Genomic DNA, 144,179 nt, shown 5'->3' on the forward strand with positions numbered 1-144,179 from the left:
CAAAAATGTAGTAAATCAAATGTCTCCCTCTTTTAGTTAATATAAGCAGTAGCTACTCCTTTACCAATGACAACTTTAGTCTTGCATAAAAGTTTTGAAGATACCCAATCACACTCATGGGGCTTCCCTGGTGGCTCAGATGGTAAAGAGTCTGCCTGCAGTGTGGGAGACTTGGGTTTGATCTCTGGGTTGGGAAGATCCCCTAGAGAAGGAAGTGGCAACCCAATCCAGTATTCTTGCCTGGAAAAATCCCACAGACAGAGGATCCTGGCAGGTGTCAGTCCTTGGGGTCACAAACAGTTGGACATGACTGAGCAACTTCATTGATGAATCACACTCACTTCCTGACAGCATCCAATCCAGAGAAAAGTCCTTTAATACTTTCCAAAAGAACCTAAAACAAGCCCGTATTTTATAATCAATCCTTTCTAGCATTCTTTTTCTGAACTGATCCATGGCTCCCCATGAGAGCATCTTCTCCCTCCAAGGAATAATTAATCCATTTTGTTCAGCTACAGGCATATCCCTGGTGCTTAGGCATTGACAACAGTAATAAGATTTATTGTTATTGATGATCATTTTGGTTAGGTTCTATGCTAAGTACTTTATGTGTGTGACCCATTTAATTGATGACAGTGATGATTTTACCTATTGTAGACATAAAAACACTAAGACAGAATGAAATGTAAAAGCCATGGATGTCACAGATCCAGCATAATGGGTGAAGGAATTATGGCTCAAGAGCTTATAAACTCAAGGATTTTTGAAATAAACTACAAAAGTAGCAAGGCAATTCTCTTTCTCATATCCCTCTTCCAGTCTCAGAACATGAGCTGGCCCTCCTTTCAATGTCAGCTTCCCTCTGTTCTTTGACCATCTCCTCTGTCATCTTTTATAACTGGTTCCAAGACTTCCCTAGTGGTTCAGTGGATAAGAATCTGCCTGCCAGTGGAGGGGACATAGGTTCAATCCCTAGTCCAGGAAGATTCCACATGCCACAGAATGACTAAGCCCAAGAACCACAACTACTGAGCCCGTGTGCCTAGAGCCTGTGCTTCACAGCAAGAGAAGCCATTGCAATGGGAATGCACACACCCTCAGTGAAGAGTAGCCTCCATTTGCCATAATTAGAGAAAGCCAGCATGCAGCAATGAAGACGCAGTGCAACCAAAAATTAAATTAAAAAAATAACAACGGTTCCAACAAATAGAAATTTTTTTCTTTTAATTTTTCAACCTTTATTTCTTTACTAGAATCGTTTCCTCAGTCTAAAATCAGGCAAAAGCCTCTTTCATCCTAACAAAAAGCCAAAATTACCTCAATGGTCCCATGGTCTCTTGATTTTTTCAACTCTTTTTCAACTTGCTGTTCTGGAAATTCTGGTCTTTATTTTCCAGAATAATATGTTTTAAAATTATAAAATAGACATGCATGAATGGAATTGAGAGGAAGATCTTTTCCATCTTGGAGGAGTGAGGGTGGGTAGGAGAGTAGAATTCAACAGAAAAATTGTATCTCAGGAATATATGAATCATTGGAGAGGGGAATTCCTAGCTAAAGATATAAGAAGAGGAATCTTAGGGTAAATAAATGGGTAACTTACTTACCTATTTATGGTAAATTACTTACCCATTTACTCCCAGCATTTTATGATAAATGCTGTAGACTGAATGTTTGTGTTCCCCAAAAATCCATGTTTTGAAAATTAACCCCTGATGTGACATTATGTGGTAAGTCCTTTAAAAGGTAACTAGATCATGAGGGTAGAACCCTCATCAAGACATTAGTGCCCTTACAAAAGCAACCCCAAAGGGCTCCCTTGGCCCTTTTGCCCTGTGAGGACACAGTAAGAAATTCAGCCATCTGTGAACCAGAAAATTCTGTTGTTTACAAGCCACTGACTCTATAGTATTATAAAATAACAGAGCAAATGGGCTAAGAGACCACTAGGTAATAGTGCAATCACAGAGAAAGGAATGTCTGGCACTTATATGAGATCTGGTGAGTAGTCTAGTTAATCAGGTGCATCATCTGCTCAGGCTGCCATAACAAAACACCACTGACTGGACACTTCCAACAACAGAAAATTCTTTCGCACAGTTCTGGAGGCTGGAAGTCCAAGATCAGCTCTGCAGACAGAAATCTTCCCTCTGTGTCCTCGTGTGGTCTTTACTTTTTCCACCCTGATGTCTCTTTGTATATCCAAATTGGCTCTTTGGATACCAGTCAGATTGGATGAAGGACAGTCCTAAAGACCTTAACTTCACCACCTCTATAAAGACTTTATCTCCAAGTACAATTACATCCTAATCACATTCTGAAGTGGATTAGGACTTCAAAATACAAATTTTGAGAGAACACAATTCAGCCTGGGATATAGGGGAGCAGGGAAGATTAGGCCAGAAATATAGGTTAGGGCCAACTCATAGATGCCTTGGAATATAAGAACAAGAAATCAGAACTTCTTCTTTATGCAGTGAACTCTATGAATGTCTGACATGACATTCCTTACCTCATTGGACTGTTAAATATGGAAGGTGAAACCTAATATGACTCCTTTACTGAAATTGTTTCTAAATATTATAATGTATATTTTGTGACAACTGAATTCCCTCTAAAAAGACTTGATTTCAAATATATATTCATATACTTCTATTTATATTCTCCTCTTTCAAACCAATCTAAAAAGATCCTCCAGATATTTAGAATATTGTCTGAAACAATATCTTTACATAGAACCGATGCTTAAAACACTTTTTGATTAACACTTGTAGGCATTCACTCAAATGCTTAGCAGTTGAAGCTATTCTAAATACAGGCCACCTGTTTTTCCCAAGGGAATCAGCAAAACCTGAGTGGCTGAGAAGCACATTTACAAGGGACATCTCTACATGGCAATGTGGGCAAAGACCTTCAGAAAGGTGGAGAGGCTGTCCTTGCTCTCTCCAAGGACAGTTCGTGCAAGATCCCTTTTTCAATCACAGGAGTCAGCACTAACTCCATTCTCAAAGGAGAAATTGAAGGTCAAGGACACAAGTTAAATACCAAATATACCACAAGCCTTAGGCTAGTTTTTCTCCATGTGTATTGTCTCATTTCATTCTATTTTTGTCTTTCCATTTTATAGATAAGGAAACAGACTCAGAAAGGTAAAACGACTTGCTCGTAAGAATAGAATAATGAGTTGAACACTGTCTTATTCCAAAGTCCACTATGTTTGCCATATACCATGTTAAATGGGTTCTCTCTACCATGATTACGTAGGTCAAAGCATCATCAGCCTTTGTTTGAATCCCATCATCAGCTCTCTGCAGGGGGAGGACACCAGGATGCAATAATGGCTGTGGGTCACTATCAAGGATCTGTTTGAGGATAAACCTGAAGCAAAAAAATCTCTCAACCTGCACGTATACAGCAATGTATTAGGTTGAACCACATGAAAATTTTTGTAAATCAAAATCTGTCAAAATTTTATATGATGCAACCTAATTGTTTATTCCTGGTAATAACCCAAGAGGTAATAGCTATAGCTGCTACTCTACTTAATGATGGAGATTTTCTACCCTAGAAGAGAATTGTTCATGTTCTTTAGCCTCAGGCACACCTAGAAAACAAGTCTCTTCTTGCCTGGGGGAAAAAACCCAGTGTCATCCTCCACTCCAGGAAGACACACTCCTCTGGGAAAACAGGGAAAAACCACATGCACACGGAGCAGAAATTCAGGCATTCCCCCTTGGATTGCTCTTTCCATAATTAAGGATGAGAGTGTGTCCTAGAAATTCTTGCAAATAATAAGGTGTATAAGATGAAGAAAAGTACTAAAGCAGGAACCACACCACAAGAGATTCCAAGGGGATCATTACACATGCGGCATAAGCCCACACCCAAAATATTACAGGTCAACACACTGGAGGTGCCAAAGGAAAGCATGTCTGTGATCACCCTTACTGAGGAGGTGCTGGCTTCTTTGATTGATTGACACCGTTGTTGTTCAGTCGCTAAGTCATGTCTGACTCTTTGTGACCCTATGGACTGCAGCAAACCAGGCTTCCCTGTCCTTCACCATCTCCCAGAGCTTGCTCAAACTCATGTCCACTGAGTTGATGATGCTATCCAACCATCTCATACTCTGTCGCCCCCTTCTCCTCCTGCCCTCAATCTTTCCCAGCATCAGGGTCTTTTCCAACCAGTCAGCTCTTCGCATCAGGTGATCCAAGTATTGGAGTTTCAGCATCAGTCTTTGATTGACACTGTTAGTAATTAAAACTCAAATTTAGGGGCATTTGTCAATTTCTCCAATATGTAGGAATCACTGAAATTTTAATAGGCACATCAGAACACCCTGGGGAATATTGTCACCTTTAAGATAATTTTAAGAAGCATTTGATAAATTCCCTCTAAATTTTCTAATAAAAACATCTTTTCTCAAAAACCAAGAGGGTAACTTCAAGAAGAATTTCGAAATTTCACTTAATGGCATTTTCCTCCTCTTCAGTAGTGATTCCCTTGGCTGTGAGGGCTGGATGAGGCTTTACTTAGAAGGTCACAGCTTTGCAAAAGGAGGAAAATACTGAAAAACCAGGCTGATTAAGAGCCATGATCACTACATGTGGATTAATCTGAACCAAAACTTTATTCTCATGCCTCAGTTCATAAGAATTTATGAGAGATGGACATTAATGCTCACTGCATCTATCTTACTCCCTATCAGTTTCCTAGAACATAGATGGGGAGGTTTTGAATATCTGTTGCAGAGATATCCCAAATCATAATAAATTTATGAGAAAATCTGCCTTGAATATGTGAATTCTTTCTCCAGTCTTAAGTCCTTTAAATCCAAGCCACTGAAGCCTTGTCTGCAAATAATATTAGCTATTCACTAATTGAATATTTATGATGTATCAAGTTCTGTTGCTATTGTTGTTCAGTTGCTGAGTCGTGTCTGACTCTCTGCAACCTCAGGACTGCAGCATGGCAGGCTTTGCTGTCCTTCACTATCTTCCAGAGTTTGCTCAGATTCATGTCCATTGAATCAATGATGCTATCCAACCATCTTATCCTCTGCCACCCGCTTCTCCTTTGCCTTCAATCTTTTCCATCATCAGGGTCTTTTCCAATGAGTGGCTCTTCGCATCAGGTGGCCAAAATATTGGAGTTTTAGCCTCAGCATCAGTCCTTCCAGTGAATATTCAGGGTTGATTTCCTTTAGGGTTGACTGGCTTGATCTCCTTGTCCAAAGGACTCTTGAGTCTTCTCCAGCACCACAATTCAAAAGCATCAATTCTTCAACACTCAGCCTTCTTTACAGTCCAAGTTTCACGTTCATACATGACAACTGGAAAAACCATAGCCTTGACTGTATGGACCTTTGTTGGCAAAGAGATGTCTCTGCTTTTTAATATGCTGTCTAGGCTTGTAATAGCTTTCCTTCCAAGTTCTTCGTGTATCTATTAACTTATTTAATACTCACCAACTCCCCACACACTATTATCAGTCTCATTTTAGGGATGAGAAAACTGAGTCAAGGAGTGTTTGAAATCTCAAGGCCCCACATCCAAGAAGTATTTGAGCAGGATACTACAACAGACATTTTGATTGCAGTGAAAGTGAAAGCTGCACAGTCGTGTCCAACTCTTTGTGACCCCGTGGACTATATAGTCCATGGCATTCCCCAGGCCAGAATACTGGAGTGGGTAGCCTTTCCCCTCTCCAGGGGGTCTTCCCAACCCAGGGATTGAACCCAAGTCTCCTGCATTGCAGGCAGATTCTTTACCAGCTGAGCCACAAGGGAAATCCAAGAATACTGGAGTAGGCACACTATCCCTTCTAATATTATTTGATTGCAGAGTCTGCATTTTTATCACCGAAATACTGTCACTCTTGAGAAACTGGCTGTCATGGCAGCTGCCCCACCACCACCATCAAATAAGAACTTTGATGACAGTTTAATGGCCACAAAGCACCCAAGGCCTCTACAGAAAATCCTCCACCCATGACACTGAGTAATCCTTCCTTCTTTAAAAATGTCCTCAAATTGCTTTCTTGTCCATTGTAGCCAGTGAAAGGCTGCCAGATATACCTGAGAACCAGTTAGAAAGTCACCCTGAAGCTGCCACCTTAATAAAGCACCTGTCAATCAGAGATTATCTCTGTATTTCATCTTTCTACTCTATGAAACGGACTCCCCTTTGAAACTTGGAACTCCTGCTGAAATGAAAGTGACAGCAGATGGTCTTCCTTTATTAATAAATAGTCTCTGTTCATTTCATCTCAGAATTTTGTTGTCTTTGAAAATCAAACACAAACCAGATTGACCCTTTCGATTTACAATTATGTTAAAATAATTACATTCAAAGTATCCACAATTCTTGGGCTCTTGATCCACTGGAATTACAATCAATTTTATTAAAACATAAAAATTGATCAAGTATTACTTGATCCTAATTGAATGTTGATTTACTTGATAGATTATGTCATCATAAAATATAATTAGAACATGGTTTCCAATAGAGGGATCTATAGAGAACAAATAAAACTCTTATCCACCTTAGTGGGTGGTGTTCTCATAAATACATGGAAAACGTCTCTACACTGCATCAGATTTAATGAGATATGTTATTTGCCCCAGATATGCCAAAATGGTCCTATGCTTTAAGCCATACCAAAATCTGAGCATTGTTATATAGCTCCATGTAGCTTGGGCTTTAAAGAACCCAGAATACAAAGTTTACTCTTAAGACTCTTCATTTGCAGCTGTAAGTAAAGAATTTCTTTGCCAAAAGATAAACACTGCCACCTGCTGAGATAAGAGAATAAAAGTGAATAAGCTTATGCACTTTTAAAACACAGTATTTTCTACTTTTCATTTGTGAGATCAGTGAAAGGCATGCTTGTCATTTCTCAGTAAAGTACAAGGACGTCTGACTTGTGGTGGTCGCTTGATTAGACCTCACAGTCCCAAGAAAGTAGTAACAAAGGCAACTTTTGATCAAAGAGATTCATCCAGCATTGCCCAAAAGATAGAATAAATAAGCCTTTGTCCTCACTGTATTTACAGCTTCTAGATAACTTTTCTGGGATTCCCATCTCTTGCATGACCACAGAGAGTCATAAACTCATTTTTCAGTTCCAGGTAACTGAACCTGAAGCTCGAAATTCAAGAGGAAATTTAGGAATAAAGAGAAACAGCATAAAACTCCTAGAAGAGAGCAGAGGAAAAACATTCTCTGACATAAATTGCACCTATGTTTTCTTAGGTCAGTGTCCCAAGGCAAAAGAAATAAAAACAAAAATAAATAAAAGGGACCTAATCAAACTTAGAAGCTTTTGCACAGCAAAGGAACCATTATAAAAAAAAAAAGACAATCTACAGAATAGAAGAAAATATTTGCAAATGATGCAGTAGACAGGGCTTAATCTCCAAAATATACAAATGTAACATGAACTATTTCAGTTCAGTTCAGTCGCTCAGTCATGTCCGACTCTTTGCAACCCCATGAATGGCAGCACGCCAGGCCTCCCTGTCCATCACCAACTCCCAGAGTTTACTCAAACTCACGCCCATCGAGTTGGTGATGCCATCCAGCCATCTCATCCTCTGTCGTCCCCTTCTCCTCCTGCCCCCAATCCCTCCCAGCATCAGGGTTTTTCCAGTGAGTCAACTCTTTGCATGAGGTGGTCAAAGTACTGGAGTTTCAGCTTCAGCATCAGTCCTTCCAGTGAACACCCAGGACTAATCTTTAGGATGGACTGGTTGGATCTCCTTGCAGTCCAAGGGACTCTTTAAAACTGAGCAATTCAGTAGTACTTGGTATATTCTGAGTGTTGTGCAATAAGCATCTCTAATTCTGAAACATATTCATTACCCCTAAAGAAAACACCATACCCATGAAACAGATGTGCCCCACCCCATCCCCAGTCTTTGGCAAGCAACAATCTACATTCTATCTCCAGGGATCTACCTATTTTGGGTATTTCATATAAAAGAAATCACGCAAGAGGTATGAGCTTTTGGTCTTAATTCCACTGAACATAATATTTTCAAGATTCACCTTATCAATATTTCATTCATTTTTGTGGCTAAGTCATATTCCACTGTATAGATATATCACAATTTTTTTATCTCTGCACCACTGATGGACGTTTAAGCTATTGTGAATAGTGCCTTAATGAAAATGCACATACATGTCCTTAAGTACCAGTTTTCAATTTTTTGCACATTTATTTAGAAGTGAAAATGGTATATGGGCCATATGGTGACTTGATGTTTACCTTTTTCAGGAATCTCAATATTTTTAAGTTGAGAATAATAACAATGCAAAAGTTGAAGCTTGCCAAGTAATAGAGAGTAGGTCATGATACCATGAATCAAGTGAGGACAAACCATACTGTAATCTCACTGGGACCCAGGAGTCTCCAGGGTGAATATAGCTGTTCTCAGGCTGAGGGGAAACTTTTCAGGATCTACACTCTTTTACTATATGAATAGACCTGATCCATAATAAAAGTGAGAAATCTGTTCTAATGTGAGGAAAGGGGGGAAAGTGATCATAAGCTGCCACCAAGCTTATTGTACTCATAAGTCAAAACTTGCTACCTTGGATATAACAAATTACATTTATTATATTAAGTAACAACCACAGAACTGTGGTGTTGGAGAAGACTTTTGAGAGTCCCTTGGACCACAAGGAGATCAAACCAGTCAACACAAAATGAAAAGTTATGACCAACCTAGACAGTATATCAAAAAGCAAAGACATTACTTTGCCAACAAAGGTCCATCTAGTCAAGGCTATGGTTTTTCCAGTAGTCATGTATGGATGTGAAAGTTGGACTATAAAGAAAGCTGAGTGCTGAAGAATTGATGCTTTTGAGCTGTGGTGTTGGAGAAGACTCTTGAGAGTCCCTTGGACTGCAAAGAGATCCAACCAATCCATCCTAAAGGAAATCAGTCCTGAATATTCATTGAAAGGACTGATGCTGAAGCTGAAACTCCGATATTTGGCTACCTGATGCAAAGAGCTGACTCATTTGAGAAGACCCTGATGCAGGGAAAGGTTGAGGACAATAGGAGAAGGGGATGACAGAGGATGAGATGATCGGATGGCATCACCGACTCAATGGACGTGAGTTTGAGTAAACTCTGGGAGTTGGTGATGGACAGGGAGGCCTGGTGTGCTGCAGTCCATGGGGTCGCAGAGTCGGACACGACTGAATGAACTGAACTGAACTTTACACACTCATGGTTTTGTCTTTTTTTCTGTTGTCTTAGAAAGAGTGATTTTTGACACTCTGCATTTTTAAAAGGAACTCCACAGTAATAGATTCTTCCCTGTGTGGCTCAAAATCCACCTGCAGTGTAGGAGACCCAGGTAAGATCCCTGGGTCAGGAAGATCCCCTGGAGGAGGGGATGGCTACCCACTCCAGTATTCTTGCCTGGAGAGTCCCATGGACAGAGGAGCCTGACAGGCTACAGTCAGTCCATGGGGGAGCAAAACGTCAAACACGACCGAGCAAATAACGCTTTCACTTTCCACAGGAATACTAAGTGGGGACTACCTCTATGGTAGTTACTGTTTACAGAGTACAGAAACTTCTAATTGAGAATGAATTAACTTGATTTCACTTCACACAAGCTGTCTATTGCTAAATGGACCTCTTATATAACTGCCATATCTACCTTTTCAGCCTCTAAGTGTGAACAATCAGAATCTCAGCCTTTGCTCTTTACATTTCCAAAAGTTGTTATGAATATTTTCATTTAGTTTCTGTAATGTCTGGGAAAAAGCATTTCTAATCTGTTACAATATAATTTCCAGGGGAAGTGTGAATTTAGAACTACCAGATCACAAGCAATTGAGACTCTGTTACTAAATAATTGTATGTATAATAAAGGTCCAAATTGAAACTCTTATTACTTGGAAAAACAGCACCATGTTTCATAAAGTTAATTTTGTAAAGGTTATTCAGGGAATTCAAAAGAAATCCAGACCAAAAAAGAAAAAAATATGTGTATCACCAGCACATGAAACGCACTATGTCAAAAAAACATACGCCTCACATCACTATTTCATAACTTCTTTTGGCTATTTGTAAGACACAGCCTTTCAAGATTTGAGTCCATGTCTAACCAACTATTGGCCAAATGATTTTGGAGTAAACCACCTCTTCCCTCCGCTAAGTAGGTGTTATCAGCTCCAAATTCAGTTTCTAATCATTCCTACTTTTTTCCTCTTCATTAAATGAATTGATGTATGCAAAAGTCTTGTAAACTGTAAAATCTATAAACATTTGGAGATTTTTTCCTGTTTATTTTAGAAAGGAATAATCTGATGGAACTAAAGGAAGCCGAAGTCATTAAGTAGACACTGGTTTCAGTTTCTAGTACAGGGGAAATGAGATGATAGATTACAGATTAAAATGGTAATAAGATTGGAGACCTAGGGTTTGTTTTTTGAGGAAAATGCTTACGATTTGGTGGGTAGATGAAATAAAGGGGGAGAAGTGAGAGAGGATGTCATTGTCAGCATGAATAGAACTGCTAAGAACAGCAAGTGGAAATAATGAGAGATATAAGAAATTCTCTTCTAGATTTGATTAAATTAAAAGAGATGGCAAGATACATAAACTAAGAAAATAGTGTCAACCCACCTGGCAGCTAGGAAAGACATGCAGGACAGAAGCCAACAAGGATGGTGGAGGGGATAGCCCCCAGATGGAGTGTCCCTCTGTCCCCATGCCCCTGAATAGCTCACTATGGGACTAACTAACCTTGTTTAAGGCAATTAAGTATTTCGTTACTTACAGCCCAAACTGAGATAACAGAGAACCTAAATTAAATGAAACCTAAGATTATCTTGGTAAGATAACTACAATGACTATAGGTATTTTGAGTTAGCTTGTAAATCTTTTTTTGAAAAGGAGTATGCCTTTTACTATATTCACAATTTTTTTTAACTTCAAATTTCATCGCTTTAGAGACCCAAAATGCTGAATTGGTTTAAGAGAACCAGAGCAATGGGAAAACATAACAAATTTCTTTGTAATTTAAAAGATCACCGATGCATTTTTAAATGGCAATAAAAGACTTCTGTGTATAAAAAACACTGTTTAGTTAAAAAAGCATTTATTTTGCTTTAAATCAGACATTATGCTAAATCATGAGCTACTGCAGTTTTAGAGATGAGTTGTTAGAAAAGATACTTCATTTTTATGAAGACAGTTCATTCTCATAAAATTATATATGAAATTTAAATGCATGAGGATAGGTTAGACCATAATCGTCTATATTAATGATCTCCTCACATCTCAGCTCCTCTGAAAGAAAACCTTTAAAATGAAAGTTAGAAAAGACTTAAATTTTAAATTAATTGACAAAAATTTGATATACAATCCTCCCTAAGATGTTTTTAACAAATTAAATGAGTTATATTACAACTATTATTTCAGAGAAAACAACACTGTGTTCTTCCCTGAAAAATGTGTTCATATATGAAGTGCAATTTGTTTTGAAGAGATCTCCTAAGTTATTGATCATAAATAATAATGGAAAATATTACCCTCATGCTCATTATGTGCCATGTATTCCTAATCCTCAAAACAAGAACTTTTATTGCCACCAGTTTCCAGATGAGAAACCTCAGACAGAGTGGTAAGGTATTATAACTTGTCCAAGAATAAGAGTTTGAATCAGAATATATACGTAGAGAATCTGACTCCAGGCCCCACACACACTTCACTGTACCTGACAATACTCCAGATGAAAATAAAGTGAGTATATGTAGTGAAAATGCCTGACAATAAGCTTTTGACTACTGAGGCATCCATTTCAAAGATACCCATCTCAAAAGAGCATATTTACAGCTCTGTGATGACACATACACTAGCTAAACAACCAGATAAGGAGCCAGGCCGCCTCACCTATGGCATTCTCTTCTAGAAAGCCCTGGGTGACCCAGAAAACTTCACTTGAGTGACCCTGATTCTTTTCTTCCCAAGCCCTAATTCCCACTCTTACGTTTTAAATTCACCACTGAAGTGTGAACCTGTGAGATCCCTCCTTCCACCTGGCCTCCTATGTGACTTGTACCCTCCAGGACATGTGGGTAATAAAATCTAGTTTTTTTCAAAGTTCCCTAATGGTTGTTGCTGAAGTGCCTCTTACAATCATATTACCAAGTCCAAACACATTCTGCTTGCCACATGACAGGCCAATAAATTGGGAGATGAGGTGTTGGGGCAAGGAAGAAAGACTTTATTTGGAAGGTTGGAAGCCTCAGAAGACTAGAGTCCTAGAGAACTGTCTTACCAGGGTCTGGATGCTAGTTATTTTATAGGAGAGATGGGGGAGGGCAGGAGGTAAAGCAAAAAGGCCCATAATTTTTGCAAATATTTCCTAACTTGACCAGACTCTGGGAGGGGATGTGTTCTCCTTCTTGTTTCCTGCAGCCATTCACAGGCGAGCAGGGTCAGAATGTTTCTCTGTGAGCTGAATAAAGGTATATCAGTTCAGCATTCAGGCAGAGGGGGCAGATTCCTTGAGATGGGCCATTATATTTGCTTCTAACTGTAGGCATTGTCCTTTTATTGATTAACTTGTTAAAAAAAAAAAAAGCAACAGAGAGCAAAGGTTAAACTAAAAGAAACATATCTAATATGGAGTTAGATTTGTTCTTCCCTATTAGAATCATATTAAGAACCAGGAAGGCCAATCCAGCCACACTGTCCTCAGGTGGGTAAATGTCTATGAGGACTCACCACAAGGAGCAGGAGCTCAGGTGAGCATTTCAGGCATTGCTAGCCAATAGCATCATGATCAGTGGGATGAGACCAACACCCAGCAGTACATTATTGCTTTCCCTATGATCCTAAGTAAGCACTTTTTAAAGTAGATTGAGATATCTGAAAGCAATCACAAGCATTCTATAAAGAAACAATTCCTCAAAACATAAAACTTAGAGGTTAAGTCATTTTATGGCCAAGAGTTTCGCTTTGGTCTGTAAGACGTAGGGTAATCTCCATGACCATACATCTGTACAGCGGCAGGAGCCTATGGAACCTTCCTAGGACAGGTCTTCTCCCATGTCCTCTACTTTGCTCTTATTCAGTTGCTCAGGTGTGTCCAACTCTTTGCGACCATGTCGCACGTGACTGCAGCATGTCAGGCTTCCCTGTCCTTCACTATCTCCCAGAGTTTGCTCAAACCCATGTCCATTGAGTTGGTGATGCCATCCAACCATCTGTCCCTCTGTCACCCCCTTCTCCTCCTGCCCTCAATTTTTCCCAGCATCAGGGTCTTTTCCAATGAATTGGCTCTTCACATCAAGGTGGTCAAAGTACTGGGGATTCAGCTTTAGCATCAGTCTTTCCAGTGAATTTTCAGGGTTGATTTCCTTTAGCATTGAGTGGTTCAACCTCCTTCCTGTCAAAGGAACTCTCAAGAGTCTCATCCAGCACCATAGTTTGAAAGCGTGATTTCTTGGATGCTCAACCTTCTTTATGGTCTAACTCTCACGTTCATACATGACTATTGGAAAAACCATATCTTTGACTAAATTAAACTTTGTTGGCAAAGTGACAGCTCTGCTTTTTAATATGTTGTCTAGGTTTCTCAGAGCTTTACTTCCAAGGGGCAAATGTCTTTTAATTTCATCCTCTGCTTTAGCTCCTCTCTAAAATACCTATTGAATAGAAAATAGTATCTGAGGTACATTTCCTGAGTTGTTTTGCAGATGTGGAAACACCCCCCAAGTGGAAGATATAACTAGTTGATGACTGTGAGCACATAGCCTCCTGGAGCCTAAGGACTGATAAAGTTATTGTCTGTGACACCACCCTTTTCCATGTCATCAGTTAATCAGAGAATTGTGCCCTAGATGATTACATACCCTGTACCTCACCTCCTTCACCTGGCTTTTTAAAATATTTTCCAAAACCCTTCAAGTATCTCGGGGCTTTTTAGGGCATGAGTCACCCACCTCCTTGCGTGTCCCTGCAATAAAACTTTCTCTGCTCCAAACTCTGACATTTCGGTTTGTTTGGTCTCACTGTGTGTCAGGCACATGAACTTAGGTTAACACATTGTCTGAGTCTTTTAAGTGATTTAGCAAAATAGTATTCTCACTGTGGACTGGAAGTGTGTATTCAAAGTCTGCAAGTTGAGCATTATGTCTTATTTGGTGGGAATTTTTAGGACTTCAAGCTCAGGAGGCAGCATCTCAAGTAACTCTGAGAACTGCTGCAAGGAGGCAAGCAGAAAGCTAGGATATATGAGTTTTCCAACAAAAAGCAAGTAGTAGAAACAAAAGATTACTGGTAATTAAAGAAAACTAAAAACCTCAAGGAATTTATCACTTTTCTACTCATGGGGAGCTGCAAGAGTCTGGACTCACCGAAATCATTCTTTTGATTTGCACCTCAGGTATCTGGTACCAGTATCCTGTGTTCTCACATCCAGATTTTCTTTAGGGCTCACCTCAGAGAGTGGCTGCAGTCTGATGACTACTAAATAGCAGCTATTCTTCTCTGCTGAGTGCCCTTAGGCTCCCCAACTTACAATTGGCTATGGCTGCAATTGCTGATTACTGTGACATCCTCTGTTTACTGATATGGCAGAAAATATTCTGTTTATCACCACTGTTCCCAAAGCTATCAAAGGGTTAGAAGGAAAAATCAAGGTCCACTGATTCTTTAGAATTTTCAAAGCAGCAGCTAAATTTTGACCTGAAAGTGAAAAGTCACTGAGTTATGTCCAGCTCTTTGCGACCCCATAGACTACAGTCCATGGAATTCTCCAGGCTGGAAAACTGGAGTGGGTAGCCTTTCCCACTCCAGGGGAGCTTCCCAACCCAGGGGTCAAACCCAGGTCTCCCACATTGCAGATGGATTCTTTACCAGCTGAGCCACAGGGAAGCCCAAATTTTGATCTGGTTTTCTCTAATTCAAGCTCTCATTGGCAGCTCCATCTCTAAACTTACTCCTTTCCAGCATTAAAGTTTTGTTTATTTTGTTTTATTTTTTCTTCTTGAGGCATCCACGGATGATCTGAGAGGTAATTCCCACCCCAAACCTTCCTACTGGTACATCTGATACTGTTCGTCCACAATTAAGATTTTTTCACTTAAGAATGTAATATATGAAAGTGAAAGTGTTAGTCACTCAGTCCTGTCTGATTGTTTGTGATCCCAAGGTCTGTAGCCTGCCAGGCTCCTCTGTCCATGCAATTCTCCAGGCAAGAATACTGGAGTGCACTGCCATTCCCTTCATGAGATCTTCCTGACCCAGGGATCAAACCTGCATCTCCTGCATTGCAGGCAGATTCTTTACCGTCTGAACCACCAGGAAAGCCCAGGAAAGGCTTTCTTGACCACCAGGGGGCGTCAAAGAACATAATATAATGGAGTGTAATCCCTGGACTCTAAATCCCACTTCACTACCTAATATTTTATGTCTTTAGTAAATTATTTAACGTCACTGTGATAGACCTTTCTTGGCGTAAAATCAGGACTGCTATGTGCATTGTAACAGATAACAGTTGTAAAGATAAATCTTGTGCTTTATCTTTGAACATTAATTTTTTAAATGCATTGTGGCACTTTTACATAGTATTTCAGCATCAATCAGGTTGGTGTTTGATGATTTCTCTGGTACCTCAATTGTTTAACAACCAGATTTTTAAGTTCAATAGTCTGAAATTTATATCCTGTTTAACTTTTCCTCAGAGAAAAACATGTGTGCGTTTTTTTACAGTCCAGTCTACTATGAAATCAGAATACATTTGCTACTAAATGAGATCCATTTTATTTTCCCTATATGTTTTTCTATATTTCCCTATATTTTATTCTGTGTCCTTTCTCAACTCTTTCTCTGGAGGAAGGAGGAGTAGGTGTATTCTTGAATGTGAGGGAAGGAAGATAAAACTTCTATTCCTATTTGCCTCTTTCTTTCTGAGCTGATAAAAGCAAAATAGCTAAGTAAATAATAAAACTTCTAATCAAATTTCAAACTTACATATCCTCCTAAAAAATGTTGGAATGTAAATTTTTACAGCCAATATGGAAAGTAGCATGGAGGGTTCTCAAAAAAAATTAAAAATATAATATAATCCAGCAATTCCATTTCTGATTATATATTTGAAGAAAACAAAAACCATAACTGAAAAAGATATATCCACCCCTATATTCACTGCAACATTATTTATAATAGCCAAGATGGAAAAATGGATAAAGAAAATGCACACACACACACACACACAATGGAATATTATACAGCCTTAAAAAGAAAAATCTTGTCATTTACCACAACACAGATGAACTTTGAGGGCATAAAACTAAAATGAAATAAGTCTGGCAGAGAAAGATAAATGTCATGTAATCTTACTTATATGTGGAATTTAAAACAAACAAAAAAAAAAACACTGAACTTATACAGAGAACTGAGATAAAAATGGGTGAAAGGGGATCAAAAGGTACAAAATTCTAATTATAAAATAATTAAGTCGTGGGAGTGTCATGTACATCGTGGTTCCTGTAGTTAGTAAATCTGTATTGCATATTTGAAAGCTGCTGAAAGAGTACATCATTAAAGTTCTCACCATAAGAAAGAAACCATACATCACACAGACATGCAAATTCACAGAAATTTTCTCCAGAAACTTTATTCAACAGAAATTATAATAGCTTGCAAAGTAGAATGTAGGAGACACATTGTTAAATCATTCTGGTTTCACTTATCAGTATGGTGATGCTATCAAGATATAAAAGAAAATTGAAATAACCAGTTTGCCAAGCAATATGCTCACCACTCCTGTCATCTCCATCAGACATTAAGGAATGATATAACTTCAACTTCAACGGTCATATCTGTGAAACTAAGGACAGTATACAAATGGTTGACTTGTGGATAAAGAGAAAACATTTGAAATATCAAAATAGCTTGCTGGCTGGCTATGACGCTCCAACTTTTGATCAGCATGGCTGGCAAGTTTCTTCGTTGACTGACTCTCTTCAATCACCGCCATATCCTACAGGTATTATCCTTGCTGCCTAATAAAGTAAATTTCACCAAGTTATTTTTCTTTTTTTTACTCATTTAACTCTCTCTGTGTTTACAGGTTAACATTTTCTGGGTCGTTGTGGATGATCAACGTGCTCAATGTGCTAGCTCCTGGGTGTCCAGCTGCAGAACCCGTTAGCAGTTCAGGTGTTTGGGGAGAGGGGATCTTTTTGTTTGTCTTGCCCATTGGTCATAAGTTGGGCAAGTTCACATTCTACTCCCTTCTGCAAGATTCATGGCATTTTAGGGTTAGAGAGGACCCTAGCATGTCACCACACCACCCACCCCTCTGCTTATCCCCATCCCGCTTCATGCATCACCACCAAGTGGCAAATATGATGACTTGGAACATCTCCAGGTTTGAGTGATCAATTTATGAGGAAGCAGCACATTCCACTTTGGAATGTTTCAAAATTACAGTGGATTTTTCTCATCAGTCAAAATGTGAAACTCCTGCCCTCCCCACGACAGCAACAGACACTCTTCCAAAGCAGCCTTGATACACTCCTCCCCCAGGGACCCCATCCACATTCGTGCCCTGGGAATGGCAGCCCCAGTATGAAGCACTGCTGGGTTCTGTTGGTTTTTTCCACCTCAGGTGCCAGGCATGTATCATCAATACAAGCAGTGTGGGGGCTGCAAAAGCCTGTGAAAACTGTACATTGTACCCAAAGGTATCTCATCTTTTTGAAAGTGTCCTGACCACTCTGGACAGTTTGCTTCCATTTTGTGATTCTAAACCCTCAGGCAGTCCACTGAAAATGCATGCAGTTAACCACACCAGAGTCCACCAGGAAAATAGGGCAGATTCATATTCAAACAAAGTGTTCTGCTGATGGCAAGGAAGACATGTCACTTCCCAGTCTCATAAGCACTGTCATAGAGTGGACCTGTATTTAGCATATTGGTGCTTTTATTTATTGATTTATTTTTGGTATTTTTCAGTCACTAAGTCATGACTCTTTGCAACCCCATTGACTACAGCATGCCAGGCTTTCTTGTCCTTTACTATCTCCAGGCGTTTGCTTTGGGAAATACTAAATAAACTAATAATATCTTAAAAGAGCTCAGGCATTTGAAGGCCAGCATTAAAACAAGGCACAAACAACTAATATTCCTTCCCTAAATTCTCCAGGGCCTTCTGTGGATGCGGAAAGAGGTACTGCAGGGCTTGCCCGGCTTAACACAAACAGGGTGGACTAGGAAAGGTTGGTCCTCTGACAAACCAGCCCCAGCTTCAGTGTTCTCTGTCACAACCACTCACATCCTTCATCATCAAGAGAAAGGATTTGATGCTATTTATTATGGTATTGTCTTAGGAATACCTGCATTATAGTAACACTTGCAAACCATAGGCCCAAAGAAAGTAATCTGTAATTTTAGAAATCATCCATCATTAAGTAGAAAGGACTGGAATTTTAGGGCAAAGGCAGAGATTATTCTCAGCACCTTTGAAGTTGTCTGATTAAAATAAATAAAATCAGCCAACATATGAAGCCAAGTTTGCGTATGCGACATTTAACTCCTTAGACCAGTTAAGCAATTTAAAAATTTTCTCAGCACAATGAGAATCATTGAGAGTTGAGCAGATTCATGCCCCTGTGGGTATCCCCACCCCACACTATCATTTAGCACCCTGCTCCCTGCCAGGGTTCCCTCTAGAGGCACCTACTCAAGTTATGCCATATTCTTGGCATTTTCTCCCTTTTCTACAATCTCAATTAACCTGCTCTCAATCCAGTTCTTATGAAACATTGCTGATATAATTCACTCACAATAAATTGTTAATGGTGGAAAAAACATTCAATATGTGCTCTTTCCCCCAGATATTAATGTGTTACAAGGGGACATCCAAGGAGAAAACAGTTTTGCTCAGAGAATAAAGCTCTAATGGGCTGTAAATCCCTCTCTGGAGAACTTAGGTCCTGACTTGTTTTAGTTACTAAGACTTACTGCCATCAACTGAATATTAACCACTTGATGGATGATGCCTGGGGATATGCAGTCAACAGTAAGGCAGGCTACTAAATTCTTACCCTGTCTGGGGCAATCGAAATTCAGGATTCACAAAGCCTTACAGTCAGTGGCAGAGCCCACTCCTGTGGTCCTGCAAAGCAGCTAAAACTAAATAATGGACATAAAATGCACCCAGGTGAGCTAGGGACCCTGGAAGAAGGGTGGGGATAGGAGTGGGCTCCTTTTGGTATTCAGCTCAGAAACTCTAATAACCAATTTGAAAGGAAAGCTGAGTTGATGGGGTCTATTTCTCCCCTACCTGTAATGATTATGTCACCTTTATAGTTGAAAGCACAGGAGAAGATCTCATCCGAGTGTCCCTCAAGAACCTGGAGGCACTGACCAGTCTGAGCATCCCAGATTCTAGCTGTTTTGTCGGAGCTGCCAGTGAGAAGACGGTTGCCTTGGGGGTTGAAAGAAATCTACAGGCAAGCGAGGGGGAAAAAAGAGATCACAGGTTGGTGTAATTTGATTCCCAGTATATTTTTCATCAGTAAAAAGGGGACATCACTGAGTTACCTGTTCATCTTCCCAGCCTGGTACTTATTCTTACCTAGAACAGTTCCTTCAGGGTGGGAAAAAGACTGCAGAGACTAATACATGAAAACTGAAATCTAGACAATGATGTCTGATTGCCTATCCCTCACACACAAGTCTAAGGATAAAGACCACAGCTCCCTTATACTTTGAGTGTTCCCCCACCCAGCTTCTTTTCATTTCAGGAGCAAAGGCTGTTGACATCGACCTCTCCACTCAAACCAAGAGGCAGAGCCCTGGTGTGGATGAGAGCACAAGTCAGAGATCTTCAAACCCAAACCTCGGTGTCACCTCTACAGACCAACTTTCTGTCATCATGAGCGTAGAAATAGTCCTTCAATCTGCGGCACAGAATGCCAGGGTCCGCAGGAGAGGACTTTCTGTGTTGCTACTTAAAGTGCAGCATTTTCCATCCGTGTGGGCTTGAGAGCCCCAATGGGCCAGGCATTGTCACATGGTATGTGAGCAGTAAAGAACACTGTCAGTCCTCAGTTCCTCTGGACATCATGTTTATAACCTTTTCTAAATCATCAGAGGGTGGAGATGTGGGTCACTTCCTCTGTGACTTGATGAGGGCAAGCCCCAAGGTTATGGCTTTTTTCATTACAGTGTCACCAGGGCCCGGCGTGATACCTAGCGTACTGGAAGCTCTCAAAATGAATGAAAGAATACTTTAGCTTGGCACCCCATAGAAACTCCATTACTGGATGGCAATTCAATAGGTAATATATCAGTTAACAAGCATAAAATGCAATAATGTAGAGACTGAGAACTCTTTCTACTCAGACACACACAAAAACATGTGCATTTGTTGAGTGTGCCATGCCAGACACTCAGAAACATAGCTCAGTCTCTCTTCATGGCCTGTTTCCCGTGGCCATATCCCTCATCTCTCTTACTACCAATCTCCCTGGCCTCCCAGCCTAACACAGAGGATGTGTTCTGCAATGTCTCAGAGACCAACGCTGATGGGCAGGACGGCAAGGACCACCAATAGCAGGGGAGCCTGCAGAGACCTGAATCCACTGAGCTGATACATTAAAAAGAAAGAACAATCTCATCTTAGGCACGAGGCCAAGGAATTGGGCTGAGCTGGGGGTGAGAGTCACCGGTCCAAAGCCTTCTCTACAACTTTCTGAGGACATCTCTAAACCTCAGATCACTGAGTGGATGGCCATCCTGCATGGATTAGCTTTTGGGAGGAGTTCATATGAAATCCTAAACTACAGCTTTCAAGTTTCAAGATAGGTCATTTTTAACTTTTTAAGCAGTAAATATTTCTAGGAAATACTTCCTCAATGGCATGTGATCTACAGGACACTTAATATTTGCGGTGCAGCCTGTTCTTTTGCATAATATAAAAGGAGTGTGTTTACTAGAACCAGGAAAAGCACTTTACTAGCTTCTCAATAGCTTTAATAAGTATGCTTTGCTAACTGAAACTTTTTTCTTGGCTGAGGAGAATGCTGTTTTATACTTTCTAAAAGGTTTTAGAAATCATTTTACTAAACTGAGTTTGAGGACACATTTGAAAAGTTACTCTTGAGGGAATTGATTTCTACAAAGAATGAGATAACTGGGCAAAACCTTGGTACTATCAGTGACAACAGATCGATTTATATTAAGCCTGATTCTTATTTTTGAAAATAAATAAATTGCTCCAAATGAGAAAAGCAACTCACCTTTGAAATTTCTCCTTCATGGCCTTCCAGTTTGGTAATACATTTTCTTGTGGCCGCACTGAAAATTCTTGCTGTTCCTTTTTGAGAGGAGTGGAGATATATATAAATTCATCAGAAATGCAGGACTTTGAACCGCATGCCTTGAATTATCTAAATATCTATCCCTCTGACACGTAAGCTCTGTGCTAAGTTTGTCTTCTTGCCTGTGGTGAGAGCCAGACACTTAATACTATAAATGCAAGCTGATCCCCCTACAGGAGAAGAACGGGGCGGGGTGGGGGGGGAGCATCTCTCTAGCCCCAGCTTATTAGAAGAGACACAAGGTTCCAAGATAGATGGAGGTGAAGGGACAAGAATTCAAAAAGAATCACATTTTAAAGAGAAAAAATTGGGACTCACAACAAGTTTTGATGATTCTGATTACCTACAGAAATAAATAGCAAGACTAATATCATACACCAAATATGAGTCTAAGGTTACAGAAGACACAGAGGCCTTCTGAGAGGAGTCAGCAACCACTACTTACAAAGAATGAAGAATAGGTGCTAGCTAGAAAACCTTTTCAACAGAAAAGACAAATAGAATGATGTGTTCCCTGCTTTATATCCAGTACCTAGAAATGCCAAACTCATATTAAACACTCAATAAATAGATGTAGGATGGATGGATGGATGGGTAGATGGATGGATGGATGGGTAGATGGATGGATGGAAATGAGGATGGATGGGTAGATGGATGAAAGATTGATAGATAAATGGATGAATAGATGGATGGATGGATAGATGAAGTGATATAACATTTCTGTAGGATTAAGGAATAGAGTTGTTACATAAGCATAGAAGGATAAAAAAAACAGAAGTAATGAAATTGTTGTCATAAAAAATTAAAATTTATCTGGCCAGGTGAAGGACGCTGTCGCAACACAAAGTATAAAATCAAGGTAAAGTTCCCAAAGATAGGGAATTTTGGTTACTTAATTTCCATTTAGAGAGAAGCAAAATATCTTAATTTTTAACTTTCCTCTCTGACAACTTCAGGAGGAAGTAGACAGAAATTGCTACAGTAGAATTAATATGATTAAAATATAATATTGCTACTTCATTGGGTATTTCAAAAGCTTTAAAGGAAAGTGATCCACTTGTTTTAAGAGTTTGTGAATATGACAAAAATATGCAGCATAGACTAATACATCAAATTTTGCAAAGGTATTTTTAAGTTTCAGAAAACACAAAAGTAATATAGCCTGAAATTGCAATTTTTATAAGATAAAAATATGAATAAGACATCAAAAAAATTCAGCCTTGAGAGTAATTCCAGTGAAGGTGAAAGAGGCAATAAATATAAAGAAACAGATTGTAGCTGCAGAGGCAAGTAACTCTGTTGAATGAAATCAAATTTTAAGATGGGAATGAGGAGCAAAGACCAAAAGTAAATAAAAAATGGCTCTAAACATCAAGACTTCTTAGGAGGGACAGAATGAAAAGAAGTTTACAACACAAACCAAAAGAGAAAGATGTTTTTTGAAAGCAATATGCTATTGAAGAAAGGAAAGAACAGAATCACTGCTGGGGAAAACAGCAGATGATAGAAAGGACAAAACTAAAAGACTTGAACTTATATTTTATTCACTTCCATCCCTCAGCATCCTGATCACTTGTCCCTGCTTATTTCTTCCCCCATACCACTGACAACTCCTGACATTCTACATAATCTAATATTCTATATAAGACACATGTATGGTATTGTTTGAGGTCTCCCCCTTCAAAACATAGCTCCAGGAGGGAAGAGATGCCCATCTCTTTTTCCCATCGATAAATCCTGTGTTCCTAAAAGAATTCTTGGCACAAAGTAGGCACTCCATATATATTTAATAAACAGATTCTTTTGTATAAATGAGAATGATATTTAAAATGAAAAGGGCAGATTCATTATTTTTAAGGGATGATTTTTAAAAGCCAAGATCTGTGAGAAGATGAGAAAATAAGTAGTTAGTTTAAAAAATAAAATTCTCCAGATTCAGGGTGTTTGTATTCCAGGAGGCAAAAAAGACATGTGTGTATGATCAAAGGATCACCTTTGAAAAGTCCTAATGAGTAAGAGAACAGCTTGCAAACATAATTTTGAAGAGACAGTAATGAAGACTGTAATTAAAATGAATCACAGGCCAAATTCTACAACTGATTACAATACAAAGTAGCTACTTAAAAGTATGCTAGTCACAAGGAGCAAATATAGGCAAAGAAGTGAACAGAAACAGCCTAGAAACAGCATTTGATTTTTGCCATAATTTTTTAAAAAGTTATTAAGGAATTTATATAAGCATAATGTAGTCACATATGGTCAGTAAGAGAATTAAACATATGTGTAGCAACATACATGATTATCAGAGAGGTGACTTAGAGTGAAAGCTTGCTCACATTGTCAGGGCAATGACACAGTCATAGAGTAGCAGGACACGCACTCACAGTGGGTGACAGATTCAGAGTCACCTGTGGTTATCACAGAGAGGATGTCGACAGAGGATGGCATCAAGCATGATGGTGTCATGAGGGACATGGTGCAGACATAGTTTAGAATCAAAGGTGATCAAAAGGATGATGCAGATAGAGTGTAGCATCACACATGTTCATCAGAGAGATGACCTAGACACAGCAGAGTGTCACGGATTACCGATGAGAAGATCACAAGGATACAGTTTAGAATCAAGGAGACGAGACAGACATAGTGTAGCGTGATCCAGGACCATCAATAAGATGATTCAAGTGTAAGGTAGGGTCATACATGGCAGTCAGAATGTTGATGCAGACACGGTGTGCAATGTGTGTGTGGTTACCATAGAGATAACACAGCTTTAGTATAGGATGATGTGTGCTTCTCAAGATGGTGAAAAGACATAGGGTAGCATCATACAAGCCATCAAGCAGATAATGGAGACATAGTGTATAGTCATCTGTGGACTGTAGGGAGATAACACATACACAGCGTAGCAACATATGTGGTTATCAATAGATGACACAGATATGTTGCAGCACCATACATGGCCTTCATGGATATGAAGCAAACTGAGTCATCACACACAGTTGTCTAGGAGATGATGCAAAATAGGGCAGCACGCCACATGATTGTGAAGGAAATGATAGAACAAGGTAAAACATCACACTGAGCTTTTGAGGAGAGTACATGCACACAGACATTCATCATGTGGAATTATCAAAGAGAAAAGTCTTACTTTAAAGATCATAGTTATCAAAGAGATAGCATCACATGTGCTTGCTAAACAGACTTTGCACACAGCACCTCATCATTTATGGTTGTCAAGGTGACAACACAATTTTATGGCACAATCTAGGATCATCAGTGAGATAACCAGCAGCATAGTGGCATACATAATTATTTTTAAAGGCTGTAGCTATAGCATAACTTCGTTATTGTCCAACACTTTTGTGACCCCTTGGACTGTAGCCCACCTGGCTCCTCTGTCCATGGGATTTCCCAGGCAAGATACTGGAGTAGGTTGCCATTTCCTTCTCTAGAGGATCTTCCTGGACCAGGGATCAAACCCTCATCTCCTGCATGGCAGGTGGGTTCTTTACCACTGAGACACCAGGGAAGACCCAACAATAACAACACTCATTATTATTTTAAAAGGATGTAGATATAGCATAACTTCATTTGTTATTATCAAGAAAATGATGCAGACAAAGAATAAAATTATACATGTTGTCAAGATGATTAGACAGGGTAGCATCTGACTGTGGTTATCAGTAAGATGACATAGACATAGCGTAGACTCATAAGTGGTACTCAAGAAGATGAGGGGCAGCACAGCATTATATATGTTCATCGTGAAGATTTGCTAGGCATGGTAGAGCAGCACATGTGATCATAAAGGGGAAAATGCAGATTTATTATATCACCATTGGTAATGGTCAAGCTGATGAGAACAACACAGTGTAGCATGGTCATCAGGGAGATGACCCAAGATATACTAATATGTATAGTTATCAAGGAGATGATGGAGATATAGTTTGACATCATATGTGGTTGTCAAGGAGGTGATACAAACCTTCTACAGCATTGCATGTGGTATCAAGAATATGATACAGACACAGTGTAGTGACCGGCATGGACATCATAGAGATGAGGCACATGTCGTTTCTGTCATAGCTGGTCATCAGGGAGATGACTTATAATGTAGACTCACATATATTTATCAAACAAAACATAAATCCCTCCATAAATTAAATGTACAAGCAGGTTACCTACCATCGGCTGAAGCAGTTGCAATAAGCTTTCCAGTGTAATCAAAACAGCTGTCTAGTATTTCATCATCATGGCCTGTTAAGGTTGCCACGCATTTTCCATTTACAGCATCCCATAGCTACAATTAAAAAAAAAAAAAAGAAAAAAAAAGAAATGATGAGGACTCTGACTTCCTCTCTAACATACAAAGATGGCCAGTAGTCTTTATGACATGTTTACAGCTGATTAAAAAAACGGTACCAAAATCATGTGCATAATTTTCACCTTTTATTCATTTTCTTTGATTCACAACCAGAAATGGCAGCCAACCATCTAACAAGGCACACTTTCAACACAGAGAAGATCAACGACAGACTTCAGAATACAAATCTGTCACTATTTTAGGAAAAAAAATCTCAAAGTGCGTGCTTCACTGATGGAGTAGAAGCAACCTCTTTTCATATGAGGGTCATCAAGTGATGCAGAGCTTGATCTAAAACTACAATGCTAAGAAATGAAAAGTACACTCAGATTATAATACATTTAATATACAATCTATATATCTAATAATAATCCTAGAGCATAAGCTCTTAGCAACAGAAACACAAAGGCAGGGAGATGTCACGTTGAGACTTCTTGAAGTTTACTAGCGTTACTTGAAGTTTAATAAATGAATAGAGAGAGAGTAAACAAAGACAATGTGCCTTCAAAAAATAAGATCATTTAGCACAGGGAACTCTACTCAGTGCTCTGTGGTGACCCAAATGAGAAAGAAATCCAAAAAAGAAGGGATACATGTATATGTGTGGGTGATTCACTGGGCTGTATAGCGGAAACCAACACAACACTATAAAGCAAATATTCTCCAATAAAAAAGATCTTTTAATACATTTGAATCATCAAAGCTATTTTACATCATAAATCCTTCACACTTAGAGGATCAGCAACTTGAAACTTAAAAATTACCAATTTTTGGATAAATTAATATCTTAATTTTCTAGCACCTTTAAAACATGTTAATGCTGCCATGAATACTTGACACAGTACAAAGCACAAATATGAGAGTTACAAAGCCCAGGTATTTCTCGAGCTTACCTTGCAGGTTTTGTCCATAGAGCCAGTTAATATCAGAGAGCAATCCCAGTTGAACAAGGCGCTGCTGATCTCAGCACAATGTCCGATTAAGGTATACACCTTCCTACAAAACAGAAACAGTTCAGACTGGTGGAAGATGCATTCATTCAGGATATGTGCACAAAGAATGATGCCAAGTCATCAGTGTACAAGATGAATTTCAGCTTTTACAAAATATCTGTGATGGCTTCACTGTGGCTCAAAAAGAGTGAACTAGGCTCTTAATTTCATCTCAACAAGAATATATTTAAAATTTTAGTCTTAAGTAGGCTTCCCAGGTAACTCAGGTAGACTTCCAGGGTAACTCAAACGGTAAAGAATCTGCCCACAGCGTAGAAGACCTGGGTTCAATCCCTGGGTTGGGAAGATACTCTGGAGAAGGGCATGGCAATCCACTTCAATGTTCTTGCCTGGAGAATCCCCATGGACAGAGGAGCCTGGTGGGCTACAGTCCACGGGGTCGCAAAGAGTCGGACACAACTGGGTGACTCACATAACACACATAGTTAAAATTTAAACAACCCATGATAACAACATCACTTAAGACAGTGCTTCAGAAAGGCACGGATAAAGAATAATAAAGGTAAAAACAAAAAGAATAATAAAGGTAATCTGAAATCCTGGAACTAATTTTACACCAGATGGGTGGACCCCTCTGTAGTTCAGAAACTATCCATCAGTCGTCTAAGAACCCTTCCTTCTCAATGCATCCATCTGAATTGGGATCCCTGAAAACTGACCCCACTATCAAAATGCAGACAAATCCAAGAGTGGAGTTTTACAACACAAATTAGCTAATTTAGTTGACTTCTTAGCAACTAGAACCAAAAATAATTAGGAATAATATTGAAGTTCTTGGACTAAATTAAATTTGGACCATTAGCCGTGATTTTATTTATTCATGATATCCATGCCGACCCTAAAGACAAGCCATTGAAATTTGATTACACAGTACACGGAATAAATAATAGCTATAAACCAGGCTATTGCTAACATTCTCCTTTATGTTGCTGTTTGCCATTATTTGCTCAGAATTCTGAGGAAGCATATATACCACGTAAGTCTGAAAGAGAAAAACAAATTTTATATATTAACACATATATGTGTAACCTAGAAAATGGTACTGATGAACCTATCTGAAGGGCAGGAATAGAGACACGGACATAATGAAGAGATTTTGGACACAGCAGGAGGAAGGACAGAGTGGGAAGAGTTGAGAGAGTAGAATTGAAACGCATACATTACAATATGCAAAACAGAGAGCCAGTGGGAAGTTGCTGAATTAACACAGGGGGCTCAGTTCAAGTGATGCAGAGCTTGATCTGCGATGACCTACAGGAGTGGGATGGGCTGGGGGTCGGGAGGGAGTCTCAAGGGGGAGGAGACACATGTATGAAAGTGAAAGTGTTAGTTGCTCCGTCAGGTCCGACTCTTTGCAACCCCATGGATTTTAGCCTGCCAGGCTCCTCTGTCCAGGGAATTCTCCAGGCAAGAATACTGGAGCGGGTTGCCATACCCTTCTCCAGGGGATCTTGCCGACCCGGGAATGAAACCCAGGTCTCCTGCACTGCCAGCAGATTCCTTACCATCTGAGACACCAGGGAAGCCTTATGGCTGACTCATGTTGTAAGGCAGAAGCCAACACAATATTGTAAAACAATTATCCTCCAATTAAAATTAAAAAGAAATATCATTAAAGAATGAACTGATTTGCTTCCAATGTGTCCTATTCCTATGAAATCCAAGGCACAGTTAACAGGTTTAATATTAAGCTGATCAATAGCAAGTATTTTCTTAATCTTCTGATCCAGGTTTAAAAAAATTCTTAAAAATCAAGGATACCTTCCAGTATCAGCATCCCACACTGTAGCCATGTGATCAAAAGAGCCTGTGATGATCCTGTTTCCTGATGTGTTAAAGGACAAGGAGATGATTTCAGCTGAGTGTCCCTAGGAAAAGAGCAGATATCAACATGCATACCCGTAAATAAAACAATTTCTACCCATGTATCACATAACAGTTCAAAAGAAAGCGCTACACAAAGGCAAAGCTCTATAGGGAGAAGAGAGATTAGCAGTTGTGGGGTGGGAATAAAGACTGTAAGCCAAGGACACAAGGGTTTTTTGAGGGGTGTGGGGAGTAATGGAAATGGTCAAAAACTAGTGTCTAGGTGATGGTTGTGCAATTCTGTAAATTTACTAAAAATTGAGGAGATCCAACCAACCCATGCTAAAGGAAATCAGTCCTGAATATTCATTGGAAGGACTGAAGCTGAAGCTGAAACTCCAATACTTTGGCCACCTGATTCGAAGAGCTGACTCATTTGAAAAGACCCTGATGCTGGGAAAGATTGAAGGTGGGAGAAGGGGACGACAGAGGATGAGATGGTTGAATGGCATCACCAACTCAACGGACGTGAGTTTGAGTAAACTCCGGGAGTTGGTGATGGAAAGGGAAGCCTGTTGTGCTGCAGTCCATGGGGTCACAAAGAACCGGCCATGACTGAGTGACTGAACTGAACTGAACTGAAACTATTTTACAAAAAAAAAGAGAAAGAAAAGGATACGTGTTTCAAAGGACTTCATTCATACTGTTGTGGAAACGCTAAAAAGGTCTGTATGCTTTATGGGCTAATTTTTTTTTAAGTCTTACTCAGCTATCTCCAACTGTTTGCGATCCCATGGACTATGGTCCTCCAGGCTCTTCTGCCCCTGGAATTTTCCAGGCAAGAATACTGGAGTGGGTTGCACTTCCCTTCTCTAGGGGATCTTCCCGACCCAGAGATTGAACCCAGATCTCTTGCACTGCAGGAAGACTCTTTACCATCTGAGCCACAGAAAAGCGCCCTGTATGCTTTATGAGCTAATAATAGGTGATGGGCAAAAGACAAAAAGTTTGCAAAATAAAGCTAATGCTTTAAAAACTAAAATTCTTATAGTGAATTAACATGAAATAGATTAATATATATCTAGTCTTTGGCCTGACTTTCATCTGGATGTCCTCTGGGGTGGATGAATCAAACTGTATGAGACAGTGGTAAGAATGGGCCCCCCTCTGCTGTAGATCCTGCTTGGATGTAGCGCTCGTTTTGCCTAACGATTTCAGTAAATTCACTTAATTACTTTTTTCATAAAAAAAAAGTTCATTTACAAATTAAATTTCTGGTTGATTCCAAATGACAAAGATTAAATGGAGCCGAAAATTAAAATTCTGAGCACACAAACGTATTCCCTGGTGTCAGACAGTGTGCAGAGCAGGACATGGGCCTTTCAAGGCTCTTAGGCGTTTGTCTGAAAGAAGAGGTGGTGAGGAAGCCCAATGCAGAAAACTGATGAAGGCGAAGATGTGAAAAACTATGCTTAATGTAAATAGAACAAGACATTCATTTAATAAAGAAACACTCTTGCTGTTAGTTAAAAGCACTGCTTTTCCTCTCTTTTTCTAGTCTTTTTTTAAACTTCGTTAGAAGAAGTTCACCTATAAAATGGGTTCTATTTTTTAAATCCATTTATAATTCAAAAGAATAGGATAACATGATTTCCCATTTAATTGTTCCCACCTATTGCCACTGGGAATCACCCTTTTTTGTTAGGCTGGGGCGGGAAGAAGTGGAGGGGAGCAGTCAAGAACAGTGCTGAATGGACATGTGGTGGAGACACACAGGACCCCCGCTGAGATACAACATTAGCATCCACTCTTTGGGCAGTCCCCTTTGACCTTGTCACCTCCTGCCACTTGCCCCTTATACTTCAGACTTTGTGATACAGGAAGCTTCTGATTGGAGGTTAGAGAAGAAGGGAGTTAACATTCATCCTTTTAAGAAATCTTCTGGCAGGTTCCTCCAGTTCTGCCTCTTCCCAAAGGTGCCAGCCTCCACGTCCTTTGCTTCTAGCCAGGTAGATGACCATAGGTTTTACGCAATAGCCACGACCTTTTTTAGACTGAAGCTAGTTGAAATAAAAAGCCCATCAGGCTTTTTTATGGGCTTTTAAAAAGCCCAAAAGCCCAGTGTGTCCATTTAAGTCTTTGGGAATAGCCAGCAAACCAACTGAAACACTGTCTTACTGCAGTCTGAAAATCAATTGCTCAAAAACATCTTCTAACTTAGAGTTCATTTTGTAATAAAAGTACAAAAAAAAAAACTCAGGTAAAAGACTTCTCCAAAGGAATAGCTAATGAAAATATAAAGCTCTTAAAGTTATTAACATTAGCAACATACTGTTAAGGTGAACACTTCCTCTCCACTCTGAATGTCCCAGAGCTTGGCTGTTGTGTCCATGCTTCCAGTAGCCACCAATGTGCTTTGAGGATTAAACGACAAACATACCTGAATTACATGAAATAGGAGAGATTTTAGAAAGATAGTTTCAGATAGTTAATCCTACTATAGAGAAGCTTGAAGCTGCCACTCCCTTAGCAGATTCAGCCTAATTCCTTGCACAGATAAGTAGGCAAAACACTAGATATGGGTAGCCATCCATCTGCAGGTTGACCCGGAAGCATTCTCTGCTTGAGCAGAGGCTGCTGTTCTCCATGTCACCCAGCTCAGGCTTGGAGGGGCACTGGTTCCCCTTAGTCACTTCTAGACCACAGAAGGTCAAGAACAAAAGCAAAGCCCACTCCTTTGAGATTCATGCTGTCTGGCTCACTTCCATTTTTGTTTATTTGTTTTCACCTTTTGGCCACACCTCGGGGCATGTGGGATCTTAGTTCCCCAACCAGGGATTGAACCCACACCACCTCCAGTGGAAGAGCAGTGGACCATCAGAGAAGTCCCCCTGGCTCCCATCTTCCTGTCAATCACATCCCCTCACTTGCTTAGGACTTTGGTTATTGGCTTACAGTCTCAGTTCCGAGTCCCCGGTACCCTTCCTGTGGGCCGTTCATCCAACACCCCTAGACCCACGAACCTGGACTCCTTTTCATAATCACCCCCATGGCTACACCCTGACCTTGATGTTACCTCCTCTAGGAAATTCACTCCTGATACACCAATCTTGAGCTCCAGTTTTCCAGTACTTCTGCTTTTTGTCTTCTTCACCAAGCCCAGACCCCTTACCCGCTGCAGGATGACTTCCATCTCATGTAAACCCCTTTGTCTTCTCCTGGTCCATCATGCCCCAGTCAACTGACACCTGGAGAATCACTCTTGCCAGCATGCCCAAAACTCCTAGCCCCCATCTTCCACCTGCACCCTTCACAAATCTCCTAACAACCTATATCAGCCTGGGAATTTATCCACTCATTTGCCAGCCCTACCTCATCACTCAACCAAGGTAGTTTAAGAAGACAGCATGGCAGAAAACTAGTGTTGCTCATTCATGCCTTCCATCCTCAGATGTGACCGTAGTACCATTCCCTACCTTGCCCAACATGCCTCCGACTCAGTACATTCTACCATTCCCTATTCTTGACTCCACTCCCATCTTTAATCCTGCTCATCAGATAACTTTGCCTCCTAACACATCCCTGAAAAAAACTTACCTGTCTGGTGGGAACTTCCTCCCCTGACCCTCACTTTCCTTTCCCCTAGTCTCAGACTCAGAGAGATTGCTGTCATTTTAAGACACTGCATTCCCTGTGCTCCACCGGGAGATGATCTCACCAACTTTCCTTTCACTCTAAACTAGATCCTTCCCAATAGCCTATAAACATGCTTGAGTTCTTCCCATATGAAAACAAATTCTCCCTTGACTCTATCTGTTCCTTTTTAAACTAACTTGATTTCCCTTTACCACTAAATTCCTTGGAAAAATAGTCTACCAACACTCGCTTCCCATCTTCTCTACTCGGACCACTCTGGATAAATGTCCAGTTGAGAGGCTTGGTTGGTCTTGGTCATCTCACTTAACCTCCCTGAGGTTCTTGATATTTTCTTCCTTCTTGACTATTTTGATAATGCTCTGCTTTTTTTCTCTTACTTCTTATCTCTTTTGTTGTATCTTTTCAAAGTTTCTCTTCTCCATCTTCCCAGGATCCCACCAGTTTTCTCCTCATTGTCTACCTTTCCCATTGGGAACTTTTCAGTTGTTTGGTGGTTTCTACTGCCACTCCGGAGAAGGCAATGGCACCCCACTCCAGTACTCTCGCCTGGAAAATCCCATGGACGGAGGAGCCTGGTGGGCTGCAGTCCATGGGGTCGCTAAGAGTCGGACACGACTGAGAGACTTCACTTTCACTTTTCACTTTCACACATTGGAGAAGGAAATGGCAACCCACTCCAGTGTTCTTGCCTGGAGAACCCCAGGGACGGGGGAGCCTGGTGGGCTGCCATCTATGGGGTTGCACAGAGTCGGACATGACTGAAGTGACTTAGCAGCAGCAGCAACAGCATCTGCCAGCCAGATGCCAGTGACTCACACATCCGTGTCTTTTATCCAGACCTCACTTCTCAGCTCAGCCCCAAAATGCCATCTGCCAAATGGATGCCTCTTTTTGGACATCACACAGGGAGATTTTAGCACCCTGTCTAAGACATGCAAATCAAATGAAGAAACCTGTTTCTCTCTTCTGCACAGACTTGGTGAATGGCGCTGTCAGTTGCCCGAGTCTGAAATCAGGAAATCATCCTAAATACTTTCTTCCTTCAGGCCTCATATCTCCCTGGTAACCCAGTCTTACCCCTCCCACCCCTTACCTTCTCTCGCATTCTTCTCACGACAGGGCTTTGATATCTCTGTTTGCATACTTACCAGATCCCCACTGGCTCATACTTCCCATATCATCCTCCCCCCATGTCTCCTTCACAATGGCAAAAGAACCATCTTCCCCAAATGCAAAAACTGACCATAACCCCCCTCACGTGAAAATTCTCAACAGTGTGGCAATATCTCCAGGATAAAGTCCCAATCCCTTAGCACAGCATGTAAGACCCTCTATAAATCTGCAGTGTAGCCTCTCTTGCCTCGCCTACTTTCATCACGCAAAGACTGGGACCTAGCTTTGCAGGTCAACACATATGCCAAGTCACTGACACCTTTAGCCCAGACAACTGGGTAACACCTGGGTTCCCTGCCCATCACCTCTGACTGTGGGCAGGCAATGCTTACAAGTGTGTATCTCCATATAAGCACTTTCTGTGCAGTGAAGCTGGGGGAGTGCTGCTCTGGATGCTCAGCCTCCTGCGTTCTCAAGCACGTACCATGGTTACACGCCTCCTCTGGGCATTTGTTGGTACAGCTCACTCTGCCCGGAACGCACCTACCACTTCTCTGCAGAGTCTCCCCTGAATACCTCTCCTGGCCAAGGAGGCTTGGCTATTCCCTCTGTGCTCTCACTGAACTCCACACCAACTTCTAGCCCATCTACAATACATCTTTGAACTTATCCATGGGCACCTCTACTCCCTCTAGGAAACTGCAAAATCCCCAGGGCCCAAGAACTGCAATTTGACCCCCCCACACATAGACCAGGGCTTCACATAGTCAGTACTTAGCAAATATTCACTGGGTTGATGTCATTGATCCCAAAATCTGAATGTCTTCCTAGGAACTATTAAAAAAAGGAAAACCTTCAAAATTCCAAGGGAGTATGGAAACACGGCCACACTATAAAAATGAAGATTGTGTCTTTCTTATGACCTTGTGTGAGCTACTTAAGCTCTGTATACCTCAGCATCCTCAACTGAAAAATGGAGAAATAGCTACCCCTTAGAGTTGTTATGAGGAACAACTAAGCTAATATACATAAAAAAGTTGTATAATTTTTCACTGCAACATCCCCAGCAAAGTACCTTCAACATAGCTCTTGTTGGATGAAAATACAATAAACATGAAGAATGAATATAAATAAATTTTACTCCTAAAATAAGCAAACTCTTTAAAAGCCATCAGTTGTTCCACAGGGTGCAAATGATCTCACTAATTGTTGTAAGACATTTAGCACAGAATTAGTTAAGGACGAGGGCTTCCCAATAGTGTAAGCAATTTAGAGTATCAAACCACTTATGCAAATCTGAGTTCTAATTTCATCCAGGAAACAGTCAGCTTAGATATTTTAGGTGGTATAAAAAAGTTATTTTAAAAGCTATTTTAAGAAGTTCACCAACCCTCAATCAAGCCAATTCTCTAAAGACAAGTCAACAAAAAAGACATCAGATTGGATATTGTATTCATATACTTATCCCATTATTTTTAGTCAATGCAGGATATGAGTCTTTGACAGTATCTGCAAGATATTAAAACTAGAGTAGCTCGTGAATGATATAAATACTATCATATATAATATAGAGAAATTTAAAATAACAGATTTTTAAATTAGTTGTAAAGATATAGCAACTACTTTTGCAATGGAATCCTAAAAAGAATGCTCCCTTTGGCAGCACATATACTAAAATTGGAATGTAATCTTAAAAAGAAATAACAATGATGTGAAGCCCCAATGTAAACTCGTCACTTGCAATATATGTGCTACCCTGGTGGGAATGCTGACAATGGGGCATGCTTTGGAGGAGAGGAGGAGAAAGGTATGGGAAATTTTTGCACTTTTCACTCAATTTTTCTGTCAGACTCAAACTTCTCTAAAAAATAAGATCTACTGAAAAAGATAAAAATAAAAAAGTAAAACAAAGCAAAAGCAAAAGGAATGACAACATAAAAATAAAATGAAAATATAATAAAATAAATATACTCACTATTTCTGCTGTATGACCCCTAAAGGTATGGTAACATTTTCCAGTTTCTACACTCCATAGTTTACAAGTCTTATCAAAGGACCCAGTGGCAATTTTGTCACTAAGATTTAAAAAATATATACACGGAATTTGAAAGCAAAATCAATCACAGTATTTGATACACAGAATTAAGACAAGATATTAATACACGGATCTCTATTTAGAAATCTACTTCACTTTTTATACTTCAATAAAATTAATTTTAAAAAATAAATAAGTAATTTATTACTCAGTAATTTATTTACCCTCAAGAGTCCTGAGGGTGGGAAGTGCCCCTTTCCACCCCACCCGCACAAAAAATTTTATTTCACTTTTAAAATAATAAGCAATCCAGTAAATCAACTATACTCCAATATAAAATAAAAATTTTAAATAAGCTAAAATAATAAGCAATCCTGTATCTGTTGCAGTGAAAAAGAAAATAATATTCTAATCTTTGAATAGTATCTCTTTATGTGTTCAATTTTAAATATTTTACATTTTAAATATAAATTGTGTTTAAGATTGCAATAATTTTTTCATTAATTAAAATCATAAAGGATTTAGTTTAGAAAATTACTAACAAGTGGAAATTAATAATGTGTAATATGGTTGTAGGAATATGGAAAAATTCTGTTAGATATACTGAAGACAGTAATATCAAATTTAAAAGAAGGAAAATGGAAAGATATAAATCCAATTAAATATGTGCCTAGATAAGGTTTTGAGAAGTTAGACAGTAAGTGTCTCCTTGAGAAAGTAAAATCTGTATTTTTCCAATTGTAAGGTCTTTAAAGAAGAAAGAGGATTTGGAGAGGAAATAAGATAATGACTTCCGTTCCTTTCAAGCAAGAAGCTTCACACATTTAATGTGGATCAGGGCTACTGATCAACACCCAACAAGTAAGAGTAAATTAGCCTGTTCAACCCTCAACCAGGGAACTAACATCTTTTCCTTTACCCTGACCCCTGTCTGTCTTTTGTACTAATAGCAAGTCATCAAAAGTTCACACAGTTGGGCCATCACTTGCAGTGCAAGCTCACTGTTCAAAAGTGTAGGAAAGTGTTCATTTTACCCCATCTTCAACAATGTTGCTGTTCAGTTGCCCAGTCATGTCCAACTCTTTGTGACCTGGATGGCAGCACGCCTGGCCTCCCTGTCCCACACTGTGTCCCAAAGTTCGCCCAAGTTCATGTCTATCTCATCAGTGACACCATCCAGCCGTGTCATCCTCTGATTCCCTCTTCTCCTGCTCTCAAGTCTTCCCAGCCTCAGGGGCTTTTTCAGCGAGTCAGCTGTTTGCATCAGATGATGAAAATACTGGAGCTTCAGCTTCAGCTTCAGCATCAGTCCTTCCAAGGGGTTTTCTGGGTTGATTTCCCTTAAGATTGACTGGTTTGATCTCCTTGCTGTCCAAGTCCCAGCACCACAGTTCGAATGTGTCAATTCTTTGGCATTTTGCCTTCTTTACAGTCCAGCTCTCACAGCCATACATGACCGCTGGGAAGACCATAGCCTTGACTATATGGACCTTTGTCAGCAGAGTAATGTCTCCGCTTTTCAGTACACTGTCTAGGTTTGTCATTGCCTTCCCGCCAAGAAGAAAACGTCTTCTGATTTCATGGCTACAATCACTGTCTGCAGTGATTTTAGTGTCCAAGAAGAGGAAATATGTTACTACTTCCACCCTGTCCCCTTCTATTTGCCATGAAGTAATGGGGCCAGATGGCATGATCTTACTTTTTTTAATATTTAGTTTTAAGCCGGCTCTTTCACTCTTCTCCTTCACCCTCATCGAAGAGGGTCTTTAGTTCCTCTTCAACAAAATGGTGTGTAATTTATTAACATCTTAATTTTTGCCATTCAGATGGCCAAAACATAAAAATAATTTTAAAATTCATATTTACCTAGTTGTTGAGTATGTCTATTCATATTTTTTAGCTATTTTTCTAATGTGTTGTTTCTATTTATTTGTAAAGGAGTTCTTTACATGTTCTCCATAATAACTCTTTGTTGCATATATTACAAATTTTCTCACAGTGATCACTTGACTTTTATGTATTCATTTTTAAACATACATATGTTAAATTGTCTGTACTGAAGTCCATCCGTCTTTTCCTTTGTAAAACAAAAATGTAGGGGTCCTATGGCCCAAAATACATATCCCCCCAAAAATTATAAGTGCTCAGCACAGCTGCAGACTTTATAATTATCCAGACTAACTCTAATGCCTTGAATCTCTCCTCTGTTCTCAGTCCCCCCACATGGTTTTCTGTGGTCTCTAACACGAAATGAAAAGAGGGTCCTTTCTACAATGTCTTCTCTAATTTTTATAATGGTCTCATCTACAACTTCATTTAGTAACAATTTTTTCAAATATTTACCTTATCTGTGTTTTCATAGGAGACAACAGCTTTAATTTCACACATCATATTTCACTATCTTAAGCAATATCGAATTAACTTAGATTATTACAAATTAAAAGCACAACCCCCCACAAGCAGGTTTGTGGACAAATACAACTAACTCTTGATAAGCTGAAAACATCCCTAGTGGAAAAAGAAGTTAAGGGATAGACTAGTTGGATAGACTAGTTGCTGCAGGCATTCAGACAACTATAGGTGTAAGTAGTACGTCATTCAGAAGGATAGAGGACCTTGGTAAGATCTACTGAATGGGTTAACTAGAAGTTAGCTTAAAAATGGTTCTACTGCATTTTGTACTGTTATTTAGCGTGTCACTATACACGGTTTTCTACCTGATAAGACTATAATTTAACTTCTACACAAAGTAAACCGTGTTATGCATGCACAGCCCCTCTCTTGTGGTCCAGGGCTAGAAACATCAGCAGGAACTTCCGGTCAGAGTTCATCTTCCAATCAGAGAACTTCCAATGGCAGAGAGTCAATCCTGCATCAACGGGAACTCTTGCTCACTGCTCTACTACTGTGTGATCCTAGGCGGCGTGCCTGAATTTTATCTATGTTATATGAGGCCAGTAATACCCATCCTAAAGCTACTTTGAACACTGAAGAAGATATTTAAATTATTTTTATTTTTTATTTTATTGTTGGAGTATAATTGCTTTGCAAAGTTGAATTCATTTCTGCGTACAATGAGGTGAATCAGCTATATGTATACATATGTCCCCTTCCTCTTGAGCCTCCCTCTCACTGCCCCATCCCACCCCTCTCGGTCACCACAGAGCACCAAGCTGAGGTCTCTGTGCTATACAGAACACTAGCTATCTATTTTATACACTAGCAGTCTATTTTATACACTAACTATCTGTTTTATACACACACAACGCTATGCTCCCAATTCAGCCCATCCTCCCCTTCCCGTGGTGTCCATATATGTCTGCATCTCTATTCCTGCCCTGTAAATAGGTTCATTTGTACCATTTTCCTAGATTTCATATATATGCCTTAATATGCAATATTTGTTTTTCTCTTTCTGATTTACCTCACTCTGTAGGACAGACTCTAGGTTCATCCGTACCTGCAACCATCCCAGTTCACTTCAGTCGTGTCTGATTCTTTGCAACCCTATGGGCCATAGCCCACCAGGCTCCTCGGCCCATGGGATTCTCCAATTAAGAACACTGGAGTGGGTTGCCATGCTCATCCTCAGGGTTTTTCCTGACCCAGGGATCAAACCCCTGTCTTTTCCATCTCCTGCATAGGCAGGCGGGTTCTTTACCACTAAAGCCACCTGGGAAGCCCTAGGTTCATCCACATCACTACAAATGACCCGATTTCATTTCTTTTATGGCTGAGTTGGGCTTCCCAGGTGGCGCTAGTGGTAAAGAACGCACTTGCCAATGCAAGAGACATAAGAGACATGGATTGAATCCCTGGATTGGGAAGATCCCCTGGAGGAGGGCGTGGCGACCCTCTCCAGTATTCTTGGCTGGAGAATCCCATGGAAGGAGGAGTCTGGCTGGCTGCAGTCCATGGGGTCACATAGAGTCAAACATGACTGAAGTGACTTAGCATGCACACACTGTAGCATGCATCAGACACTCAGCAGCTTTTGGTTCTTCATCTTCCTCTTTTCCTTCCCCACTAGATGGAGGGAGAGTTGAATAAAAGAACCACAATGAGGTACCATTACACACCACTCAGGATGGCTGCTATCCAAAAGTCTACAAGCAATAAATGCTGGAGAGGGTGTGGAGAAAAGGGAACCCTCTTACTCTGTTGGTGGGAATGCAAACTAATACAACCGCTATGGAAAACAGTGTGGAGATTTCTTAAAAACCTGGAAATAGAACTGCCATATGACCCAGCAATCCCACTTCTGGGCATACACACTGAGGAAACCAGATCTGAAAGAGACACGTGCACCCCCATGTTCATCGCAGCACTGTTTATAATAGCCAGGACATGGAAGCAACCTAGATGCCCATCAGCAGATGAATGGATAAGGAAGCTGTGGTACATATACACCATGGAATATTACTCAGCCGTTAAAAAGAATTCATTTGAATCAGTCCTAATGAGATGGATGAAACTGGAGCCCCTTATACAGAGTGAAGTAAGCCAGAAAGATAAAGAACATTACAGCATACTAACACATATATATGGAATTTAGAAAGATGGTAACGATAACCCTATATGCAAAACAGAAAAAGAGACACAGAAGTACAGAACAGACTTTTGAACTCTGTGGGAGAATGTGAGGGTGGGATGTTTTGAAAGAACAGCATGTATATTATCTATGGTGAAACAGATCACCAGCCCAGGTGGGATGCATGAGACAAGTGCTCGGGCCTGGTGCACTGGGAAGACCCAGAGGAATCGGGTGGAGAAGGAGATGGGAGGGGGGATCGGGATGGGGAATAAGTGTAAATCTATGGCTGATTCATATCAATGTATGACAAAACCCACTGAAATGTTGTGAAGTAATTAGCCTCCAACTAATAAAAAAAAAAAAAGAATCAGTGGATTAATAAGGAATCACTGAATGAATGGATGTCTTCTTACCCGTAAGGGTTGTTGAACGCTATGGCATACACCACATTCCTGTGACCCTCCAGGGTGTGAAGCTCCTCTCCAGAGGCAGTGTCCCAGAGCTTGCATGTCCGATCATAGCTTCCTGTGATAAAGCTAACACAAGCAGTGGAAATACAGCAAAAGGTGAGACCAGCAGTGTGTTAATAAAGACCTATGTTTTTGCTTGCAAAACTATAACCTCATTTATCTTGCTTTTTACAATGAAAATTCTGTATGTAGAACAAAGAGTTAAGTGAAAGTGACTTAGTAATGTCCGACTCTTTGCGACCCCATGGACTATACAGTCCATTGAATTCTCCAGGTCAGAATACTGCAGTGGGTAGACTTTCCTTCTCCAGGGGATTTTTCCAACCCAGGGATCAAACCCAAGTCTCCCGCACTGGCGGTGGATTCTTTACCAGCTGATTCACAAGGGAAGCCCAGAATACTGGAGTGGGTAGCCTATCCCTTCTCTAGAGGATCTTCCCGACCTAGGAATCAAACTGGAGTCTCCTGCATTGCAGGCAGATTCTTTACCAACTGAGCTATCAGGGAAGCCCTCATAATCTCATTTATCTCACTTTTTACAATGGAAATTGTGTATGCAGAACAAAGAGTTGAACTGAGAACAATATCTAAATCCTTTGACTTGGAAACTTTTCAATTGTAGCCCAAACCCAAAAAGAAGTTACTAAATAAAGAGTAATCCTTCTAATAATCATTCTTATACTATAGTTACATAGCTAAAAATGTTAATAATCAGTAACCTTTTCTGAAAATCTAATATATCTTAATAAATAACATCATTCTTCCAGTCAGTCAGACCATAAGATCTTGGTTTAGTCTTTGATTCCTCTCTTTCCCCCACATCCCACACACAATCTATCAGTCAATTCATTCTATTAGCCCAGTCTCAGCATACATCCTCAGAATGGTCATGTCTCACTAGCTCCATCACCTCCATGTCTTGTCTAAACAAAGCCATCTTCTATTAGGGTGTGGCTCACACATGGTTCTTACATATCTATTTTCCTCATAGAAACTGCATTTACTTTTTTAAACTTCCTCAAATGGCTTCTTAGTAATCTAGAGGAAAATGCAAACTCTGTTCATGGTCCACAAGGCCAGCAGCCCTGGCTAACTCCGGGATCTCAACTTTTCCCAAAAACATAGTCTGATCAGTCACATTCTCCATCAGCAGGAAGCTAGCCTCTGAAGACCTGGATTGTTTCTTTCAAAAACGTTCATCTTTCTACCCATCCGGTTTATCGTCATCACCCCCCAGGCCCTGGAACATGACTGGTACACCAAGAGGTGTTCAATAAATATTTGTTTAACATTTAACAATCCTTTAACATCACTGTTCTACTACAGGAATTATTAGTATATTGTTCTCTAATAGCTTGAGTTAAAATCATAGTATCTTCATTATTCCTAAATATTCCATCAGGAAAAAATAATTCCCAAGTACAGAAAAAATGCACAACATTGAAAAGCCAGTCTTCATGTCAAGTGGTGATGATAAAAGGTGAAACAAATTCTGCTATCTAAACCCAACTAAACAGGAAAGCTAACAAGGCAGTGTGCTTTTCACTCTCTTCTTGGTATTTTCCTCCTAGCTTCTCAGGGAGTGTAAATTGGTATGGTCATTATGGAACACAGTATGGTGGTTACCAAAGTAATTAAAACTGGAACTACCATATGACCCAGAAATCCCATTTCTGGGCATATATTCGAAAGAAATGGGATCAGGATCTTGTAGAAATGCCTATACTCCCATGCTCACTGTAGCATTGTTCACTATGACTGAGATATGGAAATAACCTGAATATCTGTCAAAGGATGAATAGGTGAATAAAATGTGATATATATCTATAGATAGATCAATACATACAATGAAATATTATTCAGCCTTGAGAAAGAAGGCGACCCTGCCATTTGCTACTACATGGACAAATCTCAGGGACATGATGCTAAGTGAAATAAGCCAGACACAGAAGGACAAATATCACATAATCTCACTTACAGGTGGAATCTAAACAATAGCAACAAAAAAGTTGAACTCACAGAAGCAGAACAGTAGTTACCAGGGGCTAGGGAGGTGGGAGATATGAGGAAACACTGGTCAAAGGGTACAAAGTTGCAGTTATGTAGGAGGAGTAAGTCTAGAGATCTAATGTACACCATGATGACTACAGTTAATAAAACTGTAATGAATACTGGAAATACCCTGACAGAATAGTTTCAGGTGCACCAAAAATGGTAACCCTGTGGAGATAAGATGTTAGTAACCTTGACTGTCATAAACATTTCACTATGCATATGTATCAAATCATCATGCTGGATACCTCATGGGTGCTAGCGCTCAGTTGCTCAGTCGTGTCCGACTCTTGGTGACCCCATGGACTGTAGCCTCCCAGGCTCCTCTGTCCATGGGGATTCTCCAGGCAAGAATACTGGAGTGGGTTGCCAAGCCCTCCTCACATTGTAGGGAGGCAATTTTTATTTTAAAAAAGATTTGTCAGATCACCAGCCCAGGTTGGATGCATGAGACAAATGCTCAGGGCTGGTGCACTGGGAAGACCCAGAGGGATGGGATGGGGAGGGAGGCAGGAGGGGGGATCGGGATGGGGAACACATGTAAATCCATGGCTGATTCATGTCAATGTATGGCAAAAACCACTACAATATTATAAAGTAATTAGCCTCCAACTAATAAAAATAAATGGGAAAAAAAAGATTTGTATCCCTTGGTTGTTAAAAATTAGAAATAAAAGAACAAGAATAGACATACACACAGAAATAAATACGCAGTGCACAGATTTTCGGACAGTGAGACTGCTCTGCGTGATAACATAGCACTGTATAGATGTTGTTATACATTTGCCAACCCACAGAATGTACAAGACCAAGAATGTACAATGTACAAAGCCTTAATGTGTACTATGAACTTTCAGTGATAATGATGTGTCAATATAGTTCAACAGTTGCAACAGATGTAGGTCTTTGTGGGAGATGGTGATAGTGACAGAAGCTGCTGGGGGTTGGGGAAGCAAGGCAGAAGTTATTCATAGATAGGAAATCTCTGCACCTTCTGCTCAATTTTTCTGTGAACCTAAAGCTGCTCTAAGAAAATAAAATCCAATAAATTTTTTTTTAATAAACAGAGGACCTTACCATGAGCCTGATTTATTAAGTGCAACATTAGTCAGTGGCAGTATATGTGCTCTGAGAACCTTCAATAAAAGAAAACACCATTTATTTCAAACTCGAACAAAATTATTCAGCCCATTCATTTTAACTTCCAACCAATGAAGACATTCAAATGCATCTTAATTATATATAATAAATGGATAGTACCCAATATTTGAACAAAGGAGGAAAACACATAGGACTTTCTCTTATTAATACCAATAACACATCTGGAGGTTACAAATAATTACAGAAGCATGATCAAATCTATGTTTTCTATCAATTTGCCTTTAGATAGATTATGTCTATGAGATATCATATAGCTGTTGTTGTTCAGTTGCTCAGTCGTGTCTGACTCTTTGCAACCCCATGGACTATAGCACGCCAGGCTTCCCTGTGCTTCACTAGCTCCCAGAGTTTGCTCAGACTCATGTCCATTGAGTCGATGTTGCCATCCAACCATCTCATCCTCTGTTGCCCTCTTCCCCTCCTGCCCTCAGTCTTCCCCAGCACCAGGGTCTTTTCATTAATTTATATTCTCTTCCACATATTGTACATGGTTTGTATATATACATAAACAGTATATGCAGGAAATAAACCAAAGAAGTTTCAAATACAGACTGACAATGAATCATTACTTTTTGAATCTTAAAGCTTCTTTAGTGTCGGGATATGTCATGGAATTTATATTTCCATCCCTACGTTGTCTAGCACATAGTGGATGCTTTATATTTATTGAATGAATATACTTAAATTGGAGCATCTGTTTCTAGGTATAATGACTGGCTAGACTGGGACAGTCCTAATTATGTCTACTGCCAGAGTGTAACTATTAATAGTATCCTCCTTCACTATCAAAATATTCCCTTTAGAGGATAAATTACAAGGTCATCTAAGTTATAGAGCTCATATTTGAAGTAAAATAGTGACACCTGCTGGAAAAAGAATTATTACAAGAATGACTATCTTGCAGTAAATTGAAAGACCGAATACAGATTGTTGAATACTTCGCATCAGACAAAATATGCTGAGTATATAAATAACAAGTATATATAAGTCATAAAAAAATAAACTCAGTGTAATATAAATCATTTCTAGAATAAAGCATTAAATGTTAAATAATTTTAAAAAATGAAAGCTGTTATTGAAGTAATAAATGACATTTATTTTAATTTAGTTGCCAAGATTATAGATGAAAATAAACATATCTTAATAGAATTAAAATTATTGTACGATCCATATCAATAAATAATTTACTGAAATATAGTTTAGTTCACATGAAAGCAGAAAATTTGAAATGTTGATACACCATGAAATACATCTTAATATTACTCCAACTGGAAAAAAATTTTGATTATTTAATAACTTAAAGCTACTTTAATGATTATTGTTTAGATTTATCATTTTAAATAAAAGTTAAACCTGTCAACAGATGTACAGAACAGTCTTTTGGACTCTGTGGGAGAAGGCAAGGGTGGGATGATCTGAGAGAATAACACTGAAACATGTATATTATCATATGTGAAACAGATCGCCAATCCAGGTTCGATGCATGAGACAGGGTGCTCAGGGCTGGTGCACTGGGCTGACCCTGAGGGATGGGATGGGGAGGGAGGAGGGAGGGGGGTTCAGGATGGGGAACACATGTACACCCATGACTGATTCATGTCAATGTATGGCAAAAACACTACAATATTGTAAAATAATTAGCCTCCAATTAAAATAAATAAATTTTTTAAAAAAGAACCTGTCAAGAAACCAGTTTTTGAATTTTATTCATTCATTCAACAAACATTTAAGATTTAGTGTTAGCAAAAATGTGGAGGACCTGAAAGAAAACATGATTGATGTTTTATTTTAGATTAGTAGAATTAATTCATTGAAGTTCTTCCCCTTAGTATCTTTATACATGCATTACCTTAAAAAGATAGAATTTGTGATTGCTGTGCTGTCCAAGTTTATTTTGTAATCTCTGTATTAAAAGTTTGACCTGGTCTGATCGTGAAGCCGTGATGAGAGGTTCTACTTTCTGTATCTCTTCTACTAATGCACTGACATCTGTACTGAAATTCACCAAAAAACACAAAGTTACTTTTTTCTATGTCAGAAATTGCATATACATTCACTACATGAAGGATTGCATTGCTTTACAAAGTTCAAGAATATAAAATGTGAACAGCATCATCATGTTCACCAAGAGATTTCCAGGGGAAAAAATCACAGAAATCAATAAAGAGCATCTGAGCACGGATGAAAGCTACCTGGGTTCTCGTCAATGCCTTTCCATTACCTGAGACTTCTCTCGAGGAAGGTGTGCAAAGATTCTGATTTGCTCATCTAAGAAGGCCAAGGGCTGCTTCTGAATAAGAGCTCTTTTATTTTTTTTTCCTGTTTCTCTTTTTCTTTTAAATAAATATATATTAAAGTTGCCCAATCCTACCTTAATTTCCACTTTACCTATGATCTCCCATTTAATCCTATAACAACCCTCTAAAATTTAATGCTTTTCATAACTATTTTGGGGATGAAGAAACTGAGGTTCAGAAAGTTTCAATTTCCTGTATTTTGGGAAAAAGAGAAAGTACCTCACCAAAGCAGACATTCAAAGAACTATCATGATTATTAATTTCTTAAGACTATAACATCATCTGCCTGAAAGAGAACCAGTGTGAAAAATACAGATGCAAGTTTCCCCCAGCATGCAAATAATTTGCAGCAACTCTAGTAAATTTTGCTAGTTCAGAATATTAATTCAAGACAAATATTAAGGTCTGTACACCACAAAACATCCAGAATAGGGTCATTTTGCCAAACACGTCCCCAAATCGAGAAAGGATTCACAGGCCGGGCTGCTGTGGGAGAGATTGGCCAACAGCCTCCAGCTACAGCTCCTTCAGAACTCACACCAGAGTTTGAGCCCAGGGCTTGCTCTTCTTTTCAGCCCTCAGCCCCTGGCTAAGCAAGGGGGACATGCAAGAGCCTGGCCACTTCTGTCCTGTGAGCCTGGCCATTTCCCCTTCTGCCCAACCCTGCCTCATTCTCTCATCTGTCCCAGGCATCACCTCCCAACAACCTTGTACTCACCTCCTTCTGCCTCAGCATCTGCTTTGCAGAAATGCATAGTCTAATAAGCATCCTCCTTTTCATAAATAAACATGTCCTGAGCTCCAGGTTTGTGCCAGTCACTGAACTAGGAGACCCTTCACTCAACTAACATTGATTACTTGCCATAAGTTAGGCCCAGGGAGTGTCCAAGATACGGTGCCAGCTCTCAAGGAATACAGTCTTTCAGAATAAGAGTGGATATTTGGAATGGAAATGAATCAGAGATGGTTCCTAACAATGACTTTGAAAAACTCAGGGGTCAATAGAGTTAGACCTGCATAAGAATTCAAAAGATAATAATGCCTCTTGGAAAGATTTTCAACAAATGTTACAAACCAAAACAGATTTTCAAACCAAGAGGTTTATTATTTTTTAATAAGGTTGGTTTGGGAAGAAGAAAAGGACAGACTGATCATCTTTTTCCTATGCCCTCCTCATTTAAGCAGGAGCCATGTTCGGTCACTTCAGTCATGTTCACCTTTTTGGGACCCCATGGACTGTAGTCCACCAGGCTCCTCTGCGCATGGGATTTCCCAGACAGGAATACTGGGGTGGATTGCTACTCCCTCCTCCAGGGGATCGTCCCAACCCAGGGATCGAACCCATGTCTGCTGTGGCTCCTACATTGCAGGCAGATTCTTTACTGCTGAGCCACCCCAGAAGCCCATTCAGCAAGACACTAATATAAAATTCACCAAGACAAACAGGAAATAATACACCTAGCAATGCATTGTCTGCAGTTTTATGAGCTCATCCACACACCATCCTATGTCAGGGTTTCCCAATAATGATTTTGGATATGAAATACATGCTGCATTTATATAGCTACCTTACCTGGGATCAAGATCAAGCAAGTCTATGGATTTGGTCTTTAACTGTCCACTTTTTTCATATTCCAACATAATTCCTAAAAAATAAACAAATATATTATAAAACACTTATGATGACAGCTGAGGCCAAAAGTTAACCTACTTAGATACAATTTTTTCTTTTTTTTTCCATTTTTGAAATTTTTCAACATAAAACATATGCAGATATTCAACAAGTAATTGAGTAAATAAATAATGTAACATTAAGTCATATAATCACTCATAACTCAGAGAAAGGTTGGAAAGAACTAGCACTTCAGGACCCACACGGCATAATCCAATTTCCTAAATAGATGCATCTTCAAAATCTAGCAAGCAAATTAGCAAAATTGTTCTCCTTATTCACAACTATCTTATTTTTAATAAGATGAAAAATGTTAAACATTTGTATGCCAACTACTAAAAATTAGTTGGGTTTCTGTAAAAATGAATCTAGAAAATAGAGTGCAAAATCTGAAACATGTACATTTATTTGACCGCTTCACCGTGACAAGGCATTAAGGCAGTATGCTCACTGAACTCCAATACGAGCAAGAGGCTGTGACATGTGCAATGAAAAGTGTAAGCAGAAAATAGATAAAGATGCTTCCAGGAATACTTGTTGTTCGTCAGAGATTGTTTCTCACAGTATCTTAATATTCTTGGTCGTCTCCTGGCTGTGAACCATAGGTAATGTGTGATTTCCAAAACACTTGGGTAAGAAGACGCTCACCTCTCCCCCAATTCTGTAATGTACCAAAAGGCCAAGCTTCAAAAGGTAAAATAGTATTGCTTACCCAGCTCATATTCAATCAACAGAAACCTTTAAAGTGCACAAAATACCAACCAGTTCAATTAATGCTTATTTAGATCCTTCTTCTGGCCAAAGAACAAGGGGCCCACATGCAATAAATAAACGACAAAGATTGTCATAACTGAGTCAACTGAAAAGCGTGTATTCAACACCTACTCTTCACAAAGCAAAGAGATTCTGAAGGATAAAAGATAAAAAGGGAAAGCCCCAAGTTTGATTACCCATATTACTGCTATGTTCCTTTAGTTTCAGGAATCTAAGTTAGGGAGAGGAATTATTCAGTGGATGCCAACAAAAGAATGCTCCTGACCTATACACTATTCAAAAGAGGGTGGGAGGACTGAAATTAAAAGATTAGGAGGTGAAACATATCCCTTCTGCTTTATACAGAAGGGATAAAGGTAACATGAAAATGATTCAGTGGTGAGCCATACTTTTCCTATTTGATAATGTTATTTAACACCCACCTGCTATTCAGTAGTACCTTGGAAACTTGCAATATCATGTGGCTTACCAAAGATCAGAATTTAAGTATCTAACATGCTAAGTGAGATGATCTTATTTATTATAAGGTAACCATTAAGGCAATAGTCACAACCATGAGTCTAAAGTTTTACTTGAGTTTACTTGCTTTTAGAATTCTTGATTCAGAGTCTGACCCACTCACATTTCAAGGTGGATTCTACACATTCTGCTTAACCCACATCATCTCATTTAAACCATTCATTTATTTAACACATATGTGAGCACTCATTTATGCACCCAGCTCTACTAGAGGCTCATTTAGGGGTTCTACTCTAGGAGCTACAGATACCATTGTAAGTGAAATTAGCAAAGTCCTTGCCCTCATGAAGTTGATATTCTAGTCGGGGAGACTAAGCAAGATAAATAAGTAAAATTTATTTTGGTTGAATTGAGATAATGCTAAGAAAAGACAAAGCAAGGAAGAGGGTTCTGAAATACCATGAGGAGAAGCTGCAAATTCTAGGAAGGGGGAGGCTTCACTTTTACTTACGTTTTATTTAAAAAAAAAAAAAAAAGCTAAAGAAGCTAAAAGTAACAATATCCAGGGGAAGATTATTCCAAGCAAAAATCCAGCAACTGCAGAGACCCTGACTGGGGGCATCCTGGCCCACCCGAGGAATACAAAGCAGAGAAGTGCTGCTGGAGGGGGAGTGAAGTCAGAGAGGCCAAAGCGGGTGGACCCTATATGGTCTTCGGCATCATGGCCCTTTCACTTTAAAAGAAATGAAAACCACTGGAGGGCTGGAGAAGCCTGGTGACATAATCAGATTTACGCTTTAACAGAGTCACCTCCACAGAAGTGGGGCAAGTATAGAGCCTCTAGCAATAAAGACAATGGTGGCCATGATTCTGGAGAGAAGTTGTTGAACTCTGTATATATTTTGAAGGTGAACTGGCGGGGTTTGTCCCTGGACCAGACATGGAGAGGAGAAAAAGACAAGTCTAAGGTTTTGACAGAAGTAAGTGGAGGAATGGCGCTTCCATTGACTGACAGGAGGTAGACCATCAGAGGCCCCACGAGAGATGTATGTTGGGCCTCTGAATGAAGAACCAGGCAGGCAGGTACTTAGGACTACTCAGGATGATTTTTAAGCCTTGAGAATAGATGAGATCGTCCAGCAAATGAATAGAGTTAGAGAAGTCCCCGATGGCTCAGCAGATAAAGAATCTACCTGCAATGCAGGAGACACAGGAGATGTGTCCCTGGAGAAGGAAACGCCACCCACTCCAGTACAGTTGCCTGGGAAATTCCATGGACAGAAGAGTCTCGTGGGCTACAGTCCGAAGGGTCACGAGGAGTCCGACATGACAGCACAACCACGGACGGATGGAGAGAAGTCCAGGGACAGAATTCAGGGACACTCCAACGTTAAAATCAGACAGAAGAGGACAAGTTAACAATATAGACCAAGGAGTGACAATGAGAAGAAAACATGGAATGTGTGTCCTGGAAGTCACAGGGGGTCAGAGTGATCCAATGGATCAAGTGCTGCTGCCTGGTCAAAAAAGACAGACTGAGATGGGACGTGGCCAGTGGATTCAGCATTATTGGAGGTGGTCATTGAGGATCTGGAACAGTTTCAGTGGTTCAGTGAGGGTGAAACCAGGACAGGAGTGAGTTCAGAACAAAAGGAAGAAGAAAAATCGGGGACAACATTCTTTGCAAGAAGGTTCACTCCCAAGAGAGACTTGAGAGACTAGCTAAAGGGAGTCAGTAGACATATGGGATAAGTGTTATTACCACCACCTGACTGATGCCTTAACAAATCAAAACCAAACAAATCCTCAAGTTCCACATTTTCACATGCTGATATCCAGTTATTCTTTTAATTAATTTTAATTGGAAACTTAAGAGGGGAAAAAAACTGAGTGTCCTTACTACAAACTTGCTACTAGCTTCATGTCAAAGTTGCACTCATGCAGGGAGGCAGAAGGAGGATCTCCTGAGTTTTTAAACATTTATTTTAAAATCACAAGTTCTATGTCTGGATCAAACTCATTTATCATACACATTCATTTACTCATAAACTCACTCAATAAGCACTAAGGGCCTCCTATATGCCAGAGTCTCTTTTACAGCTGAAGAAGAGATGAGGTCTCAGTTCCCATGGAGCTTACATTTTATGGGAGGGAGGGAGTCATTCAAAACATAGACAATAAATGTACTTTGATGAATATAATAAAAGACAATAAAACAAAATGGTTGAGAGTAAGATTGATGAGGGGAAGTGCTTCTTTGAATAGTGGTAATGGAAGGTCTCTGAGTAGGTGACACTGACCAAGACCAAATGAATAAAAATGGCCAAAGTCTAGGGACATCTGAGTCCAGAAAGAGAGACTGATGAGTGAAATGCCCTCCATGAAGTCTTGGAAGAGCATCTAAAGAAATCTGAGGTGTAGTGAGTGTAAGCTAAATGCTACAGAGTGTGGATCTTATTTTGAACAAGATGAACAGCTACTGAGTCCAGATTCCACTGGCTGTTAGTGACACACAGACGGCAGAGGATGGAGTTAAAGCAGGAATCCAGTTGACATGCCCAGGGATGGAGGAAGTAGAAGCGATGGTGGGTGAGATGCAGGTAGGGATAGAGGTGAAAGCAGGAAGGTGTGTGGGGTCAAGAAACTTGTGCCAAGGAAATGAGGAGAATGTGATGGACTCACAAAATACTTCGAGAGTAGAGCTGACAGCATTTGTTAATGAACTGGATACAGGAGTGCAGAGAGAGTCAGTGAATCACAAGGGAGAAACAAAGGATGGCTGAGGTTTCAGCTAGAAAAAGTAGATGAGGTGGTGGTGCCATCCGTGGACCGAGCCCAGCCTGAAACAGCTACACAACTAGGAGGGGACTGGAGAAAATGACCCATGAGGTCTGTGCCTATTAGACATCTTCATGGAGATTGTGAGTAAGCAGTTGGATGCATTACTGTGAACGGTGAGGTACTCAGTGCTAAATTCTTCAAGTCCCACCCCTCCCAAAGTTATCCTAAATCAAACCAGTCCAAAGTGATATCACCCCCCATTTGACGTCTTAAAGACAGTTTTCGTTCGACTTTTCATTGAGCAAGTGTATTTTGTCTTCTACTGCCTTGTGGCAAGTTTTGAGGACTTTTTACTTTATATTTTTAGTTTCAATGTGAGTTCTGAATTAGAAGCCAAGAATTCTGCTCCTATTTCTATCCTTGTCAATCTGTATGACCAGTGGACTTCACTTATCCTCTAAAAGTCAATAGGCGAGAGTGTCCTACTCGACACTTGATTTTAGCCAAAAGACCAAGAAGCAATGCCCTACTCTAAAATTAGAGCATTCTAGCATTCTCTGGGTTTATTTCACAGTTCCTGAGCTCACTGGAACTTTTCAAAGCCCCATGTTGCAAGAGCACAAAGTGTACACAGTAAAGTGAATGCCTTAGCCATTCAGTCCTGTCCGACTCCTTGCCACCCCACCTACAGTAGCCTGCCATGGAATTCTCCAGGCAAGAATACTGGAGTGGGTTGCCATTCCCTTCTCCAGGGGATCTTCCCCACCCAGGGATCGAACCCACGTCTCCCACATTGCAGGCAGATTCTTTACCATCTGAGCCACCAGGCAGGGCTTCAGTAAATGTATCGAGGGATTGATATGTACAGTCTGGAATTCGGTCACTAAGGTAATATGCTTTTTAAGTATGCGCTTTTCTTCCCATACTCAACAAACCTTGACTTGATCATTCTGGTGCCTTTGAAATAAAAAACAATGTGACCCTTGTCAGCGTCTTCCCTTCCAGAAACAATATTCCACAACATCACTAATCGCTCCCTCTCCCTCCCCTTCCACTTCGTTCCTAAGTAACCAGAAAGCATTACAACTCAGCCATTTAAAAGTTTAAGGATTTCCTTTAAAAAAAAGAAGAAGAAGAAGAAGAAGAAAGTCTTTTTTTTTTTTTTTTTTTAGTTTTTTTTTTTTTTAAGTTTTGCGAAACCAAGTACAACATCCGAAGCAGTGAAGAGCGCAAGTTAAGAAGCACCAGGCTTCCCAAGGGATCACCCGATCTGGACACCATCGCTCGGACCCCAGCACTTTTCCTCTGTCCCAGACCCTCCCGGTGCAGACCTCCACGTGAAAGCAGAGGGGGCCTGGCCCGTACCTGGCGGGTAATACCGGAGCAGGAGGCTCTTGAGCTTCATTTTCTCGCTGGGGGACCACCAGCCAACAGACTTGGTCGCCATGGAAACGTCCAAACAGCGGCCAGCTCCGGCGCGCATGCGCGGGGGCCACTACAAGCTCCTGGGATTCGGGGCTTGGAGCTCTGGCTGTCGGGGCTCATCCTGCCGCTCAGGCGTCCGGGGATTGGCTGGCGGGTCCCGGAGACTCGCGGGCGCAGAGTGCAGCCTGCCCCCTCCGCCGCCCTCCTCTGTCTGGGGGTTCCCGGAACGGGACAGGGGGTCCAGGGCGCCGCGCAGGGAGAACGCTCCCGCCCACACCGCCTTTGCCAGAATCTGCACCTCCACGGGGTGGGTGGGACGAGCTCCCCTGGTGTCTTCAGTCAGGGCGACTTCACAAGGGGCGAGGCGCGGCCGAGGACCGCGGGCCTCGGTTGCAGCCTGGGCCACACGAGCTTTAACCCACTGGCTTTCCAATCCGGAGGGTGGGAGTAAACTCCCGCTCGCGGTTACCATTCCTGGCCCCTTATGTCCCTGCCCCCACAAAAGAAAAATGACCTCAGCGTGGTCGCCTACGTTTGGGGTGGCTGTTCCACATACCACGCTAACTCACAGTCCTAGAAAAGGTATTAAAAAGCAGAGACTTGACTTTGCCGACAGAGGTCCGTGTAGCCAAAGCTACGGTTTTTCCAGTAGTCATGTATGGATGTGAGAGCTGGACCATAAGAAAGCTGAGCACGGAAGAATTGATGCTTTTGAACTGTGGTGCTGGAGAAGACTCTTGAGAGTCCCTTGGACTTGAGGGAGATCAAACCAGTCAATCCTAAAGGTCACCCCTAGATCAGAGCCTTTGGTTGTGAATGATGTACAGAAATTTACATAAATAAAACCCCTACATTGTCCTGGTGACGATGATGAGTGCTCATCTCAGCGTACAGAGAACCTCGTAAGACTCTAACAGGGCTTTAGCTGCTGCTGCTGCTAAGTCGCTTCAGTTTTGTCCGACTCTGTGCGACCCCATAGACGGCAGCCCACCAGGCTCCGCCGTCCCTGGGATTCTCCAGGCAAGAACACTGGAGTGGGTTGCCATTTCCTTCTCCAATGCTTTAGAGGCCTCCCTAAAAGTTGTGGGCTTCCCTGATGCTTGGTGGTTAAGAATCTGCCTGCCAATGCAGGAGATGCAGGTTTGATCCCTGATCCAGGAAGATCCCTTGGAGAAGGAAATGGCAACCCACTCCAGTATTCTTGCCTGGAGAACCCCATGGACAAAAGAACCTGGAGGGCTGTTGTCCCTGGGGTTGCAAAGAGTCAGACAGGACTTGGCGACTGAAAAATAACAATTAAAAGTTGTAGAACACTTTTCATCAATTCATGGCATTCTGTGCTGATCTGACCATTCACTCTCTAGATCAGCAATTGCCACACATATGTATTTGTACATATAAATCTAATATTCAACTCTGGGTTTCTTCCCACTGACGACTGTCTTGAACTATCAGAAACTGAAAAGTTAGTGATAATAATTTTATTCCCACAAACCACTTTAGTCCAACGCATTGAAGCCACCCTGAAATTCAGTTCTCACAGTATGTCCCTGGACTAGCAGCAGCAGCAGCATCACCTGGGAACCTGTTAGAAATGCACATTTTTGCCCTCCCCGACACCACCTACAGAATCAGAAGTCCTAGTGGTAAGGCCCAGCAGTTCGTGTTTAGATTAGCTTTCCTGGTGATGCTGATGAGTGATGAAGTCTGAAAGCCACTGCACTAGTGTAGTAGGTTACTTTGGCTCGGCCAGGTCTGAGTGAAATTGGACACCTTCACTCTGCCATCAGGCCTGTTTTGTATTCTAAACCATCTTCCCTGATTGTCAGGGACAGTAAACTGGTTGCTCAGAAGATGTGAATAAGACCCAGAAACAACATGGGAAGAGAGGGAATGCTTTGCATACTTGGGTTTCAGATACTGAGAGGGACCGATGGACATCATACAGAGGGCGGGAGAAGTCCCCCAGGAAAGAAGGTGGGGAGCAGGGCAATCCCTACAGATGGGAGAGGGGGAGAAGGATGAAGGGAGGGAGGCAGGAGTCGGTCTGGGGGATCCAGATTCAGCACTGATGAGGGACAGATGGGGCAGGAAGGGTTCCAGCTACAGTGGGGCTTGGTGGTTCCCATTTGACTGCATTTATCTTGGAGAGTCATGGCATCAATGAAAAACTGCATCACTAGTCCTCATTGAGAGTGGTAGGTTAAAAAGAGAAGTGCAGTTCCCTTCTGGAGAGAAAGACAATCCCTTCAGAAGATCAGAGCCGGGCAGTAGAGGTCAGCTGTGAGACCAGTTAATAGCAGTCTGCCCCAGCAGACCCCCAAGCAAGGAACTGCATCAGGGTACAGACACACTGATGACACATCCCTTTTTATTTTTCTCCCATCCTGCCTCCATCCCACTGAAGGATTATCAAAGCATCTGATCTTTCCTGAGACCAGAAAACTGCAGGGGCTGAGGTCTGCTAATTTTATCATTCAATCAGTGTGTATTGAGGACCTGTGCGTTCCAGGCATGTTCCAATCACAAAGGGATCTAATTCTGAAAAAAAATACTTCAGGGGACTCATTCATAGAAAGACTCAGACCTCAAATGGGTTTGAAACTATTGCATTTATGGAGAGGTGCACGTCTCTAGGTGAGACCACACTGACACTCAGAGAGGGGCTACTACTGAGAAAGGCAGGAATACCAACAGGGCTGATTAACAAAGCTTCGCAGCTAGTTGTGATTCCTTAGCGTGGACTGCTTGACCGGAAGCCTCGTTCTGCCACTACCAGCTGTGTGCTCTTGGGCATGGTCCATAATCCCTGTGGCTTCAGTTTCCTCATTGGAATGACAGGAATGATCACAGGTTCTGAATAACAGAGTTGTTCTCGCTGAGTCTGGCTCAATCAGAAACATTCTGTAGCTATCAAGGATGGTAATGATAACAGTAAGCATTTATTATCCTATGATTGTGTGTTTCAAATTGGGGAAAGAATGTATCCATATTGTTCCTATTGAAACTGATCACCTAGATCAAAAATTACTCTGGCAATCACTTACATTCAATTCGGAGTCTTTTGTATGATATTTAACAACAGGTATGCTTTACTACCAGAGAAGGCAATGGCACCCCACTCCAGTACTCTTGCCTGGAAAATCCCATGGACGGAGGAGCCTGGTAGGCTACAGTCCATTGGGTTGGGAAGGATCGGACACAACTGAGTGACTTCACTTTCACCTTTCACTTTCATGCGCTGGAGAAGGAAATGGCAACCCACTCCAGTATTCGCGCCTGGAGAATCCCAGGGACGGCAGAGCCTGGTGGGCTGCCGTCTATGGGGTCACACAGAGTTGGATACGACTGATGTGACTTAGCAGCAGCATGCTTTACTACTTATGATATTTTGCATTATTCTAACAGGTGGCTCAGTGGTAAAGTATCCACCTGCCAATGCAGGAGATGTGGGAGACGATCCCTGGATCTGGAAGATCCCCAGAAGGAGGAAATGGCAACCTGCTCCAGAATTCTTGCCTGGAAAATCCAATGGACAGAGGAGCCTGGCAGGCTATAGTCTGTAGGGTTGCAAAGAGTCAGATACAACTGAGTGACTGAGCAATTAGTATAAATAAGAAAACTAGCTTACATTTCTTAAGAAATAACGACTTTCTCTATAGATCCTAACTGATTTGTCTTTTTAAAGAAATGGCTGGTGAGGATTTAGAAGTATGGAGAGAGTTCTATGCCTGAACAAGTCTAGTGATAGTCCAGAAAAAAACAATAAGATATAAAAGGACCTGAAAATGTCAGGAACATGAACAAGGATATCTGGGGTGGGCATGATGCTACCTTCCATGCCTGGTACATAGTAGGTCTTCCATTGATGCTCAGTGCTCAAGAGTTTAGAGGATGCATTGGCAAGAGAAAGGAGCTAATTATGTGCAGAGACAGGGCAGGGTTAAGAGAGCCAGATACCTGGAGGCAGAGTTCAGCTCAAAATAAAGAATTTTGTGCCAGTGTGTCCAGTAATGCCAGAAAAAGTGCTGAGAATTTCCCATCACAGGAAGTGTTCTAGCTGAGGCAGTTTGCCCAGATGCCAAGATTATTGCAGAATGCAGTGCTAAATTGGCTGAGAACAGGGTTAGATAAGAGAGGTCTAGTTTCCCTTTTGATGCCACGATTCCATGATTTTGTGCTCTTCATGTGTTTTTATAAGAGAATGCATGTGGAAAGGTGAACCATGGTGGGTCACTAGTTGGAAGACAGAAGTTCCAACGCTGGCCTTCTCATCAGCGACCTTTAAGAAAGTCATTTGTCACATTCCAACCCTTGGTTACTCACCTGTAAATCACTCTCTTTCATTCCATGCAACTTCAGCATACTACAATTTGCTTATTCATGCTCTGGGACTTTATTCTTGTCATTCTTTCCACCTGATAAGCCTCCCACTTCACCTGTTCTGAAGTCTTACCAGGCTAGATCACCTTCTGCACAGGCTTATTTCAATTCAACAGTATGTGGTAGGTGTGAGTTTCACATCACAGTTTCTGAATTATTACCTCCAGGCAGTTCCTGCCTCAAGCTTCCATTTGGAAAGCTGCATCTGGCCACTGTCAGGTAAACTCATGAGAAACCACTGATTCCTTGGTCATTTCATGTTTAAAACCACATTACCCTCAGAACTGTTGTTTTTTTCTTCCTCCAACAGAGTTGTTTTTTAAATATGTATATGATATAAATATTTATATATAAATACATATGTATATATTTAATGTGAACCATTTTTAAAGTTTTTCTATTGAATTTATTGCAATATTGCTCCTGGTTTTCATATTTGGTGTTTTGGCCCTGAGACCTGTGGGATCCTAGCTCTCTGACCAGGTATTCTAACCTGCACCCCCAGGATTGGAAGGCGAAGTCTTAACCATTGGACCTCCAGAGAAGTCTCCAATGGAGTGTATTCTAAATTCCTGAGGGGTCTTACAACATAGCCACTTCTTACTAACTGATGGAGAAAAGGTCTAAAATTCTCAGTCTTGGTTGTCCTTGGCCTCAGGCTCCTACTTGCATGTACAACCCTCCCCCTGTTTGTCAGAGAACTCCCTCCCACCTTGTTGCAGTCAATTGAGGAGATGTAACTGTGTCCTGTTTTCGGTCCAAGCTGGACACTCTACTGAACATCACCTCTTAATTGCTTACTCTAGGAGAGAGACCTAGTAGGCCGTGTGTATGTGTGTGTGTGTGTGTGTGTGTGTTTGTGCACATGCGCGCTAAGTCACTTCAGTCGTGTCTGACCCTTTGAGACCCTATGGACTGTAGTCCACCAGGCTCCTCTCTTCCTGGGATTCTCCAGGCAAGAATACTAGAGTGGGTTGCCATGCCCTCCTCCAGGGAATCTTCCAGACCCAGGGATCAGACCCACATCTCTTGTGTCTCCTGCATTGGCAGGCAGATTCTTTACCATGGTGCCACCTAGAAAGCCCTTAGCTCTTTGCTAATTTTCATGCCTTACTAAGGAGTCCAGCAAACTTGCAGTTATCTAAACTTACCAGATTGACCAGGAGAATCTAGGGGGCTCTCTCCAGTTTACGTTGAGAGGCCATTTCTACTCGATTTCCATTCATTCCTTTGATTCGTGAAAGCTCCTTTGTGAGGCTTGTTGAATCCCAATATCATCTCAGAAAGCTGGTATCTCTCTTCATTCTGCTTGGATCCCCAAACTCCAAAGGTCCTCTCCCCTACCCTCCCACCACTCACCATAGTAAACTCTCCATCCTTCTTTCTTTACCCAAATGAAAGGATTGTTTCCTAAATATGCTTTTGATTGTGGTGCTGGGCCTGAGGGATGGGATTGGTTTAAGATCATTTTGCCAATGCCCTCTGCCTGCCTGAGAAAAAGGTCCCTCTTTGTCTTGTGAGTAATGAGCAAGCAGGTAAACACATCCATCAGGGCTTTTTTTTTTTGTGCTACCACCAGCCAAAGTCATGCCTTTGGGCAGATTATAAAAATATGTCGAGGCTTCCCTGGTGGTCCAATGGTTAAGAATCCACCTTGCAATTCAGGGGACATGGGTTCGATCCCTGGTCTGGGAATATCCCATATGCCATGGAGCAGCTAAACCCAGGCACCACAATTGCTGAACCCACACACTATAACTACAGAAGCCTGTGAACCTAGAGTCTACTCTGCAGTGAGAGAAGCCACCGGAATGAGAAGCCCTCGCATTGCACCTAGAGAGTAGCACCTGCTCACCACAACTAGAAAATCCCCATGTGCAGCAATGAAGACTCACCATGGCTAAAAATAAAATAAATAAATCTTAAAAAAAAATAGATGTCACCTATGGGTTAGAGGATTACCAAGGTATCTCTTCACTCCTCCTGGACTTCCAGGGCCAGGCTTCAAGGAGGCACTTCCACAGCTGGCTGACCCAAGATAAGCATGGACCAGTTTCCCCCCAACTCATCCTCCCTGGCAGGTCTTCATAAGTTGCCCAGGCTGCCTGCAGAACCCATCAGCCAGGGCAGCCCTCCACTTGTGCGGAGAGGATGGCTGATACTTACAACCTGCCCAAGGCTCATAGCCTTGACTCCTCTAAACCTCCCTACTTGGTGCGTGATCTCCTGAAGTGCATTTGCTTGCAAGCTCCTTTTCAATGCAAAAGAAACTGGGGGGAGATAGCACACCATGCTGTTTGGTTAGACTTGCCAAGGGTCACACTTTCGATGAACATAGTTGGTCTAATACTCCCTTCAGGGAGATTTGACTTGGAAAAGGTTCAAAGAGGAGTCAGAGGCTGAATGACAGTTCTGCCACTTACTAGCTGAGTACGTTTTCAAACTTCAGTTTCCTTTACTTACAGTGGGGATAATAATATTAATAGTACCCACCTGTGGGATTCTTGTAGCGATTGTTGCTGTTCAGTTGCCAAGTTGTGTCCGACTCTTTGTGACTTTTTGTGACCCCGTGGACTGCCGTATGCCAGGCTTCCGTGTCCCTCACCATCTCCTGGAGTTTGCCCAGGTTTGTGTCCATTGAATTGGTGATGCCATGCAAACATCTCCTCCTCTGTCACCCTCTTCTCCTTTTGCCTAAATGATGTAAATATATGCATTGCAGTGTGTACCCCTTTCAATTTGTAGGCACCTAACCGACTCGATGGACATGAGTTTGAGTAAACTCCGGGAGTTGGTAATGGACAGGGAGGCCTGGCGTGCTGCGATTCATGGGGTCGCAAAGAGTCCGACACGACTGAGCAACTGAACTGAATTTTTTCTCTTTAAACCTTATCATGATACAGTTATCTGTCTCTGTAACCGAATTACCTCACTCTGGAATACATACATACACAATATATTCAACCATCTGTTCAGAATAAAATATCATTTTGAGGGATTTTTTCTTTTTTTTTAAATAATCTTGTTACTTAGCTGTTAAGCAACCCATTGGCGGCAGGGGGCAGCAGTGTACATACGGTAGAGATGAACAGTAACACTTGTTTCCTTTCCAAGCCCAGAGCCAGGGTTCAACAAAAAAGTGTAAGCTGTGAGCCAAGAACGCACCTTTCTTCTGCCTTCTTGAAAACTATATTTGAAAGTACTCCCTGGATATACCAGAACAGTCCAGAAGACAGATTATTATTTCTTTTATCTTTTTATAATTTTGTGTTTATTTGTTGAGGCTTTATAATTTTAACGTGTTCTTGTTTTAAAAGAATATTCAAAATTGGTGCAGTAGACATTTGTTGTTATTTTCTATTGTACTTAACTTTCCTAATAAGTTACTGCTGTATTCTTAATCGACACTTAATATACTTGAGAGTGACTAAAAAAGGTCAATTTTTGAATGTATAATAAAATAATAATGATAAATATAGGTGGCATGTGTATGTGCTCAGTTGTGTCAGACTCTTTGCGATCCCATGGACTGTAGTACGTCAGGCTCCTCTATCCGTGGAATATTCCAGGCAAGAATACTGGAGTGGGTTGCCATTTCCTTCTCCTCGGGATCTTCCCACTCCCAACCCAGCAATCGATCCTGCATTGACAGGTGACTTCTTTATCACTGTGCCACCTGGGAAAGCCCATAGATGGCATAGCTGTAAGAAATCAAAACATGTGAGATAATGCTTCACAATGTTAATGATAAGCAAATATGCTAGCAATGACAGCAATAATAGTTAACATTTACTGAGTGCCCGCTTTGTGCCAGGCACTGGGTTAAGTGCATTGCACAAATTATTACCTGATTTAATCTTCACAAAACCTCCATGACGGAAAAGATCCCCATTTCACAGGTAAGAAACTGAAGTTCTAAGATGATAAGATAGTTTGAGCTTCTTTCTCTCTGTTTATGGCCTTTTAAAAATAGTCCTTTTACTTAACCAACTTTTTTTGCTTGCCTTTTAGTCTAAAAAATTTTAATTTAGAAAAAAATCCTAAATTTCTATTTTCTCCTGCCTCTCTCTCTCTTTTTTTAAGAATGTAGTAACACATTCACCACAAATGAAGAACTGCTCATAATACTACTTTCCTGAGCTGAGTCTGTGCCAACACAAGAGCTCTGGCCCCTGCAGGGCTCACTGTATCAAATCTAACAAACTCCAAGACCATGAGAGCTTGGCTACCTCTCAGCCAGGATTTTTTACTTTACCTGTGGGTGATTGCAGCCATGAAATTAAAAGATGCTTACTCCTTGGAAGGAAACTTATGACCAACCTAGACAGCATATTAAAAAGCAGAGACATTACTTGGCCAACAAAGGTCTGTCTAGTCAAGACTGTGGTTTTTCCAGTGGTCATGTATGGATGTGAGAGTTGGACTATAAAGAAAGCTGAGTGCAGAAGAATTGATGCTTTTGAACTGTGGTGTTGGAGAAGACTCTTGAGAGTCCCTTGGACTGCAAGGAGATCCAGCCAGTCCATCCTAAAGGAGATCAGTCCTGGGTGTTCCTTGGAAGGACGGATGTTGAAGCTGAAACTCTGATACTTTGGCCACCTGATGCGAAGAGCTGACTCATTTGAAAAGACCCTGATGCTGGGAAAGATTGAGGGCAGGAGGAGAAGGGGACGACAGAGGATGAGATGGTTGGATGGTATCACCAACTCAGTGGACATGGGTTTGGGTGGACTCTGGGATTTGGTGATGAACAGGGAGGCCTGGCGTGCTATGGTTCATGGGGTCACAAAGAGTCGGACATGACTGAGTGACTGAACTGAACTGAAATGAGTGCATAGTTGATAAAAAGTAATATTTTAAAACAGGAAGAGAATCCATCTTCTTTTATGTTATTTTGTTTTCTATAGGAGTATATACAAAAATACTTTTCAAAATTAAAAACTTTGGAGCTCTATGGCGCTATTATTATTGCTCTCATTTCTATTATAACTTAAAGTGGGGTTCAGCTGTTCATGGCTCAAAAGCCACCCATGAGGCCAGTTTGATGGAAAGGAAAGTTTGTTTCATTTTGGATGCCAGCAACCAGGGTGGAGGGCAGATGTCTGTCAGAAGGCTGACAGTCAGTGGGCAAGAGTTTTCAGAGGCTGAGGGAGGAGGCTAATGCAGACACAGCGCAGTCAGCCCTGACCGTCATCTTCAAACTGGCTGTCAGTATTCTGCCCAGAGTCATCTTGATTGTTTTAGATACAGTTAATCTTTAGTTCCTGGGTCAGTTTGTTCCCATTTCCTTGAGGCCAGTTCTCAGAATTGTGGCAGCTTATGCTGTGGCTACAGTCTGGCCATCATGTAGTTAACTTCTTCCACCTGGTGGGGGTTTCAGTATCTACAAGACAGCTCACAGGATACGGCTCAGAATATTGTCTACAGCCATATTCTGAGCCCTATCTCTTATGGCAGAAAGCGAAGAGGAACTAAAGAGCCTCTTGATGAAAGAGGAGAGTGAAAAAGCTGACTTAAAACTCAACATTCAAAAACCTAAGATCATGGAATCCAGTCCCAATGGATGACATTATTTTCTTGGGCTTCGGAGTCACTGTAGATGGTGACTGCAGCCATGAAATTAAAAGATGCTTGCTCCTCAGAAGAAAAGCTATGACCAACCTAGACAGCATATTAAAAAGCAGAGACATTACTTGGCCAACAAAAGTCTGTCTAGTCAAAGCTATGGTTTTTCCAGTGGTCATGTATGGATGTGAGAGTTGGACTATAAAGAAAGCTGAGCACCAAAGAATTGATGCTTTTGAACTGTGATGTTGGAGAAGACTCTTGAGAGTCCCTTGGACTGCAAGGAGATCCAACCAGTCAATCCTAAGCTGAAACTCCCATACTTTAGCCACCTGATGTGAAGAACTGACTCATTGGAAAAGACCCTGATGCTGGGGAAGATTGAAGGCAGAAGAAGGGGACAACAGAGGATGAGATGGTTGGATGGCATCAACGACTAGATGGACATGAGTTTGAGCAAGCTCCAGGAGTTGGTGATGGACAGGGAAGCCTGGTGTGCTGCACTGCATGGGGTTGCAAAGAGTTGGACAGGACTGAGCGACTGAACTGAACTGAACTGATTGTCTATAGCCCTTGGTGAGGAACTGAAAGTACTTGACTTTGCTTAATGACTACATAATTATTATTTGGTCTCCCTGGACTGTTTTCCTTTGTTCCTGCATTTTCTCAGTACTCTGATTAGACTTATTCTTTGGCTAAATTCCATGGGCAAAAGGCAGACAGAGGATATGGTGGGGCAAGGACCATAGGGTGCTGCTGTTTCACTGTTGTTCTTTTTTCTCAGGCCTTACATCCCCTCCCCAGCATCTCAGAACAGCACTGATAGGTGGGTAATTCTGGGAAGATGTAGCTGACCCTCTCAGCTGATCTGGCATAGGTGAGTTTCCACATGTTTCCCCCTTCTCTTTCTCTGACCTCTCTGGCACTTCCTTCTCAAAACTTCTTTGGCTTCCTCCTGCCTTTCTGATCTATTTCTCTCTTTCTGGTGTTTCACTTCCATGTTGCCATTGTTTCCAACACAATTTACGTAACAGCATCACTTTCCCAAACCAGGTCCTCTTCAAAGACTTCCCAGACTTTCCGTTCTCTTTTTTTCTCGTACTTAATCAGCTGATAAGTACTTTTGTTCCTGAAACTCTTACCTGGCCACTCTGGCAGAGCTGACAGCTTGGCTCACTCAGTTCTGTTTTTCCTTACTGGTAGGATGGACAGGACAGAAAGTTTCCCTCAGTGGAAAAGACGCTGATGCTGGATAAGAATTTTCCCTCTCTGACCAACCATGCTCCCTCCCGCTGGACAACCTGCCTCATACATTTCTGTAGTTTGATTATGTGTGTCCCCTTCAAAATGCATATGTTGAAATCTTAATGCCAGGTGTGATATTAGACAGTGGGAACTTTGGGAGGTGATTAGGTCATGAGAGTGAGCCCTTATAAATGAGATTAATTCTCTTTACGAAGAAGTCGGAGAGGGGTGAGATGGGGGTGGGAGGAAGGCTCAAGAGGGAGGAGATATATGTATAGCTGTTTCACATTGTTGCACAGCAAAAACTAACACAGCATTGTAAAGCAATTATCCTCCAATTAAAATTTAAAAACAATTAAAAACTAAATAAAAATAAAAAGTAGAGAGTTCCCAAGCCCCTTCTCCCATGTGTTGCTGTTGTTCAGATGCTCGGTTGTGTCCAACTCTCTGTGACTCCATGGACTACAGCGTGCCAGACTTCCCTGTCCTTCACTGTCTCCTGAAGTTTGCTCAAACTCAAGTCGATTGAGTCGGTGAGGCCATTCAACCATCTTATCCCCTTCCATCCCCTTCTCCTGCCTTCAAACTTTCTCCAACATGAGGACATAGCAATAAGCTGGAAGAGGGCCCTCCTTAAACCATGCTGCTGCCTAGTCTCAGACTTCCAGGCTCCAGCTCTGTAAGACATAAATTTCTGTTGATTATAAGCTGCCCAGTCAGTGGTATTTTGTTACAGTAGCGGGAACAGACTAAACCATGTATCATCATGATAGCCAAACAATGTTGCTAATGATATCCAAACAATGTTGCTACTGAGCGCAGCATCATGTACCTGCTCAAGAATTAAGGTGGTCAGAGGACTCCCTGCTCTTACCCCAGCCTCACCACCTGGAAGCAACTGGCCAACAGAGGACTTAGTTCCAGGGCTAGGGGAAAGCAATTCTTGGTTAGCTTGAGGGATTTGTTCCTGGTTTGGTTGTCTGTCCTGAACCGGCAAACATAAAGTGTGCTGACTTTCCCAGAGAAACCATTGTTCTGGCATACAAAGGATGGGAAATTAGAGTGGCATCTCTCAACATTCCACCTAATAATTCACCTCCAATAGTCTGATTATCACACTTTTTAAGTGTGGTTTTGCTAGCTTAGAAGTCTGAGTTCTGGGGACGAAAATATTAAATTAGACACAACCATGTTCCCAGAGCTAAGAGCTGCCCTTTGGCCATTTCAGGCCCCTGTGTCCCTGGATAAACTAGTTACACTGGGGAGAGTAAGTTGGTTATCAGGGGGAAACAAAATTCCTGTTAAATTATGCAAACAATGGAAAAATATTCCTCAAACCAAGAAATTCTGTGGGGACCCCATTTCATGCCCTGTCAAGTGATAAAAGTCAATGGAAGACTGTGAGAACTATATAACCAGGACCTTCCTAAGATTCAAACCCTTTAGGAGTGAAGGTTTGGGTTACCCTCTGAACAAAGAATCCTAACCTGATGATGGGCTGGCTGAAGACAAAGCCAACACAGAATGGGTGGTGGAGTAACAAAGATACAAGAAACAAAAAAAAAAAGTGGTGCAGAAATGAACACTGTTGTACTTAACATATTCCTTCTCTCCATTTTATGTCATATTTTTACCTTTTCTCTCCTTTTTCTCTACTACTTTACATAGGGCTTAATTTCCTCCATGTGTTATAGTATAACAATCAAGACTATGATTGAACTAAAGGGGTAAATGTCGATGCCCTGGGGGGAGTGCTGCAACTGAAGACATTCAGGGTCTCTGCTTTGGGTGGGAAATTGTATTCTTATTGGCAAGAGTGAAGGTTTCATTGCAACAATGGGTGTTTTTTTTTGTTGTTGCTGTTGTTATGATTTGAGAGTTTCTGAGGGAAAAAGGAAATTCTTCCGTGTCCATAGTAAAAGGTGTTGTTACTGGCAAGAACTGGATATTGATTCCAGCAAGTGCTTCCAACAAGCCCCTTGTGTTGATTGTATCAGGTGTTGTTGCAAGCTAAGGACTGAGACACTCATGACTACACTTCCCAGACATCCTTCTAGCTCAGATTTCCCATGTGACCTTGCCACCTGAGCCCTCTGTAAAAATAAAAAAAAAAAAAAAATGGGGGAAGAAGTGCTTAAACCCAGGTCTGGGCTATGTTCTCGACTACAATAGAAAGTTCCGAAAAGTTACAGTCAGAAAGATGGGAGTTTGAATCCCTTCTCTGCTATCAAATGCTATGAGAATGTGGGCAATCTCCTGACCTTCTCAACATCCCATGGGTGTAATGATAACCTCTCCCTGGGAAAACTACCGTGAGAAATAAAAGAGATCGTGCGTGTAAACCACCTAGTATAGTACCTGGCACACATCACCAAAAGCTGGTTCCTCATCTCCTAACAATTGACATATCTGTTTGCTAGTTTGGCAACTGGTCATATCTTTTCCCCAGATACAATGAGTAAAAAATGTGCAATACTGCAGGAAAGAAAAGCAATTATGATATTATCTAACTGGGCATAAAACCAGGGGAAATATCTCTCCAGCTAGGATATGATTTCTTTTTAGAAGTAGAAGCTTATCTGGACAAAAGCCCCCATTAGGATATAGGGCCAATATCGCATTAAAATGTTGGACCACACCACTCATAGTTACGTAGTTTTCAGATGGTAGAACTGTATTTTTCTGTAGCCCCCAACCCCAGTGCTCTGACTCCTCTAACACCTTAGTTCTCTCATGGAACAGGAAGTGCCATTTAATACTTAGCAATTGCCTAGAGTGTTTTTTTTTTTTTAATTTTAGTACTTTCCAAGTTAAAGTTCCTAAAATATGTTGTTACATGCTCTTGACTTTCATGCTAAAGCAGAACTGTTTGAATTGCTTGTTCTCAGAATTCACCCATGGCTTGAACCTGCAGAGGTGAAAAGAATAAAAATTCAGCCTGTGTTTCTTCACAGTGGAAACCACCACTTTTGAAACAACAAAGTGAAGTTACCTCTCAGGGCTGCCTGTCTCGCTGAGGCTATTGTTTTGTCAGTGTTTGGTCTCTGATAATCCAGAGCAGAACAAGAAAGCTATTCACTATCAAGTAACAAGCTATGCAATATGTGATGAATTTTCTGTTATAAACTGTTCAGTACTTTCCAGATCCAAGGTGAGGGGCAGAAGTTCACCTTTGAGAACTGGTTTGGAGGAGACAAGGAATTTATTTTCTCTTTTATTAAAGTGTTTCAGGAGCCTAAAGAGAGTTGCATGTCAACTTTTTTTTTTCCAGACTACATTCATTTGATGCTTCTGATATAACCAGGAATGGTAAAATGATGAATTGACATTTAGGTATATACCTATATGTGTATAGTACTTAGATATTGTTTTAAAAATGTATTAATTCCACCTATTTATTAATGAAGACAGGAAGAAGTAAAGGTGAAAATAAGGGGTAAAAAAAGAGAAAAAGACAGATGGTTATGGAGGAGGAAAAGAGGCATTAAAAACAGACAAAGAAGAGGAAAATATAGGGCATATGAACAAACTGAGAGAGATGATGTCTACAATATAAAATATAATAAATGGTAAATCTAAAATAAGATACAAACCCACTGCTAAATAATCTGAATTCCAATTTAGGTTTCTAGAACAAGCGATCATAAGTGTAGGAATGAAACTGTTTATTTTTCTTTCCTCTCTGCTTGCCAAGTCTGTGTGTTTACCACTGTATCCCTTGTGCCTAGTACAGAAAGAGTAAGCCCTGTTCAGTCACTGAATGAGGATGGGAATCATCACAGAATCACAGAAGGTCAGTTGCAAAGATATTGACAGGTACTAACCCCACCCCACCCCCACTGCCCCCCTGCCCACAGCCATTGCTCAGCCTATCTTGGTTCTTTCTAATAATAAAGAGCACATTTCTCAGGGCAGTTAGGGAGAACTTTCTTCTAATAGGATAAATTCTCAGCTGGCATCCACTACCAGTTCAGCCACTGAGACCGGACCCAGCAAATCAAATCCATCTTCTACAAGAGAGCCCAGTGGAAGCTGGCTGTAAGTGTCCTTTAAGACCACCTTGAAACCCCTCTGTCCAGTCCTTTCTTCCTGAAGAAGAAATGTATCCACACATCACTTGTGTGGATACATGCATATTGTTGTTGTTGATCGATCACTAAGTAGTCTGATTCTTTGCTACCCATGGACTGCGACACACCAGGCTTCCTTGCCCTTCACCATCTCCTGGAGTTTGCTCAAATTCATGTCCACTGAGTCAGCGATGCCATCCAACCATTCCATCCTCTGTCGTCCCCTTCTCTTCCTGCCCTCAACCTTTCCCAGCATCAGGGTCTTTTCTGATAAGTCGGCTCTTCCATCAGATGGCCAAAGTACTGGGGCTTCAGCTTCAGCATCAGTCCTTCCAGTGAATATTCAGGGATGACTTCCTTTAGAATGGACTGATTGGGTCTCCTTGATGTCAAAGGGAATCTGATCCCACAGTTCTGAAGTGAGACCAAGTACCTCTACAGTTCTAAAGTCATATGGGTGATTCCAATGTGCTTTGGGAAACCATTGGCCAGAAAATTTTCATCACTGTTCCAAAGGTGACGATGAAAAGTTTGCTCTCCCAAAAGTAGTCTGAGATGTAGTATCTGTCAGGGATGATGTTTTCCCCAGTCCAGACTCCTCTCACTGGTCCCAGGTGCTCAAGCTCAGCTCCCGTCAAGGGGGACCAGCCCTGGGGGAAGTGCTACCAGGAAGAGAGGGAGCTCTGCAACCTCTGGCTGTTTACTTCTCAATCAGAAAAATCACCAACTAGAGCAGCTTCTGTTACTGAGAATGAGAAAGCCAGGAGAAATGACTGGAGCCACGAAGTCCCTTCTTTATAATTTTCCCAAATACTTTAGATTGAGTAAAATAACCTTAAGAAAGTTGCATCTATTTCTGTCAACATATGCGTGTGGAAACAGATTTTCAACAATAACTGATAAAGATTAAATCCAGAAAGAAGTAGGATATTGTCACTTCATTTCACACCACACCAAAAATAGATGTGCAAATTGACAAGCTTGTATAAAACAAAGTGCACTCAAAGTGCACTCAAATAAAGTAAGAAAAGCTGTCATGTTGCTATTTATTTTTATCTATCTAAATTCTTTAATACATTCTTTTTTTAAAATATTTAGATATCAGTGTAACTTTACTTCCTATGCTTCTTAAGTTGAATTTCCCAGTGTTCTGAAATTGTTCTGCCCATACTTATGGTGTGGAAATAGCCTTCCTTTAATAAAATTATGGTGTATTTTTTCATTCATTTGTTTTTTATGACTTTGCCTTGAAAAATAAAGGATTGGTAATGCTGTTCATCAACCTCCCTTCATTGTGAATGCCTCACTTCTTTTTTAAAATGGATCTATGTGAAGGATAAATCGGAAGATTGGGGTTGACATATACTCGTGGCTACATATAAAATAGATGACTAATAAGAACCTACTTTGTAGCACAGGGAACTATAATCAATACTCTATAAAGGTCTATATGGGAAAGAATCTTTTTTTTTTTTTTTTTTTTTAGTTTCTTATTTTTATTTTACCTTAAATGTAAATGGGTTGAATGCCCCAACCAAAAGACAAAGATTGGCTGAATGGACACAAAAACAAGACCCCTATATATGCTGTCTACAAGAAACCCACCTCAAAACAAGAGACACATACAGACTAAAAGTGAAGGGCTGGAAAAAAATATTTCATGCAAACGGAGACCAAAAGAAAGCAGGAGTCGCAATACTCATATCAGATAAAATAGACTTTCAAATAAAGGATGTGAAAAGAGACAAAGAAGGACACTACATAATGATCAAAGGATCAATCCAAGAAGAAGATATAACAATTATAAATATATATGCACCCAACATAGGAGCACCGCAATATGTACGGCAAACACTAACGAGTATGAAAGAGGAAATTAATAGTAACACAATAATAGTGGGAGACTTTAATACCCCACTCACAACTATGGATAGATCAACTAAACAGAAAATTAACAAGGAAACACAAACCTTAAATGACACAATGGACCAGCTAGACCTAATTGATATCTATAGGACATTTCACCCCAAAACAATCAACTTCACCTTTTTCTCAAGTGCACACGGAACATTCTCCAGAATAGATCACATCCTGGGCCATAAATCTGGTCTTGGAAAATTCAAAAAAATTGAAATCATTCCAGTCATCTTTTCTGACCACAGTGCAGTAAGATTAGATCTCAATTACAGGAAAAAAATTGTTAAAAATTCAAACATATGGAGGCTAAATAACACGCTTCTGAATAACCAACAAATCATAGAAGAAATCAAAAAAGAAATCAAAATATGTATAGAAATGAATGAAAATGAAAACACAACAACCCAAAACCTATGGGACACTGTAAAAGCAGTGCTAAGGGGAAGGTTCATAGCATTACAGGCTTATATCAAGAAACAAGAAAAAAGCCAAATAAATAACCTAACTCTACACCTAAAGCAATTAGAGAAGGAAGAAATTAAGAACCCCAGAGTTAGCAGAAGGAAAGAAATCTTAAAAATCAGGGCAGAAATAAATGCAAAAGAAACTAAAGAGACCATAGCAAAAATCAACAAAGCTAAAAGCTGGTTTTTTGAAAAAATAAACAAAATTGACAAACCATTAGCAAGACTCATTAAGAAACAAAGAGAGAAAAACCAAATTAACAAAATTAGAAATGAAAATGGAGAGATCACAACAGACAACACTGAAATCCAAAGGATCATAAGAGACTACTACCAGCAGCTCTATGCCAATAAAATGGACAACTTGGATGAAATGGACAAATTCTTAGAAAAGTATAACTTTCCAAAACTGAACCAGGAAGAAATAGAAGATCTTAACAGACCCATCACAAGCAAGGAAATCGAAACTGTAATCAAAAATCTTCCAGCAAACAAAAGCCCAGGACCAGATGGCTTCACAGCTGAATTCTACCAAAAATTTAGAGAAGAGCTAACACCTATCTTACTCAAACTCTTCCAGAAAATTGCAGAAGAAGGTAAACTTCCAAACTCATTCTATGAGGCCACCATCACCCTAATTCCAAAACCAGACAAAGATGCCACAAAAAAAGAAAACTACAGGCCAATATCACTGATGAACATAGATGCAAAAATCCTTAACAAAATTCTAGCAAACAGAATCCAACAACATATTAAAAAAATCATACACCATGACCAAGTGGGCTTTATCCCAGGAATGCAAGGATTCTTTAATATCCGCAAATCAATCAATGTAATACACCACATTAACAAATTGAAAGATAAAAACCATATGATTATCTCAATAGATGCAGAGAAAGCCTTTGACAAAATTCAACACTCATTTATGAAGAATCTTTTTTTAAAAAGAGTCAATATCTGTGTAAGCATGGGCTCCTCAAGTGGTGCTAGTCGAAAAGAACCCACCTGCCAATGCACCTTTGATTCCTGGGTCAGGAAGATCCCCTGGAGAAGGAAATGACAACCCACTCCAGTATTCTTGCCTGGGAAATCTCATGGACAGAGAAGCCTGGCAGGCTACAGCCCATGAGGCTGCAAAGAGTCAAACATGAGCGAGTGGCTGAGCACATGCATATCTATAACTGATTCACTTTGCTGTCCATCTGAAACTAACATATTACAAATCAGTTATACTCCAATAGAAATTTTTAAAAACTGATCTCTGAAACTCCAGAGTCTGGAAAAAAGGTAGCCTATGGAAAATGCTTTTCAAAGTACAGATAGTCCTCAGTTTATGACGGGGTTGCATCCCATTAAACCCATGGTAAGTTGAAAATATCAGAAGTCGAAATGCTTTTATTAATACACCTAATGTACTGAACATCATAGCTTTGCCTTGCCTATCTTAAACATGCTCAGAACACTGACCGTAGCCTAAAATTGGGCAAAATTGTCCAACACAAAGCCCATTTTATTGAAGTATTGAATATTTCTTGTAATTTATGGAATACCATACTGAAAGGGAAAAGCAGATCAGTAGTCTGAATTCAGAGAGGCTGTAAGTCTGTGGGTTGTTTCCCCTTAGGACTGTATAGTTGACAGGGAGCTGAGGTCACTGCTGCCAAACATCACAAGAGAGGGTTGTACCACACACTTCATGAGCCCAGGAAAAGACCAAAATTCACTTTGAAGCCCAATCTCTATTGAATGCATATCACACCGTCATAAAGTCAAAAAATCTCAAGTCAAGCCATTGTTAAGTCATGGATTCTCTGTATTTAAACAGCATGCAAATAGACAAAGTATATTATACATATATTAAGCAATATATGAATATATTTATTTATACAAACATGAGTTTCTCCAAAATAATAGCATCTTAAAAAGTGCCGCAGATGGTTCTTGCATAAGAAAACTGGGCAAAGATATGCATTTTTAATAAGTTTTTATTTGAGTATAGTTGCTTTATAGCATTAGGGGATAGGGTACAGCAAAGGGGATAAGCTATATGCTTACATATATTCTCTCTTTTTTGGATTTCCTTCCTATGGAGGTCACCACAGAGTATTGAGCAGAGTTCCCTGTGCTATACAGTAGACACTCATTAGTTATCTATTTTTATATACAGTATCAATAGTGTATATAAGTCAACCCCAATCTCACAATTCATCCCATTCACCCCTTAAGATACTGCATTTTTAAAAAGGAAGTTTCTTTGCTCAAATGGATCTATAACTAGTAACACATCAAAATGACTACCAGGAGGAAGCAAGGACTCATGAATTTGAAAAATGCTTCTCTAAAATAATGAACAAAGTAGGGAAAAGAATGCTGGATGGATGGATGGATGGAGCTTGGATAACTGAAGGAGAAAAGGAAAGAGGATGAAAATAGAAAGACTAAAAGAATCTGGGAAGAGGAGATAATTAGATGAGGGGGAGAAAAAGGAAGTGAAATAGAAGAGACTGCATAGGTAGCACGGAGGGGAAAAATTGCTAAGAGTTCCTCTGCAAGTGAATTAAATGGTGACTTTGTCCTCAGTTCCTTCCTCTGAAAACAAGCAAATTGTTTTTTTTTTGCTCTCCAATGTTCTTTCCAGCTATGGCATCCTTTGTGTATCTGGAATACACAAAGAAAGAGAAAAAGGAATAAAAGACATGAAAAGAGGTTCAGTAATTCCAGAGTATTAGATCATGTGTTTTCTCGCTATGGTCATTGTAACAAATTACCACAACCTTCCTGGCTTAAAATGTGAGTTTTTTTCTCTTATAGTTCTGGAGGTTGGAAGCCCTAAAATCTAGGCAATCCTCCTGTGTAGTCATCATGAAACCTTTGATTCAGAGACCCAGGCTCTTTCCAGCTTTTTCCCCCTGGAACTCTCTATTTATTTTTTAAACTTTTAAAAACATTTTTTGTTACGGTATAAGTCACATAATATAAAACATACTATTTTAATCAAGGAACTTCTCTAGAAGGAAGACAAATGAGAAGAAAAAGACATACAAATACAAATGCAGAATAATTAAGAAAATGATAGTAGGAATATATATATATATATTGATAATTACCTTAAATGTAGATGGATTAAATACTCCATCCCAAAGACACAGACTGTCTGAATGGATACAAAACTAAGACCCATTTATATACTGTCTATAAGAGACCCACTTCAAACCTAGAGACACATACAGACTGAAAGTGAGGGGATGGAAAAAGGTATCCCATGCAAATGGAAATTCATCCTTTGACTATATCTTCTACTACTTTTGGCTGCCTAGACTTCCTTGATTATACAATTGTCAGATTTAGCCTATGAAAATAAAAGAAAGAAAGTGAAAGTTGCTCAGTTGTGTCTGAATTTGCAACCCTATGGACTATACAGTCCATGGAATTCTCTAGGTAATTTTGAATATCAGATAAACAGCACATAATACTTTTAGTATAAATATGTTTCAAATTTTCCATGAGACATAATAATGCTAAAGAAGTATGTTGCTTATCTGAAATTCAAAATTAACTGGGTATCTTCTACTTATCTGGCAAACTTCCTTGGGGATCATATCCATTCCAACCAGTCAGATAGGGAAAAGAGATAGACAAGCATTCTCAAAGCAGCATTTATGGTCCAGGCCAGGATGAAAGTCTGCTCACTGATGAAGAGTATATTACTAGCCCCACTTTCAGGAAAATCTCTTCCACATCACTTTGCCAGCCACTCTAGCGCCTTTCTGATATGCATCCAAATGCTAATCTGTGCATAGTACCACTCTTTTTATAATCCTCCCAAACATATTTATATTACCTAGGAATCCTTGCCCCTAACCTATTTCTGCAGCTTCATTTATGACTCACTCAGCACTTTTCAACTTCTTCCACACTGTCTTCCTTCAGCACCTCATATAAGTCTCTGAGCCAAAATGGAATTAATAGACCTCTGTAACTGCTCAGAAAAGTTGGGACCGAAAGATGAGCTAAGTGTAACATAAATTAATACCCAGGGCCATACAGGGAGGGGCTGTGAGTAAGTATCCTACTATCTTATAAAATCCCAGATTTCTTTTCAATTCTTTATACATTTAGAGAAAAGGTCTTCAACTGGCTCAAGCAACTTTTAACATCTCCCAAAAGATGAAAAGAAACTGAACATAGAATACAGTTCAAAATATGAATTTGTTTAAAGAAGGGTGGTTTTTAGGCTTCCGTTGAAGGAAAAAATGGTCTGACCCAGTTTTCAACTAGGTCATGATGTGGTAGTCTGAGTTAAATCATGAAAGGCACAAATTACCCCAGAGGAGAGGAAGACTTTCATGAAGTCAGTTCCTAGCTGCTCCCTTAGCTTGAGTGGAACTTGACTTTCCAGTTGAGGGAGTATCACACCCCCAAGGAAAAGTAAACTCATAATCTTGGCATCTCTCTACTTTTATTTTCCCATCCTCCTCCCAACTTTCACCAGGTTCCCGGTCCTTCCTGCAATGATTGGTTTTCCCCTGTTTTAATGACTTGGAGTGACTCAAAATGGATGGCTTTGTGGTGTTTTTCATCTTTTGCCTCCGCTATTCTTTTACTTTTAGTAGAGTAAGATGCAAAGAGTCCTGAAATTTAGACAATTGAACAGTCTTTGCCCTTTTTCTTCGTCTATATCTTCACCTGCCTCATAACGCAAATGCGGGTTGTTTTTTTTTGCTCCTTTCACCTTATTATTTCCCTTGACATTTAAATGATTAAAGTATTAGGAGTTTTCTCTTATGCCATTCTGGTTTCTTTTCTAAAGATTTTTCCACTACTTGGTTTTGTTGATCTTAGAAGTTTGAGCCTCCTTGGTTTTCTATAAATGTTTTTTCTTCTAAAAATAAGCCTCATTTTATTTTTGCCTTGCAGACTTTTACCTTTCACATTCCCATTAGACATTTCTGACCAACTTCTCTCTTTTTTTTCTGTTAAAAGTCTGTGTGAGGGAGTTGGGGATGGACCTGTACACACTGCTGTTTTTAGAATGAATAACCAACAAGGACCCACTGTATAGCACAGGGAACTCTGCTCAAGGTTACGCGGCAGCCTGGTTAGTGGAGTTTGGCAGAGAATGGATACATGTACATATAGAGTTGAGTCGCCCTGCTGTGCTTCTGAAACTATCACAACATTGTTCATTAGCTATATGCCAATATAAAATTAAAACTTTAATAAATAAAAATTAAAATTTTTTTTCCTAATTTCTCTCATTTATTTCCCCCTTCCTTCCCCTGAGAGGGAAATGGGCTTCATAACTCAGTGTCTCAGACCTGCTCTGTCTGCTTCTTCCCTTTTTTCACTCTCTCTCTTGCCTCCGTTTTTAGTTTTTATGTCTTTAATATCTTTCCTCTCTATCTCCCTCCTGACTCATCCTCTATCCTCTCTTCTTCTTTCTGTCTATGCTTCAGTTTTCTAAGTTTTCCTTAGTTTTCTCCTCTTTTCTTAAGGGTCTTCCTATTTTTGCTTCCTAGCAAAAATGTCCTCATTTTAAAACACCAGCCTCAAAACAAACAACCCACTCAAAAAATGGGCAGAAGACTTGAATAGACAGTTCTCCAAAGAGAACATACCGATGGCCAGTAGACACATGAGAGGATGTGCAGCATCACTGGTTATTGGGGAAATACAGGTCAGGGCTATGGTGAGATGTTGCCTCATACTGGTCAGAACAGGTATCATCAAAAAATCCACAAGCAACAAATGCTGGAGAAGGTGTGGAGGGAGGGTGGGGGGCCCTCCTGCACTGTTGGCAAAAATGTGGATTGGTGCGGCCACTGTGGAGAACAGTATGGAGGTTCCTTAAAAGACTCGAAGTGGAGCTTTCCCTACAGTCCTGCTCTTAGGCGTATATCCAGAGAAAAACATGTTCCGAAAGGATACATGCACACAGGTGTCCATTGCAGCCCTGTTTGCAGGGGCCAAGACAGGGAGGCCACCTAGATGTCTATTGGCAGAGGAATGGGTAAAGAAGATGTGGTACCTATATACAGTGGAATGTTACTCAGCCATTAGAAAGAATGAAATGCCATTTGCAGCAACGTGGATGGACCTAGAGAATCTCATGCTGAGTGAAGTAAGTCAGGCAGAGAAGGAGAAACATCCTATAACACCCCTTATATGTGGAATCTAGAAAGAAATGATATAAATGAACTTACTTACAAAACAGAAAGAAATTCACAGACTTGGAAAACGAACTTATGGTTGCCCCGGGGAGAAGAAATAGTTAGGGAGTTTGGGAAGGACATGTACACACTGCAGTATTTAAAATGGATAACCAACAAAGACCCATTGCACAGCATGTGGAACAATGTTCAATGTTGTGTGGCTGCCTGGATGGGAGGGGAGTTTGGAGGAGAACAGATACATGTGTATGTATCTGGATGTATGGCTGAGGCCCTTCACTGCTCACCTGAAACTACCACAACATCATTAATTGGCTATACCCCAATACAAAATATAAAGTTTAAAGTTTGGGGGGGAAACAAAAACAAACCAAAAAAACCTCCAGTAAATCCAGACATGAACAGGACTTCTCCTGGCCCCTGAGACCTACCTCACCAGACCATTCCTCACAGCTTCACACAGAAACCTGGCATCTGGCCACCAAGACCACGTGCTCACTCTCCTGGGCCAGTCTTACCTCAGCCTAAAATGCTTTCCTGCTTTCTGTGCCTAACCTCCACCGTTCACCCAAGCTTTATCTGCCACCTTCCCTCTGATCTTCCTAGACCAGTCAGTTACACGTCTTCTGTGCTTCTATCACTTCATGGGTTTACCTCCTGATCAATCAAAATTCAACCATTTGAATTTTGGTTCAGTTCAGTTCAGTTGCTGAGTTGTGTCCGACTCTTTGCGACCCCATGGACTGCAGCACGCCAGGCTTCGCTGTCCATCACCAACTCTTGGAGTTTGCTCAAACTCATGTCCATTGAGTCAGTGATGCCATCCAACCATCTCATCCTCTGCCATGCCCTTCTCCTCCCATCTTCAATCTTTCCCAGCATCAGGGTCTTTTCAAATGAGTCAGTTCATCACATCAGGTGGCCAAAGTATTGGAGTTTCAACTTCAACATCAGTCTTTCCAATGAATATTCAGGACTGATTTCCTTTAGGATGGACTGGTTGGATCTCCTGCAGTCCAAGGGATTCTCAAGAGTCTTCTCCAACACCACAGTTCAAAAGCATCAGTTCTTCAGTGCTCAGCTTTCTTTATGGTCCAACTCTCACATCCATATATGACTATTGGAAAAACCATAGCTTTGACTAGACGGACCTTTGTTGGCAAAGTAATGTCTCTGCTTTTTAATATGCTGTCTAGGTTGGTCATAGCTTGAATTTCAGTAATTAAAGATGAATTTAACCTTTAAAAATTCACTTATAACAACATATGAAAGAGATGCATAAAACAAACATACAGTGTACTGAACAATTATTTTTAATAATTCAGGCACTTCCCTGGTGGTCCAGTGGATAAGACTGCTTTCCCATGCAGGGGGCGTGAGTTCAGTCCCTGGTTGGGGAACTAGGGTCCCACATGCCTTGGGTGCGGCCAAACATTTAAAAAGAAAAATTCATAGAACCTCCACCCAGGTTAGCATTACCCAAAACCCCACAGTATCCTGTTTTGGTCACCTTCTCCTTACTCTCTTTGCCTTTGTGCTAATCCCTTTCTCATTTTCTTTTTTTTTAATTTTAGTTTTACTACTTTTGTATGCTTTCTTACACAATGAAGTTTAATTATTTTCCTGTTTTTGAGTTTTATAAAAATGGGGTCATCTGTAGATAGATCTTATATATTGCTCTCTCTCATGCTTTTTATTTCATTCAATGCTATGTTTGAGTCCAGGTTATTCCATAAAAAAGAATGAAATAATGCCATTTGCTGCAACATGGATGGACCTAGATTATCATACTAAGTGAAGTAAGTTAGACAAAGACAAATATCATATGATGCCGTTTCATGAGAAATCTTAAAAAAAATGATACAAGTGAGCTTATTTATAAGGCAGAAACAGACACAAACTTAGAAAACAAATTTATGGTTTCCAAAGGGGAAAGGTGGGGGAGGGTGATAAATTAGGAAGTTTGGGATTAACAGATATACACTACTATATTTAAAGTAGATAATCAATAAGGACCTACTGTTCCCTATAGGGAACTTTACTCAATATTCTGTAATAACCTAAATGGGAGAAGAATCTGAAAAAGAATAGATGTATGTGTATGTATAACTGAATCACTTTGCTGTACCCCTGAAACTCACACAACATTGTAAATCACCTTTAATACAACATGAAATTCTAAAAGAAAATTCTAGGCTACTCTTGCATTTAGATCTCCATTGCACACAATATTCCACAGTTTACTTCTCCACTCTAAAGTTGATGAACCAGTTTGGAGCTACTATTTTCAGTGTTGCTGAGAATATTCTTGGGCAAGACTCTGGGCACACGTGTGCACGCATGCCTCCAGGGTATGAATGGGGCAGCATTGCTGAGTCACAGCATGTGCGTATGTCTGTGCTTTGTAAAAAGTTGCCAAACTGTTTACCAAAGAGGTGGTAACAATTTCCATTCCCACTCACCAGTCTATGGGAATTCTTTGGCTCCACAGCCTTGCCAAACTTGGCCCATCTGATGGGCATGGATGGGCATTTTCATCTCTGTATGCCCAGAGCTACCCAGTTGATGGGTTTTTTAAAGATACCCCCAAGCCCTTATTAATTCATAAAATTCCCTTCTGTTTACGAATCATTACAGATTTATTCCACGTCTGAGAACTTTTCAAGGATCTACCTGGGGAGGACTGTGGTCAAACATAAGTGGGCCTCTACTCTGAAAATTTCTTTAATATGGAAAAAGATTTAGTCCACTAGTACTGTTGGACTATAGGGCAAAGTTTGTATGGAGCAGAGTGAGGGAGACTGCAGTCCATCACCCGGCCAGACTTTAACCCTAAGATGGGGATGAAGGATGCTCACTGAGTCTTCCATTCCTGAGACAGAAGGGGACTTTTCATCTCTGTCTCACGAAACAGTTCTGGATTCAAGAGACTTGAATGTACCGGGAACCTTTGTGGAACTCTCCTGCCTCTGGAGGCAGGATATAGGCAGTGCCTCTCTAGCTATTTCGGGGAGCCCCTGACCCTTAAACTCCCACCACAGTGTATTAATACATGCCTACTAGTAAATTTTTCTAAAATGACAATCTTTCAGATTAATTTTTGGGGGCTATGCCTTCTGGCATGAGGGATCTTAGTTCCCTATCCAGGGATGGAGCCCACACCCCTGTATGGAAGCTGGGCGTCTTAACCCTTGGACCGCCTGGGAAGTCCCTACAGATTGATTTTCTTACATTAAAAGAAGTGAAAAAGGAAAGTTTTGGACAGACCTCACATTGGTCTTTATACTTCTCTGGAATCATTTATTAGAGTGGTAGAAAAAGTGATATGGAATAAAATGACAAAACAAAATAACTGCCACTTATAAACTCATGTTCAAGGATTTTTTTTGAATGCCAGTGAAGTATTGCTAATAAAAATTTCCCCACCTACAAACGAATGTTTCCCTTAATTCAAATGTTAACTTGAATGTATGAGTTAACATTCTACAAATGTCTCTTGGTTAGAGCCTCTGTGCTAAGTGGATTTAAAATTCTCATCTATAAAGGTTTTTTTTTTTTTTCATTTTTAATAATTCCTCTTTTGGATAATGTCGATTAAAAGTGTTCTTCAAATTGAATGTTACATACATGCCTATCAGAGAAGGCATTCCCTTTAAGAAGAAACTCCTCAAAACCTGATAGGAAAAGAGAATATTTGCCCTTAGAGAAATTTTGTAGATTGTTTTAACACTCTCAAAAAGTGATGTTTGAGATATGGAAAAAGAAAGATGTCTAGCTATCAGCCTCAACAAACCTCATCAAATTCTTTCCTAATTAATGAATGAATTCTCGTTAGTGAATTATAGTTTTGAATCAATGGAACAAAAATAGGTTTAAAACATCACTCAAAATGAACACATTTGCCCACCTGTTCAGCCATGCTATTATTTAAATGTCAGGAATAAGCGACTTTTTGCAAGAAGAGAATGTCATCACTAAAGAGGAAAAAACACGATCAAATGGCAGAGACTTTGCAGAACAGAAAGAGCACAGGGGCTAGGGCTTTGATGGTGCACGTCCTAGATAGTGTGAAAAGATAAGAGGTTGAGTAAAAACTCAGTAATATTACATTTTAATTAGAAACATCAATATGCACTCACACATTTTTAGAAATACATTTCCCAGCTCTTCTTCCCTGGAAGGTATTAGAAGCAGTGCATTTAGTTACAATCAATACCTTATATATTGCAGATCTTGGTTTGTATGTACCATTTTTGCCCCCCACCCCACCCCATACCAGACATAACTGTGGCTTCTTGGAGAAATAGCTAATTTCAAGCCTGAGGTAAAGAAAGAGCAAGGCAAGCCTGGGACATCTTGTTACAGAAAGCAAGAGATGCTCACAAATGAACGGGCATGTGTCAAATTTTAGGACACGGTGGGCTCCACAAAAAGTGATTGTGACTCATCGAATAAATAAAAATCCATACTACTACTCAAAAAAAGAAAAAAAGAGACATTTGTTATCATTGGCAGTGTCGATTACATCAAATCCTTCCTTTGAAAAGCAGCACTTTGGGGGAAGCACTATACAGCAAGCCAGATACTAGGAGAAAGCTTTTTACAGCAGAATTCCAGCTAATAATATTGAAAGAGGGGATACTTCCCTGGTGGCTCAGGCGGTAAAAAATTTGCCTGCAATGAAGAAGGTAAACTTCCAAACTCATTCTATGAGGCCACCATCACCCTAATTCCAAAACCTGACAAAGATGCCACAAAAAAAGAAAACTACAGGCCAATATCACTGATGAACATAGATGCAAAAATCCTTAACAAAATTCTAGCAAACAGAATCCAACAACATATTAAAAAAATCATACACCATGACCAAGTGGGCTTTATCCCAGGAATGCAAGGATTCTTTAATATCCGCAAATCAATCAATGTAATACACCACATTAACAAAAAAAAAAAAAAAAACCATATGATTATCTCAATAGATGCAGAGAAAGCCTTTGACAAAATTCAACACTCATTTATGATTAAAACTCTCCAAAAAGCAGGAATAGAAGGAACATACCTCAACATAATAAAAGCTATATATGACAAACCCACAGCAAGCATCACCCTCAATGGTGAAAAATTGAAAGCATTTCCCCTGAAATCAGGAACAAGACAAGGGTGCCCACTCTCACCACTACTGTTCAACATAGTGTTGGAAGTTTTGGCCACAGCAATCAGAGCAGAAAAAGAAGTAAAAGGAATCCAGATAGGAAAAGAAGAAGTGAAACTCTCACTGTTTGCAGATGACATGATCCTCTACATAGAAAACCCTAAAGACTCTACCAGAAAATTACTAGAACTAATCAATGAATATAGTAAAGTTGCAGGATATAAAATTAACACACAGAAATCCCTTGCATTCCTATATACTAACAATGAAAAAACAGAAAGAGAAATTAAGGAAACAATACCATTCACCATTGCAACAAAAAGAATAAAATACTTAGGAGTATATCTACCTAAAGAAACAAAAGACCTATACAAAAGAAAACTATAAAACACTGATGAAAGAAATCAAAGAGGACACAAACAGATGGAGAAACATACCGTGTTCATGGATTGGAAGAATCAATATTGTCAAAATGGCTATTCTACCCAAAGCAATCTATAGATTCAATGCAATCCCTATCAAGCTACCAACGGTATTTTTCACAGAACTAGACCAAAGAATTTCACAATTTGTATGGAAATACAAAAAACCTCGAATAGCCAAAGTAATCTTGAAAAAGAAGAATGGAACTGGAGGAATCAACCTGCCTGACTTCAGACTCTACTACAAAGCCACAGTCATCAAGACAGTGTGGTACTGGCACAAAGACAGAAATATAGGCCAATGGAACAGAATAGAAAGCCCAGAGATAAATCCACGAACCTATGGACACCTTATCTTTGACAAAGGAGGCAAGGATATACAATGGAAAAAAGACAACCTCTTTAACAAGTGGTGCTGGGAAAACTGGTCAACCACTTGCAAAAGAATGAAACTAGAACACTTTCTAACACCATACACAAAAATAAACTCAAAATGGATTAAAGATCTAAATGTAAGACCAGAAACTATAAAACTCCTAGAGGAGAACATAGGCAAAACACTCTCCGACATAAATCACAGCAAGATCCTCTATGACCCACCTCCCAGAATATTGGAAATAAAAGCAAAACTAAACAAATGGGATCTAATGAAACTTAAAAGCTTTTGCACTACAAAAGAAACTATAAGTAAGGTGAAAAGACAGCCCTCAGATTGGGAGAAAAATAATAGCAAATGAAGCAACAGACAAAGGATTAATCTCAAAAATATACAAGCAACTCCTGCAGCTCAATTCCAGAAAAATAAATGACCCATCAAAAAATGGGCCAAAGAACTAAACAGACATTTCTCCAAAGAAGACATACAGATGGCTAACAAACACATGAAAAGATGCTCAACATCACTCATTATCAGAGAAATGCAAATCAAAACCACAATGAGGTACCATTACACGCCAGTCAGGATGGCCGCTATCCAAAAGTCTACAAGCAATAAATGCTGGAGAGGGTGTGGAGAAAAGGGAACCCTCTTACACTGTTGGTGGGAATGAAAACTAGTACAGCCGCTATGGAGAACAGTGTGGAGATTTCTTAAAAAACTGGAAATAGAACTGCCATATGACCCAGCAATCCCACTTCTGGGCATACACACTGAGGAAACCAGATCTGAAAGAGACACGTGCACCCCAATGTTCATCGCAGCACTGTTTATAATAGCCAGGACATGGAAGCAACCTAGATGCCCATCAGCAGATGAATGGATAAGGAAGCTGTGGTACATATACACCATGGAATATTACTCAGCCGTTAAAAAGAATTCATTTGAATCAGTCCTAATGAGATGGATGAAACTGGAACCCCTTATACAGAGTGAAGTAAGCCAGAAAGATAAAGAACATTACAGCATACTAACACATATATATGGAATTTAGAAAGATAGTAACGATAACCCTATATGCAAAACAGAAAAAGAGACACAGAAATACAGAACAGACTTTTGAACTCTGTGGGAGAAGGTGAGGGTGGGATGTTTCAAAAGAACAGCATGTATACTATCTATGTGAAACAGATCACCAGCCCAGGTGGGATGCATGAGACAAGTGCTCCGGCCTGGTGCACTGGGAAGACCCAGAGGAATCGGGTGGAGAAGGAGATGGGAGGGGGGATCGGGATGGGGAATAAGTGTAAATCTATGGCTGATTCATATCAATGTATGACAAAACCCACTGAAATGTTGTGAAGCAATTAGCCTCCAACTAATAAAAAAATTAAAAAAAAAAAAAAAAATTTGCCTGCAATGCAGGAGACCCAGGTTTGATACCTTGGTCAGGAAGAGCCCCTGGAGGAGGGCATGGCAACCCACTCCAGTATTCTTGCCTGGAGAATTCACTGGACAGAAAAGCCTGGCAGGATACAGTCCGAAGAATAAGGTATTTTTAATCACAAAAGTGACAATTGATTCATGCAAGATCTTCTGTGACTATAAAACTACCATGTAAATTATATTGGGTATACTGGCATGATGTCATAGTATTACCCTACAAATTGTTCACATTGCTGAAGGTAAATACGAGAGATGTGTGTCATCGTCTTAGCCAAATGGCCAAATTAGCATCACTAATAATGGAACAAACTGGCATTATGTGCTTGGTGAAGGGAAGCATAAAATTTAAACCTCAACTATGAAGTTATATCAGAAAAATCTCATCTGAATCTAGTCAACTTATAGACTTAAGTTTCAGTCTAATGGAAATTCAGGAGACAGAGAACAAGTTAAATTAAAAGAAACAATAATCAAATTCAGAATGTACAATTTGATAAAACAATAGATCAGTCAATAAGATGCAAAGAAACAAGAGGGAGGTCTAGCACAGTTTCTCTACTAGAAAAGCTATCAGTTAAGAACTGTAATGTGCAAACTTTTGTCAGAAATTAATTTGAAAGAAAAAAACAGACAAACAAAGAGAGATTTGGATGGAGCACAATTTGAGGACATATAATGTGGTTTAGGGACTAGACATATTAGCGAATGAGTGTTAATTTTATTAGATATCATATTGACCTATCCATTGTGGGAGAGAATTTCATTGATTTAGGAGATTCTTGCTAAAGTCTTGGGGCAAAGTAGCATCATGTTGGCAAACTATTTTGAATAATTTATCAAAATAATTCGGAGAGAGGGAGATCAAGAATGCAAAAGAACAACATAACAAAATGTTTATGGGTGTTGAAAGTAATTGCTAGGTACATGGTGTTCATTATACTAGTCTTTCAACTTCTCTGTATGTTTGAAAGTTTTTATAGTAAAAAGTGTTAACAAAAGAAATGAATAGTAATGAATAAAATAATCTTTTAAAACTTAGAGTATAATTTTAAAATGACAGTTATCAGTGGTTTCCCTGGCAGATTAGTGGATAAGACTCTGTGCTTCCAATGAAGAGGGCATGAGTTCCATCCTGGTCAGGGAACTAAGATCCAACATGTCGCCAAAAATAAAAATTAAAATAATAGTATCAAACTGAAATATATGAAATATTATTGGAAAATATAAACAAAACTGTGGTTCTATTTGCAGTGAGTAATACAAGTGTACTTGGCTTCCACTCCTGGTCGACTCTGATCCACTTATGCCTTGCAGCCAAAGTGAGCTTTCAGAAAAGATCAGGTCTTATTATTCATCCTTCAGTGGTTTAGAATCAAATCCTAAGTTTGCATGCCTTCTGACAGACTCCTATTTGTATTCCCCGCAACAATCAGACAAATGACTTTGTTCCACTTTACAGAAACACTCTTTATATCAAAGGTTCTTTTGTTCTCCTGCCGTGGAGACTGGAGATGACTGATTCAACCACTGCCCTTTCTTCCTTCTTCTAATTGGAGAGGCTGGAAAGCGAAAGCAACATTTTTCAAACTCATGTGCAGCTAGGGAGCTGGATGTGATAGGATCTGCCTACTGGATGTATTTGTTCAAGATTTGGAATGTAGAAATAAGGCAAGGCCATATTTACATGCCTTCTTTCTGGTTTTTGCTATCTGGCAAAGCCAAGAGTAATACATGAGGTTTCTTTGCTAGCACTCCAGGTCCATCTCTAGCTTCAGGGGATAATGCATCACTAGAGCCTCTTGATGAGGCTTCCAGACCCGTGGACTGCAGCTCCAGACTCCGTTTCCCCAGTTTCTGGATAGTTCAGAGGCGGCCAAAGTGGAGGCCACAGTGCCACCTCTACCAGCTGGGGATTTCCATCACCAATCTTGGTCTTGGCATAGCTCCCGTGATGGGTCAGTTCTGTTCAGTTCTAGAATTATCCCTGGAGGGCCATCCAGCTTTGAACCCATTCTATGAGCCCTTCCAATAATTTTCTAATACCTAACTTCTCATTTTAAAGCCTTTTTTTTTTTAATGCCTAGAGTGGTTTTCATTGTCCACACTGAACTCTGACTGATAAAATTGCATGAGTCTGAGAAACAAGCATCTTAAAAAAATAAGAGATTTTAAACTGAAACTTACCCTTGGGCAGAGTTTCCAAAATCTGGAACAGCAAACCACCTTGAACACTTGAGAAAAGAATAACTACCTGACTCCACCCGAAACTACAGGATAAATATTTCCCTAGGTGGAGCCTAGGCTATATTTTTTAAATCTCCCCAAGTGATTATGATGCAACATGCCTAGCATGGAAATCCATGGACAGGTACGTAGGATTTCAAGATGGAAAGGTTTGTAGACATCATGAGAGCCAATCTGCCAAGTGATGCAAGAATCTCAATGCTGACATTTTGATATTTCCCAATCTTCCTCTCCTACAGATTACATTATTGTCTGCAATAATTTATCAACGTGGCAGAAACTATTGAGAAAAGCCACATCACAGAAAGAATGAAATAACTTCTTCCAAAAGTGTGCAATAAAGGAAATAGCCAAGCTAAATTGTGGCTTTAAAATTCCACATCTCACTTTGCAGAATGTATACTAAACTTTAATAGTCTGGCAGACTATCAATTTCTTTAAGAATATTTTTATCAGCTTAAAGCACATTCTAGATACTGCTAATATTTCAGAACAGCATCTCAAAGCAGTATTTCTCAGGATCATGGAACCGCAAGATACAAGATTAGAAGTAATCTTAAAGATAACTGTTTTAAAACAGGGACCTGGAGTGGCAGGCACAACTTAAAACTAATGATACTGAAAAAAAGTGACTCCAGAGATCCTGAGCTTGGTTTTTTACCCAGTTGTTGGCTGAGCAGAGAGCAATGTATTTAACATAGCATTCACGATTCTTTTGAGATAAATGCCAGTTTATGTTTGCTTCCCTACTTATTCATTTCTTATTTGTCACTGAGGTCTTACCTGAGATGGTCATTAATTTCATCTCTTCTGTGGATCCAACTCTAACATACCTAGTTGAAAAGTTGACTAAAGATGGATGAGAAAGAGCAAAACAAAATAACAAAAAAATAACAAACACCTGTAATTTGGAAAGAGACCAGAGATTATGGTTATGTATACAATGAATTTAAACCCTAAATCCAAGTGGATGGGCAATGTCTCTTCGAACATCACCTTTGAGAGCCTGAGAAATAATTGGAAATGGAAGCCCAACCACTCCAAGATTCTGACTCTGGCAGTTTCGCTGAATATTGCTTTCAGTTGATGAAAGAGGTAAACCACAGGTCCATCCAAATTTCTTTCAGTAGCTCACCTCTCTTTTGGGTATCAACTACACTGTTATCTGAAAATTATAAATCTGAATGACTAAATGATATAGTTAAATACCACAGAAATCATCTGATCTGACCTTTAGGGTAGAGAATTTACATTAGCAAATAAATAACATGAGACTTATCTGGGTCAGTTCATGGTTAACCACTTCATACAGATTCTGCATCTGACAGAGTATCAGGATCTCAAGAGCTTTATTTTATTTTATTTACTTATTTATTTGGCTTTGCCTAGTCTTAGTTGCTGCATTCGGGATCTTTTAAGTTGTGGCATGTGGGATCTAGGCCTGGGGATCAAACCCAGGCCCCTTGCATTGGGAGCGTGGAGTCTTAGCCACTGGATCACCAGGGAAGTCCCAGGATCTCAGAGTTTGATATTGATCCTAGCCATTCACAGTTATCTGAAGAGCACCTTCTAGGTGCAAAGCCCTGTATTAGGCACTGCAAGAAAGTCAAAGAGGTAGAAGCAATGTGACACTTTTTTCCTAAAGGAGAGCCCAACACTGTACGAGATGAAGCACATGTGGTAGGTACAGTTCATGGGCGAACAAAATGCATGCTCCACCACTGGGAGAGACTCAGCCTGCTAAGGATCAGAGGGATGAGGGCATAGCTTGGACTAGACTGATCTGGAAATGGTCCATGAAGGAGGAAGAACACGAACTGGGTCTTGTTCTAGATGCGGATGAGGGCAGCAATCTAAATGAAGCATAGAGAAAGATGTGAAGACAGAAAATGGCCCAGTTTGCCAAAGCCCAAAGGAAAGGAAGTCAATGTGCCTGCAGTATGCAGAACCCAAGCTACTAAAGAGGCAGGAAGGGACTGCATCATGGAGAGCCCTGCTTCCCAGTCTGGGGACTTGACGGGAACCCAGGAGCTGTTTATAAACCACAGAATGTTAAAAATCAAATTTTGAAGATGTGGCAATGATACACAAGGCATGTTCAAACGGGAAGAGATTAGAGGCTGGAAAACCTCTTAGGTGATGAGAGCCACAGAAAAGAGGTGAGGGCGGTGAGAAAGCATGCCCCATGGCAGCTCCAAAACAAGCCCCAGCTTTGAGTCCATGCCAAGGAGAAGCTGCTGAGTTTGCCTAAAAGGGGGCACTTGGCAGTGACCAAAGAGGGCCTTGCCACCTCCCCCTGAGGCTGAGCCAATTTTAGACCTGGGTCTTCTTCCCTCTAGATTCCCGATCTCCATTTCCTCAGAGCATCTGCTATAGAAAACTTGCCATTGTTAATTCTTTATTTGATCTTTGAAAGGTAAATCATTTTAAAAAGCCTTTTGCTAGTTTTACAACTCAGGAGTGTCTTTCTCAAACACCTGGGAAACATTTCTGTGAAATATAATCATCAATGACGACCACTATCTCCCAGCCTCTGCAGAAGGATGGAAGCCTAACTTTAGTAGGCACCTTGTTCCAGGTTACAAAAGTGTTTTATGCAATGAAGGTACCAGAAAGCTTACTTTTTGGAGTTTGTTGTTCCATCACTCAGTTGTGTCTGACTCTTTGAGACCCCATGGACTACAGAACACCAGGCTTCCCTGTCCTTCACTATCTCCTAGAGCTTGCTCAAACTCATGTCCATTTACTCGGCAATGACATCCAACCATCTCATCCCCTGTCATCCCCTCTCCTCCTGCTATCGATCTTTCCCAGCAACAGGGTCTTTTCCAATGAGTCAGCTCTTCACATCAGGTGGCCAAGTTATTGGAGCTTCAGCATCAGTCCTTCCAGAGAATATTCAGAGTTGATTTCCTTTAGGATTGACTGGTTGGGTCTCCCTGCTGTCCAAGGGACTCTCAAGAGTCTTCTCCAGCACCACAGTTCAAAAGCATCAATTCTTCCATGCTCAGCCTTCTTTATGGTCCAATTCTTATATCTGTACATGACTATTGGAAAAACCACAGCTTTGATAATACAGACTTTGTCAGCAAAGAGATGTCTCTGCTTTGTAATACGTTGTCTAGGTAAAGTCAGTTAGCAAACACAGATGGACTATAGTAGCCTAACACAGGCCTTAAATACCCTCTTGCCCTGTGTTTCAGTGGAACTGGGTCCAGACTTTAGTTCTGCCCTCTCTCTCCCCTATTGCAATAGCCTTGAACAAAACCATCTTTGCTTATTTAACTTTGTCCAGGGCAAATTTTGCTTTGACAGCCATAGTGAAAGCCCAGCTGACTTGGGAGACCATGAACTTGCAATAGCATTGAACCACAGATGGTGGAACTCTGCCACCAAGACTTAGCCGTCTGCAAGTTAAGAAGATGGAGCACTGAACTTAACCCCACGTGGAGTTTTATAGCCTGGATGTGACACAAGGAAGCAAAAGGACAAGGATGTCAGCAGGAGAATTGTTCTGGTGACATGTCATGGGGTTTAGGCTGACTGGAGAAGAATTAGAACCTGATGATCGATGAAAAGAAAAGATAGAAGTCAATAAATTAGAGGACTGGGTGTGATTTAAAAACAAAGCAAAGCAGATATAAGGAAATGTGAGTAGTAGCAAGAAGAGAGATAACCATCCTCAGAGAGGCGTCAGCCCAGTCTGACCTCATTACTCCTTGCTAGAATCCCTTTACTGATTTCTCATTGTCTCAGGGACAATGTCACTTTCTTAAAGTGACTACTTCCTTTTCCACCCTCAGCTCCAGTCATTTCTACAATGCACACACACACAAACACACACACACAAGCATGTGGTTGTTTGTGCACATATGTCTCTATGCCCGCCTCAAACATGTGCACACACGCTTAGCTCCTGCGTTTTCTGATCCTGGATGCCTTCTGCAAGTCCCAGGCAGAACCCATGTGTTCCCTTAACTTCCGTAGCATTTCTAATACACAGTGCTTTTATGGGTTTAAAAAACAAACAAAAACAAAAAAACCTCTTCCTCAATCGTAGGTTAAAACGTGAAATTCAGGGGTTTTGTTGTCACAGTTCTACTTTGAAGGGAGACAATATTTCTACTCCCCAACCCCAAACTGTAAAAGGGAAAAGCGTCCTTTACCCCAGCTGACACTTCCATCCGGGCTGACTCATTTGCAGGCAGGTTTCACATTTAAAGGTTGTGAGCCGGTTTTCACAGTGGAGCAGAGAGGAGGGGTGGGTCGTTCAAGTCCAGACAAAGTCAGAGTGAATAAGCAGGGTGGTGATGCCGCAAGAGGTGGGCAGGAACCCTGATGGTGGAAACTGAGGAAGTGGAATCTTGGCAGCGAATGAAATCTGGGCCAGAGGAAATTGCACCGAATGTGTCGAATCCAGGGAGTCCCATGGGGTGAAGAAAGAAGCTCAAGGCATTCACCGCAATTGCCTAAGACTTGGTTTACTAAAGGAGACACATGCCACCTGACCTTTCTACCTGGAGCCACCACCTGACATGCATTGAACCAAGGGCAGGCAGTTGGGGTCTATAACACAGAGAGAAGAAGAGCTTCCTGCCTCTTTTGTTACTGGTGGCAGAGTTGGGGGAACTCAATGGTAACCTTCCTGCTTTCAGGGAAGAACGTGTGTGTCAGCTTCTGCCTTGAGACGTGAAGGTAGTTCATTACCAGGGAGTTCAGGTTAGATATTGCTGCTCAGTTGCTAAGTCATGTTCAGCTCTTTGTGAGCCCATGGACTGTAGCCCACCAGGCTCCTCTGTCCACGGGATTCCCCAGGCAAGAATATTGGAGTGGGTTGCCATTTCCTTCTCCAGGGGATCTTTCCAACCCAGAGATTGAACCCATGTCTCTTGCGTTGGCAGGTGGATTCTTTACTACTGAGCCTCCAGGGAAGTCCCTCAGGTTGGATGAGACCTTCATTAATTATGCTTTGCCAGCCCTTTTCCTCACAAGTCCCATCCTAGTAACATGGCTGAGATCGATGTGAGAAAACTTCTGTGGCAGAAGATGTCACCTAAGAAACAGAAGATCTGGTGCAAAAACATGGTTTGTACGGACCACGCTAAGGGTGATTTATGAACACCTGTGATAACTCCCAAAAGACTCAGGACCAGCTTTCCCTCTCCTTGAGCCCTGCATCCGTCTTCCAGGGCTGCCGAAACAGATATCACAAGCTGAGAGCCTTGAACAGTATAAATTAATTTTCTCACAGTTCTGGAGGCTGGAAATCCAAGATCAAGGTGCCAGCAATATTGGTTTCTTCTGAGGCCTCTTTCCTTGGCTTGTAGATGCCCATCATCACGCTGTGTCTTCACATGGTCTTTCCTCTGCACATTTGTTGTTTTGTTCGGTCACTAAATCGGTCTGACTCTTTTGTGACCCCATGGACTGTAGCCTGCAGGCTCCTTTGTCCATGGGATTTCCCAGGCAAGAATACTGGAGGGAGTTGCCATTTCCTTCTCCAGGGGGTCTTCCCGACCCAGGGATTGAACCCACATCTCCTACATTGGCAATCAGATTCTTCACCACTGAACCACTTGGGAAGCCCTCTTCTGTGCATGTCTGTCTAAATGTCCCCTCCCTACAACAACACCAGTTGTATTAAATTAAGGCCCATCCCTATCACTTAGTTTATTGTCATTACCTCCTTAAAGACCCTGTCTCCATGAACAGTCACATCAAACTGGAGATCAAGACTTCAACATGTGAGTTTGGGGGATGGGTGAAGCAGTTCAGCCCATAAAAGCCCCTTCACCTTGGATCCTCTGTCTTCCTGGGTCAGCCTCTAGACTTCATCCCTCAGGAATCCAGAAGCTCTTTTCTTCCTCAGATTTGGACCTCTGAAACATGAAACTCATTATGGCCTGACTCCAAATGAACCTAAATCCAACACTTGGCTTGTCACCTGGAATTTAGGTGAATTTAAACTTAATATATGCCTGTTAAGATAACTGATACTGAAGGGAAGAAGGAAAGAAGCAGGAACAAGAAAAGTGAAAAAAGTTTTCTATGTTAAGCTTTTCAAACCTGTGGTCACTGATAGTTAAAAATGCCTGGATACTAATAATTTGAGGAATGGAGAATGTGTTGTGCCATGCCAGAGCATGGGCAACCTTTTTTATAACCACATTATTGTACGGATTCATTCATAACCTTGTTTCAGTTGAGTGAGGAGCATAGAAAGAAAACAAATTTGCAAAATCACCAAAGTGTGTGGATAAAAATGTTGGTTTGTGCTAATTAAATCACCAAGTTGAGGATATAGTTAAGTACCTTATGTTAGTCCTCAGTCGGAGTCTTGACACTTGGTGAAAAAGTCAATCCAATGAGGAATAGTTTACAGCCTGAGTAATTTTAATTCATGACATATCCTTTCAGTCAGAAAAAGTCAGAGAGAGCCAGGGCTTGGTACAACAGTCCTTCCTGGATCTTACTGTACCTCAGAAAATTAAGAGTATATTCTGAGGGAGGTTTGATCATGTTTGTCTTTCTTACCTTATCTAGATTTCTTGCTCAGCCAAGGGGAAGACATGGGCATTGCTTCAGAGAGAGAGTAAATTACGACAGGTTCTTCACAGGTATGGAGAAGTTCTCTATCCTCATCTCCAATCTCTATTCCTTTACCTGACTTTATTCTTCTTTCATATTACACATTTACTTGGTTATATGTTTGTTTCCTGTCTCTCCTTCTGTAAGTTACATCAAAGTAAGGATGGCATCCTGCTCATCCTCAGTGACCAGAACAATGCCTGTCTCATAGTAGATGCTCAATAAATAGCTGTCCACTGATGAATGAATGGGTGGAGAACATAACTTTCACTAAATAAACCATGATTTAATGAGGAAAAAAAGGACTGTGATATGTGTCACACTGCTGGGGAATAAGGTAGCAACATCACAATTGGGATTTACTCCTTGAAGAAGCAAGTATTGAAGTCTTTTTGATACCAAAGTAAGAAAGTCTAAAATGTTCTATGTTCTAAAATGTTGATAATGTTATGCTCAAAATTAAAGTAGTGCTCAAAATTCTCCAAGCCAGTCTTCAACACTATGTGAACTGTGAACTTTCAGATGTTCAAGCTGGATTTAGAAAAGGCAGAGGAACCAGAGACCAAATTGCCAACATCCGTTGGATCATCGAAAAAGCAAGAGAGTTCCAGAAAAACATCGACTTCTGCTTTATTGGCTACACTAAAGCCTTTGACTATGTGGATCACAACAAACTGTGGAAATTTCTTCAAGGGATGGGAATACCAGACCACCTGACCTGCCTCCTGAGAAACCTGCATGCAGGTCAAAAAGCAACAGTTAGAACTGGACAGGGAACAGACTGGTTCTAAATCAGGAAAGGAGTATGTCAAGGCTGTATATTGTCATCCCGCTTATTTAACTTCTATGCAGAGTATATCATGCAAAATGCCAGGCTGGATGAAGCACAAGTTGGAATCAAGATTGCTGGGAGAAATATCAAAAACCTCAGATATGTAGATGACACCACCCTTATGGCAGAGAGTGAAGAAGAACTAAAGAGCCTCTTGATGAAAGTGAAAGAGGAGAGTGAAAAAGCTAGCTTAAAACTCAACATTCAGAAAACTAAGATTATGGCATCTGGTCCCATCACTTCATGGCAAATAGATGGGGAAACAATCAAAACAGTGACAGACTTCATTTTTTGGGGCTCCAAAATCACTGAAGATTGTGACTGCAGCCATGAAATTAAAAGATGCTTGCTCCTCAGAAGAAAAGCTATGACTAAAATAGACAGCATATTAAAAAGCAGAGCTATAAAAATAAAATAAAATAAAAAGCAGAGCTATTACTTTGCCAACAAAGGTCCATCTAGTCAAAGCTATAATTTTTCAGTAGTCATGTATGGATGTGAGAGTTGGACTATAAAGAAAGCTGAGCACTGAAGAATTGATGTTTTTGAACTGTGGTGTTGAAGAAGACTCTTGAGAGTCCCTTGGACTGCAAGGAGATGCAACCAGTCCATCCTAAAGCAAATCAGTCCTGAATATTCATTGGAAGGACTGATGCTGAAGCTGAAACCCCAATACTTTGGCCACCTGATGTGAAGAACTGACTCACTGGATAAGACCGCGATGCTGGGAAAGACTGAAGGCAGGAGGAGAAGGGACGACAGAGGATAAAATGGTTGGATGGCATCACCAACTAGATGGACATGAGTTTGAGTAAGCTCCGGGATTTGGTGATGGACAGGGAAGTCTGGCATGCTGCAGTACATGTGATCACAAAAAGTCGGACATGCCTGAGAGACTGAACTGAACTGAAAAAGATGAAAAAGAACCAACAAAAGAACTGACATGAAAAAACATTAGACACCACAGGTACTGCCTACATGACCCAGAAACACCAGTCACCTGATCAAAAACTTGACACCAGCTAATTCCATTATATCTCTAAGGACTGCATGATCTTAGGTAAGGTACTTAACTCCACTGACCCTCAGTTTCTCTATACCCAAAATGGGCATTAAAATTGTACCTGCTCACTTTAAATGAGATAATACATCAATGATCTTAGCAAATGATATTAACACATCACTTGTTGCTTATTATCTAGATTTTATTAATGCATGATTACTATCCAAATCCAAACCCAACTCCCTGCATCCATATGTCCTTTCCCATATTTCTCATGCTTTCCTCTGAATACTGTTGTGTGCCTCCAACTCATCTCCAGGATGTCCCTCTGGCCTTCCCTGACAATTCTTTCCTGTCCTTCCATCTTTCATTCTCCTATCTCCTTGCCTGAGTTGAAACTTGAGTCCATCACAAGTACAACACTCTCCCTGTGGGGTTTTTTTTTATGGTTTTCTCAAGATGTCCACAGGACCAGGAGCAGCCAGAGACCAGCATTTTTGTGTTTCCATGATGGCACTTCTTCACTCCTACATTCCTCCCCATTCTTTGAAGTGTATGTGTGTCATTAGATCATCTGTTTCCCCTCCTTCTGGCTACCAATTGAAGGTCTTCATCAGTTCTTCACTACCCTTGAAGAATTTGGACCATATTCACCATCTCCTCTTTCATTCCTGTTGCTGACATCAGTTTAGGCAACGTTATAACCATGTGACAGAGGGCCGCTTTTCAAGTGGTTTTGGCCCGCTCCCCAAATCAGCCTCTATTTCCAACTAAGAGTCAGGGGACATGTTAAGTGACACCACAGGAATGTAATCAGCAAAAGAAACAAAAGGAGGGAAACTCAGAAAGAAACCTCCTGGTTTCTTCAAAACATAAATTGTAAAGGAAAATGAGAAGGGTGGTAGGGGTAAGAAACATAGGTTAAAATTAAAAAGAAATCACACAAATGCAGTGTGTGCACCTTATGTGGAGCTTCATTCAAACACATCAAACTGAAATAAATAAATAAAACAACCTTTTTGGGGAAACCAACTGGGAAATTAGAATATTGACTGAATATTTGGTGATATCAGGGAATTGTGGGCTCATTTGCTCAGTCATGTCTGACTCTTTGCAACTCCATGAACTGTAGCCCACTAGGCTCCTCTGTCCATTGAATTCTCCAGTCAAGAATATTGGAGAGGGTTGCCATTTCCTTCTCCAGGGGATCTTCCTGATGCAAGGATTGAACCTGCGTCTCCTGCTTGGCAGGTGGATTCTTTACCACTGAGCCACTGGAGATAACAGTTTCAGTTAATCTGCAGCTATTCCATCCCATACCCACTCTTAGCATATGTCCCGCTTTGTCTAGTATTGCTCAATTCATGGCATAATTGACACTTGGGTGAGACACTTCATTTCTTCATTTTGCCAGACTATCCCGTGAAATTCAATGGGTGTAGCATTCCTGTCTCCTGCCCATTGAGTGCCTTAGTACCCTACCTTCAGACATTATGACAACTAAAATATGCCCCCAGATATTTCCAAACATCCCCTGATGCCCCTTTTCCAATTGGTGTCTCCTACTGGCCCTTCCTGTTGCTGTTGTTCAGTCACTAAATCATGTCCAATTCTTTGTGACTCTATGGATTGTAACCTGCCAGACTCCTCTGTCCATGGGGTTCTCCAGGCAAGAATACTGGAGTGGGTTGCTAGTTCCTTTTCCAGGGGATCTTCCCTTCCCAGATCAAACTCGGGTCTCTCACATTTCAGGCAGTTTCTTTACTGTCTGAGCCACCGGGGAAGTCCATTTAATATGGTTCAACTGAACATTCTTTCATCTGGAAACCCTCACTAATAATGCCCTACAGCTTTTCACAACTTCCTTTACCCAGATGCTTACCACCCCGTGTTGTAACAGCTGCTTTTCTAGTGGTTCCCTCCCTCTCCCCATACTGCTTGGCCCTAATTATCTAGAAGAGAAAGCACCGAGTCATAATTTAATCTCTTGGTATCTCCAGCTTCACTTGGCTCAGTGCCTGGCTCATAATAGTACTAACCCATGTTGGATGAATACACACATAGGAAACTGAGCATACTTTCCCTAATGATTCAATGTTAGTACTTGTGGGCACAGAGCTGCCTTCAGATCCTATTGAGTCACAGCTTTTGGCTGTATACCAAGTGACCTGTCATTGCCCATTTTATGGATGTGTGCGTCTGGATTTTAAATCCTATGATCAGCATGCCTGCCTGCACTAATCCTTCATGGCCTTTGGAATCTGAAGCTGACTGTCCAGCCAGAGTGCTGTCAGGCACTCTGTGAGCTTAAGTGAATGACTTTTGTGACAATAACTACCCTAGTCCAGGGTCTTTTTGCCTTATTTCTGAGTTCTTGCTAGGTTTCACACTCTTGTTGTCTCTCCTCTGGTTAGTGAGGCAATGAGTTTTTCAAAACCCACTGTATAGTCATTTTCTTTTTGGCAAGTGCTTAAAGGTGACTCGGAAGGACTTGTGAAGTAGTGAAACCTCTGCTGAGATGCCCATTCCTTGGACCCTGCTGGTGACAGATGTATGGACTCAGTGGTTTCTAAATGGTCACTGTGTCTCTGCAGTCACAAAATAGATAGGCATACTTTTTTATTTTGAAAATTTTTATATCAAGAAACATTGAACTATGTCACAGATATGGAATCTTTCTAAATTATGGTTTAAATGACTTTGAATTTTAAAAAAATCAAAAAATCTTTCTATTATAATTCATATCGAATGAACCAGGACCACAAGAGATAAAGACAAAGAGAACAACCATGCATGCTTAGTCACTCAGTAGTGTCCATCTCTTTGCGACCCCATGGACTTTAGCCCGCCAGGCTCCTCTGTCCATGGGATTTCCCAGGCAAGAATACTGGAATGGGTTGTCATTTCCTACTCCAAAAATAGAACAACTAGGCAAAGAAATAAATGGGGAACATGAGTTTCAGAGCAGGACTTCCTTGGTGGTCCAGTGGTTAAGAATCCAGCTGCCAATGCAGAGGACGTGGGTTTACTCTCTGGTCCAGGAAGATCCCACATGCCATGATGCAACTAAGCTGGTGTTCCACAACTACTGAATCTGCACTCTAGAGCCCATGCTCCAAAGCAAGAGAAGCCACCACAATGAGAAGAACACCACAACTAGACAGTAGCCCCCACACACCACAACTAGAGAAAAGCCCCTCGTGCAGCAATGAGGTCTCATCGCAGCCAAAAGTAAATTTAAAAAATTTTATTTAATTAAAAGAAAAGCACTGCGGGGCATTTTCATATTTACTAAACCTTTAAATATTTTTAATATACCTCTTAATGCTATTTAACTCAATCAACAAACAGTGTTTAGTTCTTTTATTTTCAACTTTTATTCTTCTCATCATTTTTGTCTTTTGCAAAGTAATTACAGCAATTTAGGAAACAAAGCTATACAAACAAGAGTGTTAAACGTCTTTTTAAAATAGCCTTCTGCTCAAGAAAATCCACGTATCTTATTCCTTCAAGCATAACTGTATACCTCATTCTAAACCAAATAGCTTATGGAAACTAGTATTAAATAGCAAAACACACACAAAAAACACACATATAAATAACATAACATAAAATAGAATATAACATGATGCTTAACAAAGCAAACTATGATGCAATATGAATCAACTTCACTAATTGGACAAATGAAACAAGTCCAATGAGACAGAAATCAGATAAGCTTTGAGCCCTCAACAAGGCATAAGTGAAGCTGTCAACTCAGCCAGGTTCCTTTCATTCTTGGGCTGTGCCCAATTCCATTCCAGGGAGCATCCATTTTTACATCCTCTTGACTCTTTGACTGCAAAGAGAAAGAGAAAAAGATCAGCAAAGATAGGGTGACAGGCAGGTGGGAACGTGTTTTGTGCCTGCAGAAATTGACCCACACTCCCTAGTCTCATTTCAGGATACCAAGCAGCTCAGAGGCACTATGAGGAAATCAGGGTTCAGAGAGGGTGACCCTGCCCAACATAAGCCAGCTAGCCAAGGACAGAAGCAGAATGTAAACACTGTGTCTTCATAATGAGTGTCTGACACCCTGGTGTGAAATGATTCTGTCCATTGATAAAATGTCACTCTGTTATCATCCATGAAATCTACTTGTGTCTCCTTCATTGGAAGGCGAATTCTTTACCACTAGCGCCAATTTGCCCCATTCAAATTACCCTTTAAAATTGCCATAGCACTTAGGCTAAAGCCTTCCAGCAAGCCTGTGATCCACCACTCTAACAACACTAACCCCAAACATCTGGAGCGAGGCTGATGGACTGTAAAGGTTCCTTACCTGAGCATATGCACAGCTTGTTTCACCCACTTCTTCTTTGGATCTGCACACACAGCCAGTTTTCTCCTGGTGTAAAAGCTGAAAAAAAAATCAGACAATTTGATTTATGTTTCAAGAAGTTTTAATTTTTTTTCACAGAACATACAATAGAAATTTCATACTCCAATTGATTGCTCTACACGCTAAACAATTCATTTGTTTCAGAGGTGAAACAAAATGAAAAAATAAAGCTTCTGATAAAGCTTGATGCAAGAAATGAAAGTGATTCTCCCTAACTTTCTCTGCAATTTAATGAATGATTGTGCTGTAATAAGAAGATAAAGTCCCAGAATTATCTAATTTTGTTGTTAGTGGTTACATGACATATGGATATACCTGATCAATAACTCACATCATTTCAAATATAATATCTTAGATACATCAAGAATATTGTATGTGGTGGTATAACTACTCTCAGTTTTTACTTAGAGCTGCAACCACTTTCTGGCAGAAGATGCACATTTCAAAGTTTATGTCTTTCCTATTTTCCTAAGATAGCATCTTAGTTTATAAATTTATCTTCAAAAGTGATTTTGCCCTCAACTATGTTCACATTTTTTAAACTAAACTTTTGCCTTATTTCAGTCCTATTTAAAGTGAACTTTGAAGATATATGTACTCCTAACACAAAGTTATCTTTGCCACATCAGTAATTTCTGAATGAAACTCCAAAAAGGCAAAAAGCTTTCTCTACCTGAAATTCCCATGTACTCCTGATAAAAATGAATTAGAATCCCTTAGTAACTTACATGACTGCATTGATGTCACAGGCTTCATTGGCCAGCTGCTGTGTGAAGCCCACAAGAAAACTGGGGTGAAGTATTTTTTCTGTATATCGGAGACAGCAGTCAAAGCTGCTTGCTGCTAAAAAGAAATGAAAGGTATTGAGTCCACACAGAACTACTTGAAGTTGTGGAAAACCTAAAACCCAATTTATATGGCAAATTAACTGTTTAAGGGAACAGTTCCAATGTCTTTGAGACCCAATTTAGCATAGCTTTCAGTTCCCCTAAAAATATTAGTTTGTGTGCTGGGAAATTTTGGTTCAACAATACAATATAGAAGCGTATGACTTTTCACCAAGGAATAGCTTTAGTAATAAACACAAACTAATAGTGCTTTATTTCAGTTCACTATAATCACTCAAGAATATAAATACCTACCACTGGAAGAAACCCTTATAAATAATCTTTTAAATTCAGAAAAGAAATTGGCAGATTTTTAATCTATTATCTTGGCTTCTGAACATTGAGAGGAGGGAAAAGACAAGAAGGTACAAAGGAAAATGTGGCTTATAGGAACTGGTAATATGAGCTACAATTAAAGACTTTTGAAATGGTAATATTAGTTAATGAGAATTTTTAATTTTGTTCATAAAAGTTCAACACTTGTATTTTCAGGAATGCACCTATTGATAAAAGTGATGTCCTCTTATAGCAATAAAGCAATTCTTGGACACTCCTCCAAGTTAAATTATAACCTGCTGTATCTCTAACCTGCCGTAAGGGATAATTAGAGTCACAGAGTTGGCAAGTGATGTCCCAAGGCCTTGCAAGGATGAAATTAGGCGTCATAATCCACCCCTAAAGGATGAGTTTTGAACTTTGGCAAAGCTATTTAGTTGAGAGGTGAGAAAGTTGGGGAAATGAGAGTGTTGCTTACATTTCAAAGTGACCCCATTCACTGGTAGTGTTACACAATTTCCATCACTCCCAGAAATAAAACTTCGGCCTTTCTCCGGATCTCAGTGGTCCCTAGAGCCCATTCTGGAAAAAAATCTGCTGAGATTGACAGCAGAGAAAAAAGCCTGAAAGGCAGCAATAACTGTTCCCTCTTCAATTAGCCAGTGAGATGACAACCCCCATCACTTCCTTTAGAAGATTTTCTAACAGGTTTCCATTCCCCAGGGACACCCCTAGATGAGCTCAAGGCTTAGAGGGAAATGAAGAGTTCTTCCTCCTGAGCTGGCAGAAAGAACAACACTTACCTTCTGACTTGCTGCAGAGGTGGAGCAACAGCACTGACATCAAAGCAGCCAGGAGCAAACTCTTGCTACTGCACATCATTTTCAACTCGAGGAATAGATGTCTCAGTGCTGGGTACCCAGTGCCTCAGGAGTGCTGTGATGTTTGATAGCAGCCTGGGCCTGGGATGGCCCTACTTATAGCAAATATTGGGAATGTACATAGAAGGCGTGTTCTCACATGGGGTTTTCCCCATTGATTACCCCGCCCCAGCATGTCGTCACAAAGAAAAACCACAGGGAAAACTTCCTGCCTTTCCCTAATGTCGGGAAGGTGTGAGGTCAGGATGGAGGGGGAGGGAAGGCTGAGACAGGGAAAATCCTTTGAATTTGCAAAGAAGGAAAAGTAGCTTTACCCTGTGTCCCAGAAGAGGTATCAGTTTTAACTTAATCTCTTGTCTCTGAGAAGAGAGGACAAGGATTAACAGTGGTACAAAGGTCAGCCCCACTTAGGAACATTCCAGAACTCCTACTGCTACACTCTGAGCTTTCCAGGGGCAACTGGGGAGGGAGAGGACAAGGTGGGACACCAAAGCATTTATGATTTCATCATTGGTGCTCAACTGTCAGCAAAGCTTTTGAATTTCTAAGCTACTATTCAGAGCTGGTAATATAAAAATTCATATTAGTGTTTCCAGTTTTAGTGGAAAATTTGCTGTTGTTGTTTGGTCTCTAAGTTGTGTCCAACTCCTTGCAACCCCATGGACTGCAGCCCGCCAGGCTCCTCAGTCCATGACATTTCCCAGGTAAGAATATTGGAGTGGGTTTTCATTCCCTTCTCCAGGGGATCTTCCTGACCCAAGGATCAAACCCACATCTCCTGCATTGACATTCTTTACTGCTGAGCCACCAGTAGTGGAAAATACCAGCTCTTAAGTAAGACTCAAGCTTCGACTTCATTTAGTTTCAGGTTCAGTCTTCTTTATCTACATTAATGTGATTCTAATCAATACTGCAGCTCAGAAAGTGAGATCCCCTCTTCCCTTAACCCTTCATGCCAATGTGGTTGCGTAACTCAATACAAAGCCTCAGAAGGAAAAAAAAAAAAAGTGGGGGGAGCCTATCAGAAGTGAATAATCAACAAAACAAAGGTCAAATTACAGTGATAATGATAATGTGGTATGAATACCTAACTTATGACAATATAAGAACTCTCCACTAGGAATAATATCATTGTAAACTAGGTAATGGGTTTGTAGGAAGGGTATGACTATAAAGAAATAACACAAATCACAGCAAGATCCTCTACGACCCACCTCCCACAGTAACAAAGATAAAAACAAAAATAAACAAATGGGAACCAATTAAACTTAAAAGCTTTTGCACAACAAAGAAAACTATAAACAAGGTGAAAAGACAACCCTCAGAATGGGAAAAAATAATAGCAAATGAAACAACTGATAAAAGATTAACTTCCAACATATACAAGCAGCTCATACAACTCAACACCAGAAAAACAAACAACCCAATCAAAAAGTGGGCAAAAGACCTAACAGACATTTCTCCAAAGAAGACACACAGATGGCTAATAAACATATGAAAAGATGCTCAACATCGCTCATCATTAAAGAAATGCAAGTCAAAACTACAATGAGTTATAACCTTACACTGGTCAGAATGGCCATCATCAAAAAATCCACAAACACTGCTGAAGAGGGTGTGGAAAAAATGGAACCCTCCTGCACTGTTGGTGGGAATGTAAATTGATACAGCCACTGTGGAAGACAATAGGGAGATTCCTCAAAAAATGGAGTAAAACTACCATGTGGCCCAGCAACCCCACTCCTTGGCATATACCCTGAGGAAAGCAAAACAGAAGAAGGCACACGTACCCCAGTGTTCACTGAAGCACTATTTACAGTGGAGTGACAGAGGATGAGATGGTTGGATGGCATCACCGACTCAATGGACATGAGTCTGAACAAACTCTGGAAGATAGTGAAGGACAGGGAAGCCTGGCAAGCTGCAGGTGATGGGGTCACAGACAGTCAGACAGGATTTAGTGACTGAACAGCAGTACAGCTAGCAGCCACACCTCGAAATACATGCAGCAAAAATAAACAGAACTGAAGGGAAGAATAAATAATTCAACAATCAAAGTCAGATATGTCAATACCACATTTTCAATAATGAAAAGAAAAACTAAACATAAGATGCACAAGAAAACAGAAGATTCGAACAACAGTATAAACCAACTAAACCTAACAGACATTAATAGAACACTCTAGCCAACAACCATGGAAGAGGCATTTTTCTGAAGTGTACATGGAACATTCTTCCATAAATCATGTGCTAAGGCATAGAACACATCTCAGTAGGCTTAAAGGGATTGAAACCATATAAAAATATGTTTTCAAACCACAATGGAATCAGAATTCAGTAATGGAAGAAATTTTGGGAAATTAACAGCTATGTCTAAACACATTCTACAATACGTGTCTAAATGACTTATGTGTGAAAGAAGAGGTCAATAAAGAAAGTAGAAAATATTTTGAGAGGCAATAAAATGAAAATACAACATACCAAAACTTGTATGGTGCCTCAAAAGCACTGATCAGAAAGGAACTTAGAGCAGGGATAAATGGAGCAAAGCAAAACAGTAGAGGAAATCAAAGGAATAAAAAGTGGGTTCTTAGAGAAAATCAACAAAATTAATGAGTGTTAATTAGACTGAACAAGAAACAAAAGGGAGAGGTAGAGTGAAGAGAAGACAAACTCTAAATACAGAAATGAAAGAAGAGACACCACTATCAACTTTAAGAAATGAAAAAGACTATAAGGGAATACTATGAACAACTGTATGTCAATGCATTCGATAAAATAGATGAAAGAAACAAATTACTAGAAAGACACAAATTATGAACCTGACTCAAATAGATGTAGAAAGTTTGAATATGCAACAAGCAATCAAATTAGTAAGTAGACATATTTACACAAGGGAAAGTCCAGACACAGATGACTTCACTGGATTATTCTATCAAATGTTCAAACAAAAAAAAAATTAAAACCAATCCTTTACAAACTTTTTTTAAAAGTACATGAGGAGAAGACAATTTCTAACTCACTCTATGAGGACAGTGCTGTACTGATATCAAAATAAGATAGAGACATTACAAGAAAAAACTACAGACTAATATCTCTTATGAATACAGACACAAAAGTCCTCAACAAAATACTAGTAAACTGTACCCAACAACATATAAAAAGGATCATGCACCATAACCTAGGAAATGTAATATATGATAGTAACAGAATGAAAAACAAAAACCATGTGAAAAGTGTTGGACAAAACCCAACACCCAATCATAATTAAAAACTCAACAAACTAGCAATGGTATCTATGAAAATCGCACAGCTTGTACATACTTTTTTTTTTTTTCATTTCAAAAATTTTTTAATGAATTATAGAGTCCAGATTGTATGAAAGTATACCAAGTTCAATATGCTTTTTACAACTATTCTTCTAATTCCAGTTGGGTAAATTAATTTTTTTTTTTTTTTTTTTAGTTGGAGGCTAATTACTTCACAACATTTCAGTGGGTTTTGTCATACATTGACATGAATCAGCCATGGAGTTACATGCATTCCCCATCCCGATCCCCCCTCCCACCTCCCTCTCCACCCGATTCCTCTGGGTCTTCCCAGTGCACCAGGCCCGAGCACTTGTCTCATGCATCCCACCTGGGCTGGTGATCTGTTTCACCATAGATAATATACATGCTGTTCTTTGGAAATATCCCACCCTCACATTCTCCCACAGAGTTCAATAGTCTGTTCTGTATTTCTGTGTCTCTTTTTCTGTTTTGCATATAGGGTTATCGTTACCATCTTTCTAAATTCCATATATATGTGTTAGTATGCTGTAATGTTCTTTATCTTTCTGGCTTACTTCACTCTGTATAATGGGCTCCAGTTTCATCCATCTCATTAGAACTGATTCAAATGAATTCTTTTTAACAGCTGAGTAATATTCCATGTAATGAACGCTTTCTTCTTGAGAGCAAAACCATGACAGGAGTGCCCATTCCCACCACTTCTATTCATTGTTCTACTAGAGCTTCTAGTCAGGATAACTGGTCGAGAAAAAGGCAAAGGCACCCAGATTGGAAAAGAGGTAGTAACTGTCTTAATTTGCAAATGAGATAATCTCGTACGTAGAACATCTAAAGAAGCTACTAAAAAACTATTACAACTATCACTCATTATCAGAGAAATGCAAATCAAAACCACAATGAGGTACCATTACGCGCCAGTCAGGATGGCTGCTATCCAAAAGTCTATAAGCAATAAATGCTGGAGAGGGTGTGGAAAAAAGGGAACCCTCTTACACTGTTGGTGGGAATGCAAACTAGTACAGCCACTATGGAGAACAGTGTGGAGATTTCTTAAAAAACAGGATATAGAACTGCCATATTACCCAGCAATACCACTTCTGGGCATACACACTGAGGAAACCAGATCTGAAAGAGACACGTGCACCCCCATGTTCATCGCAGCACTGTTTATAATAGCCAGGACATGGAAGCAACCTAGATGCCCATCAGCAGATGAATGGATAAGGAAGCTGTGGTACATATACACCATGGAATATTACTCAGCCGTTAAAAAGAATTCATTTGAATCAGTTCTAATGAGATGGATGAAACTGGAGCCCATTATACAGAGTGAAGTAAGCCAGAAAGATAAAGAACATTACAGCATACTAACACATATATATGGAATTTAGAAAGATGGTAACGACAACCCTATATGCAAAACAGAAAAAGAGACACAGAAATACAGAACAGACTTTTGAACTCTGTGGGAGAAGGTGAGGGTGGGATGTTTTGAAAGAACAGCATGTATATTATCTATAGTGAAACAGATCACCAGCCCAGGTGGGATGCATGAGACAAGTGCTCAGGCCTGGTGTACTGGGAAGACCCAGAGGGATTGGGTGGAGAGGGAGGTGGGAGGGGGGATCGGGATGGGGAATGCATGTAACTCTATGGCTGATTCATATCAATGTGTGACAAAACCCACTGAAATGTTGTGAAGTAATTAGCCTCCAACTAATAAAAAAAATCGGTAAAAATAAATAAATAAATAAAAATAAAAAACTATTACAACTAATAAATTCAACAAGGTGGAAGATTCAAGATCAGTTCAGTTCAGTTCAGCCTCTCAGTCCTGTCTGACTCTGCGACCCCATGAAGTGCAGCACACCAGGCCTCCCTGTCCATTACCAACTCCCAGAGTCCACCCAAACCCATGTCCATCTAGTCGGTGATGCCATCCAACCATCTCATCCTCTGTCATCCCCTTCTCCTCCTGCCTTCACTCTTTCCCAACATCAGGGGCTTTTCAAATGAGTCAGCTCTTCGCATGAGGTGGCCAAAGTATTGGAGTTTCAGCATCAGCATCAGTCCTTTCAATGAACACCCAGGACTGATCTCCTTTAGGATGGACTGGTTGGATCTCCTTGCAGTCCAAGGGACTCTCAACAGTCTTCTCCAACACCACAGCTCAAAAGCATCAATTCTTCAGCACTTAGCTTTCTTTATAGTCCAACTCTCACATCCATACATGACCACTGGAAAAACCATAGCCTTGACCAGACAGACCTTTGTTGGCAAAGTAATGTCTCTGCTTTTTAATATGCTGTCTAGGTTGGTTACAACTTTCCTTCCAAGGAGTAAGCCTCTTTTAACTTCATGGCTGCAAACACCATCTGCAGTGATTTTGGAGCCCCAAAAAATAAAGTTAGCCACTGTTTCCACTGTCTCCCCATCTATTTGCCGTGAAGTGATGGGACTGGATGCCATGATCTTTGTTTTCTGAATGTTGAGCTTTAAGCCAACTTTTTCACTCTTCTCTTTCACTTTCATCAAGAGGCTCTTTAGTTCCTCTTCACTTTCTGCCATAAGGGTGGTGTCATTTGCATATCTGAGGTTATTGATATTTCTCCTGGCAATCTTGATTCCAGCTTGTGCTTCATCCAGCCCAGAGATTCTCATGATGTACTCTGCATATAAGTTAAATAAGCAGGGTGACAATATACAGCTTTGACATACCCCTTTTCCTATTTGGAACCAGTCTGTTGTTCCATGCCAGTTCTGACTGTTGCTTCCTGACCTGCATACAGGTTTCTCAAGAGGCAGGTCAGGTGGTCTGGTATTCCCATCTCTTGAAAAATTTTTCACAGTTTGTTGTGATCCACACAGTCAAAGGCTTTGGCATAGTCAATAAAGCAGAAATAGATGTTTTTCTGGAACTCTCTTGCTTTTTCGATGATCCAGCAAATGTTGGCACTTTGATCTCTGGTTCCTCTGCCTTTCCTAAAACCAGCTTGACCATCTGGAAGTTCACCGTTCATGTATTGCTGAAGCCTGGCTTGGAGAATTTTAAGCATCACTTTATTAGCATGTGAGATGAGTGCAATTGTGCGGTAGTTTGAACATTCTTTGGCATTGCCTTTCTTTGGGATTGAAATGAAAACTGACCTTTTCCAGTCCTGTGGCCACTGCTGAGTTTTCCAAATTTGCTGGCATATTGAGTGCAGTAATTTCACAGCATCATCTTTCAGGATTTGAAATAGCTCAACTGGAATTCCATCACCTCCACTAGCTTTGCTCATAGTGATGCTTCCTAAGGCCCACTTGACTTCACATTCCAGGATGTCTGGCTCTAGGTGAGTGATCACACCATCATGATTATCTGGGTCGTGAAGATCTTTTTTGTATAGTTCTTCTGTGTGTTCTTGCCACCTCTTCTTAATATCTTCTGCTTCTCTTAGATCCATACCATTTCTGTCCTACCCATCTTTGCATGAAATATTCCCTTGGTATCTCTAATTTTCTTGAAGAGATCTCTAGTCTTTCCCCTTATATTGTTTTCCTCTATTTCTTTGCATTGATCACTGAGGAAGACTTTCTTATCTCTCCTTGTTATTCTTTGGAACTCTGCATTCAAATGAATATATCTTTCCTTTTCTCCTTTGCTTTTCACTTCCCTTCTTTTTTTTTTTTTTGGCTTTTTATATTCTTTTTATTTTATTTTTTTTTTCACTTCCTTTCTTTTCACAGCTATTTCTAAGGCCTCCTCAGACAGCCATTTTGCTTTTTTGCATTTCTTTTTCTTGGGGATGGTCTTGATTCCTGTCTCCTGTACAATGTCACGAACCTCCCAACTTACATAAAATCAATTGTATTTCTATATATCAATAAACCACTTGAACATAGAATTAAGAAAATAATTACTCTTATAGTAGTATAAAAGAATAAAATACTTATGTATACATTTAACCAAAGAAGTGAAAAGTAACTTAAAATTACAAAACATTATTAAAGACATTTTAAAGAAGACTTCTAAATAAATGGAAAGACCTCCCATGTCATGGGTTGGAAGATCCTTATTAAGATGTCACAATAAACTGTGGAAAATTCTGAAAGAGATGGGAATACCAGACCACCTGACCTGCCTCTTGAGAAAACTGTATGCAGGTCAGGAAGCAACAGTCAGAACTGGCATGGAACAACAGACTGGTTCCAAATAGGAAAAGGAGTATGTCAAGGCTATATATTGTCACCCTGCTTATTTAACTTATATGCAGAGTACATCATGAGAATCTCTGGGCTGGATGAAGCACAAGCTGGAATCAAGATTGCCAGGAGAAATATCAATAACCTCAGATATGCAAATGACATCACCCTTATGGCAGAAAGTGAAGAGGAACTAAAAAGCCTCTTGATGAAAGTGAAAGAGAAGAGTGAAAAAGTTGGCTTAAAGCTCAACATTCAGAAAACAAAGATCATGGCATCCAGTCCCATCACTTCACGGCAAATAGATGGGGAGACAGTGGAAACAGTGGCTGACTTTATTTTTGGGGGCTCCAAAATCACTGCGGATGGTGACTGCAGCCATGAAATTAAAAGACGCTTACTCCTTGGGAGGAAAGTTATGACCAACCTAGATAGCATATTAAAAAGCAGAGACATTACTTTGCCAACAAAGGTCTGTCTGGTCAAGGCTATGGTTTTTCCAGTGGTCATGTATGGATGTGAGAGTTGGACTATAAAGAAAGCTAAGCACCGAAAAATTGATGCTATTGAACTGTGGTGTTGGAGAAGACTGTTGAGAGTCCCTTGGACTGCAAGGAGATCCAACCAGTCCATCCTAAAGGAGATCAGTCCTGGATGTTCATTGAAAGGACTGATGCTGCAGCTGAAACTCCAATACTTTGGCCACACCATGTGAAGAGCTGACTCATTTGAAAAGACCCTGATGCTGGGAGGGATTGGGGGCAGGAGGAGAAGGGGATGACAGAGGATGAGATGGTTGGATGGCATCACCGACTCAATGGGCATGAGTTTGAGTAAAGTCCGGGAATTGGTAATGGACAGGGAGGCCTGGTGTGCTGCGATCCATGGGGTCGCAAAGAGTCGGACACGACTGAGCGACTGAACTGAACTGAACTCTCTAAACTAATCTATAGATTCAACACAAGTCCCAGCAAACTTCCAGCTGAATTGTTTATAGATTTATAAATTCCTTTTTAATTGAAAGATAACTGGTTTACAATGTTGTGTTGGTTTCTGCCATACATCAACATGAATCAACCATAGGTATGTATATATATCCCCTCCTTCTCGAGCCTCCCTCCCATCTTCTACCCCATCCCACCCCTCTGGGTTGAGCTCCCTGCATCCTAATTCCCACCGGCTGTCTGTCTACATGTGGTTAATGTGTACGTTTCCATGCTACTCTTTTGGTTGCTCCACCCTTTCCTTCCCCTACGCTTCCCTGGTGGCTTACACGCTAAAGCATCTACCCTCAGTGAGGACGTCCTGGCATTGATTCTCGGTCGGGAAGATCCCCTGGAGAAAGAAATGGCAACCCACTCCACTACTCTTGCCTGCAAAATTCCATGGACTGAGGAGCCTGGAAGGCTACAGTCCATGGGGTCGCAAAGAGTGGGACATGACTGAGCAACTTCACTTTCTTTCATTTCTTTACTTTCTCCTTCCCCTGCTGTGTCCACAAGTCAGTTCTCTATATCTGCATCTCTATTCCCAGCTGACTTCTTTTCAGAAGTGGAAAAAGATGGTACTCAAATTCATAAGGGGTTGCAAAGAATCCCTAAGAGCCTCCTGATTACACAATTTACTATAAACCTAATTAACACATGTGATACTGGCTTAAGTGTATACAAATAGATCAATGGAATTGAATTGAGAGTCCAGATATAAACCTTGGTATCTATGGTCAACTGATTATTTATTGTGGTACCAAGACCATTCAGTCAGGGAGAGAATAGTTTTTGCAGCAAATGGTGTTGGGACAACTAGATGTCCACATGCAAAAAAATTATGTTAATAATGTTATTGATATTACCTCACACCATACACAAAAATTAACTCAAAAAGGATCTAAAACTAAATATAAGAGTTTAAACTCTGACCCTCTTAGAAGAAAACATGGAAGTAAACCTTCGTGACCTTGGGTTGGGTAATGATTTTTCAGATACAATTCCAAAAGCTCAAGCAACAAAATCAAACTGGACTCTATCAAAACTATAAACTTTCATGCTTCACGCAGAACTATAAAAATGTGAGAAAACCATCAACAGAAAAGAAGGAAATACTTGCAAATTATACATCTGATAAGGGACTTATTGCTTGAATACAGAATATATTAAGAATTCCTACAACTCAATAATGTAAAGATTTTTGTTGTTCAGTTGCTAAGTCATGCTGAACTCTTTGTGACCTCATGAACTGCAGCACACCAAGCTTCTCTGTCCTTCTCTGCCTCCTGGAATTTGCTCAAACTCATGTCCATTGTGTTGATGATGCCATCTAACCATCTCATCCTCTGTCACCCCCATCTCCTAATGTAAAGATAAATAATCCAATTTAAAAATGGACAAAATACCTAAGTAAATATTTCTTCTAAGATACATAAGTGATCAGAAAGCACATAGAAAGATGTTTAACATCAATAGTCATTAGATAAATGTAGATCAAAACCACAGTAACATACCACTTCACACCCACAGGGATGGATATCATCAAAAACGATGTGGAGAGATTGGAATCCTCATCTATTAATATGGTGCAGTCACTTTGGAAAACATTTTGACAGTTCCTCAAATGGCTGATTGTGGAACTGTAACATTGACCCAGCAATTCCACTTTTAGGTATACAACTCAAGAGAAATTTATCTCCACACAGAAACTTGTATGAATGTCATGGCAGCATTATTCATAATAGCCCGAAAGTGGAAATAATACAAATGCCACCAACTGATGAACAGATACGTAAAATGTAGTGAATATGTACAACGGAATGCTATTTGGCAATAAAAATGAAAAAAGTCCTAGTGGATGATACAATACGGATGAACCTCGGAAACATCTAAACAAGTGAAAAAAAAAACACAAAAGGCCACATACTATATGAGTCCATCTATATAAAATGTTCAAAACCAGCAAACCTATAGATACAGGAAGTCGACTACTGATAGTTGAGGATAGACTGAGGGGTTAGGGGAAAGGGAGGGGAAGGAAGAGTGACTGCTAATGGTTATGATGTTTCTTCCTTATTTTTTTAATCTAAAAATATATAGTGATGACTTCTATAATCCTGTGAATATACTAAAACACATTGAATTGTGCACTTTAAAAGGGTGAATTTTATGGTATGTGAATTATATCTCAATAAATTTCATAACAGCAGCAACAAAAATTCTCCCACCCACCTACATCTAACGCTCACCCCAGCCCACAGGTACTTTTCTTTCTTTTCATAGATGTGTCATTTCATATTTGTCACTTAAAACTTTTTAAAAAATATGAACTTCAACTAATTTTTTGCTCATTTGATGAACATACTAATGAGGTTAACATAAGAAAATTATTTCAAACCTAATTTATTACAAAGCTATATCACACTGGAATTCAGGTTCTGGCTATTTTTTCAAAAATGTCAGGCATTCCTGATGAGTCCTAACTCCTTCATGTAGTAGAGTCTTGGTATCTTGCTTCTTTTTTTTCCCCCAGAAAAAAAGTTTGATACGTATTTTATGTGGAAGGTACAGAGTGGCTCATGACAACAGCATTCAAGTGAACCTATAAGAAAATGAAAAGTGAACATGAAAGTGAAGTCGCTCAGTTGTGTCCGACTCTTTGTGACCCCGTGGACTGTAACCTACCAGGCTTCTCCGTCCATGGAATTTTCCAGGCAAGAATACTAGAGTGGGTTGCCATTTCCTTCTCCAGAAAAATTCCTGACCCAGGGATTGAACCTAGGTCTCCCACATTGTAGGCAGATGCTCTACCATCTGAGCTACTAGGGAAGTGAAAATGAAAACACACAAATAACCATAAAACCTAGCAATATGGCCAGTGCCATCTTCATATTATATGAAATATTTTCATAGAAATTAACAAAATGCGGTCACTTAAAAATGACTTAACTCCCCTTCCGTTTCTATGATGAACACAAGACATGCCACGCTGACTTAACAGAGTAACCATCAAAAACTATTCTCTTCCTGCTAGGGATTCCATGTAAAGTTTTTTGGGTGATGATACAAGTTCCTTGTAAAATAGCATTGATTGGCATTCCAATATACGTTAGGTGCAGACAAATTCTGCACCTTTGATTCCACTTCTAGGAGAATTCTCCGGGCCAGAATACTGGAGTGGGTAGCCTTTCCCTTCTCCAGGGGATCTTCCCAACCCAGGGATCAAATCCAGGTCTCCCGCATTGCAGGTGGATTCTTTACCAGCTGGGAAGCCACAAGGGAAGCCCTTGAGATACCTAGAAGAGTTAAAGTCGTTGAGTCAGAAAGCACATTGGTAGATGCCCGGGGCTGAGGAGTGCAGGGGTAGGAGCGGGTGGGGAGTTAGTGTTTAATGGGGACAGTTTCAATTTAGGAAGGTGAAAAGCTGAGTCTCGAGATGGATGATGGTGAAAGTTGTACTACATTGTGAATGTACGCAGTGCCACTGAACTGCACGGTTAAACATGATTAAAGTAATACGGTTTATATTATGGGACTTTTATCACAATTAAAGCACATTTTTAAGAAATAGCATGTATTGATCACTACTATGTGCTGGGTGTCTTAACAGAGAACTTGATGTCTGTTTCCTTACAGGTGTGTACACGATGCAAAGACAAGGAATTAGGCAGCCCTGAACTCTCTGGCTTCCACACAAGTGGGTCCTGGCTGAGCTTCAAGGGACAAACATGCTTCTTATCTTACCATGGTTTCTGAATAGTACCAAATTGTAGAATTTCTAAGATAGAGAAGGGTGGTGACCATCCAGCTCAATATCTTAATTTTAAAGATCAGGACATGGAAGCCAGAGAGTGGTTTGACTTCATCAGCATTGAACCATGACGACCAGATCTAGAATTCAGATCCTCCTCCCCAGGTCAGAGATTGTTCTGCATTTCCTCCTCAAAGTTTTATTATCCGATTATCAAATGGGTGGAATTATATATCATCAACTTATACTTCTGTTTTCTTTAGATAGTGACGCGAGTTGTAGTTTCTGTAGGCTTAATCACGTACACCAAACACTGAAGCATTACAGAGATGGCGAATGAAAAAAATAACAAGCCCCTGCTTCATTGGAGGGCGGCAACAAAGCAAATACCCACAATGACAGCTTGAAACAAATCAAGCATCTTGCTTCTTGGTATCTGAGTTTGGACTCCCCTGAAAGCCGGGCCTCAGGCATAGATAACTTATTTGAGACATAATCCCAGGAAACAAGAGTCAGGCAGGGAGATGAAGCAAGGGAAGGATTTCAAGGTCATTCTGTGGACACTGGGCAATCTGTTACACTAGAACCTCCAGAGAAGCAAAGACATGTCTTACAGAATTATCCCCCTGAAGAGTGGCAGACTGTCCATTTGTCAGCCAGCTCACATGCCTCATTATCTCAGGAGTGTCCTGGGGGGATTCAACCCCCTATAGTTTCAAGCTATGCTTGAGCTTCCCAGGTGGTGCTGGTGGTAAAGAATTCACCTGCAAATACGGGAGATGCAAGAGACATGGGTTCGATCCCCGGGTCACAAAGGTCCCCTGGAGTAGAAAATGGCAACCCAGTCCTATATTTTTGCCTGGAAAATTTCATGGACAGAGGAGCCTGGTGGACTACAGTCCATGAGGTAGAAAAGAGTTGGACATGACTGAGCACAAACACACACTCAGGAGTGAGGAGGTTGGTCCAGCATGCTCTCTCAGCCCTGATAAAGTTTTGGAGCAGAAAGACAAGCATAGCATCCTCCAGGTAAGTTACTGTCCAAGTGATATGATCTCAGTTCACTCCAGTACCCCTGGGGCTGAAATCAAAGGTGAGCTGAAAGAATGTGACTGTAGGTTTCAGAAATAACTTGCTACAATGGTTTAAGAAAGCTTTCCTAGGAATACCAATTTGAAGCAAGCAATTATAAAGAAAATAACTACTGTACATGCTAAGGCCAGGTGATTCCCCCCAGAACCCAGGAGGACAGCTCGGTTTTGCAAAAAATATTTTCCAGAACATACTGAATATGCACATGTCTTGTTTCCTTGTATCCCACTGATCCTGAGACAAAAGCTTTGTCCTAAATCCATTATGTTGCAAGGCTGTGTAGTCATACTGAGGAATACTTATATGTTGGATCTAAGAAAACCAAAGCTGAATATTTCTGAGGCTCACAAAGAAGCCTGAAAATGTCATCATTACCACTAAAGATACAGTCAAGAGAGGAATTACCAAAAGATGCCACTGTGACCTGCAGTGTGATCCAGAGCTGAGGTACTAGGTCGGTGCAAACATCACGAAGAGAAACACCACGATAAAGAAGGTTCCAGTCTCTACATTAAATACAAGACACCTGTCAATATAATTCTTCTTAACATTTTTACAGGGAGTATATCAGTTTTCAAATATCAGTTTTCAAAAACTGTCAGATATCAAATGTCAGATGTCAAAAGTCAGATGTCAAAAAAGTCAGATACCAGTTTTCAAAAATATATATATGACATTACCTTCTGATAGCCACTGGTTGTTGTTGTTGTTTAGTCACTCAGTCATGTCTGACTAATTGAGACCCCATGGGCTGTAAGCCCACCAGTCTCCTCTGTCCATGGAATTCTCCAAGCAAGAATACTGGAGTGCATTGCCATTCCCTTCTCCAGGGGATCTTCCTGACTCAGGGGTTGAACCTGGGTCTCCTGCACTGCAAGCAGATTCTTTACCATCTGAGCTCCCAGAGAAGCACAGCCACTGGTAGACTCATGCATTAATTGTTTGGGTTTTTTTTTTTTTCCAAGAACCAAAAGAGATACCACTGAGAGATTGTTAAAGCAATGGTTGTAGGTCCAGTAAAACTGGACGTCAGCTTTACTCTGAATTTCTGCAGGGTTGTTGTTTAGACCAAAATAAAGACCCCTATAATCAGTCTTATTATAACAGGAATGGAGTTTGAGGGCTGCCAAGTAAATTTTTGAGTTTGGACACCCACCTCACTCTATGACCAAAGTCGTATATGTTTTATATGTGAAAAGTGTGTATTCCTTTTCCAACCTACTGAGAGACCCTCCAGTTCAGATTTAGTTTCTCTGTAGGAAGAGGAATAAAATTTTGGCTCACTCTTCCCTGCTTTGTTTATCCTTATGGGAGGCTCTTCAATACTCTCCAGGTTCCATCTCCTCGGTTTCTGGGTGGTCACAGCAGAGGAGTGTCATTAATGACCTACGGGAAGAAATCAGCAGAGCTATTACAGGATTCACAGTCATAACCAGTGGATGCAGATGGTGCCAAAGTTTCCTATGCATAGCCATAAAACCTCACCTTCCCAAAGCCAACAAGGTAAGGCTATTAAACAGTTTGAAGGTGGAGTCATGAGTCTGATGAAAGGAGAAGACGAAGCTCCTTCCCTGCCTTGACATCTTCACCAGGAGAAGGATCGCATTTGAGAGGCCAGCATCCAAGCCCATGATACCGACAAATGTCCGTATAGTCAAAGCTATGATTTTTCCAGTAGTCATGTACAGATGTGAGAGCTGGACCATAAAGAAGGCTGGGTGCCGAAGAATAGATGCTTTTGAATTGTGGTGCTGGAGAAGACTCTTGAGAGCCCCTTGGACCTCAAGGAGATCAGGCCAGTCAATCCTAAAGGAAGTCAATCTTGAATATTCACTAAAGGACTAAGGCTGAAGCTGAAGCTCTGATACTTTAGCCACCTGATGAGAAGAACTGACTCATTGGAAAAGATCCTGATTCTGGGAAAGATTGAAGGCAGGAGGAGAAGGGGATGACAGAGGATGAGATGGTTGGATGGCATCATTGACTCAATGGACATGAGTTTGAGCAAACTTCAGGAGACAGTAAAGAACAGGGAATCTGGGCATATTCCCATCCATGGAGTCTCAAAGAGTTGGACGTGACCAAGCAACTGAACAGCAAGTTGATGGTGGGCTAACCAAACATAGGACCATTGGATCTGAAATTCCCTCCATTCTAATGCTGGTACTCTTTCTCTCTCCTCCAGACACTCCCCTAAATTTGCTGGCTTCCCACCTTTGGGTCCCCCACTTGGCTCATGTCAAGGTCTTGAGTGATTTCATTAGTATGCTGGGATTTTTTTGTTTTGTTTTGTTTTTGTTTTTGCTTGACTGCTCCATACTTGTCAAATGGCCACTGAAAATTCTAAGTTTTCTCTTACTGTCAAAGTCTCCATCTCACTGTCATCTTGGGCTACATAGCCTCTGGTCCTTTTGAAGTTGGCAGATTGAGGGTTACCTTCTTTGCAGCCAGTACACCTGACAATGAAGACTTGCCTCCTCTCAAGGGTACCAAAATCACATTAAGAGCAGTTTCATCACCCCACTGACAGCCTTCAGTATCTTCTGCCAAACTGTTTTGACCAACTAGGAAGTCACTCTTCCCCTTCACTTAATAGCAAATATTATAAAAATTTTAAAAGGAGAACATAAGAGAGGGCAGTGAGAAAACCTGTTGATACTAGGGCGGTAACATCCCAAAGTCTATGGAGGGCCCAGCAGATGGACCACTGGTGCTTGTTTTTGACATTGGGAAAATGAAAACATTCTTTGCAGACATCTAGAAAACATTTTCTCTGCTCTGCCATTATGAGATAGAATGAATCTTTCCCACTGAATTCTAAATGGAATTCTGATTTGTGAAAATGCTATGGCCACCTTCCTGCTGTAGAAAATCATTTCTGCTTGGCCTTACTTTTAAAAACATATACACACCTGCATTTACACGCACACACAAACACACACACAAATACGTTTTGTTGTTGTTGAGTCACTCAGTCATGTCCAACTCTTTGTGACCGCATGGATTATAATATGCCAGACTCCTCTGTACTCCACTATCTCCTGGAGTTTGCTCAAATTCATGTCCATTGAGTCTGTGATGCTATCTAACCATCTCATCCTCTGTTACCCCCTTCTTTTGCTTTCAATCCTTTCTAGCAGCAGGGTCTTTCACAATGAGTTGACTATTGCATCAGGTGGCCAAAGTATTGGAGCTTCAGCATCAGTCCTTCCAATGAATGTTTAAGATTGATTATACTTCTATTCACATAAAAGGAAAAGTAAGGGGTGAAGGGTAAAGAAAGGGAACAATTACCCCTCCAAGGAAAGATCCAGAGAGGGTGCCTCATTGACACGGGCCCTATTGTTCACCCAAGAGAAGAGGAATTCATTCATTCAGTAAGGGTACTTGTGCATTTATTTGCACTAGAGACTGTTCATGGCTCCGAGGATAGCATAGTAAACAAAACAATTTCTCTACCCACACACAACTTGGATTGTAGTAGATGAGACAGACAAGAAAGACATTAACAGATAAGTAATTTAATATTAAGTAATGTAAGTGTTATGAAGAAAACTAAAGTGGGATGATGAAAAAGACTGTTCATGAGTGCCATTTGAGTGAGGTGATCAGGAAAGGTCATGAGTGCCATTTAGGTGAAGTCATCTGGAAAGAATCTCTGGTGGAGACAGTGAGCAGAGACTGAACGAAGTCAAGGAGAGAGCTCTGTAGGTATCTGGGCAAAGAGCACCCAAATGGAGGGAACAGCAAGGGCAACATCTCCAAGACAGGGAATTGCTTGGGAAGCTGGAGGGACAGCAAGGCCCGTGTGCTAGAGGAGAGGGAGTGAGGGGCAGGGCGGTATGGAATGAGGACAGAGAGGCAGTCAAGAGAGAGATCAGGAAAGACTCTGTTGGCATTGAGCAGGAGTTTGCTTGATTGTTCTAACTGGGATGGGGGTCCACGCATGCTCAGTCACTCAGTCGTGTCTGACTCTTTGCAACCCCATGAACTGTGGCCCACCAAATTCCTCTGCCCAAGGAATTTTCCAGGCAAGAATACTGGAGTGGGTTGCCATTTCCTCCTCCAGGGGATCTTCCCAATCTAGAGATCCAACCCATGTCTCTTGCCTTGGCAGGTGAATTTGTTACCACTGAGTCACCTGGGAAGCCCAAATGGGACAGGATGGGATGCCATTGGCTAAATGTGTGTAGGGAAACAGTGTAAGATTTTTAAAGGAGAACAGGTCTTCCCTTGTGATCCATTGGCTAAGACTCTGCACTCCTAATGCAGAGGGCCCGGGGTTCAATCCTTGGTCAGGGAACTAAACCCCACATGCAGCTAAGATCCGGTGCAGTGAAGTAAATAAAGAAATAAAAGTAAATGTTAAAATGAGAACAGGATAGAAGCAAGGAAAGCAGTGAGGAAGTTTGTTGATAGCAGGGTGGACATGGTAGGGGTGGTCAGAAGTAGTCAAATTGGGAATATAAAGATAAAAATAGAGTTATTTTATATATATTTGGATAGTGAATGTGAAAGAAAAAGTAGGAATGATTCCAAGTGTTTTGTCTTGAATAAGGGAGTGGTAGTGCAATTTAATTGGGGAGCCGTGAGAGCCGAGTGGGTTATTGAGGGAAGAACAGAATCAGGACTTCTGTCCTGTCTATAATGCTCAATGGACATCCAAATGGAGATGCTTCCTTCCCCCACATGTGACAGTCTCACCTGGACTCAGGCGTAGCTGAAGCCAACCTCAGTTTTGAGGACTTAATTGGTAACAACCAATATAAAATCAATAACTGTCTGGAACTGAACATAAAGCCACCTTAGAGATTATTTAGACATTTTTAACATTAGATTATACTTAATTTAATGAAATTTCAAATAAACAAGAAATCTGACTTTCAACATGGGTTGGGGGCATTGGTTGTTTCATTGCATTTTTGCCACTAGTATGTATAACAGAACCTTCACTGTTAATGTTACACAGTATGCTACAAATCTAAGGAAAAAATTTTAAAGCCACGATGGACATTTGAGAGGGAAATGTTTTATGTAATTCAAGACTAGCTTTTGAAATCCCAGTCTTTCCAAAATGTGAGTCATTGCTTAATACATTTCCCAGGTCAAAAAGAACATATAACATATCCTCAACAAATGGAAACCACAAAAACTCAAGCAGGAGAGGATATGCTACTGTCTGGGGGAAAGTGCTTCAGATACTTAGAAAAACTTCTATATGTGTGAAAGTAAGCCACATTATTTTAAAGCACTTTTAAATACAATTTCTCTTTTTTCACATTAATTTTTGAATTCAATGTTCTTGTGATCAAAAAGTCTGTCATTAGACTTAGAAAACAAATTCACGGTTACCAAAGGGGAATGGTAGGGGAGGGATAAATTAGGACTATGGGACTAACAGATACACCACTATATATAAAATAGATAAACATCAAGGATTTACTGTATAGCACAGTGAACCATATTCAGCAGTTTGCAATAATCTATAATGGAAAAGAATCTGAAAAAATGTATCACAAATACATTATCATTTTGCTGTATATCTGAAGTTAATGCAATACTGTAAACCAATTATAGTTTCATTTTTTGAAAGTTTGTTGCTGCTGTGCTGGGCTTAGTCACTCAGTCATGTCCAACTGTTTGCAACCCCATAGACTGTAACCCGCCAGGCTCTTCTGTCCATGGGGATTCTCCAGGCAAGATTACTGGAGTAGGTTGCCATACCTTTCTCCAGAGGATCTTCCCAACCCAGAGTTTGAACCCAGGTCTCCCACATTGCAGGCAGATTCTTTACCATCTCAGTCACCAGGGAAGCCCAAGAATACTGAAGCAGGTAGCCTATCCCTTCTTCAGGGGTCTTCCCTACCCAGGAATTGAACTGGAGTCTCCTGCATTGCAGGCGGATTCTTCACAAGATGAGCTACCGGGGAAGCCTAAGTTTGTTGTTACTAGATGGTACAACATTGGTTATTCCAGGCCCATCACTTTAAAATTCTTTTGATTTTCTGATAGTCTGTATTTTGCTTCTTCTGAATGAAGAAGCTGGGAATTTGGCTGCCTTTCAAGAAATCTTTCATTATGAAGGAGACAATTCTCAGAGTACATGAGGGCTCAGGAGATTTTAGCAGGAGTTTCCCACTATAAATCCGGAAGCCAATGAATCTCCCTTGTTACTTCAAAATAGATTGCATCATCAAGCCAGTCAACAGCCCATGACTAAATTTTTCTTTGAAATAAAAAAATCGCATCTACAGAGACAACTTAATGCCATCAATGTGGTTGATTTTTTTTATCTTCAAGTCTTTTAGAAAATATGAACTTTCCAAATTATAGTACTGATACTATAAAACTGGTGCTGCCTTTCTTTGTTTAATTACTAACAGAGTCCCCAAGACTGGCTGGTTCAAGCCAAGATGTGTGCCTTGAAATCCAGGTTGAAAAAGAGCAAAAAGGCTACACAAAACATCATGAAATTGAAATCTCCTAAGAAATTAGATAAATACCATACAAGATACCAAAGTATTCAGTGTTCACGCTGGATGTGTATGGGTATGGAGCAAAGAGAAGACATCTAAACTTTCTAGGTTTACACTGTTGAACCATGTACAATGATTGGCATGTTATATTTCAAAAATAGTCTTAATCTTCTGTATTTGCAACATTTATTTTAAATTTTATCCTGCTAAAATTAGGTTTCACTTCTTTTGTTTATCATTCTAAAGCATAAGTCATATTTTCATTAAAGGGTTTTCACTGATGAGATGCTAATGTTTCTTGGTTTAATAGAGTCCCCTTTTAATGATATTCAGTGGAAAATGCAATAAATATTCAACAGTATTATGACTGATTTTAGTATGATAACTTCCCGATGAGACAAACAGATGCTAACATTTTATGAACTGTGATGCTAACAAGGATTTTGAGGCTAACTACAGGACACTGAGAAAAGTTTCATTATGTATTAGGAATGGTTGCTGTGAGATGAGGGAAGCAATGACGAGAGCATCATATTTATCTATAGACTCTGGAGTCATATCTGCTCCTGGATTGTTTTAATGGTTTAAAAAAAAATGGTTGAATATTTAGTCTTTTCCTTGCCAAAAAAAAATATATATATATATATCATAAAGGGTGTATGTCAAGCTGAATACATAAGTTTTCTAGTGTCTTTTCTTCTCTTAAGGATGAAGAAAGTCTGTAGGACATAATGCAGAAACAAACAGAGCTTTAAAGATATTTGTGCACTTAAAAATATAACAACACCATATAATCTGTTTAAATAAAAAAGATATAAACAAGTCAAAAGAGAAATGTAAAAATTATCATGCATTCACCATCTAGAGGATTTCAATGGTTTAAAAAAAAAACTGTGTAAACTTCTAGACTTAATTCTATTAGAGTATCCACATATTTAACATAAATTTAATCAGAGTGCTCATATTTTCCAAACCTTAACCCTTTTCATTTAAGAATATGGATAAATCATCCATTCATATTAAAAAATATACTCTCTATGCCATTGTTTTAAATTATTGTGTAGTTTCCCATTGCATAATCATCCTTGCTTTAATTCCTTAGGCTGTTTCTAGTTTTTCAGTTTTTATAAACAGCACTATGAAGGACAAACTACAGATGAATTTTTGCACATAATCTTAATTACTCTCTTAAAGTAGGTCCAAGAAATGCAATTTCAGGGTCTTTAAAAAGTATACATACTTAATATCAATAGATTTGAGATTGCAAAGCTACCTACTAGAAATCTCTGATCAGGTAAACCCAGATCCCTGTACATTTCACAGTATCCAGAAATACGTGTATTTACTTGAGACTTTTTATGAAATAAAAGTCTAAAATGCAGCAAATGCCAGCACACTATCAATTACTGTGACAAGTCCTAGCCTCTGTCTCTTTCACTGTTGGGTACTTTTTATTTTTTTCTGTCACAAAGACAAAATGCCCTGTGAAATGTACATGCCACACCCTGAACTCTTAAAGTAAATATTTTGCCAGGGAAATCGAAGAACCGGAAGAAGAGAGCCAATGGAAGGGAGGAGGGCAGTCCTGTACTTTCCAAAGGAGCCTCTAAGTACTAAGTGTATTTATTTAACAGATCAAAGGTTTTAAATAGGTAATTGAGTTATTGCTCTGATGATGAAATCTTGGTAGCTCCCTGTTGTAAATGTGAAAATTCCCCTGCATGCCTCTCAAAGCTGACATGAAGAAGCCAGCTATAATAACCGAATGAGGCAGAGAATAATTTGCTTAGGAATGCTGCTGGGTCAAGGCACAGGTAGGGACCGAGGCCACAAGTTCCTTCAGAGCAGGTGGTTTCACATTTGAGCCAGCAGTTTTCACCTGGTCTATATGAACAGCATCAGTTTCAAAGGCCAGCATGTGACATGCTCCAAGTTCTAATAAGTGATGTTTAAACATTCCAATATTAGGTAGGTTTGCTGCACTCCTGCTAGGTATCATTCAGCTATTCATCTGTTTATGTTCTGGAGCTTTTCTAGAAATTACTACACGTAATTTTTCATTTAAGGCAATCCGTATCTACCAAGAATATAATCAGAAATGCTTGAGAAAATTACACACGTGACTGTTCATTGCATTACAGACGCCAGGAAAGAAAATACCCCAACAGTTAATAATAGAGTAGAGATTAAAATGATTGTAGGATATCCAGAGTATTGAATCATATGTTGCCATTTAAACAACTTTGAATCATTTGATCAAAGGGAAAATCTCAATGACGTTATGATAAAGTTGTATGATACAACATTTTAAATGTTCTGTTAACACATTATGGGAAATTGTATATGTTCATATCCATGCTATTCAAAATAAACAAATTGGAAAGAAAATCACCAAAATGGAAACAGAAATGATCTTCAGTAGTGGGGGACTCCCCACCCTTATTTTTCATATTGTTTCTATATCAATTTTTACAGTAAACACTTTATAATCAGAAAAGAATAAACTATTTTCAAAACCACTTATAAAAAGAACCTTATTTCACAGTATATGCAGTACTTAACTTACAAATATGATTTTAAAAGGCTACCTTTGTTCAGAGTTTTAATATTTTCTAGTAAAGAATTGCTATTGGAAGATAAAGAATAATCTTATTTCTTAGAATACCAGGCTTTTATGAAAATATTACGGCAAGCCTTACAAAATTTTTACTGTCCCCCCAACTTAATGGATAGTCCTAGAAACAATATACTATATCAAGAGATATCAATAATATGCTATATTTTGTGTTAGATTTTGCAACATAAAATAAGTGAAAGCTAACTACAAATAGTTTACATGGGCCAGTAGTTTTTTCAAAATTTAGTAGTGAAGTTTCTTTATTAACTAAGGGGGAAAGTGCCCATAAAACAGTTTCAGAAATAGGTTACTTTGTTGGCTAGGGCTCAAGAATAACTGATTAACCATACCAGTAATTTGCTGCGTGATTGGGCAGCCATTGTGTTCTCTGGGTCTTAGCATCTCTGTCAGAAAATAAGTGCTGTACAAATACCCACTCTCTGAACTTTCTCTTGGAAGGAATATACTATTCAATGATACAGGAGAATTCTTTTATAGATCTTATTAATTAGCAGCTTCATTTCCATGAATAAAAAGAAATGGCTATAACCTCTTGTAGTATTATAGCCTTGTGATTGGCTTTTTATGGTGAGGACATTTAAGATTTCTCTCTTAGCAACTCTGAAGTATACAATGCAGTATTACTGACTATCGTCACAAATCTGTGCACTAAATCTCCAAAACTTACCACCTTCTAACTGCAAGTTTGTACTCACTGCCCAACATCTCCCCAGTCTGCAACCTATTATGTTATGTTAGCCATCATTCTACTCTGTTTCCATCAGTTCTGCATAGTCTCATGATTTAACTAGCTTATAATAAACCAGTTAACCAGTAGACTTACAAACACATGCTTGAGTTTCACCATGGTCTGACTCTAAGGAAGCATCCATTCTGAATCTTGTTATTTTTATTGATTATGTAACATCACACCATCCTGATCGTCCTTCCTCTCACAAAAGGTTAGGCAAATCCTAAGATACCCTGTCACTTTTAACTACATACATTTCCATTTACAGTACATTCCTTCAGGGCTCGTAGGTGCCCATTGGGAGTGAACCCAGTTATGGAACCAGATAAGCAACTGGAATGCACCGCCATGCCCTCCAGCTCAAGTCAAGAGCTACCAATCGTCTTGGGGTTTGTGTGTCAGTTAGGAAAGATAAAATGAATCATTGACTTGATTTGAAGATGTTTCATAGCTACTGGGTGGAGTGCTATGGTAGCTCGCCAGGAAATGACGCCAATAAGGTCAAAGCTCTGGACTCATTACTGAAAAGACTCCTTGACTTGCCTCTGTTCTACAGACCTTAACTCCAGCCCATCATCTGTAAAGGGGCTTGTGAGTGGTGGTAAAGGTATTGGTACAAACTGTGGTCTATACTAAAATAACTATCAGTACTGCATCTCTAGAACAAGTCCAAAACAATTTTATGATGGTCAGCCAGAAGGATATACCCTTCACGCTGATTGAATTTAAGTATCCTCCAAAATATTTCCACCCTACTTGAGGACTACTATATCCTCTCTGTAGAAAAGCACGAGTGAAAATTGTCAGACTCGTTCAAACATCTATCTCATACAGACTATGTTTTCTAGGAAAGAACTTTCTGCTAGAAATGAGTCAACTGCAGCTGATGACTTTTAACCAAGCTGGATGCTGTATAGGACCATTGGGAGAATAAAAAAAGTTAAGAAAAGCTATGTTATTTTAAGAAATGATTTATATCACCAGGAAAACCACTGGAGAATTTTCCACCCAAAACTATGTGTTGCTAACTAATGGAGACACATACTCACTTTAGAAATACAATTTAAAAACAGGAAATTTAAACATTAAGGACCCTGGGTAGCATATGAAGCGTCTTCATGTGGATCTCTCTCATTCATTTATCTTACTCTGAATTCATTTTATTTTAATATAGCTTCATCTTTCTTTCAAGATTTTTAGCTTATTTTCTCTCTCCTTCTTCCTTTTCTTTTTTTTCTCCTTTTCTCATCCTCCCCATTTTTATCCCTTTCAATGTATAAAATATAAGATCTAGTTTGCCTTGTCTTTCTATAGTTCTTTTTCTCCTTCTCATTTTCTGCACCAAATAATGTTTCCAGTTCCAGTTCAGTCGCTCAGTCATGTCCAACTCTTTGCGACCCCATGAACCGCAGCACGCCAGGCCTCCCCATCTATCACCAACTGCTGGAGTCTACCCAAACCCATGTCCATTGAGTCGGTGCTGCCATCCAACCATCTCATCCTCTGTTGTCCCCTTTTCCTCCTGCCCTCAATCTTTCCCAGCTTCAGGGTCTTTTCAAGTATAATTTGTTTAGTCAATGCTAGAAAATATGTTGACTCTTTTACTTATTGATTAAAAATATCTATGTTATACTTTCCTCCTCTGCCCCCAGTAGAAAATACATTAGTTGATTCTTTCACAGAATTTTGGGAGTTATATTAAGGTGGTAACATGAGGACATAACTTAAGCCTTTATAAATGAAAGAGCTTTCATTTTAGAGCAAGAACAACTATGGAATTCATTCAGATATAATGTTCTTCATCACTCCAGCTCCAAGGAATTCTGATCCTTGTTGAGTGTCACAACGAATAACATACATAAGAGAATAATTACATGGAAGTAGGGAATTATTCGGAGAATCTGGAAAGCTAAATCTAATGAGAGCTTTCACTGAAGGAAGAGCAGAGAAGAGGGTATTGAATGTTACGCTTCCTATAATTGATAGCAACAAAATTTACTGGAAAAACCTTATCTTTCAGGAATTCCAACCATGCCAGATACACAAGTAAGAAATCAACACTGAATGGTAAATACTCTATAGAATGTGAAAGAAGAACCATCTCAGGGAAGCACATAAATACCCATGAGTATTTGTTGGGCAACTGCCATGTGGGGAGATTGGCTAGAGGAAAGAGCTTTGGGCCAGAAGTTAAGACTAAGGCCTGGTGGCACCTGAGTCACAAGCTAGCCCTCTGGCACAAACTAGCCCTCTGGCACCACTAAATTTTAGCCTCAGTTTCTGCATTTTAAAAGTTGGGATAAATATGCACCCAAGTATTGTTGAGAGGATTGATAAGGGAATCTAGATGAAAGCACTTTGTACCATGTAGGGTGTGAATCAAATGCAAATGTTTATTGGTTAGTTGTTTTTTTTTTTATTGTTTCCTTATAGCAAGGAGATCCAACCAGTCTATCTTAAAGGAGATCAGTCCTGGGTGTTCATTGGAAGGACTGATGTTGAAGCTGAAACTCCAATACTTTGGCTACCTGATGCGAAGAGTTGACTCATTTGAAAAGACCCTGATGCTGGTAAAAATTGAGGGCAGGAGGAGAAGGGGACAACAAAGGATGAGATGGTTGGATGGCATCACTGACTCAATGGACATGGGTTTGGGTGGACTGCAGGAGTTGGTGATGGACAGGGAGGCCTGGCGTGCTGTGGTTCATGGGATCGCAAAGAGTTAGACACGACTGAGCGACTGAACTGAACTATAGCACTTACTCTGTAGTAGCAGAAAATTAATTCTTGCCAAACTGTTAGTTTACCTAAGAGAACTAGGCAATAGAGTTCTTATTTTTTCTCAAATGGTGGGGATGTTAGATATATTTGCAGCATATTTGAAGTATCATCAATTCTCCTTTCAAATGCACATTCCATTTTATCTTTTTGGTTGATTTAAATTTTGTCTAATTCCTGGGAGTGCTTGAAATCCTTTTGTAAATGAAGAATAGGTTCTATATAACCCATACCTGTTTAAAAATTTTTTGTCATTATTCCTTTTCTTTTTCTTCTTGACTTTACATTTAACAGCAAAGCAACTTTTCTTTTAAGTCTATATTTCTCTTCTATGTTCAAATCTAAAGGGGAAGCCTTATGTATTGGGCTTTAGTCTGAGAAGGACAAGAGAGAGCAGCCCTTGTGAATGTTACCAGGACTGTCGCAGACCCTGAAGATTATGGCCTCATAGTTATTTTAACACATAGTTTGGTGATCCCTGGGGTTGAATCTCAAAAGATTCAGACATAACTTAGCAACTAAACACCAACAGTCATTACAGTAACATTATAAGATGAAAAGCATATGCTTTTCATGAATAAAAATACATGAATTTTTTAAAGAGTATACCAAAGGCCAAAATGGGCTTATATTTCATCTATTCTTTATGTATTTTGAAATTTATTCAATGTAATTACAGATAATAGGAATATTTGAGTTTCTCTGGTGGTTCAGCATAAAGAATCTTTCTGCCAATGCAGGAGATATGGGTTTGATCCCTGGGGTTGAATCTCAAAAGATTCAGACATAACTTAGCAACTAAACACCAACAGTCATTACATAACATTATAAGATGAAAAGCATGTATATGTCTTATATATATCTTATACATGTATCTCTCACATATATAGGAATGACTAATATTATTCTCTCTTAACAAGTGAAATATACAAAGAAATATAAAGTAAATTTCCCAGAGTCACAGGTAGTATGAAAAGTGAAATTTAAATCCAGGAGTAAAGGGGAGATAAAGTGAGGGAAGGGGAAAGAGGAAAAAGAGGAAAAGGAGGCAGAGAAAGAGAAGAAAGGTAAAGAGAAAGAAGAAAAAAAGTATGGTATTAAAGGAAGTTTATTGTTTAGATAACGAACAACCTTTTGAAAACCTACTCCAATGAGCATTCTCAGGGAAATAATGATATTTAAGAACTACTCTGTCCTTAGAGAACTGAGGGTGATGCTATTAAAAATAAGGTGGGATAACTTCTGGGCATACACACTGAGGAAACTAGATCTGAAAGAGACACATGCACCCCAATGTTCATCGCAGCACTGTTTATAATAGCCAGGACATGGAAGCAACCTAGATGCCCATCAGCAGATGAATGGATAAGGAAGCTGTGGTACATATACACCATGGAATATTACTCAGCCGTTAAAAAGAATTCATTTGAATCAGTTCTAATGAGATGGATGAAACTGGAGCCCATTATACAGAGTGAAGTAAGCCAGAAAGATAAAGAACATTACAGCATACTAACACAAATATATGGAATTTAGAAAGATGGTAATGATAACCCTATATGCAAAACAGAAAAAGAGACACAGAAGTACAGAACAGACTTTTGAACTCTGTGGGAGAAGGTGAGGGTGGGATGTTTTGAAAGAACAGCATGTATATTATCTATAGTGAAACAGATCACCAGCCCAGGTGGGATGCATGAGACAAGTGCTCGGGCCTGGTGCACTGGGAAGACCCAGAGGAATCAGGTGGAGAGGGAGGTGGGAGTGGAGATCGGGATGGGGAATATATGTAACTCCATGGCTGATTCATGTCAATGTATGACAAAACCCACTGAAATGTTGTGAAGTAATTAGCCTCCAACTAATAAAAAATAAAGAAAGAAAGAAAAAAAAATAAGGTGGGATATGGGAATCTAACATGGACATTTTACCCAAAAGGAGGAAATGGAAGTTCTTTCTTTAAAAATAAATAAAACATACTCGATATTGGTTCAAAAAAACTATGAAATTTCGTAAATGTGGAAAGATCACCTCTGGGCACATGTGAAAATTCCTTGCGTGCATCTTCTCAAATTAGAAAAAGAAAAAAACAAGTCATGCCACACTCCCATCCTGTTATTCCAAAAGAGTTTTCAGTCCACCCACCACATGCATGACACCACCTGACAATTTTCCCCAACACATGGGCCATTCCACCAGGAGGTCTGGCAAGGACACCACGGCTTCCTCCTGGCCTTCAATACCTGCAGTTTAAAGATTGCTGATCTTTTTAGTTTTGCCTGACTTGTGACATATTTACCATTTCCTGTATTCCAAGAAGAGACTTGATTGTGGGAGTAGAAAGTAATCTGTCAGTGTCAAGTCAGAGTCAGAGCTTTAGAACTTGAACCAAATCCAGCTCCCAGAAGTGACTAAGAGCAACTTAGCAAGATCACACTTGAACTACCTGATCACTTTATCCAGGGCGGTGAGAACGAGGCTCACAAACTCTAATGAGGAATTCAAAATGCACTTCTTTTTTTTTTTTTCATTTATTTTTATTAGTTGGAGGCTAATTACTTTACAATATTGTAGTAGTTTTTGCCATACACTGACATGAATCAGCCATGGATTTACATGTGTTCCCCATCCCGATCCCCCCTCCCATCTCCCTCCCCATCCCATCCCTCTGGGTCTTCCCGGTGCACCAGCCCTGAGCACTTGTCTCATGCATCCAACCTGGGCTGGCGATCTGTTTCACCCTTGATAGTACACTTGTTTCAATGCTATTCTCTCTGAACATCCCACCCTCGCCTTCTCCCACTGAGTCTGAAAGTCTGTTCTGTACATATGTGTCTCTTTTTCTGTTTTGCATATTGGATTATTGTTACCATCTTTTAAAATTCCATATATATGCGTTAGTATACTGTATTGGTCTTTATCTTTCTGCTTACTTCACTCTGTATAAGGGGCTCCAGTTTCATCCATCTCATTAGAACTGATTCAAATGAATTCTTTTTAATGGCTGAGTAATAGTCCATGGTGTATATGTACCACAGCTTCCTTATCCATTCATCTGCTGATGGGCATCTAGGTTGCTTCCATGTCCTGGCTATAATAAACAGTGCTGCGATGAACATTGGGGTGCACGTGTCTCTTTCAGATCTGGTTTCCTCAGTGTGTATGCCCAGAAGTGGGATTGCTGGGTCATATGGCAGTTCTATTTCCAGTTTTTTAAGGAATCTCCACACTGTTTTCCATAGTGGCTGAACTAGTTTGCATTCCCACCAACAGTGTAAGAGGGTTCCCTTTTCTCCACACCCTCTCCAGCATTTATTGCTTATAGACTTTTGGATAGCAGCCATCCTGACTGGCGTGTAATGGTACCTCATTGTGGTTTTGATTTGCATTTCTCTGATAATGAGTGATGTTGAGCATCTTTTCATGTGTTTGTTAGCCATCTGTATGTCTTCTTTGGAGAAATGTCTGTTTAGTTCTTTGGCCCATTTTTGATTGGGTCATTTATTTTTCTGGAATTGAGCTGCAGGAGCTGCTTGTATATTTTTGAGACTAATCCTTTGTCTGTTGCTTCGTTTGCTATTATTTTCTCCCAATCTGAGGGCTGTCTTTTCACCTTGCTTATAGTTTCCTTTGTGTGCAAAAGCTTTTAAGTTTCATTAAGTCCCATTTGTTTATTTTTGCTTTTATTTCCAATATTCTGGGAGGTGGGTCATAGAGGATCCTGCTGTGATTTATGTCAGAGAGTGTTTTGCCTATGTTCTCCTCTAGGAGTTTTATAGTTTCTGGTCTTACATTTAGCTCTTTAATCCATTTTGAGTTTATTTTTGTGTATGGTGTTAGAAAGTGTTCTAGTTTCATTCTTTTACAAGTGGTTGACCAGTTTTCCCAGCACCACTTGTTAAAGTCTTTTTTCCATTGTATATCCTTGCATCCTTTGTCGAAGATAAGGTGTCCGTAGGTACGTGGATTTATCTCTGGGCTTTCTATTCTGTTCCATTGATCTGTATTTCTGTCTTTGTGCCAGTACCATACTGTCTTGATGACTGTGGCTTTGTAGTAGAGCCTGAAATCAGGCAGGTTGATTCCTCCAGTTCCCTTCTTTCTCAAGATTGCTTTGGCTATTCGAGGTTTTTTTGTATTTCCATACAAATTGTTAAATTCTTTGTTCTAGTTCTGTGAAAAATACTGTTGGTAGCTTGATAGGGATTGCATTGCACTTCTTAGAACCAACACCAGGGCTGTGATCAAGAGGAAATAGGAAAAGAAAAAAGAGTGAAAACTGGAGGGCAGAGGGATTAATTATGCTTGTCTCTGTGAGTTGTCACACCCTTTTTGGAGCCAGGCCTTCAGAGCCCCAACCACTATGAGGGGGACAGCAACCAGAGTGGGCAACACTCAACATACATATCTGCAGGCTTGGGGGAGACCCTCAGAAGGTGGGAGGTCCTTGCTTGCGGGAGCTCTGCCCACACTCCGCAACGTACAACTCTTATCATCATAAGAAGTTTTCAGAAACCTAAGAGTCCTTCTGGTCTTGTCTATCACTCAGCAACACTGCTGTTGTTCAGACACTAAGTTGTGTCTGGCTCTTTGTGACCTCAGGGACTGCAGCACACCAGGCTTCCCTGTCCTTCACCACCTCCCAGAGCTTGCTCAAACTCATGTCCATTGAGTTGGTGATGCCATCCAACCATCTCATCCTCTGTTGCCCCCCTCGTCTCCTGCACTCAGTCTTTCCTAGCGCCAGGGTCTTTTCCAGTGAGTCAGCTCTTCAATAAGGACATGTTGATTTAAAGGCCTTTCTTGCACTGTTGGTGGGAATGCAAACTAATACAGCCGCTATGGAGAACAGTGTGGAGATTCCTTAAAAAACTGGAAATAGAACGGCCATATGACCCAGCAATCCCACTTCTGAGCATACACACCGAGGAAACCAGATCTGAAAGAGACATGTGCACCCCAGTGTTCATCACAGCACTGTTTATAATAGCCAGGACATGGAAGCAACTTAGATGCCCATCAGCAGACGAATGGATAAGGAAGCTGTGGTACATATACACCATGGAATATTACTCAGCCGTTAAAAAGAATTCATTTGAATCAGTTCTAATGAGATGGATGAAACTGGAGCCCATTATACAGAGTGAAGTAAGCAGAAAGATAAAGACCAATACAGTATACTAACGCATATATATGGAATCTAGAAAGATGGTAATGATAACCCTATACGCAAAACAGAAAAAGAGACACAGATGTACAGAACAGAGTTTAGGACTCTGTGGGAGAAGGCAAGGGTGGGATGTTTTGAGCATCGAAACATGTATATTATCTAGGGTGAAACAGATCACCAGCCCAGGTTGGATGCATGAGACAAGTGCTTGCGCCTGGTGCACTGGGAAGACCCAGAGGGATTGGGTGGAGAGGGAGATGGGAGGGGGGATCGGGATGGGGAATACATGTAAATCCATGGCTGATTCATGCCAATGTATGACAAAAACCACTACAATATTGTAAAGTAATTAGCCTCCAACTAATGAAAATAAATGGAAAAAAATTTAAAAAAGAAAAAAAAAGAAAAGGCCTTTCTCCTGTGTATCAGCCTCATTTCTGGAATAACTCCTTATGTCACCTCTACCCCTAACTGGTCCATCACTGTTGTTAGATGTCCATGTCCTATTTATCATTCAAGACCTAAGTCAAAGGCTACTTTTCCAGGGCAGTTTCCACAATTGGATGAAAAGGTTCTTCACTTTGAACTCCCATAAGACTTGGCTTTTCATATCACATAAGAACCTGTACTAGTCTTTTTCTGTACAGTGCCTGATGGAGGCCAAATGTTCAAGAACATGTGCCAGATGACTCAACCAATCCAAGTCACCACTGGTTACTCTCACCCCTCATTCCCCATTTCTATTAGCCACTAATTCTCTTACACACTTTGCTTCCAACTCATTTCTCTGTCTCCCATCACAGCTGCCCTGCCCTCAGTTCTCAGAACTCCCATGTCTGCATTAATATGGTACTTTTCTGATGCCTTGTCAGCCCATCACAGGCATGGAGGTGGAGGTTGGGGGGAGAGAGGGCGGGACGAACTGAGAGAGTAGTGTTGAACATACTTGCACCACCATGTGTGAAACAGATAGCTAGTGGCAAGCTGCCGTATAGCACGGGGAGCTCTGCTTGAAGTTCTGTGATGATGTAGGTGGGTGGGATGGGGAGCTGGAGGGAGGGAGGGAAGCTCAAGAAGGAGGGGATAAATTATACATATAGCTGATTCACTTCATTGTACAGCAAAATCTAGCATAACATTGCAAAGCAATTATATTCCAATTAAAAAAAATTTAAGATTATTATGATAATGATATGGAGAAACTTGTCTGTTGTTCTGTTTGTTTGGTTCCCAAGGAGAGGAAAATAAGATATGGACCAGTTTACCTTCCCTATGGGGCCTTTTTGGAAAAAACTAGAAAAGATCTCTTGGTAGGAGCTAGATCTTAAGAGAAGTCATAAATGACAGAGAGAAAAAAATGAATGAGTATAGAAGGGTTACAGAAAGAGAGTGAGGTAAACAGATTTGGGGAAACAACCCTGAGTTTGAAATTTTAGAGAAAGGAAAAAATTAAAATTCAGTTCGGTTCAGTTCAGTTCAGTCACTCAGTCGTGTCTGACTCTGCGACCCCATGAACCGCAGCACACCAGGCCTCCCTGTCCATCACCAACTCCCAGAGTCCGCCCAAACCCATGTTCCTTGAGTCAGTGATGCCATCCAACCATCTCATCCTCTGTTGTCCCCTTCTCCTCCTGCCCTCAATCTTTCCCAGCATCAGTGTCTTTTCAAATGAGTCAGCTCTTCGCATGAGCTGGCCAAAGTATTGGAGTTTCAGCTTCAACATCAGTCCTTCCAATGAACACCCAGGACTGATGTCCTTCAGGATGGATTGGTTGATTCTCCTTGCAGTCCAAGGGACTCTCAAGAGGCTTCTCCTACACCACAGTTCAAAAACATCAATTCTTTGACGCTCAGCTTTCTTTATTGTCCAACTCTCACATCCATACATGACCACTGGAAAAACCATAGACTTGACTAGACAGACCTTTGTTGGCAAAGTAATGTCTCTGCTTTTTAATATGCTGTCTAGGTTGGTCATAACTTTCCTTCCAAGGAGTAAGCGTCTTTTAATTTCATGGCTGCAGTCACCATCTGCAGTGATTTTGGAGCACCCCCAAAATAAAGTCAGCCACTGCTTCCACTGTTTCCCCTTCTATTTACCATAAAGTGATGGGAATGGATGCCATGATCTTAGTTTTCTGAATGTTGAGTTTTAAGCCAACTTTTTCACTCTCCTCTTTCACTTTCATCAAGAGGCTTTTTAGTTCTTCTTCACTTTCTGCCATAAAGGTGGTGTCATCTGCATATCTGAGGTTATTGATATTTCTCCTTGCAATCTTGATTCCAGCTTGTGCTTCATCCAGCCCAGAGATTCTCATGATGTACTCTGCATATAAGTTAAATAAGCAGGGTGACAATATATAGCCTTGACATACTCCTTTTCCTATTTGGAACCAGTCTGTTGTTCCATGCCAGTTCTGACTGTTGCTTCCTGACCTGCATACAGTTTTCTCAAGAGGCAGGTCAGGTGGTCTGGTATTCCCATCTCTTTCAGAATTTTCCACAGTCTATTATGATCCACACAGTCAAAGGCTTTGGCACAGTCAATAAAGCAGAAATAGATGCTTTTCTGGAACTCTCTTGCTTTTTCGATGATTCGGCAGATGTTGACAATTGATCTCTGGTTCTTCCGCCTTTTCTAAAACCAGCTTGAACATCTGGAAGTTCACCATTCACATGTTGCTGAAGCCTGGGTTGGAGAATTTTGAGCATCACTTTACTAGCATGTGAGATGAGTGCAATTGTGCGGTAGTTTGAACATTCTTTGGCATTGCCTTTCTTTGGGACTGGAATGAAATCACCTTTTCCAGTCCTGTGGCCACTGCTGAGTTTTCCAAATTTGCTGGCATATTGAGTGCAGCACTTTCACAGCATCATCTTTCAGGATTTGAAATAGCTCAACTGGAATTCCATCACCTCCACTAGCTTTGCTCGTAGTGATGAGGCCCACTTGACTTCACATTCCAGGATGTCTGGCTCTAGGTGAGTGATCACACCATCGTGATTATCTGGGTCGTGAAGATCTTTTTTGCACAGTTCTTCTGTGTATTCTTGCCACCTCTTCTTAATATCTTCTGCTTCTGTTAGATCCCTAACATTCCTCTCCTTTATTGAGTCCATCTTTGCATGAAATATTCCCTTGGTATCTCTAATTTTCTTGAAGAGAATATTTCTAGTCTTTCCCCTTCTATTGTTTTCCTCTATTTCTTTGCATTGATCGCTGAGGAAGGCTTTCTTATCTCTCCTTGCTATTCGTTGGAACTCTGCATCCAAATGGGAATATCTTTCCTTTTCTCCTTTGCTTTTCACTTCCCTTCTTTTCACAGCTATTTGTAAGGCCTCCTCAGACAGCCATTTTGCTTTTTTGCATTTCTTTTTCTTGGGGATGGTCTTGATTCCTGTCTCCTGTACAATGTCACAAACCTCCATCCATAGTTCATCAGGCACTCTGTCTATCACATCTAGTCCCTTAAATCTATTTCTCACTTCCACTGTATAGTCATAAGGGATTTTATTTAGGTCATACCTGAATGGTCTAGTGGTTTTCTCCACTTTCTTCAATTTCAGTCTGAATTTGGCAATAAGTTCATGATCTGAGCCACAATCAGCTTCCTGTCTTGTTTTTGCTGCCTGTATAGAGCTTCTCCATCTTTGGCTGCAAAGAATATAATCAATCTGATTTCAGTGTCAACCATCTGGTGATGTCCATGTGTAGTCTTCTCTTGCGTTGTTGGAAGAGGTTGTTTGCTATGACCATTGCGTTCTCTTGGCAGAACTCTATTACCCTTTTCCCTGCTTCATTCTGTACTCCAAGGCCAAATTTGCCTATTACTCCAGGTGTTTGTTGACTTCCTACTTTTGCATTCCAGTCCCCTATAATGAAAAGGACATCTTTTTTGGGTGTTAGTCCTAGAAGTTCTTGTAGGTCTTCATACAGCTGTTCATCTTCAGCTTCTTCAGTGTTACTGGTCAGGGCATAGACTTGGATTACTGTGATATTGAATGGTTTGCCTTGGAAATGAAAAGAGATCATTCTGTCATTTTTGAGATTGCATCCAGGTACTGCATTTTGGATTCTTTTGTTGACTATGATGGCTACTCCATTTCTTCTAAGGGATTCCTCCCCACAGTAGTAGATATAATGGTGATCTGAGTTAAATTCACTCTTGTCATTTCCTGTTTGACCACTTCCAATTTGCCTTGATTCATGGACCTAACATTCCAGGTTCCTATGCAATATTGCTCTTTACAGCATCGAACCTTGCTTCTATCACAAGTCCCATCCACAAATGGGTGTTGTTTTTGCTTTGGCTCCATCCCTTCATTCTTTCTGGAATTATTTCTCCACTGATCTCCAATAGCATATTGGGCACCTACTGAGCTGGGGAGTTCATCTTTCAGTGTTCTATCTTTTTGCCTTTTCATACTGTTTATGGGGTTCTCAAGGCAAGAATACTGAAGTGGTTTGCCATTCCCTTCTCCAGTGGACCACATTCTGTCAGACCTTAATTTCTCTTTAATTTTTACAATTTGGCATTAGGTTCTTTGTAAAACTTCCATTTCCTCTCAAGATGTACCTTCCATTGATATTAAGTTGGCCTCCTTCATTATAATAATGACTATTAACTGTTGAATGTTCTCTAGAAAACAGTTTACTTACCTATGCATCATCTTAGGGGTACAGTATTTCTATACCTCTCTTAGAGACAAGAGATTTAGGGAATTGAGTAACTTGTTCCTTGTCACCCAACTAATAACATCAGAGCTGGGATTTGAACCCAGATCACTCCAGACATGCAGTTCATGCTGCTTCTCCATCACCTGCCTCTTCTATATTGATCAGAAAAGGAGAAAGATGAGGATTATCACTGCACACCTTACTATCAAGTGTACTAAGTCACCCTTGCCCAAGTTCACATGGCTATAATTCTGCAGTAGAATGAGAATTTCAATACTGATCAACCTTATTCTGAAATCCGAGCTTCTTCAACTTTCTGCTTTCATTTCCACCTTAACAACCTTGCTTCTCTCTGTTTCCTTATAATATTTCCCAGTCTTTCATGGTGGTGTCACAGAAGACTCTTGAGAGTCCCTTGGACAGCAAAGAGATCAAACTAGTCAATCCTAAAGGAAACCAACACTGAATATTCATTGGAACGGCTGATGCTTAAACTGAAGATCCAATACTTTGGCCAGCTGATGCAAAGAGCTGACTCATTAGAAAAGACCCTGATGCTGGGAAAGATTGACGGCAGGAGGAGAAGGGGATGAGAGAGAACAAGATGGTCTGATGGCATCACTGACTCCATGGATATGAGTTTGAGTAAACTCTAGGAGATGGTGAAGAACAGGGAAGTCTGGCGTGCTGCCATCCATGGGGTCACAAAGAGTCGGACACAACTGAGCAAATGAACAACGACAACAGCAATGTCCAGACAATGGAATACATTCTTATCTCAGCATCTGTGGAGGATTCCAGGGCCCATCACGAATACCAAAGTTCCTAGATGCTCAAGTCCCACATTTAAATTACTGCACCATTTGTTTATAATCTACATACATCCTCCTCTCATACACCTTAAACCATCTCTAGATTATTTATAATGCCTAATGCAATATAAATTGCTCTGTAAATAGTTACTGATTTGTAGCAAATCAAATTTTACTTTTGGTAAATTTCTGGAACTTTTTTCTGAATATTTTCCCTCCACCCATTGGGAAGTTAAGTTCACAGATGCTGAATACAGGGATATGTAGGGTCAACTGTAATGGTGCCAAAAAGAAATGAACTATCAAGCCACAGAAAAGACCTGGAGGAACAAATATATTGCTAAGTGAATGAAGCCAATATGAAAAGGATAAATACTGTATAATTCCAAGTATATGACACTCTGGAAAAGGTAAACTATGGCAACAGTAAAAAAAAAAAAAAAAAAAAGACAGTGGTTGACAAGGGTTTTAGGTGTTGGGAGAGACGAACAGGTGTAGCACAGAGAATTTTAGGGGCAGTGAAAATGCTCTGTATGATACTGTCATAATGGATACGTGTCATTATACGTTTATCAAGGCCCATAGAATGTATAACACCAAGAGTGGATCCTAGCATAAACTATGAACTTGGAGTGATAATCATGTGTCCATCTGGGTTCATGAATTATAGCAAATGCACCATTTTGTTGAATTTGTAGGGGCAGGGAATATATGGAAAATCTCTCTACCTTCCTCTCAATTTGGCTGTGAACCTAAAACTGCTCAAAAAAAATTGTCTGAAAAAAAAAATGTTGGGTCTGTGGACATGGGTGCATGTTTCTGAGGAGACAGGCCACAGCTTTCATCAGAGACTTTCAGGGTTCTCTCAGGGAATGGCAAACGACTCCAGTATTCTTAGCCTAGAGAATTCCGTGAACAGAGGCTACAGTCCATGGTGTCGCAAAGAGTCAGACATGACTAGCAACTAGCACTTTCACTTTCAACTCCAAGGAGTTGAAGAATCACTGCCTTGGCGCATTTCTGCAATTTTAAAAAATTTTCTCGGAAAAAAAAAAAAATCTGTGCTTATTTGTTTAAATTCATTTCCCTGAACCCACCATGCAAAGGACTGTCAACTCCCCAAAGGATTTTCTGCAGCACAAAATGGGCTCTGAGTGGTTTCCTTGGATAGAATTACAGATTCCTATGATTCGAGTTGGTAATTTCCTAGCCTGGGCACCACCCTCCTTTCCTTTATCCTCATTCAGATAATCCTGCTAAACACAATTCCCCCTCCTTCGAAAATCTGATATGCTGTTCCCGGGGCCTTTATCTCTAGATTTCCCCATTCTGCCTGGCTGAGCAGGTAGTTTCCTGGGGCTGGGACCAGAGCCCAGTTTATCCTGGTGGTGATGTTTTTTTATGTTTTTGTTTCCGTTTGTTTCAATTCCCCAAAAGAAAAACACAGACCTGTTGGGAAACATAAAGAATGTGGACCTACTTTATTCCTGTCATCTATCTTTGCCAATTCAGAGCTTCAAATCAGAAATGCAAAATTGGTTTGGAAGGAAAAGGATAGAATGTTGAGATCCACAGTAAAATTTTAGTGTTGTGACTTCATGCCCGCTCCCTCCCCCACCGCCCCTGGAAAATTCTACCAAGCATTTTTACTGTTTTGATGTCAAAAATAATGTAATATCAAGAATTGTTCTTATATATAAATAATTATCGTAAGTAATTGTGCATCAGTAATTCTCTGTAAGAGAGGAATACAGAAGGAGCACAATGATTTCCCGGGTCACTAAGATTACTTGGCGTGAAAGTAACAATATTAGAAACACAGTATCGCAGAGTGGGAAGGAGGACCTAACCTTTCCCAAACCCTCTCAGAGAACATCTGTAGCCATGAGTGGTTCACCACTTCACTTACAGCCCATTTCACTGCTGAGTGACTGCTTCTTACATTGAGTAAAATCTCTTCTACCTGTTGGTTCTTATTTTACCCTATAGTTAGAGAGGCAGTTAGTCTTCTCTTATGTGACAGCTCTCCTTTAAATAGGAAAAAATCAGTTTTCTATTTTCAATCATCTGCTGCTGCTGCTGCTGCTGCTGCTAAGTCGCTTCAGTCGTGTCCGACTCTGTGCGACCCCACAGACGGCAGCCCACCAGGCTCCCCCGTCCCTGGGATTCTCTAGGCAAGAACACTGGAGTGGGTTGCCATTTCCTTCTCCAATGCGTGAAAGTGAAGTCGTTCAGTCGTGTCCGACTCTCCGCGACCCCATGGACTACAGCCTACCAGGCTCCTCCGTCCATGGGATTTTCCAGGCAAGAGTACTGGAGTGGGTGCCATTGCCTTTTCCGAATCATCTGCTGCAAATTATAATCACAGATCTAGGAAGTTTAGTTCTGCTTTTTTAAAGATAATACTACAGAATTTATTCACTCAACTCACAAATAAGCCAACCACACAGCAAACAGTTTGATAAAATCTTAAAAACTAATTAGCTTTAGAGTCAGGAGAAGTTTTTTCTTAAGCCAAAGTGCACCACCAAATTCAAGATACACACATGCTCGTTTCTTACTTGAATCACTATTTTTCTAATTTTATGTACCACTTTCTTAGCTGCAACACCAAGAACATGTGGGTACATCAGTGCAGTCAGCAAGTTGTGTCTGACCCTTGTGACCCCATGGACAGTAGCCCACTAGGTTCCGACTGTCCATGGGATTTCCCAGGCAAGAATATTGGAATGAGTTGCCATTTCCTTCTCCAGTAGGTATATTATACGGAAGTAGTTTTCCTGGCTAGATGCCTAAGATAAATAATACACAAACAGTTTAGATAAGCCAACTACCACCTGCTCTGAAAAGAATTTTGCTTCTACAGAAAGAAAAAAGGAAAGTAAATAAAGACCAAAGTTGTGGACACATTTAAATGGAACACAACTGAAGATTTGCCCACTGGCTTCATGGATCAAGGTGTAGAAACTATTTCTGGACTCAGCAGCAGGCTCTCAAACCCCTCACTGAAATATGACATCTGCCAAGACAGCTTTGTTGCAGAAAGCTGACAGCAGTTTCTGCTGGTTGTGTAGTTCAGGGGCCCCCACAGGCAAGATGGAGACTCTCCATTCAGCACCTTGACACCCTCATTTTCTTTCCAGTAGGAAATGATCCACTGAAAGGGTCCAGTCAACTCTGCCACACCTCTCTGCCTCCCAGCTGCAACTCCCCCAGGAGAGACAAAAAGGAGAAATTGATGGCTAGTTTCTCATTTTATTCTTTAGAAGCCACCATGAATTCCAAGTTCAGGTAAGTGCAGACACAGTCAGAACACACTAGTCCTTGAGTGCTGTGGATTCTCTCTCCCTGGTGTCCTGGGGATCTGGGAAAGTGAAGTTGGGGACGGGAGGCAGGTGAAGGGGGAGAGGCTGTGATATTGGGCTTGAAGTTGAGTGGACAAAGGAGGGCAAGGTGGGTTTCCTGGTAAGAAAGTCAGAGGTCTTCGAGATGGCACTTGAGATGAGGGGCAGTACATAGGAAATTGCTACATGATTTGGGAATCAGAAATATGCTTGATGGCTACATAGTTTTTCTTTCATTTGGGCAAGATGATTTCCTTAAAAGTACATTTATAAATAGGATCAATGGTGTATATATATGTCAGTTCCAATCTCCCAATTCATCTCAATCCTGACTTCTCCCTTGGTAGCCACACCTTTGGTCTCTAGGTCTGTGTCTCTATTTCTGCTTTGTAAATAAGAGGGTCTATATCAATTTTTTCAGATTCCACATGTATGCATTAGTATATGACATTTGTTTTTCTCTTTCTGACTTATTTCACTCTGTATAAAATAGGAACTAATGAGAACCACGATGCTTTTGAACTGTGGTGTTGGAGAAGACTCTTGAGAATCCCTCGAACAGCAAAGAGATCAAACCAGTCCATCCTAAAGGAAGTCAATCCTGAATATTCATTGGAAGGACTGATACTGAAGCTGACACTCCAATACTTTGGCCACCTGAGGCAAAGAGCTGACTCACTGGAAAAGACCCTGATGCTGGGAAAGATTGAGGACAGAAGAAGGAGAGGGTGACAAAGAGTGAGATCACTGGATGGCATCACTGACTCAATGACATGAGTTTGAGCAAGCTCCAGGATATAGTGAAGGACAAGGAAGCCTGATGTGCTGCAGTCCTTAGGGTCGCAAAGAATTGGACTTGACTTAGCAACTGAACAACAGCAATTGTATACACCAGGGAACTCCACTTAATGCTCTGTGGTGACCTAAATGAGAAAGAAATCCAAAAAAGGTGGAACAAACGTATGCATATAACTGATTCATTTTGCTGTTCAGTAGCAACTAACATACATTGTAAAGCAACTATACTCCAGCTAAAGAAAAAACTTTATAAAGTATATTTGAATTTCACCTCTCGGCCAACACAGTTCCAGCTCCTCCATGCTATTTGGGGTTCTGGTTGTCCTCTGTGGTCCAGTGTTGCCATGATGGAATCTGACTAAAGTGAGCCATCACCCCAAATCCTGGTATGATGAGTCTCGCCATATAGGTGATATTCCAGTTCCTTCCTTAAGCCAATGACTCAAGGTCCTTACTATGTAGAAGAAAGAGAAATCTCTTCTTTTATCACTTACATAGTGCTCAGACACCTTATGTACTGGGTCTTATTCTTAGTGATTTCCATATATTAACTCACAACATACATAAATTCTCGGCTAGGAGATTTCATATCTATTATTTATTCTGGTCTCCCTCGAAACGATATTTGGGAAGTACTCATACCAGAATCATGGTGCTCTTGTTAACAATGATGATTTCTAAATCAATTCAAAACCAGTCCTTACAACCACCATGTGAGGTCAGCATATGAACCTCTCTTTTACAGATGGGAAAACTGAGATGCAGAGAAATTCGCATCCCACACACAGTCCCATGACCATTAAGTGCCAGAGCCAAGAACAAAACCTGAGTCTGCCAGACTCCAAAGCTCATAGTTCTTCAGCAGCGACATGGTACGGAATCAAAGCCAAGAGAGAATGAGCAGACTGATGCTATCCTGCTGCAATTTCAGAAAAAGACCTCATGCGTCCACCTTGTGGGAGATACTCCAGAGGGACACTGCCAATGCGGCAAACACGGTGCCTTGGGACACCTAAACTACGGTGGGACAGGGGCCTGGGTGGCTGGGACCAGGACCCAGGGAGGGACAGAAATTGGGGGCTGTGCAAATTATAGATCATCCAGGAAGAAGAAAGTGTTGCCGGGATGCAAAGAATGAAAGAAACTGGAGTATCCCAAGCAATCCATGAAGGGACTTACCCAGTAAGTATGCACAGGACAACAGGGAAACTGATCAGGAGCTAACCGAACCCCAGCCCCGGGCTGAGTTTTCAGGGGAGGGTTGGGGTCCCTGGGTGAACTGATAAGAGCAGAAAAACACGGAGAATAAGACAGGAGCGTTGGCCTGAGTCCTGAGATATGGCTTGCATGTGTTAGTCACTCAGTCATTTCCAACTCTCTGTGACCCCACGGACTTGAGCATGCCAGGCTCCTCTGTCCATGGGATTTTTCAGGCAAGAATACTGGAGTGGGTTGCCATTTTCCCCCTCCAGGGATCCTCTTGACCCACCTGCATCTCCTGTGTCTCCTACACTGCAAGTGAATTCTTTACCTGCTGAGCCATCAGGGAAGCAGAGTCCCAGCAATCAGGGCAGAAGCTCCAGGATCACAGCTGTGGCTTGTGGTCAGGCTGGGCCAGGGGTCCCAGTGGTCCCTGAAGGACACATCTTCCACACTTTTCTGTGGACTGCATTGTCCTTGGAGATGGTGATAGGTAATCTTGTCCGTGGCCCTGGGCTAAGCAAACTTAACCAAATACTTTACTGCTGTTACTGCAGAGACAGTCATGTACTCAGCTTCATTTCAAATCTTCAGAAAGGGAAGGTAAGGCATTTCCAATATATTTGATCACAGAATGCCTTTTTTGTTTTTTAACAGGTCATCTCTTGTTAGCTTTTGGAATATCAAAACACTTCTTGGGAAATAATGAGGCAATGTTTCTTAAATTAATTCTCCAGCCCCAAGATTGAAAATAGGTCCTTAAAATGGGGCAATGCTGTGCCAGCAGGTGGGGGTCCAGGTGTCTCAGCCTGGAGTGCAGAGGAGGACCAGATGGACACAGAGCATGATACACGGAAGAAGCATCATTTCTGCTTTAGGAAATGTACATTCTATGGAAACCCCAGTTCTTTCAAAGAGGTAGCTATAGCTTTTTTCCTATCTACCAGGCCACGCTATCCTTGGTG

General features: G+C 40.4%; 2 protein-coding genes across 3 annotated transcripts; both read right to left on the bottom strand.

The window, feature by feature from the left end:
• Window positions 1–16,629: 16,629 nt before the first annotated feature.
• Window positions 16,630–86,408, bottom strand: DAW1 (dynein assembly factor with WD repeats 1). The gene is made up of 13 exons (XM_043445378.1): window positions 86,376–86,408; window positions 47,444–47,516; window positions 45,423–45,567; window positions 43,490–43,548; window positions 40,304–40,426; window positions 35,297–35,396; window positions 30,884–30,991; window positions 28,507–28,613; window positions 26,626–26,728; window positions 25,555–25,669; window positions 21,289–21,365; window positions 19,329–19,491; window positions 16,630–17,043 (listed from the first exon to the last, which is right to left on the bottom strand). Exons 2-13 carry the CDS (start codon window positions 47,509–47,511, stop codon window positions 17,009–17,011), a joined length of 1,203 nt encoding a protein of 400 aa, XP_043301313.1. The 5' UTR covers window positions 47,512–47,516; window positions 86,376–86,408; the 3' UTR covers window positions 16,630–17,008.
• Window positions 86,409–98,216: 11,808 nt separating this feature from the next.
• CCL20 (C-C motif chemokine ligand 20) lies at window positions 98,217–101,355 on the bottom strand. Of its 2 annotated transcripts, none has more exons than XM_043445461.1 (4): window positions 101,206–101,355; window positions 99,968–100,079; window positions 99,180–99,257; window positions 98,217–98,696 (listed from the first exon to the last, which is right to left on the bottom strand). In XM_043445461.1, exons 1-4 carry the CDS (start codon window positions 101,282–101,284, stop codon window positions 98,675–98,677), a joined length of 291 nt encoding a protein of 96 aa, XP_043301396.1. In that variant the 5' UTR covers window positions 101,285–101,355; the 3' UTR covers window positions 98,217–98,674. The 2 variants fall into 2 exon arrangements, with proteins under 2 accessions (XP_043301396.1, XP_043301395.1); XM_043445460.1 differs by having other exon boundaries at window positions 99,968–100,082; window positions 101,206–101,341.
• Window positions 101,356–144,179: the final 42,824 nt, after the last annotated feature.

This window comes from Cervus canadensis, chromosome 24 (genome assembly GCF_019320065.1).
Source record: "Cervus canadensis isolate Bull #8, Minnesota chromosome 24, ASM1932006v1, whole genome shotgun sequence".
Classification (NCBI taxonomy): domain Eukaryota; kingdom Metazoa; phylum Chordata; class Mammalia; order Artiodactyla; family Cervidae; genus Cervus; species Cervus canadensis.

Coding starts and splice junctions, on each gene's coding strand:
- DAW1 (XM_043445378.1), bottom strand. CDS start 47,511: ATGTTGGAATATGAAAAAAGTGGACAGTTAAAGACCAAATCCATAGAC. Junction 28,614..30,883: donor AGGAAGTGTTCACCTTAACA/GTATGTTGCTAA, acceptor CTCTTTTCCTAG/GGACACTCAGCTGAAATCAT. Junction 26,729..28,506: donor TGGGATGCTGATACTGGAAG/GTATCCTTGATT, acceptor TCTGTTTTGTAG/GAAGGTGTATACCTTAATCG.
- CCL20 (XM_043445460.1), bottom strand. CDS start 101,284: ATGATGTGCAGTAGCAAGAGTTTGCTCCTGGCTGCTTTGATGTCAGTG. Junction 100,083..101,205: donor CCTCTGCAGCAAGTCAGAAG/GTAAGTGTTGTT, acceptor ATTTCTTTTTAG/CAGCAAGCAGCTTTGACTGC. Junction 98,697..99,179: donor CAAGCTGTGCATATGCTCAG/GTAAGGAACCTT, acceptor TTCTCTTTGCAG/TCAAAGAGTCAAGAGGATGT.